Source organism: Corvus hawaiiensis, chromosome 19 (genome assembly GCF_020740725.1).
Source record: "Corvus hawaiiensis isolate bCorHaw1 chromosome 19, bCorHaw1.pri.cur, whole genome shotgun sequence".
In the NCBI taxonomy this organism is placed as follows: domain Eukaryota; kingdom Metazoa; phylum Chordata; class Aves; order Passeriformes; family Corvidae; genus Corvus; species Corvus hawaiiensis.
In genome coordinates this window covers 7,566,348-7,686,693 of record NC_063231.1, presented here as the reverse complement: position 1 = coordinate 7,686,693, position 120,346 = coordinate 7,566,348, and the positions used below count along the sequence as shown (strand labels likewise).

The following is a 120,346-nucleotide window of genomic DNA, read 5'->3' as shown; positions in this document are numbered from 1 at the left end:
GCAGGATATCGACCTGTTATTTCTACCTTAAGTCTCCATAAATGCAAAGTCTTGATCACGAGTGACCCAAGCTACATAAAAAACTGGGGGGAGGGAAAAAAAAAAAAAGCAATTCCAAACCATTGAATTCTCAGAAACTTACACTTTTGGTGATTTGGTAACCATCTGTCCTATCACTGCTTATACACGAGGACAAAGAGGCTCTGGGTAGAAATTTAACTTTAAAGAAATGCAGACACATCAGTGACATCAGGGGTTTTTTTTTTAAAGACTTTTCGATTTTTATACAACAAAATTTTCAACTGAAAATACTTTTTCACAACAGTGGAGCAAGCAGTAACTGCCATGTGTGCATTCACAGAATATCACGAGCTAAAACAAAGACGGACAACATCACAAATAGGATCAGACACTCTCCTCTGCTTATCTGCTGTCCAACCTCATTCCGTGGCAATAGAAGTGTTTTCTGCACAGGTCTTTGCAAGTGAGTTCACAAATCAAACCTCTACAGCTTGAGGGTTCTGCATAGAAATCTCCATCCCTGTGAGATGGCAACAGGATGTTCCAGCACAGTTTCCTCAAGAGTTCAACAGTTTCACACGTGGTCACTAAGATCTACACAGAGAGCACAGGGTACAGGTGTCAGTGCTAGAACAAAGAGTGAGCCTACACTCACTGATGTAGTTTGCTTCAAGTCTCTGCTACACATCTGGACGTGGACACTGAGTGGTTGTCTCTGCTTCAACTCCCTCAGAACTGAGCTGGCTCTGGAGGGAGGCACCTACACAGGCTGCAGGCAGCCCTGAAGCACCACCTGGAACACACAGGGGTAACACTGACAGTCCTTCACTGTTTGCCCTTTGAATTTATTTTCTTTTTTCCCCCTAAACCAAACTTGCAAGTAGGTAAGACCCCAATGCAGTAATTGATAAGCAAACTTTTACAAGCTGACTCCAGATACCACCTTCCTCCGAGCACAACACAGGCAGCCTGCTTCTTCCCCCAGCAAGCAAAGGCAGAGGCATGGTGGGCAGAGGTCCATTCCTGTGGGCACAAAGCTGGCATCCTGCTCCTGCCCCCAGCCTTCCAAAGGGGAACCGTGGGCTGCTTCAAAGAATCTTGTCATGGTTTACCAAAGGAGAAAGCCACCCTTCCCTTCCAAGGACAATGGCTTCAGTGACAAACAAGTCCAAAACACCAGGCCCAGCACAGCAGTCACTGCTTGGCCTTTTTCACAATGGTGCCCACAGCTGAGATCACCGTGGTTTTGGAGCCACTGGCACTGGTTGTCACTGTGACAACACCTGGCAGTGTTGCAGTGGTGGTGAGGATGGTGGGCTGAGCTATCGTCGTTACGGGGATGGCAGAGTCCCACTTGCTCTTCCTCTTCTGGGCATCTGTGAATTTGATTAAACCAAGCAAACAAGGATTAGCATTACGTTAGAGGTCACCAATCCCTTCTTAACACCCTGGCTTGTCAACCCTTAATATCCCACTGCTTGACTAGACAGCTTCCCCTCACATTTATTTCAGGATACACTGGCAGTAAATGGGGAGGAGAAAAGGCAACTTTTCTCTTGGGGTACCAGGAGTCAAAGTAGAACTCTAGACCTGAAACTCCAGCCAAAGGGGAGACAGGATCACTCCCTGCCCCAAAGCAGATTTAATTTCAACAGAGCACACACATCCCACTTGCTCAGCTACAGGCACAGGACACACTCATCAGCCTCCAGTGGTTTGTCTCCCTTTCCCTCAGTTTGCAAGGCAGGAGAATGATTTCCAGTGTCTCCAAATCTCGAGATGTATCAGTCCCAGGAATACTCTACAACCACAGAGAGCAGCAGCTTTCTTGACCCACTAATAAGTCTCTTCACCATCCCACCTGGCCCCAGTCTTTCATTCCAGAAGGAGAGCCATGGAATACAGGGACTAGAGGAAAGCCAGTTCAACACCCCTTAGAAGAAACACTCTCTTGCATGACATGATCATTAAGGATCCTTCAAGGCTTCAGGAAGCACTAATCCCAGCACTGCTGCAGCTTAAGGGGTACATGCACAACCATTCCTTACCTCCCACAGTGGTGCTGGATGTTGTGGTGGTTGTGGAAGCAGCACTTGTTGTTGTCCCCTTTTTAGTGCCAGTCACAAATTCAATCTGGGAAGGGAGAGACACATGGGAGAAAGGGGAGAAGATAAAAAAAATGAAGTGTCAAATAGCCTTTTTTTAACCCACACCACCTCTCTGTTTTTTAAAAACAGTTTTAATGTGATGTAAGGCATTGGATTGACCTCTGAGCTGCCCATCATGCAGGAAGGAAGACACAGACTTCAGGCCATGAGAATTAAGGATTCCTGCAACCCAGCTCCTAAGTCTGATACTATAAAAATGTGTTTGTCAACTGGTAGAGGCACAGGATTTGATACAGCTCAGACAGGATAGATCCCGGTTATTAAACACTATATTTATACAGTTAGAAATTCTTTTTCCTTTAAGGAACATGCAAGGCAAGTCCTTGCTTGCACGATTTATTGCGACTGCATCACAGCAGGAAACCTGGCAACAAGAGCTCCAACAGCACTGCAGCCTCAGAACTGCAGATCTGGGCAAGGGCATGATCAGATACCTGGGCTACTGTGCAAAAAACCAAAACAAGGAGCAAGACACAGCATGCACTGCACGAAAACCCCTCCACACACTGGAGATGGAAGGAGCCTTCTGCAGCTTAGACGGCAAATCTCTAACATTAGACATGTTCTAATGCCAGCCACTGGCTTAAAGGAAACACAGGAGAGGAATAAAATCTCTTCTAAAGCCTGTGTTCTTTTTGGGGCATATAGAAGAATAACTGGGCTTGTCACAAAATGCAAGTTAAAACTGGCCCAGCTTTTCTGGAAATTTGATGCAACAAGGCAATATCACAGTGAACAGAAAACGGGTACCGTCTCACACTGAGATACAGGGAGGAAATTAAGCTTTAACTAGGCTAGGCACCAAGCAAAAAGTCGTAAATTAAGGAAAAAGCTGTTCTTTATTCATTATCTTGCCTGTATCTGACTTACTGAATGCCATTTTTAGAGCTCTGGTTTAAAAATACTGACAAAACAGCAGGAAATCCACTGGAATAAACAACCTATAAATGGACCTATAAAGAAGGGCAAATAACTTGATCTGTGCAGTTTGGAGAAAGACATGCAAGAAGAAATGGGAGAACTGGGATAAAACAAGCAGTTTTAGCACAGAAACAGCAAAGCAGTAGAATGAAATTCAGCAGGGAAAGAAACAAAAGCCCTGCACCTGCATCTCTTTAGGTTTGGAGTACCTTGGTGCGTTCCTTCTTGGCCTTCTCCAGTTTGTCCATCTCGATCTTCTGGGCTTTAGCTGAGAAAGAGCAGAAGATGTGAAGCACTAAGAACAGTAGAATTCCATAGTTCTCACTCATTCACACACTTCCCATCATAAAAAATAAAAAAATAGATGCAAATTCTATATAGAAAAATTAAACTGCCATGAAAGCGACTGCTGCTTTTTAATCAAAGCATTGCAGCACTAATTTAATGATTTGAGAGATGAAAACATTGCAGAACCAATTTAAATGAAAAGCCTTTCCAAACTGATGAAGCATCAATAACATTCAGGCACATCCAACCAGAATGGAGTCATTAAAGAGCAGCATGTGATGACTTCTCATTTATACAGAAAGTGAAGACTCCAGTGCAGTTAATTAAGTACAAAACACAAAGACCTAAGCTAGCACAAAAAAAAAAAAAAAAAAGAGAGACTTCCTGGAATTACCTAGTGCCTCGTAATATGAATCCTCTGACCAGCCATGAGGATCAAACATGTCCTGAAAAAAAGAAATAAATCAGATTAGGGCTATTCCCACAGAAACACAAAACCCAGTGCAAAAATGTTTTAAGTATTTCTGTTGTCTGATGATAATCAGAGGTGACAATGATAATCATCACTGACTTCTTCCTCTATCCCAGTGACACAAAGATCCCATCAGACCTTCTTTTATGGGACCATGTTCTGTTGTGAATGAAGAAACAGCTTTGAAGCTGGGCTAAGTCATGCGTTTTTCTGCTACTCAGCTTCTCTCCCCCTCAAGGAGTTCCATTCATACCTCCACCCTTCAGCAGTTTCTGTGCAGAATCATTGTAGCAAAGGTTGAGGCACTGAGGCTCAGTGCCACACAAAAACGTTCACTTCAAGGCAGAGGCTCAGGCTGAAGTTGCCTTACAGGACCTCTAAGCAAGCAGGCTTAAGAAAGCCTGAGGTGAGACTTTACACCTCCATGTTATCTTTTACTCACTCCTTTTCCAGTCAAAAGCACTGCCACTCACCTTTGGATAATTTGTACCAAGTTCATCAATGGAACAAAACTGGATCAGCTTTTCATAGATGCTGCAAAGGAAAAGCAAGAGGTCAGAACAGAACCAGGGAGGTAGAAGGGAACAGAAGTGTTTCAGATGTGTCAACAGAGAGAGGTTCTCACCTCTTCACACAAAGTGAAATGAGAACCTGGGAAGCTACACCTGTTATGATGGATGTGGCACCTCATTATCCAGAATATTTCCTATTCCCCAAAACAGTCACATCTTCTGAAGTACTTCATCCCAAGCCTTCACATTTAAAATCTAACCAACACACCAACTCCAGCTGCTGCTTTACCAAACACAAAGAAAAGTTTCACTGTTTCAGTCACAAAAATGAGAAAGACAATTTGCAAGCAGTAGTCCTTCCTGTTTAGGATCCTCCTTTTGCTACAACTCCAATAAAGAGGAAAATTCCTCAAATTTGCTCCGTGGTACTTTAGTCACATATGAAAAGATGGTGGCTCACCTGGGGTTGCGAAATTCCTTTTTCCTCTGGATGATGTAGTTCATATCCATGCCCTCTTTCACTTTCCTCTCATACAGCTTTTGAATTTTATCCTAAAGGAGAAAGATTACAGGGTGAGCCAGGATGAAAAGGAGCAGCACACCAGCTGACGACTGTACACGTGGAAAGAAGCCAGCTGAACCAGTGACCTCCTTGAATGGAGCTAGGATTTCACCTTTACACCAGGGCCAGGCTGGTTAGGAGACACTTTCTGCTTGAAGGTCTGAAGTACCTTCATGAACTGTCTGATTGGTAAAGGAATTATCTTTGCACTTACTGAAGGCCTTGGTGATTAAAGATCTGCATGTAAGGCACAGACTCCTCCTTCCCAGTCTGTTGTTTCCCTTTACAGCCACGACACAGAGAAGCCAATTCTGAAATCCAGAGGTTCTCCCACAACTCACAGTGACCACCAACACCCACCTGCAGCCTCAGGTGTGCACCTGAGAAAGAGCTGCTGGGCTACACTGCCCACAGGGCAAAGCTCCTGCTCATCTGTTACCCAGGCAGAGCCAGAGCCAAGTTCTGCTGGAGAACTAAACCCAGTGTGATCATCAGGTATTGCTGGGGATGCCCACTGGCAGCCAAATGCTCTCAGGAACAATGTGCTCATAAATCCCTGCTTTGGTACCAGTCAGATGGAATCAGCTTCTCTTTGCACATCACCCACAAGGCACAAGCCCCTGCAAAAGGCAACTTAACTGACTCAGGTTGCAGATGTCAAGCAATCTACTCTCCAAAAAGGTTAAAAGATTTCAAATCAAACATGATTTTTTTTTTCCTCAGCAAGGTGATGAAAGTACTTAAAAGTATTCCTACTCTGGTGATGGTGAAGCAGAGGCAGAAGCTTTCAGACAGAACAGAGAGTTAAGTGGTACTGCTAAAATACCCTCAGTAACTTCTGTCATCTTTTCTTTTTGACAGGAATTTCTCATCTACAAGAGGCACATAAGAACAGAGGCTGGGCCTTCAGTCTTTCAGGATAGGAGAAGCTGAGTCAATTTTCCTTTGTTGCTTCTGGATAAGTCACTTCATGTCTCCCTCCCTGGACAGTCAAACACAGAGCTGACTATTGTCTAAGGGCTTGCTGCAGCCTGAATAAAGGAGGATTGTTATGAGCTGATATGAAACTCAACAACCTTTATAAGATAAATTTTCATCAGGATGTCACAAAATCAGCAAGAGGAAATTACACAATCTCCACGTCCAGCATACACATTGTGAGGTTTGAAGGAACAACTGCAAAAAAGGTGAATTTGGGGAGTAGAAATGATTGAATAGCTGTTCCCTTTTATCCCCTCCCCATGGAGTAGCAATAAAGTTCCTGAAGTCCACAGATGAGCAACTACTCAGTCAAGTTTATAAGAAGAAATCCTCTGTTTGGCAGAGTTCAAAACACAGTTTATCAGAGGAAAAATCTGACAAAAGAGCAAACCACCAGTGAAAAGCCCAGAACATTTTGCATCTCTAAAGAACAATCCCATCTCCTTGCTCAAAGTGCTCTAAGATGTGGTTTGACCTGCCAGCAGAGGACAAGCTCCCCTTTGATTTAACACACTAAACTGCTGTCAAAGGGGAAAAATTCTCCTTTATTCTGTCTGCCCTGTCAAGCTCTGTGCATTCCTCTGCAGTGTGTTAGACCTGTTCATCTATGTCAGTAAAATGCTCCTACAGCACAGGTTTGGGTGTGCCCAGGTACAGTGTGTGGAGAAGAAGAAAGCATCATCTGGTTGGTGAGTCACTCTGAATCACCACTGCACATTAGGGGCTACTTTATAGAGAAGTCCAGGAGTAATTCTTTACTTGTATTTCTGTTGGGCAGAAAACCAGAGTTAAAACTCAAACGTGTGTTAGGAGACAGCAGTCCCTGCTTTTTCATTTGCACTCAATGAGGAGAACACAGAAGGTTATTGCAAACTTGGTCACTGCCATTATTTGGGTGTGCACCAGAGAAAACATGCGTTTGTGTTCTTTTGTTGCCTCTAAGCTACCAGCCTTCCCTCTAAATGTTTACCATCCAGAGACATGTAGGTGGAAAAGGAATCCAGGCATTGCTGCCTCAACTATTCCAGTTTAGGGGATTTCAGGCCTGTATAGAAAAACAATTTGTTCTCTGCTAGGGAGCTGAATTTGCTGAGGTAAGAGGAAAGCAGCCCTGACAGTAAACATTGCTTCTGTGTCACTGCTGGGATCAAGAGCTGTTTTAAAGCATAACTAACCCACAGAGGCTGGAAAACAGCTTAAAGCTACTTTGAGATTCCTAAACTAGAACTGCTGTAAAGCCTAAAGCATTAACACAGTGCATTCATAAATGCAGTGTGGTGAAACCCAGCTTTAATGCTGGAGCTTTGCCTTGTGCAAAATTACTGAGCAGGGTTCCCAAATATCCCCTGAACTGCAAGTCTTAAAAAAAAAAAAAAAAAAAAAAAAAAAGAATGAAGTGGACTTATACCAACCTGTAACTGGTTAGAACATCTGCCAGGAGGCTCAGGAGGGATTTTGATCTCATCTGGAGACATGTTCCGCACTCTCTCTGAAAAAGAAGCTGGAGAGAGCAAACTGGGATGAGTTCTGGCACTAGTGACGGGAATTTCAGCCATAAAAGTAATTAAATTTGTTTTATGTCTTTGTCAGCACTACTCCCTCATTGGGAACCAAGGGACAAAGGTGATGAGAATGCTGACAACTGGTACTTGTCTACTTGTCGTGTTTTTAAGGTGCTGAGCAAGAAGCAACTAAAGAACCTAAAGGTTGGGTCATTAAAAGAGGGATATGATGCTTGTTTTATTGATACCTACACCCTTGGAGAGAGAATTGGACCATGCATGTGGAGGATGACAGGATCAATTTTATGCAGTCTGGCTCTTTTCCATTTTGGGGGAGATAATCACTTTGTGACTATTTAGCTCAGGACATACCTGGATGAACCAAAATGGTTCCAGAAGGGAACAATGCTCCCCAAGGCTGTCAGGAGTTAACCACAAGAAATTACATTTCATCCTTAAGTTAACACTTCTTTTACAGGCACTTTCATCTTTGCTTACAGAGACAGACTATTGCTAGAAAGAACAACTCGTTCTGCAGGACCGGGAACAGCCCAGTCCAGATTTGCCAGATTTCCACAGCTGTTTGTACTGGGATATACTACTGAAGTACCTGATTGCCTTGTAAAGATTAGTTTACAGAGTTATCAGCAAAAGAAACAGCCACGTTTCCCCCCATTGCTTGCTACTTTCCCACCATTATGGGAAACCCAGGCAGTTTTCTGGCCAAGCCTTGGAGCAGAGATTTGTGCCCCATTTAAGCGGCTGGGATTGTTTTCAAGCATAATTTGTCCAGGGAACACATCCCAGAGCTGGTCTGTAGTGGATAAGAGGCCTGAGAGCAGCACAGAAGTCACATCGACCAAGTTTCTCACATGTGCAGCTCCTCAGTTACACATTCCTCAGTAAAGCTGCCTGGGCTGCAGCTCCAGCACCCAGAGTTCAGCTCCTCTGAATAAAGGCCAGGAGGGCCCAAAGGCCAGACAAGGGTGTTGGGACTCTGGGGAGCTGAGGCTGCAGATAAACAACACCACACATGATCAGTGCTGCTACAGTTTCCATGTCTTTTGTAAAAATGCAAAGCACTAAGGACAACATCCTTTGGAGACGCAAAGCTGGCAGGCAACCACTCATTCTATTTCATCAAGATGTTGCTGAGGGTTAAATTCTTCAGAGCTTGCCAGCAACAAACAAAAAGTGTCCTTTGGCATTTACCAAGTGGGAGCCTTGATGGAAGGAGGAAAGCTTGCCAGAGCCCCGACAGAAAGGCAGGCAAAGGGAGCTCCCTGACAACAAGGCACACATTTGTTACAGGTTACAGCTGCTGGTGGGATGGGGAAGCCTCTGGGTTAATTAGAGCTTCAGAAAAGCCAGAAAGACAGTGGCAAAGACACAGAGGTGTGGATAATACACAACACACAAGGCTTGCTGGGAAAGGTAAAAGCTGATTAAAGGCTTAAGAGGTTCACAGCATCAGCAGAAACATTAAAAATAAAAAAGCCAAAAAGACTATTAAATCCAGACTTCATAAGGCAAAGAAAACACCTGAAAAAAATTTAAAAAAAAATAAAAAATCAAGCCTAGCTCCACGTTAGGCATCCCATAGGCTCCCTGTCCTTGCAGATGAGCCACAGAGAAACGAAATGTTTATGGGTAGGGGAACTGTGTGCTCATATAAACTCAGGAACTCTGGGTGGGACCTCCGTTTTACCAGCAAAAAAAGTCAAAGCCGTAAGAATATGTTCAGCAATCCATTCAAAGCCCCCTTGGAAAAGAAATCATTTTGGAGGCAGAACAACAGCTCCCAATGAGACAATGTATTTTGATGCGTGACTTTTCAGGTTCGGTGCTCATTTCCTCTTTAGTTTAAGCCTTGTGAAAACAATCCTTTATCAACATTATGGAGGAAAGCATCTTTTAATGGTTTACAAAGAACTGGAACTAAGGAATCTTTCCCTCCTGCAATCCCACCAGAGCTGGAGGCAGCTGAACGCTGCGAGCAGCAAGGCAGGACATGCACGTCACAAACTGAGCACAAACTTGCAGCATTACTCAGTTATTTGATCACTTTGCAACCAGACTGAGGTGACACATCATTAGGAAGAAAAGGGTGAGTTTAAGGGTGAGTTTAACCCCTTTGGGCCTATTTACTGTAAGGAAGTACAAATTATCCATGCCCTCCAGCAGTTCTCAAACTTGCTCCCCAAACAGACAGAATGGCTGATTCCACAGCATCTTCCCACCAGCTCTTTCCCTAGAGGAAAGGACAGCTGGGAATATCACTCAGAATAATCCTGGGACTTGCATGTATGGCCACAGGCTCCTGTATAAAACATTTTGTGTTTTCCAAGTCCCAAGGGCAGCTTTCCACCACCTCTACAGCAATAACTGCAGATGAACAGCTCACAACAAGGTGTGTCCTCACAGGATACATCCAAGTGCTCTGTGCATCCTGTTATTCCTGCCAAGATCAAAGTTTTACTTTGACATGAGTCACAGGTAGTGACACTGGCTTCAGCCCCTAATTTGCCCTGTGATTTGCAGGCTCAGCCTAGAGGATCTCCAAGTGGGGACCTCAGGAAATGGCTGTTGGCACAATTAATCACTCCAGGCACACCCAGATTCTGGCTCACAGTAAGTAAATATCTTCCCCAATCAGATTCTAAGTCCTGACAAAGAACTAAGGCTGTGAAGCAGATCCCATGAGTCAGATGGGGGTTCAAAAAAGCAGGGGCCACTACCCCTGAAAGGACACTGCTGCTGGTGTTAGTCCGTGCATTCTCCTTCCACAAGCTGACCTAAAAATGAAAACTTTCATCAGCACAAGCAATAGGTGTTTGTAGCTTTGTGTGCAGTCAGCACATGCACTGTGGTAAAGCAGAGACACTGCTCCCAGGCCATGCACAGCAGGCCAAAGCACAGGCAAATATTAGGGGTTACCTTGCAAAGACTCAGCACCTCAGCAGTCAGTGAAGGATATTCGCTCACCAGATCTTGGTGAGGCAGAAAACTAAATGGAAATGCTACATGTAGTGTGCTTCCGTTTGAGATAGATGGGTTATGTGACCTATACCCAACAGCAGCAGAGAATCTGCAAAGCAGGAGAGAAAGTGGCACAGTGCAAACTCTGAGCTCCATTTCCAGAAGGAAATGACTGCTCTCAGTCCAAAGGCCGTGCTGGAGACACTGTCAGAGAGCACACAGGAATTTTGTTTCCTACAGAGGGGTAGGAATGTTTTCCTAGTGCAGAGAAGACCAAAAGAACAGAAAGCACAGGAGCTGGCTGTACAGGACAGATATGGTAGGGATCATGGCTCTTGGGTTAACACTGCTCCCAGGTAGGATGAAGAATTCCTGTCCCTTTCAAGGGCCACTTACATGCTGTGCTTTAGGCAGCCACAGGGGATTAGAGGCAGTTCAGGTGGCAGTTTGTTTCTAAAGGTCACACTATGCAAAAAAACCACGAAAAGGGTGATCAGAGGGACAAGGGTTTCCCCTGGAGACGTGCAAACCGGTGGTGCCAGGTCTCTAAAACTGCATTCCCTGGCACTCCAGTCAAGTCTGCTTGGCATAAACCAGGGTGGGGGGGGGGGGGGGGGTTTCTGATTTCCTGGCACCAGAACAGCCAAATCAGAGGGAAGAACTGGAAGCAACAACATGCCAGTGAGTCACCCATCCATGGAAGGACACCAGTTCCCTTTCTGCTCCGTGGGCTGAGAAATGCAGAGGGAGACCTGCCATACTTTCTGCTCTTATGAACACTGACTTTGTGCTCAGGTATCCCAAGGGCTGGAGAGAACATTTCTTACAATCCAAAAGGGAAACAACCATGCTGCAAAGAACTTCAGGGCAAAAAACCCCCACATCCTAGAAGTATTATTTTGCAAGGCTGCAGGACACAGCAAATGCAATGTCCTGGCAGCACCATGAACTCTTCAGAGTGGTACAAAAAGCCCAAAAGGACAATGCTGATGTAGAAATCTGTGAAAATAAGTTTCACACGTATTTCCTTCTCAACCACGGGGATGAAACCTTCCCTCTCATTCTGTCAGCCATTGATTATGTGATCACTACTTTGGCATAATCAGGACAACCATGCCCTTTCCAGCTGCTCATCCCTACTGTTTCCTTTGTGCCAACTCCAGTGCTCACCTAGCATGCACTAAACACATCAGGGAATGGATCCAGCTGGAAGCCTCACAGGGAAAGAAAAAAAAAAGAAACAAAAAAAGAGCAGTGAAGATGGATCCCAGCTGGCTCCCACTCCCAGAGCTGCTCCAACATTATTGTGTATCCAGGGGAGGTCAAACACAAACAGTGCTTTTGGCAGGAGCCTACATTTATTTAATACTTAAGCAACTGCACACAGAAATCACAGACTTTAATAAAGGTGATGCTGAAAAATGCAGGGTTATCTTCTGAGAAGGGCAGGCCTGCAAGCTTCTAATGCAAAAAGCAGTTGTGGACTGTTTAAGGAGGACCTTGACTTCCACATACTGATAAGACAAAACTTGAGGTGTCCAGATTGGAGCAGTGTCAGAAAATCTTGCACCTTTTTCCATGGAAGAATTTTAACTGTGAAAGTCCAAATTTCCAGAAAGGGAGTGGTTCTTACATTACTCCAACCGTCAGTCTCTTGCAACAGTTCCTTTTCAACTAGATAAGATATGGCCGAATGGAACAGACCTACAGAATCCAGCATGGCAAGTATGCTGACCTCTAATAACCTGGTTCAGCACAAAGCCAGCCTGCAGGCTGCTGTTGGGAAAGGATATTAAAGATAAGATTGCAGAGACCTCAATCCAGGTCTCAGACTCTCCGACACTGTTCACCCATGAGTTGTGACACTACTAAGTGCTCCCTGTGCTGCTTTTAAACCCATGTGCAAGTCTGAGACAAAGAAATCAAGTCTGGGCAGTCACTGCGGGAAAAGGAAACTAACAAAATTGTAACCTGAGCCTTAAACCTTCACTGAGAAAGGACTTCCCACTACACTGCTTTACAACTGCTCAGGTTCTGCCATACGTGAAGTACAGATGAAAAGGGCAGTTGGCTTCCAGAGATTTTGCTGCACTTTTTATCCCAAATGCTGTTGTCTTATCCATTTTTCTAGGGTGCATTTTGAGGCAGATGAGTAGATTGGAGAAAGATTTCTGTTGCATTTGATGATGAGATTGGTTGAAGCAGTTTTGCCCTCTAAAGGCAGAAAATCCAATAGAGCAGTTGCAAAGTCTAGGCAGGCCAACTAAAAAAGGACTTATAAATCCCAAACTTCAGTGATGGCTGCTGTAGGAGTTACAGCTGAACACCTGAGTACTTACCATCTTAATTTACCATTATCACATTTTATGGCTGAAATATCAAACTGATTTGAGTGATGACGCAACTTCCAAACTCATTTGTTTTTAATGATATTATTACATGATACCACACAGCTGCAGGAGTAACCTCAGGAGCAGAGGGTCAGTTCAAGACAGTCAGAAATGCAATATAAAATACAGTTTCTGTGCAGCTCCAAAGAGACCAAGCAGAGGATTGTATTTCAAGCTGACAACCGTGGACTTTCCAAATCTAATAATGGTGCGACCAATAAATGAGGTGTCACAAAAATCAAGTAAGTTTTAGTAACCATTAGAAAACACACAGTACTATGTCAGCACAGCAGCTGGAAATCTCTAAGTGGCTCACATTTAAATGGGGATAGTTTTGGTGAGTTTTGGAAGCCACAGGACAAAGTCATCACTCCTGGTTCCACTGGCTCTATCTATACAAAGCTACACTATTGGTTTTAACCTTGTCTAGAAAAACACCAACACTGCCCTTTACATACATGCTTTAAACACATAATACATGAAATTATTTTCATATTTTTAGGCATGAAACCTTTCTCCCAGAAGAAAAGTTCACTGAAAATATTCAGGCAATCATTGAAACTACAGCATTGCCAGGACAGAGGGAAGATGCTCTTTACAAAGTGGGACGACTTACAAGGTCTAGCTTGAAAAAAACCTGTGAATAAGTACTTCTGAGTGAACTTACCAACTAGCTCCTGAGGATCTCTTTTCTCCACTTCTGAGAATTCCTGCAAGAAAGGAGGAAGAAACAGACTTTAGTCAAGTTATGCTTCCAACCTAAAAAGCTACGCTGTTTATTTGTTTAGAAATGTACAACTTTATTCTGAGACAAGAGAATAAAATTTAAGAATGAAACTCAGTTTATTAGATAAAAGGACAATGTCTGGACCATGAAAAGTCAAAGTCTAACAGGATGCTCCACTTCTTTGCAAAGCTAAATTTAATGAAAGAATTTAAGCTTTGTTTCACCAGGTCTTGGATACTGAAGAAACTGCTGTACTCGAAGCCCTTCCTCAAAACAGATCAAACCATGGATTCCTCATTTTTGGTGACTGGCCCTGGGCACCAACCAGGAGTCAGTGTTTTAGAGCACAGTTAGGTAAACACAGGCTGGATCCAGCCCACAGGAAACTCCTTTAGTCCTGGGAATGCCGACCGCAGGCCTGTGCAACTCCCAGTGCTCTGAGCAGGGTCAGCCTGGTGCATTCCCCAGAGGAATGTGGCAACAGCCCAGATGCTCCCAGAGCCAGAGCTCAGTGACTTCAGGGCAGCACCTGATCAGCCTCTCCAGCCTCCCAAGGCTCTGCAGGGTCCCAGGCTGCAGAGGTTTGCCAGATGTGTGTGTGTGGTGCTAAATTCATCTCTGCCACTGTGCCATGCAGGGCTTTGGCTGACAAAGCCTCTCCAAACCAAACTGCAGGGGAGCGTGGTGGTGATGCAGATCCTGTGTTCCTACTTCAGAAGGATGATCTCACTGTCAGTTCTCTTGCTGCTGCTTTCCAGGAGTGACACAGCCAACCTGCTCTACCAGAGACTCAAGGGCAACCTCCACTGGCTTGCAGTGCTCTGTTTGGAGATCTCCACACAGCTAATCCATCGCTGGTTACAGAAATTAGGGACACTTCACTTACAGATGTTTGCAGCAGAGTGTGCTGAGCATGAGGCATTATGTAGGACAAGGCACTCTTAAATATGGTTCCACCATACTGAGACCAACACCCAAATATTTTGGTGCTTCTGGGGGATCCCAGCAGAGTCACAAGCACTATCAAGCTCGGCACAAATAGAGTTTCTTAAACAGTCGCAGCTGTATCCCAACATTGCCCTCTCCCCCTGCCTCCCTCCCAAAGACCTTTTGTGACTCACTGGACTGTTTGTCCAAAATTCCTCAGTGCCTCCAAACACTGAAGCCATTCATTGAACCTGACACTGACAGAATGCTGCTTGGTAACCGCTCCCTGACCCCCTCCTTTTCTCCATTTCCAGTCAGGTGAGATGTGCATCAGGTGAGGAGAGAGCAATGAGGTCGCCAAGCCAGATGTGGCAACAGCCTGTGCCAAACTCACTCTGAAAATCCACCCATTTTCAGAGAAGCCAAAGCCCTCTGGAAGCAGAAAAACAAATTCTTTGTGTGGCACTAACTGCTACAGGGCACGTTTTATAGCCATTCACGGAAGACAAAAAAAAAAAAGAAAAGAAAAGCACTATTTCTGCATTAGTACACTTGGGTTCACAGAAACACAAGGCTAAAGCTATTTTAGAGAATGAAAGAAGTACACAGAGGAACACACATCTTCTCCCTGGCCAGCTGGCCCCAGTCCCCTCTGAGATGGGCTGAAGTGTAACAGCTCCAACCCCTCTGAGACAACGCCCTTGGTGTGTGCATCAACAGCTCTTCTCCCAGGGCCTCCAGCAGCACAGGCAGAGAAAAATTTGAACAGGAACATGACATTTCAAAGCAAAAAATTTATGCCAAAGCAGTACCTCTCTTTGGCGAGAGCACTGGACAGGAATCCAGGGAATCCAGACTGTTTGCCATAAACCTACATGGATGGGGAGTTCACACAGTGAGCTTCAGGTCACCACTGGAGAACTGGGGGCAATTCTGTGGTAACTGATGGGCTGTGAGGACAAATCCAGATGAACATGGAGGCTGGAGAAGCTCACAGAGCTGCAGGTGCAAGGTAACATCTGTCCAGGCACATACAATGACTCACCAGCAGTAAATACATGTGGTCAGGACACTGCTCATTCCCTTTCCGGGGAGAACTTGCTAGGATGGGTAATTAAAAGTGTTTTTCACTTTGGTTTGAGACAACAAGCAAATATTTGTTGAGGTGAAAGGAGGGACCTGCTTTCGCTCCAACCTTGACTAAATTGCATCCTGCACTCTTATCTCTTGAAAGTTTTAAGTGGAACTGAGAGTGAAGTGGAAGAGGCTATGTCCCTGAGCACCTCTCAATCTTTCCTCATACCCAGCACTTCATTTATGATTCCATTATGCTTCCCATCTCCTTCTGCCCACTTGTCCTCAAAGGCAAGAAAAATAATCCCCCAAAACAGCAATATTACCAAGCAGGCACTTAAGGAACGCAGCGGCACAGCCAAATTCAGGTGCATTAGACATGGGCTACGTGGCCCCAAGAAGGCTGCCCTCTTATTTGGGCCACTAACAGGCTTGCAAGGGGTTGTGCTGCATTTCTGACCTTTCCAGAAGCCCATTTTCAAGTCTCCTGTATGCCTGGAGTTAGTACCAAGCATAAGCACACAACTCTCAGGAAACATGAACTAATATGCTGAGAGAGAATCTGATGGCCAAACCCTCTCCTGTCATGCACCTTATATTAGACAAAGATCTCTGAAATGCCAGCTGTGTTAAATAGTATGAACTTCCAGAATCATCAGTAAGTTTGCTTTTACCAGAATTTTCTTCTTTAATTTGCATCCTTTGAGTCTGTCCCATTTATAACAGGTTAAATCAAGCCAGCCCTATCAGGCTCCACTGTTTTCCTCTGGCCCACACTTTCCCACCACAGCTGCTCCAGCAAGTCCAGTCCCCACATCCCCAGGCCTCAGCCAAGACATCAGAGAGCCCAGAGCTACACCAAGCAAAAGCAAACACGTTCAGCACCGTATTGCAGCCCCACCTCACTGCCCAGGGGATAGGAATTTTGCTTAGTGATGAGTTCCTTCGTACCTCCACCCACTGCTCCATCCCTAACGAGCTGGAGACATCAACACAGCTTTTCATTAACTCGCTGCTTTCAAACCTCTTAAATGCCTTCAGAAAACAAAGGGATGACCGACTTCTCCTACAGTGCTTGTTCATATTTGCTCCCTTTGCTGTTGAAAACTATGAGGCAAGCATCAACAACTTGATCAAAGTTTGGCAGATGCAAGGTTTAAGGAGTCTTGTTCAAACCGCTGAGTATCTACTGAAGATCCAGAACAGTCTAAAAACCTCCAATGGAGCAATCACACAACAAGAACTGTTCTAAAACCCCTTAGGCTAATTTAAGTTTGAGACACACCATGAGTACAATGAACTGATTAGGAAAGACAGCATAAAAACCACAAATCTGCAGATCTAATCTAATACATTAAGTGGAATGAAATGGAGAATCACCAAGTGGAAAAATAAGGTACAATAAATACTGAAAAGTTGCTACCTTTTGGTTATGAAAGAGAAGAAATATTTATGTGTGGATGAGAGATTTCTAAAGGAATTCCAAAGCATTTAAACAATGGAAAATTTGAAAGGTAACTGAATTTTAAATAGGGAAGTTACCTAAATCCACGTAGGCAAAGGTGATCTCTCTGTAGATTACATCACCAATATCCACTGTGATGTATCAGTATCAGTTCCACTGTTATGTATCAGTATCTCACATGAAGAGCACAAAATCAAGCAGCTGAGTGGTTCCAGCAGGAGAGATTTTATGTCAAATCTCCCTATCAGGGTAAATATATGAAATTATTAGAGACTTCAAGTATCCCAGAGCTAAAGGCATCACTTAAAGGGTTCATTTCCATCTGAATTCTGAGGTCATTCAAAAAAATAACAAAGTTAAGACTTTGCTAGTGGCATCTGTACCACAGAGTTTTCACAAACCAAACCCCTGGAAATCTGTACAGAAGCAGCTCTGAATTCACTTAAAGCTTGACTGAGTTAGGAAAAAAAAAAAAAAAAAAAAGCAGTACTGTACTTTATCATGCACTCAGCAAGTTAATTTTCTGGCTGCCATCTACTCTGCAGCCTTGATCTCACAAGATCAACGGTTTAAGGGCCCAAAGCCAGACGGCCTCACTCCAACAGAGCCACTGAAAGGAGTCAAGGGATGCCATGGTGCTCCAGAGCCAAGTTGGAAGAAGTCTGGAAACACAAAGACAAGCAGGAGGGAGACTCCTTTCCCCTGATCTGGAGACTAATAAAGAGCAGGCTCTGAAGAGCACAAGCTGCTGTGGACAAAGTATTAAAAAAACCCCAAATCGCATCTTTTTAACATAAGTCACGATTTCTGTGCTTCCAAGAACAATTGTGCACATCAGCTCACTGATAGCAGACAACACTTATGCTGTTACTAACCCTGTGTGAGTACAGGAAAAGGTTTTTCATCTTTTCCACTTTCCCAAGACATGTTTTTTTCAAGCCCTGGACAAGACGACTCTGCCTGCGAGAGCCTGGCTGGTGAGCACCCAGAGTGCTGGTTCAGTTTCCATGCATCACCAGCAGTTAAAGAGGAGCAAGATGAAGGGAGGGCATGTACACACACATAAGGAAAGTGCTGCATTTTGCCTGAAGCTTTCACCTCACTGAGGTGAAATATAGACCATCTTTTCAGTCCTACAGCGTCTCCATGCAGTTACATAAAAACCAGTGTCTTCTCAGGCTCCACAGAAAATAAAAACAACCAAACACAATCCTCACAGCATGGAACAGAGATTAAAGGAAGGAAGCAAAACAATATGAATCTGAGACTGATGAATTCCAGTTTGGACAGGCTTGCCCAGAACAGCTTTATTTAATGGAAAGAATGGACTGACTTAAAACAATGCTCACTAAATCCTTCCTGAAACAAGATCCACAAACCCAGCACAATGCTCACATCCAACATAACTGCTGGCATTAACTGTCACCACAAGGTACAAATTCAAGCAATTCTTGCAGAAGCAGGTGCACATGTCAGTGCAGGTGCACTTCAAACTACCAGGAGAAATGGTTCAAGAGAGAGGCAGAAAAGATACAAAACCAGACCCTGATTGCTTTAACTAAGATGCAAATTTTAAAAAGTGGTGAAGCTCATGCCAGATTTGCCAGTGCTTAGTTGCATTCCCAGACTTGCAGCCAGCTGAATCCTGCAGCTTCATTTTTTCACTGACTTCCAGGTAATATTAAAAACAACTAGCTCAGACAGTACCTCCCCCTCAACATTCTTTATTTTTTTTCAGAGAATGCTCTTGTGTTGCAGAATTTCTTCTCTCTCCCAACTACTTCACCTGATTGTTTGCATGTAAATTTAATGCCAATTTAACCTGCCAGCCACAAAATGTACAGACCAGTCACATCATTGTCAAGCAGGGTATTAGTTTGAAGATACTGCAGAGAATTTTTCAGTACAGTTCTTCCACCAGTAGCCAGCAGATCTGCTACTGCAACAGCTGCTACAAGGGATTTCTTCAATCTGAGCAAGTGCCAGCAGTAAGTTTTTGTAATTTTCCCTCCTCTCTACAATTCAGAATATCTCCTGTAGCCCCAACATATCAACAGCCTCACTTGGCTGGGTATGATGGAAAGAAACTATAACTTAGCAGAAAGTCTAAGCCAATAGTGATGATGGCCTTGCCAGAGCAAGCAGGTGAAATGTCTACATCATGCAGGCAGCAGGAGAAAGACAACTCCAAACCCTGCATCATGCTTTTCCCCCCCCCCTTTCTTTTCTTTTTTTAAAGGAACATGGTAGCAATTATGTTTTTGCTTTTCCTCTACAAAGATCAGAAGTGCTCATGGGAACAGAACGCCAGAAACATCTCATTTAATATTAAAAGTGCATGACAACAATGATTTCATTTCTTGCTCCCCAGATTTGCCTGATGTTGGTGTGCACCCAGGCTGAAGGCAGCCAACAGAGTGCGTGTCAAGTGCATTTAGAGTCTGGGGAAGAGAAAGCCAAGGAACAGGAGTACAATGCTTTTATTCCTCCTCCCCTCCCACCCCTTCTTTTTTTTCTTGTATTGTGAGAGGGGAGAATCCCAAGAGAAAGCTTAAAACAAGCACATTTCCTACAGCCGTATCCTGTTTGCCAGCTCTGATACATAGCTCCAGGCAAAGTGCCCGGTACAGCATAAGAAATTTAACTAAGAAAAACCTGTAGGGACCATGATCTAGATACCAAGAGAAGTGCAGCAGCTCAGAAATAAGCCACCATAGGAAAAAACCCTGATACATCCACCCTTCAGTGACACTGATGTACAGGCTTTACAAAGCTATCTATTTTGAGATACAGTCACAGACAAAAAGGGAAGGAAGAACAAATCAAAGAGTCAACTCCTGAGACATTCCCTATCAAAATAAAGAATGTGTCTAGCTGACACTGCCTTTTACTTTCCAAGCTAAATTACATCTGAAAATCCACATTCATTAATGACAAGGAAAAAAAAAAAAAAAACCCATTGAAAAAATCCCAACCAAAACCTGGCAAAACATTTTAGTGAGAAAGTGCTTCAGAAAGGAAGCATTCATAGCATAAAACCTTTAAATAGCTTCTTTGAAACTTGACTCCATTCACCTGACATATGCTATCTCAATATTTGACAAAGATTATTTGTTAGGAGTAATTTCCAGTCAAGGAACTGTGTGCCAGAACTTTTGCTTTCCATGTGGAGGTACAGTTAGTAACACCTGCCTTCCAGTGGAGCTTGATCCCAAAGCTACCTGCTTCCCTTCACAGCCCCAGGAGCACAGCAGCTCCCAGCAGCCTGCCCCTGATCTGCACAGCCCAAAAATTCTCCTTTCAAGTCACTTTTACTTGCTACAGTGAAAGAGAAATTCACTGGTGAAGTACCAGCAAGACATGACAAGGCTGGAGGTGTCAAGCTACTTTGATGATTTTATTTTTTACAGCTTGTTGCAGTGCAGAATCAAGAAGGTGAAGGTGGGCTGTGAAAAATCTGAAGCTGGGCTGTGAAAGTTCTGAAGCGTCACAGCAGCAAAGGAAAGGCTCAGGAGAACTGACAAAATTAACTTCTTGCACAAGCTTTCTTCCCTAGTACACAGTACTAAAAATTCTTCATGGTTTGGAGTAGAGGCAAGGCGTAAGAGCAAGCATCCTCAGTGAGAAATTCACTCCTCCATGAATGGATCCCACGGAGTTTATACAGATTTTGCTCCTTCTGTACCCAGAACAGGGTGGCTGGAAGGAGCTATTTTCAGCTATTTGCTGGTATTTGAGGCAATGCTCCATCTGTGCTGACTGCTCAGCCTCTCACTCTGACATGAACAGACCTGCACACTCAGAACAGCCTGTTTGAGAACAGCAGCCAGAAATAATTGCAGCTACAGAGCTGGACTTGAAGAACTCAGACCTTTATCAGGTGAAATATGCAAGGGGAAGCAGCTCCAGAAAGGACTTTTCTTCAAGTTTAAAGACAAACAGAACAAGCCTGGCTCTTCTTTGGAGGAAGGCAAGCCACACCTGTGTCAATAATCCCTGGTATTTAATACTGCAGGGAGTGAAGAGTCTGCTGCAACATGTATGCCCGGCGGGGAGGAAGGAACAAGCATGTCCACGGACATGTCTCATCTTCCAAACAGCTCCAGAGCTGGATGGAAGCCAGGAGCTCTCCAGGAGGTATTCCAGCTTCAGAGCCCGACAAGGTTGTGATCTGTCTCCCTCTCAGACAGAGCTGGAGACAGGAGTACGTGTGGCAAGGGGCAAAATAATCCCAGATGCCAAGTGTTGTTTTGCTTCCTGCACGCAGAACAACTTTTAACTGCCTGTGATACTCTCTGGCAATAACTGAAGTTCACCCAGATAAAATGGGAACCAGGTATCAGCTGGTTTCATGTCTGGGCACTCACTGTAGCAGTGCAGAGAACAGCATTTGCAGCTGAGTTACCTCTGCTCCCCTCTAAACTCTCTGCCAAACTCTCTGGTACTCTCTACACAGCTCTGAAAAACTGTGTGTCAAACCTAAAACAAGGGAAAACCACACAGAGTTGGAAACACAGACAGCATTCTACACAATTATATTAAAAGGAAGTTAAAAGACAGAAAAAGACAAATCTGAGACTGCAGTGGTTATCACTGGCACCTTCATATCACTGGCACCTTCAGGCTGTGCTCCCAGGCAATGGAATGAGTGAGGAAACAAACCACTGGAGTTCTAACCTTGACCCCGACCCAGGGAACTGCACAGTTCATGCTTTGAAAGTGTTTACAGAGGTATGCTCACAGCCATGCATAATGCAAGGCCATATTAAGGATAAAACTTTTCCCAAACATACTTTTCCCCTCCTTTGGAGCAAAATAATTATACTTAAGATTAAAGTTAATGAGTAGGTTCAAGCATTTTTTGAGAACCTGGCTGGATGAAATGTATGCTGAATTCAGAAAAATTAATATGCCTTATCAAAACAAGAGTTAATTTCAGGGGTTACGTTACTGTGCACACACCCATTTACTGGATCTCAGCACTTACCACTTTTACTTTAAATCAAGATAATTTTGGTATTTAAACAAACAGGTTAATGGGCAGGCAAGATAAAACCACTGCAGTCAAAAGCCTCTAAGTATTAGTACACACCTACACATCATAACACAGTAAAATTACTTTACAGTATGCTGGATCAATAAAAGCTAAACATAATAAAGAGCTGACGATTATCAAGAGGTGGTACTTAGACATGCTTAGAAGCACAGTATTCCTCTGAAAATTTGACAGCTTTCTCCTAGATCCCAGTTTGGCTGCCTCTCCATACAACACCTCAAGGATGCAGAAGGGACCCTTAAACAAAACCAGGAAAGGAAAACATCAAAGTAGCCACCTGCTCTGAAAAACTGCTACCATCTGTCAGGCATTCACCTGCCAAGGGAGTGGCAAATTTCTTAGCTTTCCTGCACTGGCTGGTCCTGATACAACAATCAAGGCTCAAGAGTTAATGATTTCCCTCTGGGAAAGCTCCAGGAGCCAAGCTGCAAGGCTGGGCTTTATCCCTGAACAACACTTGCAACCTGTTATTCATCCAGCCCTCCAATACGAAGCACAGAACTCCTCAGGTGAGGCTTGGAGCACAAGGTCAGTATTTTAAGGTTCATTTTTCATTTTCCTGCAGGGCTGGTCCATTTAGTGAGCTCTGAAAGCTTGTATCTTGTTACTGCATCAAGGCTGTAACCAGAGCCAGCCGCTGGCCAGAGCCCCAGCACCCTGCAGCCGTTAACCCTGTCCTGCCACAGATCACACCCAATCCCAAACCTCCTTCAGTTTGTACCCACGGCTCCATCAAGTGAAGAAAGAACTCATCCAGGCTGTGGATTTCACTGTTTTAACATCACTGTTAAACACCAGGTTTTGTTGCCTATTTCCTTTCACTTCAAAGCAGAAGGTTTTGTTTCTAAAGTGCTTTCAAGGCAGATGCTTGTTTACAGTTGGTGACTGCTCAGGTAAAACGGATCTTGGCCATTCACAAATCTGTCCTGTTCCGGAGCCTGAGCACATCCCTCCAGATTTGATTTTTGGAAATGCAATTAGTTCTACCCAGATTTGAATCTCCAGTTTCCCATGAGTGCCTGAAGCACTTCAAAATGCAGTTACAGGATGCAACTGAATATATCTGAGTATCTCTGAATCTGCTGCTTAAAGAGAAGGACTCTGCTTTTTGCTGCAAGCACAGTGTGTTTGGGAATAACTCACAGATGCTCAGGAACACGAATTCCATGGGCCAGAAGTCTGCTCTGAAAGAATGCTTCCAGGTGACTGATGAGGCTTAAGTATTTTCCTCCTCCTGGCACACCTCCTCCTCCAAACAGGTGTATAAAAACTTCTCTATCTCACCAAGAGTAGAGAGAAAACAGCAGTTTGACATCACAGTGTTAGAACTTGGAAAGCTTATTGTGACTTAGACCTTGGCAAAAAAATAACCCACAGGAGAGCTGCAGTCCCAACCAGCACTTTGTATTGGCTTCCCCTCCAGTGAAGAACTAGGGCTGAACAGCCAGACAGGTGCACCTTCATCAAAACCAACAAGGGCAGATTCCCTGGAATCAAGAGAAAAACCTGAGACAAATATAAAATAAATATCTTCCCAGTGGGGCTATTTGAGGCAGGCTCCAAATTCCACTCTCCCCATCATCACTTTACCAAAGAGTTTTTACATCATTCCCCACTTTCTACCTCCTCTGTTTATACCCACAACTGACCCTTCTGGAGGTTCTGTTGATGCCATGAAGATTTTTCCCTTTTCTTTTATACCCGTTATACCTTTTTTTACAACTTCTGTATTCCTAGTGCTTTTTGCCTCCATTCTTGGACTTGTCAAGCTGAGAGACTCAACATTTTAGAAACTTTGTAGTTAGGGATCAGTGTGCCCCAGACCCCAAGGTCCTCTCCAGAACACATTCTGTAAACTGAGATAGAACCATCAGAGGAAGGCTCCTTGGGGAGGGGGGCTCACTTGAGCCTCTCATTGGGGAACTTTTGACAGATCTGCTAATTAGTAACACCAATAATGTTAGACCAGATCTTTTGGGGGTGTGCATTTGACCTGGATGTGTGCACCTAAGGATCCTTAAAATAAATACCAAGGTAAAAATCCCTTTTCCCCTTCTAACCGTGTTTGATTCTTGATTTTAAGACCAGGAAAAGGCATCACTGTGCTGGCACCATCCAAGTGCACAACAAGGCCAAATCACAGGATGCACCAGCAACAAGGGAACTGCTCCACACAACCTGGCTCCAGGGGCCTGGTCAATTATTCAAGGTATAAACTCCAGGCAGTTCATTCATAATATGAACAAAGACACCAGCAAAAATAAAAAAAAGAATATATGTCTTCAGGGCTTGAATATAATTGACTGATGAATTGCAGGGGGTTTTTTTCTCATTCATGCATTTTAAAGGATTTGCTTTCTGCCTGTGGTCAGATTCAGACCTTGGAAAAGCCCTAGCCATATATAAAGAGCATGGGGTATCTATTTAAACACGTTCCCAGGTCTCTGATGTCTCCAAGAAACTGAGCAGACACAACTACAGCACTCTGCAGGTTCCAAACAAAATTAAGGTACACAGAAGCATTAGCAAGTTATAATCAAGGGCCTGCCTTTTTGCTGCACTTTGGATCTACAGTAACTGCAACACTTGTTAGCTGTCACAGACACTGCAAGCTCCAAGCAGTGAGGAGGATGGAGGAGAACACTGCCACTTGGTGGAAAAAGGGGATAGGAAACATTTGCAACTGCTCCAATTACAAATACTTCCACAGGGATGTTCCATCTCCCCCCATCCCAATTGAATTTCTTAACAGCATGGCTGGTGCAGCTCCACCAGTGCCCCCACAGCCACACCCCAGCACGGCACTGGGCTGCCTCCACAGCCCCACCTTTCCCACTGCCAGCTGGCTCTACAGCTACAATTTAGCATTCAAAAAAGCCCAAAAGGCCAAAGGAGACAATTTCCCTTTTCACCTGTGTTTAAAGGCATCTATTAAAGATGACATGGAAGTCTGAAACCAGCAGTTTCAGACTAAGTTCAGCTTTGCCTCCCTGCTACTCTTCTCAAATCCTTACCTTTCATGCTACACTGGGATAGCAGGAATTACATTTTACCTTTATTTATTTCCTTTAATTTACATTTTCATTTCTTGCAGAGCTACTAGTGCACAGTCTACCAAGATACCAAAAGCTTTTTATTTTTAATCCATTCATTGTTTCTTTGCTTCCTCACTGAAGCTGAAATGCTGCTCTGTGGCCATGTGTGGCTCTTCTCCAGAAGCACAAAATGCACCTGGACAGCAGCACATGAAAGCCACTGAAAGCACGAGGCTTTCTAAATAAGCCAACAAGAAATGTCAGTGACATATTAAAGCAGCAGCCACACAACTCAGTGGTACAATTTCTGTCGCATATCATTACTCAGACAAGAGCAACTACACTCTAATTCTGTTCTTTCTCTCTGCCAGACCTATTCTCCACTGCCCTGAAGTCCTACAGCTCTTTTAGAGAAGACAGAAATGCACTCACTTGCAACAGGGCCCTACTGCACAACTTCAAAAACTTGATTCACACCAAATTTATCTTTTAAAGAAAACCCATATTTTTCTTTCACAGTACACATTTGAATCCAGCAGTTTTTATAGAAACATCTTGCTAGCACGTTTACCAGGGCAAAAATACAGAAGTAGAAAAAGGATAAAAGTGAGAGATTCCCTTTCCCTCTGTTTCAAAAAAAAATATTATTTATTACAACAAGGAAAGGAGACAATACATTCCATTTCCAAGTGCCTGGGAGCCATTTCACACACTGAGACTTTACCAGCTGCAGTGCAGCTGCCAAGATTTTCAGCTGTGCATCACTGTAAATCCATAAGAACATTGTGGGACCTGGAAGAAGGTGCTGCTATAAAACTAATTCAAATAGAATAGCTAAACACATCCATTTGCCTTCACCTTAGCCTATCAAAGCCCTGTGGTAAATCAAATTCTCTACAGAATTTCGCTTTGCAGCACAGTCCTCTGGCTTTTGTAGCAGAGTTTAGGGACTGTCTGGATCCTTGAGGAAGCTGCTGGATAAAATAAATGCCCTTGCACTTGTTCATCACTCAGCATCCCTGATGAACAGGACTGCTTGTACAGAACTAACATAAGAAATTTAAACACAGCTGTCTTTAGTTTCAAATGGATTTGGTCTTTTGTGCTCCAGCTTTTACCCTGATCCATGTTCCCGTGTGCTGTTAAACGCCTGCTGTTCAGCAGAAACAAGGTGTAATCCCAAGATAAAGATGATTTCAACTCTTTATGATAATAGCTATTATGTGGGGATCTTAATTCACTTTTTAAATTTATTCTGTGACCTTTAAAAAACTGCTTCCTTCAGAAGGAGAGAGCTGGAGACAACTGAATTGATTTTGACACCTTCCATGGCCTCTAAGAGCACAGGATCATTTATTCATTAAGTTGTTCTAAATGAAGAAATTACTCCAACTAACGGTGGTCATACAGAATTCTGTACTGGATGCTGCACCTCCCACATCACTGCAAAATAGGTGAGATGCTGTCAGGAAACTTCAGATCTAATACACAACATGACTGAATTCATGACTAAATTCACCTTCATTGTGATTCAGCCTGTGATCTCTTAACTGCCTCTGGCAGAAGCCAGAACTAAAGTCAAAAACACAGGTTAAAGCTACAAAAGGGGTGGAACTAACTAGAGATCACAAATGAACACCAAGCCATGCTGTTAAGACTTATTCCTCTTGTACTGAGCTTCCCCCCCACCACCAGACCACACTTTCAAATACCTTTAGATCACCAGCCTCAGGTTTTTCAGTCTCTGAATCGTCATCTTCCTACAAGACAAGAATTTACAGGATTAAGCTTAAAGAGCAGGCCTGGCAAGTAACTGCACTTACAGCAAAGGGCATTCAGCAGCCCAGCAGCAGTCCAAGACCCTTTCCACGGAGGGTAGTTCTGCCCCACCCCCTCATAACCAGAAAATAAGTCCTACAGTCAGGGGAAGAAGTGTTTGTTTGGTTTTGGGGGTTTTTGTAGGCAAAAGCATCACTCAGTAGCAGCTGTCCCTGCAAAACTCATGCAGCTCTGGAATGCTTGGAACTAAACAACAAAAAGCAGCAGAGCTGGGGAAAAAAGCATTTGTCCTTTGATAATTCTGGTCCCCTCCAGCTGGCAGGTGGTGACTGAAGAGCCTCTGTTCAGCAGTACCCACAGAAAAAAGCAGCATTTGCAAGACCTGTGATAGTCCCAAGCATGAGCAACACACACAGGACACACAGCTGGCCTGCCACCAAACCAAACATGCAGGCTTGGAGAGGGTCTGGCCTAGCACCAAGTTCCAGGGATCCAGTGATCCAGCAGACACAACTTTCTTGCTGATGCAGAGCTCTCGTGCCTTGCTTGCAGATGCTGTGAACCTCCACAGAAAGGGAACACTGACAAATGCCAGGTAACAGTCTCCATTTTAAAAAATTTCTTTTATGAACCAGAAATAAACCAAAGAACTGGGGGAACTTCTGCCCTGTGAGAGCTTAAAATACTGAACACAGTATTGTGTGAAAACCCACACCATGTGAGCAGGAAGCTCCAGTTTGGTCCCCACTGGCAGTAAAGCTGCTGTCCCCTCACTGGGCACCCCCCAGGTACCCTTGTTTCTAGACCTAACACATACTCTGGGTTCAAAACAAGTTTGAGGAGCAGAAAGTGTTTTTCATGCTCACACAACTCAGCAAAATGGTTTTTCTTCCAAACTTTCCCACAAACTTCAACGTTGGCCCCAAAACAAGAACGTGGTGTTTCAGCTTCAAAAAGGGAAACAAAAGAAAAAGTGAAATGATAGGTGCAACTGAAAGGAAGAGTTTACAAGGAACTGCTCACCTCAGAGTATTGGCACATGAGCCAGTTCTGACAGGACAAGCTAGAGACTGACCACACAATAATGTCAGTAAGTTTTAATTGACTGAATTAAGATGCCTCTCCCACAGATGTGAGACATCAAACTCCTTCACTTTGGCTACTCTCCAGCTTCCCTTTCTGAAAGATGCACATATGACAGTAATTCAGCCCTGACTGTCAAGGGTTAATTACAGTGAGTTTGTAACTAGAAAAGAACCAAGTAGCTTGGGGTTTATCACAAACGAGATTGCTCTCCCCTCTACAGTCTCTATTATACAGATAAAAGTGATTTTCATCAAAGCAATAATGGGTTGAATTATCCATGCTGCAGAGAGTAGCTGAAAAAGCTCTCAAAAACTCCTTACCTAGCAGGGAATAACAACATTAACAAACAAAGCAGCATTACTGAGAGCTGCCTTTGAAAATCAACAGAGGCTTTTCAGTCACTGTTAAAGTAGTTAAAAGACCCACTGAGTTGTACAGAGCAAAGCCCAGGACAGCCTGAATCCACCTCATCCTGTTTTCTAAAAACAACTCATAACCAACATGAGCTACTAGCACAAGCAATGCCAAGGAAGTTTTCAAGTCTGCTCAGAGAATATTTAATGGAAAAAAAAAAGAAAAGCATCTTGTGCAACCTGTACTGTAACCACACACCTATGCAAGGTCCACCAGAGTGCTTGACTGATTGATTGCCCTTATCTGAACAGCAGCTGATGACAGACAGCTGCAACCTGCACCAAAACTGTGTATGCAATAAAGCCACTCCATTTACAACCCCTTCACAGTGCTAACTGAACACAGCTAAGCTTGGCAAGCACCTGGATCACACACAGGGCTTTCTCTGAACTAAAGAGACCTCACTGAAACAGAGTCCAGAAGTGCTGGATATAAAAAGAAGAGTCACTGAAGCAGTAAAGAAGCTTCACTGCTTTGCTAAGGGAGACACAGGGGCAACAGAACAGCACTTAAAGCAAGAAGAAGAGACTGAAATTTCTGGGCTGCTACTTGGGCAGAGAGATGGCAGAAAAGAGTGTCTCCTAAGAGACTGATCTAACACACACACAGTAGATTTCAGTGAGGAAAAGCTACAGGAGTAGCCCTGGGTTTTTGGCTATGTGGTAGAGGAAAGAACTAGAATAAAGAGAAAATAACACAGTGGTAGCAAAAGGTTGACGATAAAGAAAGCAGATGAGAACTTCCCTTTTCCCCCCTCCAAACTTATTGTTTCACTCTCCCAGACCCAGGGCAGAACTACACATCCTCATGTTTGATGCAGCTGCATCCACAGACTGTGAGCTCCGTGCCCTGTCCCACCACACTGTGGTCACCTCAGTCCTCAGGTGACATCAGACACTTGCCATGCACCTGTGACAGACAAAAGCCACCCACATGTAGACAGGACACTGTTACATCAAGGTGACCTGATGTAGGGAGTGGATTGAGCTGCACACAAAAGAATAATTTAAGACAGCACAGAAGTTTATTCTTTTTAATCCACCAGCTGACAGTGTGGTCCTCTTACAAGGTTCTTGTATATCAACTACATTTAAAGAAAAGCTTTCATTTAGAGTGGCTGTAACAGCCTTTTTCCCCTAAAAGAGTCCAACGACACCAACACAGTAACGAGCAACACGAGCTGTGCCAAGCTGCTGATGGGTTTCAAGGCAAATGCTTTCTATGTGAAAACAAAGTGAAAAGGAATAGTTGGGAAGTGCTGAAACCCACACCAGGAGTCAGATATTCTGGGTTCCATCACGGGTCGCTATTCGGGTTTCTTTTTTGAAAGAGAAAAGCCTCTACAACCCGTGTAAGGGGTCAAGACAAGCTCCCGGAGCAGAGAGGTACTTACTGACTGCCTGCTGTTCTCATCATCCTCCTCTTCGTACCCTTCCTCCTCCCCATCCAGGCGGGTAAAGTCGTCTTCTCCGTACCCAACTGACACCAGGCCTCCTTTCTCTCCTGAGGAGGAAGAGAAAAGGAAAACGGTGAGGAAAGGGAAGGCGGCAGCGTGCGGGGCCTTCCCCTCACAGACGGGAAAGCGCCAGGCCGGCGCGGGCCGCGCAGGGGGAACCCTGGCTCCCCACCCACCACCTGCCCCGGCCCCCTGCCCGCCCTCACCCGTGGGCGCTCCCCCATCGCTCCCCGCTGTGCCGGCCTCGCTGTCCGACTCCGGGTCCGAGTCCTCGGCGTAAACCGCCAGCGAGGAGAGAACGCTGCGCTTCGCCGCCGCCATCTTCCGCCTCAGCCGCGGCGCACTTCCGGTGCGCGGGGATGACGCTGCCGGCGCGGTCACCATGGCAACGCTGCCCTTCTTCCGCCCTCAGCGGGCCCACGGTACATCGGTGGAATCCCGCCCTCACAGCTAGAGGAGAAACCCCTCAGGGGGCTTACGGCCGGAGGAGAAAACCCCCAGCGAGGCGGAGCAGAGCGTCTGGGGATGGAGGGGTGAAGGGGAGAGGGGATAAAAAGGAGCAGGCTGGCCCTTTAATTGAAGTTGGTGACGTCACTTTGTGGCGCCACGACAGCACCTGCCGGGTGTGGAGCGAGTGTGGGGGCCGGGACGGGGCGGAGGTGGGACGGGGGATGTGATGGGGGGTGGAAGGACACAGGCCCCCTGGGAAGGAATGGGCGGTGGGTGAGAAGGAGCCGCCTGCCCCCATCCCCCTCCCTCCTCCATGTCGGGTGCGAGAGGGTCTGGTGGGCAGCGAGCCCCCCCCCCCCCCCCGCTATGAGCCCCCATGGAGAGGGGGCTGACCCAGAGTAAACATCCTGTGGCCCTCTGCAGTGAGGGGGCCTGGATAAGCATCCCTGAGAGACACGGCAAAAGGGGGAGGGTGGCAGGGCAGTTGTGGGGGAGCTCGTGCAGGTGGCGGTGGGTCGGGGCAGGCCTCGGGCAGAGGAGGCTGGCAGCGCCCGGGTCCAGCTCAGGTTCCTGTCACCGTTCGCAGCATCCTTAGGATGAGCGGGAAGGCTCCCCCGGGCCTGGAGGGCAGGGTCCGGAAAACGCTGCAGAAAGTCTTCGGGTTCGAGTCTTTCAAGACTTCCCTGCAGGAAAGTGCGACCATGGCTGTGGCGAGAGGTGAGGCTCGGCATGGGAGACGTGTGGAGGAGCACGGCCGGGTGTCCATCTCTCCGTGTGGGGATGACACTGCAGGAGTTGGTATCGAGCCTGCTGTGAGCACACGTCACCTGGACTAAGCAGGATCGCCCGGCCCTCCTCTGCTCTGAGATGGTTTCGGTGGCCCAGGAGCACGTGCTGCACACGAGCTCTGCATCTTCTTTCATTTGTTTTGTAACACCATGGTTGCATCAGCCATGGAAATGGGAAATGGTGAAGTGCAGCATTGTTGGTGTCTTCTCTGGTTGTCTCTTCACACCTGCCCAGTGTGTTTGTGATCAGATGGCCTCAAACCTGTTAACATTCAGACATTTTCAGAGTAAAACTGTCCTTGTGTTAGAGACAGTACCAGTGGAGGACTTGATTTCTTGGCATAGCTGAGATCCTCAGAGTCATGGGGCCATTATCAGAAACATTTTTGTGCTGGTGTTGACACACACCCCAACACCCAGCTGGGGGTGGACAGGCAGCTCACACAAACAAGCTGCCAGCTCCCTCAGCAGCTCTCTCAGTGTGAATCAGAACAGTGCCCAGTTCAGTTTCCATCTATCACCACTCAACAGACCTGCCAGAAGCGGGGTTCTATGTGCAAGGTGTCTCTGCCTATTAACCTGGTGTCATTGGCACCTTCCTGGCTTGAATTGGATCCTGGTTAGTGTGGGAACAGTCACTCCCTGCAGGATATTACCCATGGGGTTGAGATTTCCACCTCCTGTTTCCTATGAGGGACCTTTCTGGGATAAGCTTTGAGAGGACGTGGTGAAGTTCTGTCATGGGGCTGGTAATGTGGTAAGTGGAGGTCTGTAAAATGAGGGAGAGCAGCTTTTCTGGAGGAGATTTAGCATGAATACCTTCACTTCATCTTGGTTTCTGTGTATTTTCTGGTACTTTTGTACTGCTGCCTCTAAATGTTTACAAAGCAATCTGAGGTTCTTTGAAGGAAACCACTGCTGGCATGCAAAGTATTGCTGTGCTTTTTGAACCTAAAATGAAGTTGTTTTGTTGCTATACCACCTGGTACATGCACACATGTGCTGTTTCTGCCCATCCCTCCAGCCTGAGCCCCAGGAACTCACCACCACTCAGAAGCCTTGAGCTTTCTTCTGTTGTTTTTGCAGGAGAGAAGGATGTCTTTGTGTGCATGCCCACAGGGGCAGGGAAATCCTTGTGCTACCAGCTTCCTGCAGTTCTGGCAGTGGGCATCACCATTGTCATTTCACCTCTGATTGCACTGATTCAGGTAACTGTCTCCTGTTAGCTGGGGAACAGCAGTCAGGGAAGGGGTTGGGAGACTCTGGAGGCACAGCTGCCTCTTGCCTTTCTGCCCACAAGTCTCTGCTGCTGATGTCTCTGGATTCTCCTGATACCTCAATGTACTTTCCTTACCCTGGGATGGGTGAGGACAGCAGAGTATCTCTTGTATGGTACTTTGCATTTCTCTAGAAGGATGTTTTTTCCTTCAATAATAACCCGGTGGTTTTTATAACTGGGCCTTCCTCCATTTTCTCCAGACATAAGCAGCAAAGCAGAGTTAACTCAAATGCACCAAAAGATGGCTCTTTCCCCAGGAAAAAACCTGCCCTTTTACCTATAAAGTAATAACTCCAGGAGCGATGAAGTTGCCTTTGAAGGCACAATTCATTCTGCATCAAAATGTCTTTTCGTTGCAGTCAGTCTGTGATGGGAAGAAGGTGGTTTGGCAGAGCTGCTCCATGAGCACTTTAATCTGTGAGACTTTTTTTCCTCTATTTTGCCTTTTCTACTGTTTCATCACCTGTTGGGAGAAACAGTTCCCTGTAAGAGCAGCTGTAGCATTGCTTAGACTTGTGTAGACCATTAGCACTGCCTGACATCTGGTGCTGCAGGCTGCTGGTTTAGGGTTTGTTGTTTGTGGAATGATTTTAACTCCTTTACAGTCTCACTGTAATACACATTAAGAACTATAGCAGGCTTGGTGATACTTCTCAGAAAGATACTATAAAGAGTGAATTTTTTCCAAGTGTGAGGATTACTGATTAAACTCCAGCATGGCCAATATTACAAGTGGAAGTTAAGATATACCATTGATAAGAACAGGTTAAGATGGGCTCGATGAGTCTTAGGGAAAAGAGCTGGAGTGAACCTCCAGGGTCTTCTCATCAAGCCCTGAGAAGGGGTGGCTGTGCCTGAAGTGATCATGATGTATTTCAGTGTAGCCAAACTTCAGGAGTTCAGCCTGTGCAGTTCGTTACAGGGAAGGCTGGGGGGTGACTGTGTGAACAGAAAACAGAAGCAGATATTAAATCAATGACTGAAACCAGATATTGAGTAAAATAATGAGATACCTGTTTTTCAGGACTATTCATATCCTGAAATGTTGGGTGCTAGTCAAGTGCAAGTGAGCAGGGGACAGGGAAGTGAATTTGTTTGCTCAGTGTTCATCTGGACGCGATGCCGCGCTTTCTTCTTGGTTTTCATGACATGATTCTCATCCATGCTTCTGGTTCTGCTGCAGTGGTGATTTGCATGATCCTTATACTTTATCCTGTCTCAATTGTGTTAGAACATCCTTCAGTTATTTTGGAGTGAAATGCTCCCTGTTCTTGCAGGGTGGGAGTGTTCATTTTCCATCTGTGACAACTCCATGGTGTAAATACTGAGACGTGTTGGTGCCTTGTTCAGCTCACGGTGCCTGTGATGAGTTGTTTTGCACAGATCCCTGCTGATGTTCCCTAGCAGCAAAAAGACTGTCTTAAAGTGAATGGATGCACAAAAATGCAGTTGAATGTAAGAGCTGGATGGAACTCACAGGTGAAGAAAAAGGCATCTGGAATTGATGTAAATAACAGGACTGTAGGTGTGTGTTGTCCCGGGATTTGATCCTGGAGGTGGAACTGGGGCCTCACCTAGCTCTCCCTACTGATCTCTTGGTGCTGGTGACTTTCTTTATTCCCATTTGATTTTCATTTCAATTTTGTATTCGCTCTAGGATCAAGTAGATCACCTGCTGGCTCTGAAGATCAAAGCCTGCTCTCTGAACTCCAAGCTGTCTGCCCAGGAGAAGAAAACCATCCTGGCTGACTTGGCAAGTGAGAAGCCCCAAGTGAAGCTCCTGTACCTCACCCCAGAGATGGCAGCTGCCTCTTCCTTCCAGCCAACACTGACCTCCCTGGTGTCCAGGAACCTCCTGTCCTACCTGGTCATTGATGAAGCTCACTGTGTGTCCCAGTGGGGACACGACTTCCGCCCCGACTACTTGCGCCTGGGCGCTCTGCGCGCCCGCATCCCCCACACCCCCTGCGTTGCCCTGACTGCCACTGCCACCAGGGAGGTCCAGGAGGACGTGGTGGCAGCACTCAAGCTCAAGCAGCCACTTTCCACCTTTAAGACTCCTTGTTTCAGATCTAACTTGTTCTATGATGTGCAGTTCAAAGAGCTCCTGACTGATCCGTACGCCAACTTGAAGGATTTCTGTCTGAAGGCGCTTGAAGTGAAGGGCACCACCGGGGTACGTTTTACCTTTAGGGAAGAAAACTAAACTGGACAAAATCTACCTTAATGGTCCTTGACCTTCTAGGGGTTGGTGGGGCCCTGCCAGATCTGTGACAGGAAGGGAGGAGGTCCCAGCAAGGAAAGTGCTCATGTGTGTTTTCTAAATCCTCTAAAAGTGCACATGTATGTTTTTCAGTTCCTCTAAAACAGATAGAATGTGAAGACTGGGTTCCTTTCAGAGGTGTCCTCAGAAGGGGGTTAGTCTAAAAGAGAATTGATTAGGAATATGGGACAAGCATTTCCACCTTGGTTTGTCACATCCCGGGTGATCATTCTGTGTTTGTCTTCTGCTCTCATAGTGTGGCGAGGGTGAGCAGAAACATTTGAAGGGTTGAATTTCCTGCTCTAACACCAATTCCCAAAACAGCTCTCAGCAGCTCAGCTATAACCTCTGCACCTGAGTGTTTCTGAGATGCTTCTTGCCTTGTGTCTGCTGGGAGAGGATGAGGGGGCTGTATTTGCAGCTTTGTTGTTTGACTTCAGGCAGTGTCCTGGCCTTTGTCTCCTGGCTCCCAGGTGTACTCTGGCTGTGGCATCGTGTACTGCAGGATGAGGGATGTGTGTGACCAGCTGGCCATTGAGCTGAGCTACCGAGGGCTGAAAGCCAAGGCCTACCATGCAGGTACTGGAGTCTGCATCTCTCACTAGCTGGGAGAACTGAACTGTGCCACCTGGGTTGGGGCTACATAGAAAAGAGCTTTCTAGGCATGCTCTGCACTCTGTGTGAAGCTCACACATCAGGTCTGTGAGGTAAGTGCAGGGCCTTCACCACAATGACATTCCCTTGTCTCCAGAACTGTTGGTTTTGTTGGATCTCGCATGGCCTGAATATAACAACTGCTTTTATCCTGGGTGGGGAGCTAGATTTTTGTCTTTCGAATAAAAACAGCTGCTGCTGACTTCTGCTTCATCCCAGGCCAGTTTAAACACTGAGAGGAGTGTGTACATCAGTCAGTTTAGTGAGGGAGTTGGCCTGCACTGGGGGAATGGAGGAGAAAGAAAATCCTCGTTTCTTTCCTTGCTTTTTTTTTGGTTTTGTTTTGTTTGTGGGATTTTTGGGGGAGGGGGGAGGTTGGTTGTTTCTGTTTTATTTTTTTTTTTGTGGTGGTGTTTACTTTCTTCTCTTTTCCTTCCCAGGACTCAAGGCAGCTGACAGGACTTCAGTCCAGAATGAATGGATGGAGGAGAAGATCCCTGTCATTGTTGCAACCATCAGCTTTGGAATGGGAGTAGACAAAGCAAATGTCAGGTGTGTGAGGCTGAGTGTTGTGCACCATCAGAGACTGAAACCTGAGCAGGGGGAAGGAAAAGTCTCGGTCTCTCTGTTACCTAATATATCTGACTCAACTGCCTGATGAACACTTGCTTAAACCAACAAAACCAGTGCTGGAAGTTTCTTATCTTAGGAGTAACAAAACCAAACCTGTGAGGGCTTTGTAAAAATATTAAACACAAGGCAGCAGAGCTTCTCTTTGCCAGTCATCCTCAAAATCAAGAAAATTGGAGGGATGCTTTTCTGCCACACCCTCCAGGGTTTCAGAAAGAGCCATGTCAGTGCAGTCACAGCTGCCTCTTTCACTTCTCTTAGTGCAATAGCTGCTGTTAAAAAGCAGTGGAAAGAAAATCTGCACCTAAAATAATTCATCCACCCTCTACTAAAATAGTCAGAGCCAGCTTTTTTTGGAGATCTCTTGCAATGCTATGGGGAAAAAATAGCCCTTCACAAATGGCAGTAGCCATATAAAAATACATACATATAAAAAAAATAAAAATTTATATTTAAAAATATAAAAATTTCTGTCCAAGGACAGAAACTTTGCACATGGTTTCCACTGCTGTTCCTCTGAGATTGCTGTCCCCATAAGGGCTCTGTGTTAGAATTCCTGCCCTGCAATATGGCTGTGCTGAGTTATTATTGTAATCACTTACTAGAGGGATAATTCAGGTGCAGCTCCGACAACACCCACAACAGACCTGATCTCTAAAATCCACATGCAGAAGTTGCTCTGAACACTGTGAGAGAAGGGCAGGATATCACTGAGCCAATCCCATCAGTTCAACAACTGGGCCATCCCTCTGCCTGTGTCACTGTGCTGCCAGGAAACAGGACCCCATAACAGTGACAATTTTACTCCTTGATGCATCTTTCCAAAGAGAGAAATGAGGAGTCTCCTAGGACACAAATTAATGACCTGCTGAAGCCACTCTGCCCTGTCCAGTGGTCATTAAAAAAGTCAAAGAGTAACTGAAATGCATAGGGCTGACTGAAGGTGAAATGTAGCTGATACACGCTTGTAACCTGGTTAGTTTACAAGGAATGGAGTTAAAATTACTCTTTACAGGGTTTTTAAAAAATAACTTAAAGGACATTCTACTCAAGCCTACTTAACAAGGCACTGCTGCTTAGCCTTTGCTCTGTGTTGGCAGATTTCTGAGTATTCATGCATGTTATCACATAAGATCAGGTCTGACAACTTCTAGAGGTGACTCTTCTGGACAAAAGGGAAAACAGAGGTGGTGTCTCTTTTTTTTCCTGATGGAATCTGCTCCTTTCTCTTCACTGTAAATTCAGTTCTGCTTAAAATTATTTATCAATTTCTTCAGCAAACTTCCTGATGGTGTTTAAATGTGTAGGGCTCTGATGCTTCCTGCTTGGCCTGTTCCTGGGCTGTTTGTGTTTGAAGAAACACGTCTGCTTGCTTTTGTCATTTAATCTTTAGCTACACCCGTATGCATCATACGTGCCCTTGGGTCATGCTGGGTTTGAGGCAGGCTTGAAAACATTGGCAGCATTACTGTGCTGTCAAATCCTCTCAAAACAGGTATAAGCTGAAATTGCTGAATAGTCAGGTACAAGCAGGTTTAAAGTAGTCTTGCAGTGCTGTGTTGAAAACCTTCCTGCAGAGATTACATAAAATTTAGTAATGATTCTGTAGTCGTATTTGCTGTTTAGAAAGGTTGCCTTCATCTGAGAAGCACAGTGAGGTGGAGTTTCCCATGGAGATTTTGGCTAAGTGTCTTTTTAAAATCATGTATCTAAAAATGTATTTTATAACGGTGCAGTTGTGTCCCACAAAATAAATACAAATTTTTTATTAATGCTGTGTTTTATGGTAAAATCTCCCAAACTCCTTCATTTAGTGTCCTTACTCTCAGTCTTCAGAGCTGCACAGTTTTATGCATGTTTGGGATATTCATGTGCTCATTCCTTTCCATCCAGTTGTAGTGACATCCTGCTCATGTGCTGTCCAGGTGCATTTGTTTTCTTACAGCTCTGCTGCTTTCCATGTCTTGTGTGTTAAGAGGACTTCAGTGTGCAAAATCTCTTGCTGTGCTCCATCCTCTTTTATGTTTTGCTGCCGTGTTTTTTGCTGTTGTTGATGCCCACAGACACCACATGGGTGTGTGCAGTGCTCTGAGAAACCTGCAGCCTCATGTTCCCTGGTTTACCACATGCAGATTTGTTGCTCACTGGAATATTGCCAAGTCAATGGCTGGATATTACCAGGAGTCTGGCAGAGCTGGGAGAGATGGAAAACCATCCTGCTGCCGCCTCTATTACTCAAGGAATGACCGGGATCAAGTCAGCTTCCTGATCAAGAAGGAGCTCTCTAACATCCAGGTGAGAGCTGCAGAACACTGCCCACCTGCCTGGATACACTGCCTTGGCTGTGGTCTGATTTGCCTGCAGTAACCTCTGAATATGAAAAGATGAAATGAAATTCTCTTGAGTCTAGAGCTGTCTGGAGCCCGGTTGCAAGGGATAGCAGAAGGAAGGGAAGCAGGGAAGGAAAAGGCTGCCAGAGCCAGCTCTATTAGAGAGGAATGGGTGAGCAGAAGTTGGAGCAGAGACAGGGAGGTGTCTGTACCTGTTTGCCATATTGCTCACAGGGGTTGGATTTGGTCATTGCTAGTTACTCTATCTGTGTATATTTAAATTGAAGACTATAGTTCCTTGTCTCATCTACTTTCAGGAAAAAAAAGGCACCTTAAAAGAGTCTGACAAAGCTATGATGACAGCTTTTGATGCCATTGTGAACTTCTGTGAGGAGCTGGGGTGAGTGCACTTCTTTCAAACACTGCTGTTAATGTTGGGGAAAACATGCCCTGTTCTTCCAAGAAACTGTTATGGCTGGGATCCTGCATGTGTCCCTGAGAAATCTCTCATGACTCCCACCTCTGAGTTAACTGAGATGTTGGTCTTGGAGTCTGACCAAGTCAGGGGGATGTTTAACTTCTCTGGTGATGTATTTTACAATATTCTGTCTTTGATGATGGGCTGACTTAGTTGCATTTGCTTTTGTTTTGACTCTCTCCTTCAGTACATCACCCCTCTCTTAAGAGGACAAACAGAAAGCCATGGGATGGAAGGATTTAGATTTACAGAAACATTAAATCTCAGTGTCTCCACTCTACAAAGTGTCTGTGATTCTCATTGACCTTAGAAGGACCTGATGGTGTTTAGAATGTTTCAGAAGCAGGCTCAAATTATGGATGTGCCCAATCTAAATGCAGACTAGCAACCACAACATGCCTTGTTCAGGTTTAGTTCATGCCCTGTACACTGTAATTGTACTAATTGCTGTTCTATGCTGGATAAGACATCAAAGCTATGATTTTGCCAGGAAGAGAGAAGTGTGTGTTCACTAACTGAAAATGGTCTTTGTTTGGCTTGCTTACAAGTTCTTCATTTTGTTTCATTTTTCACACGTGGCTCTAGGACAGCTTTTTCAGCCTGAATGTACAACGTGCTGCTTTTCTGGTGCCGTGGTGAGCGTGTTCTCTCCTCGATGGCACGTTTGGCAAACAGATCCTGGGTTTATGGGGTAGTCTTGCTAGTACTGAACTGTGGCACAACACTGAGCCCTGGGGCACTTGAAGGGGCACTTCTTTACCCAAAGTCAAGGTGATGCTGTGAAGTAGCTGCTGGGAGGCTTCTTGCTCTAAGAATTTGATCCACTTGTCTAAGCAGCTCTGCTCTTTCTGGGGTGTGTTCCCAGCTCACAGATGGCTGTTGTGGCTGGGGTTTGTACAATCATAGAATGGTTTGGGTTGGAAGGGACCTTAAAGACAACCTAGTTCAACCCCCTGCCATGGACAGGGACACTTTCCCCCAGGCCAGATTGCTCCAAGCCCCATCCAACCTGGCCTTCCAAGGATAGGACATCCATAACTTCTCTGGGCAACCTGTGCCAGTATCTCACCGCCCTCAAAGTAATAATCTGAGTAAGGGACTATCACTGACCTAATCAGCAATCACACCTCCCAGACTTTTTCTTCCCTTCCTCAGCTTGATACGTTCTTCCTCCTGTGTATCATGGGATGTGCATCCCGGAGTCACATCTTGCAGCACCACTGCCTGACTTCCCTGCTCATAACTCTACAGGAGACTGAGGTGCTATGGAAAGAAAAGCCACGTTGCATTTCTTTTTTACATATTGAATTAATACAGGTCTGCTCACTATCCAAACAGTGAAAGCAAACCTGAAATTCTGACCTTGCAAGGTTATAAATAAGAACAAATAAAGACAGACTGTGTACTGGCAAGCAAGTTTTTACATAGTGTATTTAGGCCTGAGTATGACAGGAGAACAATGGTATAAGCTGCTTTTAAAGAGTGGGTTCAGACCAAGCTTTCAGTGGTCAGAGTTTCCTATTGTTCTTTTGCAAGGTGAAAAAAAACCCGCCAACCCATGTAGGTGCAGCAGCAGAAGACATCTTTATCAGTTTTAGGTGGTGGCTGACCATTTGCCACCTCTGGTTGGTGGTTTTGCTTGAAAGATAAAAATCAGAGATGAGTTTGCTTTGGTGTTTGATGAATGTCACAGTTCCTGAATCAGCCTCATGTATTGAGTTTGCTGTGACCTGCAGAGCAGCTTGCTGGCATTGGGATGTTGCTCTTGATTCATGGAAGTTGCATGGGGAGAAATAACCACCCAGGCAGTGAGATGAGAGTTTTCTGTGAACAACACAATGGGGTTGTACCCAGGCTGGTTCTTGCTCAGCTGTACCAAGTTTTGTGTCCCCACTTTGCTGTCTATGAGCCACCCCATCTGTGCCTTGGAGATGTGCAGCACCCAAAGACAGCAGCAAATAAAATGAGAGCAATAAAAACAAGACAGAAGATGCCAATCACCACCAGCCCTCCAAGAGCCCAGTCACTTCTTGTAATCAGCCTCTTTAGGTCTTCCAGAACTGAGGATGCCTCTTGCTCTGGTGACATGCTGGCTTCCACCCTGCTGGGGGCAGACAACAACAGGGTCAGGTGTTGGTGTATCCTCTCCATGCCCCAAAACCAGTGCAGGTACGCATGGTGCCTGTGCCTGCAGGTATCCCCCTCCAAAAGGAGAGTCACCCTTCACAGAAATGGGAGCATAACCCAGAGGAAATACAGCTGAGGCCAGTTTAACAATCAGATCTATAGAGATGTAAAGAGGAAAACATTGGCAGCATTACTGTGCTGTCAAATCCTTCTGTCTCTACAGGATTTTGGCAGTTGAGATTTATTTTAATCGTAGCTTATCAATATTTTACATAATACAATGTCTCTCCAGCATGTTCAATATGAACTCTTTGTCAGCTGTACAGCCTATACGTGAAAGACAAGTATTCAGTGGGAGAAATTCCTTGGTACCATTGGAAAGATCTCTAAAAGGGAGAGTTGGGGACTTAAACTCTGAGAACACAACAGAGATTAAATGAACACTTATTTAAAAAACCAACAAGCAGAAAACCCCACCAGCAGTAAGCAAAGATCATGTACAACTTGTTTCTTCCATAGGGCTTAGAATAGTCCAATTATGTTAAAAAGGGTATCCTGCTAATGGAGTTTGCTTTAGTAATGGTTTCTGTTACTCTGCAATAGAAGCATAAATTTTGCTCCCACAAGGAGGTCCAGTAATAATTTAAACTGGGATCTCACTTGCTCTTTCACTGATACTTTGAATAATGACTTGGCTGCCAGCTTTCTAAAGAACATGCAGCATCTCTTTGTGAGCATCTTGTGGTTTTACTAAAGCTTCCTTGCTTCTCAAGGGAAAGGATGGAATATTTCTCACACTTTCTTGCAAATATGACTATGCAGATGTAATACAGGAAGAGATACTGATTATTTTTGAAAATTTGTTTGACTTGCTGCCTCTTATGTATGTATTCTGAGTACTCTAAGGAAAAGGATTAGTCCTTTAAAGTGTTTCATCCTCAGCAGGTTGGATTTGACTCAAAGCACAAGCTCACACTTGCTGAAGTTTTTGTTTCTTTCTCAGCAGCCAGATATATTGAGGTCATGGTTTGTTTTCTGGGTAGATGGCAGATCACTGTGCTCAGTCTTTAACCAACAGGCACACGGGACATCAAAGCTGTTCTGGATTCCTTTGCCTTCAAAAAGGAGGCAGCCTAGATACGAGTTCCACAGACCCAAAGGCAGAAATCCTGTGGGACTGCACACCCCAGGAAGTTCCTGTCTCTTTTGCTGACTGCAGTTCACCTCCCAGAATAGGACAGCTGTATGATATTTTATAAATACCTGTAGCTGTTGTGATTTGTAGTAGATGTTTCCTCTGTTGCCTCCTCTTCACCCCCTCCAAGAGCTTTTGGCCTGTGGTAAGGGACCCCTTGCTGTACCTGGAGACTTGTAGAGGTAGCCTGGAAGTTGCCTCTTTGGGCTGCAGTAAATGATTAACAGCTGATTTTCCTGCAAAGGTGTGGCTAATCTAATCAAATTAAAGGCCTTGAACCCAACTAAAAAGTCCTAATTCAGCTGTTCCTCAGACATTTCTTCCTCTCCATGGCTTTATCCACTCCTACAGCTGTTGCAGTGCTTGTAAAGGTATACTGTGGCCTCTGTCTGGGGCAGGCTGCAGGATGTGGTGGAGGGAAGAGGGCTACGTCTCCTGGTTCCTGACTGATCTGTGTTGCAAGCTCCAGTAGGAGAGTGCCATACTTACAGTGAGACTGTGAACAGGACTGCCCTGCAGTCCAAAATTCATCATGACAGTTCAGGTGAATAAACCCATTCCAGAGCATTGCACTGCTGTGAGCTGCAATAAAACTCTCTATCACTTTCCTGACTGGAGAAGACCAGAGGGATGGTGCTGGAGAGAGGAGGGAGGGGAGAAGGAGGAGTGTGGTGTGTGAGACTGCATGTGTGTGTAAAAGGAAACTTACTTTTCACAAGCCAAGCAAATCACTTTGAAACCAGAGGGATAATGTTACAGAACAGAAGCTATTCCATTAAGTCATCAGTAGAACTTCAACCACTTCTGCTGGAGGGGCTGGCCTTGCTGGCTCTTTGAGGTTCCTCAGGGAAAGAAACTGTTTCAACACTTGCATCATCAAAACTGAAGTAACAGTATTCCCGTGCAGTTCCTCCTAGGCTTTCCCCAATATGTATGGCAGTTGCTGTGTTAGTTGCAGCCTTGCTTTATTCTGTGCTTTTCTGAATCTCCCTCTGCAGGTTGAAACAAGAGGATCCTCCTCACTAGTGCTCCCTATAGGTGTCTATATTTGAGTGCTGATTGAAGCCAAAACACAAAAGCTTGTGTGAGTGCTGAGCAGGGACCCAGGGACCAGCAGGTTTACAGTCAGCAGAAGGTGAAGAGCTGCAGGAAGCTGGACACTTGCTGGCCTCTGTCAGGGTACCCTGAATGCATGCAAGGAAGCAGCAGATCAGGCAAACTGGCATGTCTGAATCCCAGCTGGAGGAATAGTCCAGCTAAGTGCAATGGTACAAAATAGTCCAAAGCAGAACATTAGGCCTGTGAGGTCCAGACAAGTGTGTAGAAATTGGCCCCCTCTACATGGTGGCTGCTCCTCTGCTCCAGAAAGCCACCTGAATCCTTTAGAGGATTGCCTATTTTTCTCTCCTTCCCTTTCTTTAACAGTGCTGTGTTTATTCTGTTTCTAATTCAGGAACTCACAGTGGCCGAGATAAGACAGGAGCCACTTCTCTTGTCCCTCTGCCTGGTATCTGTCAGTGGTTTAACTTGTACCACCACTGGGAAGCATGCATTTGTGGCTTTTCCTGTTGAGATAAGGCCTGGCAGCTTGCTCCCAGTGATAGCAACCTGTCAGCCCTTGGTGTGTGTCCAGCCTGCAAAGCTTTCCCCTGTCTTAGCACAGGCTGGCTCCGTGCTGCTGGAACAGCTCTCAATGGGATGCTGTTAATGGCTGGAGCTGGCACTGTCTAGCACAAGCCTGGAAAGTGAGCTCTGTTCTTCCCCAGGTCTCGTGACTTAATCTGGATACAAAAACATGTGTTGAGTCTGTCTCCTGCAAAAGAGGTTCTGAGGCTTCTGAAGTCACTTTGATTGCCACTTGTTTGTGAATGAAATGAGCAAAGACTTATCTGACAGGAGGTTGGTGTGATGCACCAATGTTTAAATTGATGCTGTGCTTGAGATTGTTCCCCCCTAACATGCTGGTTGGCAATGAAAGCTTTGGGACAGCCTAATAAAAACCAGCACTTTGTTAGTCTCAGTGTAACTGTGCATGCATGTAGCTCGTGCTAGTGCAGTCTGCTCTTGGCAGTTGTCAAGTTGGGTCTCAAACATTTATTTTGTAAGGAACATCCTCATTTTCTACTGGAAAGTTTTTCTTTTTATTAATTTAAAAGCAACACTGGTAGTTTCAGGAATTTTATTTTTCTTACAATTCTTAGACTATTCACTGTGTCTCTGGCTGCAGATATATTCCAATGTGCAGCAGTACAAAAATGCCAAATACCTAGATCCAGTTTGTCGGCAAAAAATAAAGTGCATTAAATATATAAGAAGCTGATGTAATGTGCCTTTTACTAATATGGGTGCAGGCAACAGAGAAAATACATTTCTTTGCAGAGTTTTCTTTATTTTCTGTACCTTCTGAAGTGTAAAGAGTATTTTAAAGCCCACTGTTAAAGACTTGATGATTCTGCTCTCCCTAGCTAGATGTTGGCTTTGGTACACACACTTAGTTGGGGTACAGAGGCAGAAGATGACTTCTCTGTATGCATGTAATTTTTTACACCTTCTCACAAAGGGGGTTGGTCTCCCATTTGGGGCTGAAACACCCCAAGTGTAGAGTGGTTCAGAGATTAGTGCAGAATCGTGGCTTTCTTGTGCTGTCCCAGTTGTGGAAGTCGCAGCCTGTGCCACAGCCTTGTACATCCATAAATCCCTTTCGGAAGTTCACCAGAGTGTAAACCAAACATACACAGTGGCTGCAGCATGGAAAAGGGATTTATTTGCACTTGTTAACTCCAGCCTAACAGCCCATTCTTGGCTCTGCTCTGTCACTGTGCCCGCTGTCAGCTGCTGCCTGCACACGTACCCTGAAGTGATGGTTCCCATCATGTGGCACTCCTCTGAAATGCCTCTGTGCATGCTCATAAACACACCCCTGGCATCATGTTCATGTCCACTAAAATAAACTGCACACAGTGCAGGGAGTCAGGCACTCAAGTAAGGATAGGGATTTGTTAATCTCCTGGAGCTCCCATGCTCTGCAAGAACCGTGCATCTGCAATAAGCAGAAGAATAGAACCACAGGGGGTGGAGAGGGAGCATGGGGAGCAGAGAATGGTCAAAATGAGCCATAGGATTGGTGAGCCTTTTGCCTTCATCCTTCTGTTAACAAAGGGTATTCCACATGATCAGTTTCTTTCTTTGGCAATTTCCCATCATTGTATCACCAATGAAATGACCCCGGGGCAGTTGTTACCAGCTGTACTCAGAGCCTCAGCTGGCACACCTGGATCAGAAGGTCCACCATTTGTTGTTTTCAGCAGATAACTCAGCTAAACGTGTGTCCTGCAGCAGGTTTGGCCTTGATCCACAATGACCTGAGCAATTGGACGTCCCAGTGGTGTCAGTGGGTTTTGCTAATGCCCAGCACCATCCTTCTGGATTAGCCACTGGTGAGGAGAGCAGGCAGTGCCTCGTGTGTGGCTGTGTGTGTGTCCTCTGCTTTGCTCCATGGCTCTGTGTCCCAGAGGAGATCCTCAGCTGGCCCAGCTGCAGTGCTGTCTTTGGGAAAGCTGTCTCTTTTCTCAGCAATCTGTGTCCATGCCCTCCCACCCCACACCTGCCCAGAAGAGGGAGACAGCGATGGCAAAGGAGCTTTACCTTTCTGGTCACAGTAGTGGCTGTCACAGAGAGAAGGAATTCCACGCTGTGATTTCTGGTCCTCTGAGTCATGTTAATTAATATTGTTATTGCCATTTTCAGTGGGCTAGCGTGGAAAGTCATTCCCATAGCACTGAATCATGATGTCCATGCATGTCCTTGACAGCAGGCTGGGTCACTTCATGAACGGGCGGCTGGGCGGACTCGGCTCTTCTTGTGTCTGGGGTCAGGGCGTCCATCACAGCCACAGCAGCTGTAGCAGCAGCAACTGCAGGCAATGACCGTGAGCACCAGCACAGTAACTGGGAAGAGAAACAAAGGACATTGCTTCACAGCATAGGAGCAATCCCTGCAGAAAAACCCTATGTCTCCAAGTTGTTTGGTGGGCAGGAAAATGAGCAAAACCTGGTTTCTTGAGAATTTTTTTTGGCCTATATCCCCACCTTCCTCCTCCTAAGTTCCTGCTCCTTTGTATTGGTTTTCCATTTAATCTGGACAATCATTGCCAGGCATTTCAAGACCTTAAAAGCTACATACCAAACTGTTCAAGGGTTTCTTTACCCACTTAATGGGCTCTTGTTTGGGAGCTGACATGCAGTACCTAAGCACAGCTATGTGCCTGAAATGGATGAAAATCCAGCTCTCCCCAAAGCAACTTGAGGGATTTTGATTACTCAAACTGGCAGCTGTATTTCTGAAGAGTGAGTGCAGCAGACTCTTTAAGCATAGAGACTCGTGACTGGGTTGGCTTTACTCTTCTGTATTTAGCTTGAAAAAATAAGGTACTTCAAATGCAGGGGTTTGTTTCACAGAGCAGTGGGCTAACTTACTGTTCTCTACCCTAGCCAGGATGGTTGGTGTTGGCAGGGATGTGTTAGTTTATCTGGAGTTGAAAAGGATGACATGTTTAATCCTGCAAAACATGTAAGAGTGTGAGCATGGCTCTCTGTGTGCATGTGTTCCTTTAAAGCCTGGACCTGGGCTGCCAGGTAACCAGACCTGTGGGGAACCAGCTGTAGGGATGAACCAATTAAAGCAGCAGGTGTGACCTTGTGAATTCCAGCCCGGGGAGGAGTGTCCAGCTGGATACACACCCTTCCTTTTGGCCAGGAGCAAACACTGTCTTTGAGGAGCAGTGCCTGTCTTCCTTCCTGCTTATTTTGCCATTGTATAAACAAACTTCATCCCCCTTGATCCAGCAGTTCTCTGTTATTCCTTCCATGCCATCCCCACACAGAGCAGCAGGAGGGATCTTGCCATTCATTACCAGAGGAGAATAAATAGGCTCATCTGAAGCATATTGGCTTCCACTGAACCAATACAGGAATGACATTCAGAGTCTCTCTTAAGTTTCTTCTGTGGCAGGGAGATGCTCTAATACCATTTGTCATAAATGATCTCCTATGCATCAAAACATTACAGCAGCTCTGGGTTGGTTAAAATACTGCTGATTTAACTAATGTTTAAAATGGGAGCTTTGGGGAAAGCTGTACTGTTGCCTGTCATGCCCTGCATCCATGTAGAGGTACATGTTGAGTGTTAAAAAATTACCTAGGAATTAACCTGGCCCTCAGAGCACAGCCTAGAAAACAACAGCCAACACCACCAACCCACCTACAAAGACTGTGGAGCAAGGTGCCCCCGTAGCAGAGGAGAGAAATTCTGACACCCCTTGGCCTCCACCCACAAACTCACCAATAAACAGAAGAACCACAGAAAAGCTGGCAATCTCCACTGGATCAGCCTTGGGCAGTTTCTGGAGCTTAAGGAGAAACTTCTCACCAATGGCTTGAATTTCCTTCAGAAAGCTTTCAGAAGACATTCTGTCACAACCTCTCCAGGCTTTATGCTGCAGGAGAACCAAATAGAGAATAAACCTTTTCACTGACTAATGCTAGGGAGCTGCCAGCCTTCTTATACAGCTGGTGATCACAAGGAAAACAAGTTTATCTGGTCTCAGTCCTCGTTCCCAGTAGCTAAGGTGGAGGACTATTAATTGTCTACGTGTTCTGGCACTGTTTTAATTTTAAAATCCAGCTTCGAGGGTGTTTTTGTCAACTGCACTGTTAAGCAAAGTCCAAACGGTGTTTCTCCTACAAGGACACTTTCTTCAGCAGGCACAGAGTTGGGCTGGACAGTGCCTGCCCTTGGCTTTCACCCAATCAAAGTACTTTTTTTTCCAGTTGTGCTAACTTGTCCTTCCAGAAACAAATGCAGTTCTAACCCAACCTGAATTCCAAATGCTGAACTCCACTGTACATAGTTTTCAGTTGTTTCTTACTGAGTAACACAAGGTAGACTCCCTTGAAGGGTTCTTGCACTTTGAGCTACAGAACCCCCCTTCAAGAGCAAAGGCATTTACTTCAACACATCAGTACAATACCATTAATAATGTTTTATTAACCAGTTTTACTGTATTGATGCCTTTTCCTGGTCTTAAAATCAAGAGTCAAATACGGTTAGAAGGGGAAAAGGGATTTTACCTTGGTATTTATTTTAAGGGTCCTTAGGTGCACACATCCAGGTCGAATGCACCTCAATGCACGCTGCAATGCCCACTCTCCCAAAAGATCTGGTATCACATTATAGGTGTTACTAATTAGCATATCTATCAAAGATTCCCCAATGAGTGAGCTCCCCCTCGCTGGGGAGCCTTCCCCTGGATGGTTCTATCTCAGTTTACAGAATGTGTTCTGGAGAGGACCTTGGTGTCTGGGGCACACTAACCCCTACCTATGAAGCTTCTAAAATGTTTAGTCTCCTAGCTGAACAAACAAGTCCAAGAATGGAGGCAAAAAGCACTAAGAATACAGAAGTTGTAAAAAGGTATAATGGGTATAAAAGAAAAGACAAAAATCATCATGGCATCAGTATGTGATTCTAAAAGTTAAAGTCTGCATTCATTAGGGACAGCTGGATGCTTTTCAAGTCCTTACAGATGAATGCAAATTTATAAAGAAAGCTAAATGTAGAGTATTTTTCTTTTAAGCCACAGAGCAATATATGAATTGAACAGTGGATTCCAGCCATCACTGCTGATGATGAGCAAAGCAAAAGCCCCTGGATCTGCCAGGGAGATATCTCCCTTGTGGAGTTAATCCCTCCTGCCCTGCTCAGTAATCTTAGGCTGCCTTTATTCTCAGAATGATCATCTATTGTTACTGAAAATATTATTAGTCTTGCTAAAGTTAAGTGCCTCAGTTTTGTCACCAATATTTGCTGTTCTTTTACCCCATGAGCAAGATTTTGGGAGGTATTGCAACAAACTGGCTGGCATGAGACCTATGGATGTTCAAATTTGGCTTCAGTCAGGAACTGGAATTCGATATTTTTGAGAAATAGCCATAGTTGCACCTAAAACAAGTGTTTGGACAGGTCAACACTTGAATGGGTTATAACTCTTAGTTCACTATTGTATCAAAACGTACTGGTTTGTGTGTGTTGTAACAGTCAGCACTGGATTTTGGGACTTGAACATTGCAATTTAATATCCTGATCTTGGTGATAACACAAAGCCAAGTGACCAGGACAGCACTTCCAGAACAAACCAGCTTGTTCCTTATTGCACATCTGGCTTGGTTACTCAAACAAATGCATGCTTGGAGTTCAGTTTTTCTAAACACACTGAGGACAGAGAAACCTTGGCTGTTTCTTTGCATGCTGGGCTTAAATACTACAGTGCCAAGTTAAATTAGTTTTGTATGTTTATGCAATTCAAAAAGGGTTTTCTTTGTTCTTTTAAATCCAAGCTAAGGAATAAAAATCGGAACCAGCTGGTTTCTTAGAAATGGGGGTGGATGGAAAATCTACATCTACAGAAAGATCACTGTGCAACTCAGGAAGGAGGCAGAGCTGTGGTCTTTTGACCTGAAAAGGTCACTTTTGAAACTAGGGTTAAATACTTCTTTCCAGATGATTGCATACCCTGAGTGAGCTGCTCGAGAAACGGCTGCTTTATCCTTAGTGCTGCGGGATTCTGTGTCAGCAGGTTTTCAATTTTGTTTCCATTCCAAGAGACAGTGCAGAAGGCAGAGGTGAAGTGATTTGTGTTTTCTGTTCTTGGCTCTAGAAGAAAAAATTTTAAAAAATAAAATTTCTGGCTCTAACATTGTGAAAATGTTTGTTCCCTTTGGAGGTGTTTCTGCCTGTCCAGAAGCTCTCCTCGTAAGGAATTTGCTGTAAACTTCCATGCCATGCTCTGGGCTGCACCAGAAGCAACAGGTATAAGAGCCAGGCTTGTGAAGTTTTGGTTATACAGTGTAAAATTACTGATCAAGATTGTAGAACTCCGTGTGGATTAGCAAAGTGCTTAGTCTAAAATGATAAAGCCTGTCTCTGTATTGGACATTCCTCTCTGCCCATGGTACCTGATCTGGAGCTAAGTGAAAGAGTTTTTATTCTAAAACTTGCAAGGAATGTTGCTTGTTTACCTTGGTCTGAACTACATCAGGGACAAAGTTTGATGGTGGTGGTGCAGTCTCCAACCTACCCGTGAGGAAGCAAATGTTTTTCTGCTTGACTGCAGTTTCTGCTGCTTCCAAGAGCTCTCTGCTTTGGGATTTCTGCTTCTGCAGCGAGGCAAAAGGGTGAAGAATAAAATAATTCTTAAAGAAAAAAAGTAAATTTCCCCCAAGAAAGCCAGTTACATTCATGGACTTCTGTATGTTCCCTTCTACTTGTGATGTAAAATCTTTGTTCAGGACTAGTTTTGATGTGACCTTTTCCCAACTGATTTCAGGAACCAAGATTTTACACTTGAGATTAGCACAAGGGTAAGGATAGTGCTGTGTGATTTAAACCAGTTGTCTTATGCATCTGCCTCATGTACAACACAAAGGTGATGACATTAATTACATAACAGAGTGGAGCTGTGAGAATTAATTCCTTTTGGTTTATTATGTTGTGTTCAAATAAGCTTCCAGTCACCAACAGTAGTAAAGGCCAGGTGGTGCAGGATATTCAGCTGAAACAGTAACTGTGATGATTATTATTAACACAGGCAAGTCTTAAGAGTTTTGAAACTTAAGGTTGTGGGCCTTAACTGACAATTTACTTTCTAGGGCTGGAGTGCTGTTTTAGAGCCACTCAAGTTAGTACTTCAGAGATTCTCAATGGTTTGGAGCAAACGTAATTGTCTGTCAGCATTTTCCTCAATTGGGAATTTCTCCTTGCTCATCATTGTCCTTCCTCAAAACTTCACCCACTGAGGATGGGAGCCCTCCAGAGCAGAGGAGACTTGGCTGTAGGGCAGCAAAGCTGATGGAACTCATCCGTTATGGAGAAAATCCTGAATGACCACAGTGCAATGTGGTCTTCGTAACACATTGTCACACTGATGTCAGGAAATTCTGCTCCACAGCTGTAGTTAGAGCTCACGTGGAGTGAAAATCAGATGAAGAGAGGCAAGATAAGAATCTCACATAGAAAAGAAAGTAACACAATATCTTGTGACAGGCAATTTGTGACATCCTGCTGGGATGGGGTGGCAGCCTGAAATTCATGGTTTTGATTTAAGAAATAACTCATCTAATCAGTGATGCCAGTGGAACTAGATCATCAAACCTTTCTGCCCTCCTTTATGTTGCAAGGCCCAGCAGGGAAGGTAATAAAACAAGTAATTTAATTTGGGTTTATCTGGTTTTGGTGAAAAAAGGCCCATTCTGCCATGTGCCATGAGTTGTTAGCCTTGGTTGAAAGGACAGAGCACAGAAATGATGCAGGGGAATGGCAAACTGCTGCTGGTGTGCTGCTCAGCTGCAAGGATTACATGACCCTGTAAAACCAAAGTGCATGTCCTGTGTTTAGGACTTACGTAGATTTAGATTCCCAGAAAGCACTAATGCAGATTCATCTTGCTGTGCCCACTGAAGAAAGCTGTGAAAATTGCCGTAATAGCACTGAAATTATCTTCCTGAGTTGTTTTGATGGACTCGTGCCATACTGAAGCACTCAAAGAAGTTGGCTGCTCAGCCCTTTGGAGAATAAAGCCATTAAAAAGCCTCAATCTAGACATTCAAGAGAAAAGCCTCCATCAAGGTTCCTTTTTGCTGTGAACTGGCTGCATGTGGAGGCTTCTTTTTCCAAGAAAAAGAGCTGTGTACAGTGGGGTCTGATATCCCTCTGTCTGCCTTAAGCTGGTGAGGCTGCTGTGAGTCTTTTGGAATTGCTCTACGTTGCTCAGGGTTTTTTGGTCTGTCCTGATCTGTGTGTGGACACAGCTGCATCCAAAGGTGAACTGTAGGGAGTGGGTGAGCTGAAATTTACTGCTGAGAATGAGACACTTGTTTACTCATAACCGTAGGGGTATTTGAACAGCCTTTTTTAGTGCAAAAGGATGAATTTAAGTTTGTGGTTTAGCCCCAGGACTGGAAGTTAGTAAATACAGGCAGTCCCTCTGGCCTGCTGGTGATGCTCCCTGGTTGTGTGACTTCGGATAAGTCATCACATCCCACTGTTGGGTGACTTCATCTCTGCAAGACAGCGGAACACGGACCCACATCAGAGCTTTGTTTGTTAATTGTTGTGTGTCCAAGTTTCCAGCATGCTTGGCAATCTTTAGATAGAAAGGCAACAAGTCGCTGGTTTTGCTGCAGTTACAAACTGAACTGGCCATTGCTTTGCTCAGTGCTTCTTGCACTTTGTTCACTGAGCCCCTTTAGGATGGATGTAGATGGGAGTGTGGTTTCCGCTCTTGTTTGCTCCTGACCCAACCATGCTCCTCATGTTGTTCTTGTCATGATCCCGATCCATTGGTTTTACTGTGCTTGCATGGGTTTGTTGCTCTAGTAACGTAAAAGTGGGGATAAAGCTTTGGAGGGGGGAGTTTTGGGGAGAACAAGAAGCTGCCAATGCCTCTAGTCCTAATGCAGCAAGTCTCAGTGATGATGAGTTGGCTCTCCTCCACTGCCCACTGCCCATAGCAAGAGTGCTCCAGAGACCTTATAAAGTAGAACCTTCCTGATGTTCCCATCAGGTAGAATGCCAGGGCAACTTTCTCATTGCAACCTTGGCTTTTTCCTAAGACTGTGGCTCTGCAAAGCAATTGTTGTGCTGTTCTTACTCAGGCAAGTCCAGAAAGTGGGTTGAAATCAGACCTGTACAGGGATGGGAAGCCTGTATGGATTGTGGGGGCTTATCTGGTAGGAAATCTTAGAAGGCAAGCCCAGCCTCATGAAAGGAGGGTGCTGAGCAGCCAAAGGGGAGGGGACGCTTTTTATTCTGGTCTAAAACTCTAAAATAAGCTCTGACTGTACTTGGCCACTTTCTAAAGAACATGAAGGCTTGGCCACTTTCAAAATGTACCAGCTTTGTTCTTGAGCCCTGAAATGTCCTTCTGATTTTATATGGATAAGGTTTGCAGTGCTTCCTGTTCTCAAACAATGCTGAGTTGCTAGGTGTGCCTACAGTTTGGATGCATTTTGGCATAACGTGTCATAATTCCTGCATGATTGTTTATTGTTCCAAGCTTTTAGTGTACTGCTGAGATGAAAAGGGCCATAGAAATGCAGTTGTAGTATCAGTGCATGGTTTTTTCCCTCATCATTGTTAATGCAGTGTTTGCTGCCATGACTGTAGTTGACCAGCCATGTGAATCTTAACTATAGTTCAGACAAGCTCATTTTTCCTAAAACAGGAGTGCACAGAGCCAGACAGACCTATAATTCATTCCCAAGCAGATGAAAATAGTTTCCAGTATCAAGAGAATTCAGCCCTTTAACAGCACACACCCACACTGGGGTAAATTGTAGCTCAATGCCATGGGAGAAAAGCTTGGACTTTGTCAGTTGGTTTGGAACAGAAGGCCACACATTCCTAAGATTATAAAGCTGCCTGCCTGGGTCACCCTTTGGCTGGAATACCCTGTCATCTCCACCACACACTGTTTGGAGATGGGTTTTGAGGCAGCACTGTCAATGTGCCTTCTCTTCCCTACAACCTAATATTAGATTAATATAAAAAGGCACTGAATTCCCAGTTTCAGTAGCAGAGGTACCCACTGGGGCACTGAGCTGGGAGTCTTTACACCTCTACTGATCACCCTGGTTGTCTCCAGTCCATCCCACAAACACGTCCACAAAACCCCACAAGATAATTCCTCACTACTAGGAATTTTTCAAGTGGGGAAACCAAAACACTGAGCCATCCAATGAAAGGAAAAGGTCAATTTTAAAAATAAACCTATAGCTTTTCTACAAGAGACCTTTTTTTAGGGTTGGTGATGCTTGAATCTAGCCTGAAAGTCTATTCTAATATTAGCAAAATATCCATTTCCCAGGAAGCTGACTGAGAGGCAGCTGTGTGCCTGTGAAAGCCTTGTAGTGACTTCACAAACATAGTGGGATCTATCAGTAGTTGGTGTTTGAGGTCCAGTATCTGGAGGCCCTGAGAGTGCTGGAAACTCCTCCACCTTTTAACAGCCACCTCTGTGCCCTGATCTCACATCTACAGGTCTCATAAATTACATGCATTTTTGAGTTTCTTGAAATATCTTGGACTAATCCTAGTAAAGGTGCCACTGGAGTGTAGGAACTCAAAACCAAAAGCTGCAGCAGCTGCTGCCTCAGGAGGAATTGTTTGGAACCTCATCAGCTGTGGCTGCGTGGGGTAGTGGGGAGAGCCTGCATGGAGGTGTGGGGTGGCTGCTGCTCCCCCCACCCAGCTCTCTCCCAGCCCCTCCCAGTCCCTGCTGTCCAGTGGGTGACTCTGGCCCACTGCAGGCTCTGTGATCAGGGGTTGTCTTACAGAGAGGAGCCGCTCTATCAAACTTGGATTATTTTGTACCTCCACTCCCACAACCACTGTTGGTTGCAGTCAGGCTGAGGCCCGTGCACTGTGACAGCTGTAACACAAGCCATGTCCTGCTGCTTTTATCCAGACATGTGTTTCACATTGCTGTGCCTCTCCCCCACACATGAACAGCACGGCTGTGGCTGGACAAGCCCCCAGCCAAACCCATTAAGATTTTCTTTTGGCCAGGAAAACTTGGCATGTTTCTCTACCTCCTTCCCTCCCCTGCTCTTCTCCCCTCACTCCTCCCTCCTTACTTTTTTTTTGTTATTTCCCTAAACTTTGTTTTTTCACATGCTTTATTTAAGAAACTATCTTAACTGCAACAGCCAACCTACAGAGACTCTCCATTAGCAGGGTGGAAGCATCCCTCCATCCCCTTGAGCCTTAGGGTCAGGCTGGAGGCATGTGGGTCTAAACTACATCTCCTCACTCAGGCAGTTCCAATTCCATGTTTGTACAACACGTAGGTCAGAAAGACCTGCCCTCCATTCCTCGTTAATGGAAATGGAGAGAAGTGGAAATACCTGATCCTTAACATTCCTCCCTACAGGCATGTGTAGGATTGGGAAGACCTCTTTCTCTGAGAATTGGCTCTCTGGTCCTGTTTGTAAATGGCTTTGCCCATGCGCCTCCTGGAAGAGGCTGAGGGGTCCCAGCTCAGTGCTGGGAGCTGCAACAGCTTCCAAACAGAGAAATCAGCTTCACATGGCAGAAAATGGGGATTTATATGGCCAGTCTCCATTACCAGCACCTCTTCCCATACATCTCCCAAACAGAGATGGGAGCACGGGCTGTGGGACACTGTAAAACCAAAGCTTGGACTCAATGACCTGAAATGTCTTTTTCAACCTAAATGATTCTATGTTGTATAATTTCATGTATTTAGGGGATCCTTTCCTTCCCTTCTCACTGCATTCAAACTTGATGGTGTGGTTACTGTAAACCATAAGCTGTGTTTGTGCATGAACGTGCCTCTCAGAGCAGTGGGTTCTCACGCTGCTTGGAACACTAAACCAGCATCTGTGCCTGATACACTGGCTGAATTCTTTTTAAAATGTTCTCATTAGAAACTGTGTAAAATCATTGCGTTTCTTTCTATTGGACACAGATGCTTAACTTGCACAGTGTGCTAGTTCCCCGACCAGGGTTTATTTTCTAAGTTCTCTGCTTCAGGATTTGGGGGGATAAAACTTGGCTGCAGCTGGGAGGAGCTCCGGGGAAAAGCAGTGGCTGGCACCCGTCGGGTTTCACACGCGCCTGCCTGCGCTGCCAGTTCCTCTCTAGAGGCACGCACAACCTCGGACCCAGCTGCCTTGTCCGCACCGACTATTTCTGTATCAGGTCACCAGCTTATCAGGACATACATTCTGTAAGAGCACAGAAACCCGAGCAGCCGGCCTTTGTCGCCGGCAGAGGAGTTGCTGAGTCCCGCTCGGGCTCGGCGCACCGCAGGCTGCTCCTTTTGTTACAGGGCGGCTGCAGCGCAGCTCTCCGCAATCCCATTAAAAGCTTTTCTCCTGCCACCTTCGCTCCTCGGTGTCCCTGGCAAGCAAATTCCGCCTCCCAAGCTCTGCTCCATGGCTGACCGAGCAGTGGAGCTCCCCAGGCTCCAGCCCCTCGCTAAGCAGCGGAGGGTGCCGCGCTTGACCGAACAGCAGCGACCGCTCAGCCTTACCCCGACCGCGAGCTCTTCTTCTCCTCTTGTTTTTCTTTCCGTCTTCTTAAACTTTCACGTCATCTCTCCCCTCATCCTGGCTTGCGGCTCGCTGCTCGCTCGGCTCCTCTCTGCTCCGCTGCTGACAGCCAGCTGTTGTCTCTGCCTTTTTTTTTTTTTTTTTTTTTTTTTTTTTTTTTTTTTTTTTTTTTTTGTTGCTGGTTGTCCTGGAGATGCGAAGTTTCGTGTTACATGTGTGCCAAAGAGGGAGGGAGAGGAGCCGCCGCAAGCTGAGCCAGAGCCGGTGCCAGCTCCCCGGGGCGCCCAAGGGCCGGCACTTGTTGCTGGCTTCCTCTGTGCATCTCCTCCGAGAGACGAGTTTCTTCTTTACCTTTTAATGACGGCTTTTTCTGGAGTGAGACTTGAATCGATTCCCTCCCTGCGATAGTTTGGGGCAATGTTAAAGCAAGGAACTTTCCTTTATGCTGTACAATTTCCTTCCGACTCCCGGGGGAAGGAGCTTTTCTCTTGTGTTCATTGAAGGGGCAGAGCAAGAAACTCCCAAGGACAGTGCAGCACTGTAAGAGAGACCTGCCACGGACAGGGCAGCAGGGACAATGCTGGGATGGTGAATTTGATGCTGGGGTGGTGAATTTGCTCTATGCCCTTGGCCAAGTCATTTACTCTCTTGATGCTGAGCTTTTCGATTCTTGTGTTCTGGGGACAGCTGACTGTCACCATCTTGTCTCAGAGGGTGAAGCTCAGGTGATGCTGAAAGGAACAGTCCTTCAGAGAGGTGCAAAATTAGAAGTTCTCATCAACCTCATGACTTGCTCTTCTGTTTGATAAAGCTCATTAAGTGGCTTTTGCTCGATGACTGCGTAACTGATTTGCCCGCATATGATTTTTATCTTTTTTAACCCTTTCACTTCACATTATTCCAAGGCTTGCTGAGTTGTTTATTTCAGGGAGCATTTCTGATGAGACTATATATCCTTTGATTTCTACAAGGGAATGCTTTTTTCTGGTGTTTTTTGCGAGAGGCAGACCTTCTTTTGGGATATGTGACTTTGCTTCTTCTCTGGCTGTCCATCTGCTTCTCCTAATTGCAGGAATGGGGCTCCTGGTTTACATGGTGAATAAAAACAAGGACTACCAGAACGACACAGGTGCAGGCATCTGTGTGGTCAGTTTAGCACTTTCCTGAAATGTATTGCCATGGACAAAAATGTGTTAATAACCCTGGTTGTTATTTGCTCTTCATCCCATTCCATAATGTCAAATCAGGGGAGATACCTGAAATGGCATAATGATTTTGTTTAGACATTTTAAAGACCAATGGTCACCTCATACATACTCTTTTTGCAGGATGAGGGGAGACAAATAATACAGTTGCATATTTAAAAGATGAAATAATTTTAGGACATGTATAATAATACAAACTACCATTAATTTATGTAAATCATCTCCATCTCGTGGTCATTAGTCAAGTGTTGGTGTGACTGTGGAAGATCTCCCCTCACATGGTAATGCATAGCCAACTACATTTCAGGAACTCTTGTGTTAAGCATTAATCCAGTGATTAACCCCAGCATCCCTGTTGGTAACTTTTTGTTTTTTGCCGTTTGACCTTAATTATAGGATTGCAATTTTAGTTTTGCAACTGAATTTCCGTTATGGCTCAACTCCTGAACACCGTTGGCTAAAGCAGGGCTGTGGCCCCTATCTGGGTAATTCTTCAGGATGAAAAAGGCAGTTACAGGGGGCTGGGTGGAAAGGGCTTGGCTTTACGAGCCTGATGGGTTAGAAACTGGAGCTCTAAATTCCAGTGAGCTCACAGCTGATCTCTGCTTCCACCAAAGCCCTCCCCTGTGGCATCTAAAGGACAGAGGTGTGTGTGGATGTCCCTCCCCAGCATAAGCCTGGTGAGCGGTGGGAGTGGGGAGACGGCTTGTCCCTCACTGAATGCCTCAGTTAACTCTAATACAGATCAGTGCGTGCGAGGGGAAGAGACATGGACTAATGAGAATGCCTGCCTCTTTTCTTTTGGGGAAACAAAAAGCTGACTTGCAGCTCGCTGACATTTCTATAGTCACGTTGCATTGGCAGGCCAGGCAGCACCAGTAGTTCTTTTGGAAAGGCAGGACAAGGGGATCGAATGTGTTGCCCCCATCCCGGTCCCCCCCACCCTTCCCCTCCATGTGAAAGGAGCTCTTTGAGTGCAGGAGCAGAGTGAGTCTGTGTGGCTTTAAGGGGGATATAAAGGCAGCTTTGTCGGAGCCCTCTCCAAGCTTTGGTGCCCTGCACGGTGCAGACACCCTGCTGCAGGCCCTTACCTGAGCACTGCCAGCTCCCTGGCACTTCAGCACACTCAGGTCACTGCTGGGGGACAGGAACCTGTGACCTGCTGCTGTGCTGCCTTCCAGATCAACCTCCCAGGCCGTGGGAAGGAGTGAGCCAGCAGCCACTGCAGCCCCTTGCAGCGTTTGTTTGTGATGCTTTGGTAATGTGCAGTTGTGTTTCCCCCCGACACACACAGACAAAAGTGAAGAAGAAAAATGTGTTTGTTAGATCTCTGGTAAGTTCTGACATGCCCTAAAGGGTTTAGAATAAGAGTAAATCAGGTGCTCACTCTCTTACTTTTCCCCTCTGTGATCCACATTTTGCAGATAAAGTTGGTAACCTCACTAGGGCACACCTTGGTAGAGAAGAAAAATTTCCACCTTGTTCTTCCTTGTAGTAAAGTAATTTTATTCTAAAATAACTTTTGTTCCCACTTGGCTGCAGGATTTGATCTCTAAATGAAGTAAATGTTTCCATATATTTATTATCAGCATTTTGACTAACACACAACCAGCCATCTCTGCTGTGAAACTTTAGTTTTAAAAAGCTCCTCTAAATTCTGCTTTCTTAAAAAAAGGGGGGAAAGTAACTGCCTGATTATTCTTTGGCAAAATCAGTGTATTCCCTGGTTTAAGCTAGGGAGCGTTCTAGAAGAGAAATTACTTCCTGCCTGTATTGCTGATGAGCATATTTTCACCAAATTCTTTTTCATGTACCCCAAAACACTGATGTCTGCCAAAAATCTTTTGAAAATTTCTGGAAGAATCTAATCATCTTCACATGGCTGGTTTGCTAAGCCTGGTAAACTGGTTGTGCAATCCTGTGTGAGCAAATGGACTGGTTTTCATGCATGTGGGACTCTACCCAAACTTTGGCTGCTGATCTGGAGCATGTGTGAGCCCATCAAGATCCAGGCTGTGTTAGCTGAATGGTGCTCCCTTGTGACCTCAGTCTGGACTCTATTTCTGGGACTTAATTTACAATCCTGTGTCTTCAAATATGTATTTCTTCACTTTCAAATCACAAATAATAAACCTAGAAACTCTTCATTGAGAGATATATAGATACACTCTGTGGTATAGTGATCAACAGGGCCTCTTTACCTCCAGCCATCCTGATAGGACATGGAATATATTTAGCCAATGATACAGAATTAATAACTGTATATTTCATCAACTGCTCCTTTTGCAGATCTCAAAGATCTGAAAGGGTTTAGCAGAAGAGATTAACACTGATTTTTGTTACATATGGGGAAGTGGAGGCAGAGAAACTTTATGCAAGGTGCCAGGAACAGAGCCTGAATTCTGCTCCAGGGATTAAACCCTGTGATTCCTGCTGGAATAGACATTGCCTATGAAAAAAACAAGACTCAAATCTTTAGATAAAGTCACGCTGCATTTGGAGGGTGGAGTTTTTGTGGCTAGAAGTGATGACCAGATGATTTTGCCTTGTGTTCCCAAGCTGTCGCCACGCTGCCATAGCGAAGTACTTTGGCGATGTCACCCCACCTTGTAACAAGTGCTGTGACTTCTGCAAGAACCCAGGGGCAGTGAAAAGGCAACTGGAGGCACTGGAACTCTGCAGCAGCAGCTGGAGCAAAACCTGCATCGGGCCCACGGGATCCTCCCGGGATAGCTACGACCCAGAGCTGTATGAGGGCGGGAGGAGAGGCTGCAGAGGCTTCAGCAGGTCTGTACCAAAGAGATTACACTCAGCTCCTAGGAGCCACGAGAGAAAAGAGCATCTCCCAGCTGCAGGCCCAGCCACTCCTATTTTCAGCACATGTTTCTGTGTGGATGGTATTTTCCTGTAACTTTCTGGCAGCAGCAGCTGGAATTTCGTTTTCCACACACTTTGGCAGCCTCATTCACGTTCGTGTCCCAGAGAGCCAGAAGCTGTTTTGACAGAGCTAAGAATTGCCCTGCACAATGTAATTGGCTCAAGAAACTAGCCTGAAATTTTTGAAAGCAGCAAGTGGGCTCAGCCTGTTCATAGTCACAAGGATCAAAAATGTTTAAAATTGAGACCAAGATGACATGGTCCAGAGTTCATTCCTGATTTAGCACAACTGTCTGTGGGCCAGTAGACCAGGGGCCACTGACAGGACTTAGTCACCACAGAGGATGTAATGAAGTGCCAGTGTCAGATTCTTCTGTAGACTGCTACATTTTCCTGTCAGGCTGACAGCAAAAGGAAGATGTGCAGTGGGAAACATGATGAATTCTGTAAAATGCTTGGCAGCATGGAGGTGATAACTTCTCTTTCCCCTTGTTCCCTGGCAGAGCTGCAGTGATTGTGCAGCTGTGTCAGGATGAAGTTCCTCTGCTGGCACTGCCCATGAAGCTGTGCCAGGATACACAGTGCTGTAGGCTGGCCTGGCCCTCTGCTTTACCTTAAAAAGCTTGAGATTGGTCCCTTTGTTCTTTGGCCAAGTCCAGCTGAGTCAAAGGAAACCAGGACTTGTGACCTAAGCCTGTGTTTGGTCTCAGGACCTGAGAAGCTGCAGCCAATGCTGTTGTACAGAACAGTGTTTGCCACTTGGTTCATTGAACCTTTCCATGGTCTGATTGTAGTTTTGCCTTGGAAGTTGTGATGGTCAGCAGCCAGATTTGTGATACCTGTAAGTTTTGGCTGTGGCATCTGTGGGAGGCAGTGAATTCCTGGGTACGTCTGGTGAGGATCAGCTGCTGTATTTCAGTGGTTTGGAGATGGGGATTTCATTTATTTCAGCAGCCTGTGAACAAGTGAGACTGAGGAATGGATGCTGTGCCCTTTCTGCCATCTCTGCTCCCAGGGCGGGAGGGACTGACAGAAGGGGTACATGACATGATGCAGTGACTCCTGAACCCCCTGGGAGGATCTGGTAGAGCTTCTGAAATGGGGCCCTCCATTTTCAGGGCACTAGTTATATGCTATTAATTCATGCCACTGCCTACTAGTTTATGGGGTTAACAAATACTGTGAATTTTTGGAGGACACTCACTTGCTGTCCAGGTTGGGGAATGGCAGGGAAACTCAAAGGGAAGACTTGTTCAAAAAGAATGTGGGATGCATCACTGGGGTGGTTTCCCAAACTTGTCCCCCAGTTAATGCTGCAGCTACAGAAATGCTTGTTCCTCTTGCTTTCCTGCCTTATCCAGGTATGATGAGGAAGGCAGTGGGAACTGGGATGAAGATAATGAGGAACGTCGGAAACGGGAGTGGGACAACTTCTACAAGAAGCAGATGAGTCTGCGCAAAGTGAGTTGGGGTCGGTTTTTAAGGGGTGCACAGAGGGTTTGCTGTGAGCTTGTCTGACAGCCAGAAAGGCTTCCTGGCACTGGTGACAGTAAATTATTTCATCTTGCTGCTGCTTGTTGTCTTTTATTTCTTGTACCTCTGCTTTTGCTGTGTTCTCCGTATTCTGGGCCAGTCCCATAACAGGAAGAAGTGCAGCTTATTCGTGTGCTGGTTTCTCTGCAGTGCTGAGCAAGAGGAGCCTGTTGGTTTTAATACCCCTGGTAGTAGTGAAAACAGATTTCCCCATTCAGCTTCTCTTAAATATTCCTATAACAGAGGTGAACTTTTGGCTTTGGTTCTCATTCTTTGTCTTCTTGGCCCTGTTTTGGTGCTTATTCAATGCCTTTATAACTTCAGCTTTAATTTTCCCTGGAGCAGGGATATAAAAGATGTCTTTTGTGCTTCTAGATCTGCATGTGTGTAGTAGGAATGGAAGTGTTTGACTGATCTTTGTTTTCTTCCAGGGAAAAGAACCAGAAAAGGAAGATTTTGTTCCTCCAAGTAAATATCTTCTTTGATTTATAATGGGTTTTCTTTGGGAGAAGAAAGTCTTGTATTTTGCAGCTGCATGCAATTTGTACAGCATCACCACTGGAGGTATCAGTCCCTAGGCACAGAGGTCAAGCTTTTGGCTGTGAAAACTTGGCTGGAGGAGATGGATCACAGCTTAGCTTTGGTTGGGGTGAAGATATGGAATGCATCTTTCTGAACAACATTTCCAAATAAGCAAGAGAGAAGGAAAACTCTGTCTAACCTGACTTTGTAGTGTAGGCTATTTCTGCAGTGGTTATGCAGCAGTACTAATACTAATAATACTAATACTAATACTAATGCTACTAATAATACTTGGGTTATAAGGAGACTGCTGAAAACCTTTGCTGTTTGTAACTGTGCTGCTTGGGGTCCTGTCTGGCACTGTTGTGAAAGAACACTTGATAGGTCACGTTACTCTATCCAGCCTGGCTTTTTGGTTGATATTGTGGGGGAGCAGAAAAAATTTGAGTTTCCTAAGAGCCTTGAAGAAAGGTTTTCTGATGTGGGGAGATTTTGGAAAGCTGCCAGTCCTAAACTCTGAAGTAGATGTTTCCAATCACAGAAAACATTCTCACTTTGGTTTCTGCCTACTCTTTCGGAGTGTGTAGCTACTCCAGGTAAAAAGGGTGACCACAGTGTTCCTTGGGGTGACAATGCAGGGAGGGGAAAGCCAGGCAGTACTGGACTGGCACCTCCCCATGACAGCTGAGACATTCTCCATCAGCTCAGCCCTGCCATGGCTCCTTTCCCAAATTCCTCTCCTGTGGCAGGTGCAGACTGTCCCCTGAAGGATGCTGCCAGCAGGAGGATCTCCAAGCTCACAGTGAAGGTAAGGGATGTTGTAAAGAACGACAAAGCTTCTGCCTGCCCTGTCCTTACTCCTTCAGGGCTGGAAGTCCAAGGGGTGCTGAGACTTCTGTAGAGCATGTCTGAGTATCCCATGTTTCCTAGGGCCGGGAACACTGCTTGAGGATGCTGGAAGAAGCTTTGAGCAACAACCAAAAGACTCCAGCAGCAGAAGGAAAAGGGTACGAGATGAGGAAAAAGGGGTGCATACTGAGTCCCTTAACACAGGGCCTGCTCTTCCCTGAGCAGAATTACCATTCTCAGGGAATGCTTTTTTAAGTTATTTTGTCCAAGGATGTAGTTTCACTTAACAGCATCTTTCTGGCAGTGATGTTGGGGATCAGATCTGAGGGTTCCTGTGGCTGATCGTTGTTATCAGCTTGGTCCCAGGAGCGGCAGTTCTTCCCTGTCCCACAAGATGGGGATAGTGTACTTCTCAAACGGAGCAGTGGGCAAAAATCTTGATTTGAAACCGTTTTCATCACCCTTTCCGTTCTCCATCAACTCACCACTACATCCCTTAGGACTGAACTTGAAGTTATCACTTATTCTTGAACCGGAGGGAGTGGATTTAGTACTTTCTGGGAGATACTTAAGCATTAGTGTTCCCTTTGCAGATGCAGAAGTGTGTCTTGCCAGGAATCACCCCAGCCTGTGTTTCAGGTCAGACCCTGCTGCTTGTGCAGTGGAAATGGAATATGAAGCTTTCCGGACCAGCAAAATGGCAAACTCCTACAAGGCAGCTGTGCTAAAGAAGGTAGGGACAAACATCTCCACCTGCTGCTCCCTGGAAGCTCCAGGGCAAATGGGGCAGAGTTTGTGTGGGAAAGGTGAAGGACAAGCTCTGTTTTGCCTCGGGTGTCTTACAAATCTTTCTTCTTGATTTTGTTTCCAGGAGGGCCCAGAATCACCTTGGGTTCACATCTTTGTTGGCTTTACAGGCTCTGAAAACCTACCTAGCAGTGCAAGCTTATCCAGATATGTTCTAGCAATACAGGGATTTGGGAATTCCTCAGGCTGCTGCTGACACTGGAGAAGCCTTGGCTTAGGTTATCTGCTTGCCATCAGTCTCTCCGAAGATGTTTCTGTTCTTGAGGCAGGTGCCTCTCCAGGGCAGATACTTGTTTTGTTACTATGGCTTTTAGTATGTACAAAGGCAGGGATACATAAAGATTTCTGGCCTTTAGAGGATATTTCTGTTCTCTTTTCAGGTGGCAGAAATCAATAAAGCCTCCAAACAAGGGGAGTTGTTCTCAGTCTTTGGGTCTGGAACTGATGGTAGCAGCAATTTGGAAACAAAGTCTGTGTCTCCAGCAGAAGAGGACTTCTTCCCTGCATCCCAGGTTCCCTCGGTGAGTACTGGTGGGATAGACAGGAGGGCATGGTGTGTTTTGTCTGTCTGCCTTTTTATAAACTTGTTTTGTGTCCTTTCTGTGGCCACAACTGCATATTTCTGCTGTAATTGCTTTTTCCTGTCCATCATGTTGTTGTTAGTGAATCTAATCTGTGTGCAGGCCACAGCTTAAATAAGTTCTTTCTCACCTTGCTCTATCCGAGGATGCTGCCTTGTTTTCTTATTGCTGGCCTAGGATTTCCACCTAATCCATTTCCCTCATGTCTCAGTTGATGGGTGTGATGATAACTCAGTTTTAGAGCCTCCCCCAGCTTACAGCTGCCCACACTGGTGTATAGTATGCAGAAACTCAGCTCCTTTCAGGGTGCTGCACACAGGGATCTCACATCCAAAATTTCTTCTTCTTCTTCCTGTCTCCCCAGTTCAAACCCAAGCGTGTGGGAGCAGGATTTCCAAAGAGATCCAGCTTGTTCCAGACAGCTTCAGAACTGCTGAAGATCCAGGAGGAGAGTGATGCAAAGCCTGTCGAAACAGACTGTCCAAATGGGCAAGACAGCAGCAGCTGCAGGCTGGACCTGGACACCAGAAAGCCTGTTCTCCAGAGGAAAGAAACAGCAACCAAAGCAGTGGGTGAGAGTGCAGGGGTAGAACTACATCCAGAAAAGAAGGGGCAGCAACCCAGTCCAGACTCAAAAACTGCCCTTGCGGAGAGCCCTGCTAAGAAGTCCAAACGTAGCAAGAAGCAGCAAATGCTCGCAGAAGCAGCTAAAAAGGAATCACAGGATATTTCCAAATTCTTCTCTCTCCCCAAAAGTGGCTCTAAAGCCCAAAGTTGCAGCTCATCAAAGGGAGGTGGCTGTTCTGCAAGCACACTACCTCAGGTTTCTTCTCAAAGCATGTGTCAAGAGAAACCAACCCCTCAGGAAAAAGAAGCTGACTCTGGAGATCTGACTGGGCAGTTCCAGGCAGAGAATAAAGAACTGAGAGAAACAGAAGTAACACTGACTGAGAGAGGGGAGAATTTTCAACAGGCTGCTGAATCTGAATTGCTTGAGGAAGAAATGGATGTGAAGTCCAGGTAAAATCTCTACTTCTCTGCTCCCTGTGTTGCCCAGAGCCCCACCAGCCTTGTCCTAGAAACCTGTATGAGGTCTCTGGGTGGGTGAGGGAGACTCTTGCTTTACTATGCAGTCTCATGGCCACTGACAGTGAATGCAGAAATATTTTCACTGTGGAATGATTACAGTTGGCCTTCTCTCCACTCTTCCCACTAGTGCTGCTGAAAATGTTGCAGAAACTGAGCTACCTGTTGTTGGGGAAGGTGACAGTGGGAAGCGGCCAGAATCAGATGAGGTAAGACTTCAATGAATGCTGATTTCTTCTATTTCTTGTGTTCATCTTGTTCCAAATTTCTCTCTGGGAGTGACACTCCTGCTCTGAGAGTCTTATTTATCAGGGGAGGGCCCAGCTGCAGTTGTAGCAGAGAGAAGAATCCCAGTTGTGCTGCATTCCTGGTGTTTCCCTGCTGCTCTCTGGGCCCTGCCAGCACCTTGGGCTGCGGTGGAGAGCTCCTTGTCCACTGCTTTGTTTCCTCCTCTGTGCAACTCATGTGACTGTGCCCTTGCTGGTGACTTGCCTGGAATGAGTGTCTCCACCCCCTGAGATCTGTCACTGACTATAATTAGGGAGTTGCTTTCTCAAGGCAAGAGCACAACCACAGGCCAGAGACCATTGGGAAATGACCCCTGCTTGCAGCCTGCCTTGCCATTCAGCCTCTGCTTCTGCATTTGGCAGCTGAGGCAGCCTGGCAGCTGTCTCTGCAACACTGCAGTCTCCTTTCTCTTCCAAACTGAGCAGGAATGTGGCTCTCCTGATGTGGCTGATTCTTCCTGAGGGGTGTATTCTCAGCAGACATCCTGAGAAGTCTTTCCCAGTCAGTTTTTCCTCTGTAGGACAGGGGCTAGCAGTTAGCTGCCCCAATAGGAGCACAGGGTAGTTCTAAATGTGGTATTCTTTAAAGGGCTTTTCTCGAAGTCCCTTTGTGTGGGAAATAGTGTCTGCACAGCAAAAAGGGTTACAGAGATTCTTATTTGGTATTCACTGGAGGGAGAGGATGCAGAATGCTGCAAAATTCATGTTCTTGGAAGGTGGTGGTGGCTGCTTGGAAGTGTGATGCTGCCACAGGAATTGGTGGGTTTGTCTTTCTTCTGTCCCCTCTCCAGGATATGGAAAGTCCCGCAAAAAAGCGGCTACGGACAGCAGCAAAATCTTCAATTCTGACCCAGCCAGAGGGCAAAAGTGTTGGTCCAACAAAGAAGAAGGTGACTTTTGACTCAAATTTAGCACAGTGTGATAAAGAAGGAAGCAGCAAGACCATACAGCCAGTGACCAAAGGCATGTCCCTCAAAGGGACTGCAGACATCGTTGTCAAGTATTTGACCCCGTTCTACAAGGGGGGCAAATTTGCTTCCAAGGTAGGCATAGCTCATGGCCCTCTTTAACTGAAGGAGAGTTAATCTCTCTAGGGATCTGGAGCTCTAAGAAAGGGGAGATAATCTGGATCCCACCTTTCATTTCCAAGTTATGTTTTGGTATGTGCTGTTTTAGTGACTCCAGGTGCAGCAACTCCCCTCTCCCACAGAAGGGTTGGTTCCACACTTACTTGTGATTGTTCATACTTTCACGTTAAACCCTGGCACGTTTTTAACTCCCACCTGTGGGGTAGCAGCAGCTCAGGTTCAGTGCTGGTGTAGTTTCCCTGCTGTGCCCTGCAAGGCAGGATGTGTGCTGCAGGGCCAGCTGTGGCTGCAGCTGTGTGTTCAGTCTAGGAGTGCTTTGTGCTCCAGCCAGTCTGTGCTGAGGGCAAGACAAACGTGGAAACAGACTGGTGAGGTAACCAGTGTCTGCTTTCTGCTCTTTGTCTTCCCCATTTGTGCAGGACCTGTTCAAGGGCTTTGCCAGGCACCTGTCTCACTTACTGACCCAGGAGCAGAGCCCTGCCCGCAAGACAGGTGAGTCTGGGGTTATTTCAGTGCCAAATGGATTCCTGGCTTTAGAGGGGGCAGATGTATTAAGTATCAACTCAAAACTGCATCTCCTTCTTGCAGTGAAGGAGGAAGCACAGAGACTCATCAAGGAGTTTTTCAAAACAAGGCTCAGGTGTGAGAGTGAGGCAGACTGGGAGGAGCTGCAGAACTTGGAGAGCTGATCCCTGCTCCTTGTTGGCTCTTCCTTCCTCCAGCAGCACCACCAGGGGACCTGGAAGAGCTCAGCCATGGAGGGTTTTATGAGACTGCAGAAATGAGATTTATTTTTCTTTTCCCCACTGCATTTTTGCTCGCTTCTGTCCTTAGTGACACACACTCCCAGGGAGCCAGTTTCTGTGAACTCATGGCGAGTTTTCCCAATAACTGGGGTGCTGAAACCCTCAAGGACCAAAAGGTGTGAAGTTGTACCCGCTGTGTTTGTTAGGGGCTGCTGCCTTGGATGTTCTGCACTGTCTCCAACCTCTATTCCCTGCAGCAGTCTGGGCAGGGCTCAGACTTTCCAGTTGGGACACTGCTTTGGGATGGCACCTTCCTTCCTAAATGGCTTCTCCCCTCGCTCCCCATCTCTTATTTCAGTGTCACCAATAGAAGCCTTATGCTGCAAGTTCTCATGCTTTGCTCAGGGCTGCCTGACAACCTCAGTGTTTGAGTTCCTGGATGGAATATTTTCCTTTGAAGGGCAGGAGAGGAGTATTTTGTTATTACCATGGAGGCAGTGCTTGCTTTCTAAAGGAGGAGAAACTTGGATTTTTTTTCTTCTAATGTGAACTTCTTTAACTTTGTCTAGTTCTGTCTGCCCTTTAATTTAAGTGATGATACTCTCAGTATGAACCTCTGCAACAATTTCAGCATTTGCTCATAATCCCTAAAGCCATATTTGCTCCCTGTGCCTCACCAAAAGTCTGCAATACAGGAGGCAATGCTGCTGTTATAGCTGGGGAAGGTTCTGTTGTGGCCCTCAAACTGACACTGTGGTACTCTGCTGCTATGTTTATATGGAACCTGAACCCGAGTCCCTGGCACAAGTCCTTCCTGTTGGAGTTTTGTTGGGTTCTGCCTCTATTCCCTACCTACAGGGGCTGGTGGGCTCAGGCTTTAGTGCTGCCAGAGGGAATCTTCAGCCTCAGAGACTGCCCAGGGGTTTGGATCACTCCACAGATGTATTTTTTTAGATGTTCTGAAGGGTATATGCAGAACTGACAATAAAGCAATGTTATAACTGCTGTGGATCGTTCCTGGAAGCTTTTTCTTACCACTCACTCACACAGACTGGTCTGAGGTACATTAAGCAGCACTCAAAGGGAAGCACCTGGCAGGGAAGGTGCTGTAGTTCCCACTGGCATCAGCTCACCAGGAAGAGTCTAACTGCATCAGGGCTTGCATTGAGCACCCTCAGAGCAATGCACTGAGCACCCCTTCCCTGCCAACAGTGACAACATTTTCCTCAAGCTTTGCCCATTACCTGCAGTTGAGTTTTCCCAGGTTAGATGTGAGATCTACCATATCATACCTTCAAAACATCTCTGTGCTTATTTTATTGCACTTTCCTAAAGGACAGTTACTTCTCAGGTCAGTAGCAGAGCTGTGGCAATAAAAATAAATTAAACATTTTTGTACAACCTGAAACACTTCAGTATAATACAAGTTCTGTTTGAAGATGCTTCCTCCATGGGCATGGAGCCATCATTGAAGTCTGACAGCTGCATGGCCATGACTGACTTCTTTATAGTAGAGGGAAGCATGTGCATATAATTATGTCAGTGAGGAATTAATTAACAATAAACTTCCTTACCATTGCAACTCAATTTGTGCCCCAGCATATGTGTTAATTGTATTATTAACACTCATCTGCTTTTCAATTAAGATGCTTTCTATGAACTCCTGCTTCACAAGTCCTGCTACAGGACCTCTGCATATCAATTCAGAGACTAATCTGGCTCCTGGAAAACACCAGCAGCCAGTGCAGGCATTACACGGCCTCAGCTGGGCACTGGGATACACAAATCTCTGGCAGGCACCAGGCTTTGCTCATGATAATTAATTGAAAACAGAAAGGAGGAGTTGCACAGTGCAAAGCTTGAAGGCAAGTGCTTGCTTTGGGCCAGCTGCTCTTTGTTGGAACGGGCTGTGGTTTGGAGAGGCCCTTGGGGTTTGTTTAGCCACGGCCTGGATTGTTTCAAGGAAGTGCTTGGGGACTGAATGGCAGGACACAAGGGTTATGGTCACTCCATCAACAAACACTGCGGTGGCATTCTTAGAAAGCAGCTGGCCAAGGTCATGGGTGTCTTCTGGAAGAGTTCTTTCCCAAAGACAGGTCAAGGAGCACTGATCAAGTTCAGAGAAAGGGAAACAGTGCTGTTTCCTTGGCCATTCTCCTCCTTTCAGGCTCTAGGAGTGCAGCTCTGTTTTATCCAGGATGACAACAATCGTGTGGTACAGTTCTTTGGCCTGTCAAAACACAAACCAGCATCAATCACTCTTTGCCCCAGAAAGAGCTGCTTCCCCTAATTAAATATTCCCATAAATCACTTCCCATCATTAAATATCAGCCATGTGCTGGGACTGAGCTGCACTTTGGAGCCTGGGAAATGCAGTGTCCCCCTCCTCCTTTGGGGCAGGAGAGAGGAGCAGCAGCAGAGGCTCAGCTGGGCAGGGGAGGGTGATTGGTGAGGTGCCAGGAGGAAGCTGCAGGTGCAGGCTGATCTCACCTGTGACAGTTCCACCCACATGGCCCTGGGGCTGCCAGGGGAGCCATAGCTGAGCTCCAGGCCGGGAAGGCCCCCGCTGGAGAGGGGCCTCAGGGTGCGCATCTTCTGCAGCTCCTTCAGGGGAATGACCTGGGACACCACCTGTGAAGGGGAAAAGCCACCAGCCACTCTCAGGAGCAGTCCCTACCAGTGACACCATCTGATTCTCACCACAAGTCACCTCAAGAGCCTGTTGAAAGCTGAGGGAAGATCTGGGGCACAGGGTAGTGTGTGCAGGATACAGGGCAGGCTCCAGCTGCCCAGCACAGCCCTGGAACTCCCACAGGATTGGGACAAGCAGGAATGTGTTCTACATTTAGTTTTACTGTGGATTGTGCTTGTGAGCATGAACACTGGACTTACAAAAGAGCCCATGGCTGTAATGACTGTTCTACACTCTCTTGCTTTGGGCCAGTGCTGTTGTCAGAGTGGCTGTGATGCAGGGAATTCCAGCCTCTTCCCACACAAGTTCTTCTAAAAGTCAAAGCTGGTATCTTCATCAGGGGAAAATGTCTGGCATACCTGGGTGGAGCCATCCACCACAATGATCTCCTCCTTGTTCACACCAAAGAAACAAGGCACGGGGACCGTGTCATCGCTGATTCTCTCCACAACGAAGGTGGTGTAGCCGAAGAAAGGCAATTTCATCACGTGCTCTAGAACAGAGCAAAAAGCAGCCTTGAGGGCAGCAGCTTCCAGCCAGCAATTTACTGCACCAGATTGAGGGGGTCAAAGCTGCCAGTGTTCCCAAGATTTTCTACGTTAAAAAGTAAGATTGGCAACTTCTCCCTCCCTCCCTGGCTTCTGAGACTCAATTCTCAGTAGGCTCAGTGGATGTCCTGTCCTTTTCTGACCAGAAAACAGATGTGCAGCTAGAATATAAATTAAAACACAGCTTGTACAGAGCTCTGAAAATCCACTGCAGACTCCTACAAGAGATGGAACTTCTACTCTGACCACCATGCTTGGGAACAAGTTCTAATCCACAGTGAGAGGCTGTCAGGGAATTCTATTGCCATGGCCCCTTCCAGGCTCCAAGAATCATCAACAACCTCATGAATTGTCCCAAAAGGGCATTTGGAGCAGCTTCCAGAAACTGAACCAGCACAGAAACTGAAGCAGATTTGGATGTCTCCTCACCTATGAACTGGATTTTTGCATCCAGTGGCTGGAGGGGCTTCCTTGTTCTCAGCAGTGTGGCCACGTGGTTCTGCAGAGCCTTGGAGCTGATGGAGGGCTGCAGGGTCTTTGGAGTGTATTCCTTCAGCTCTTCCCTGTGCCAAAAACCAGATTCTAATTCACCCCCTGCCCAGCTAAAGTCCAACATCAGCCAGGCGATTAAGAGGAAGGAGGGGATGGGACAACAATTTTCCATTGTGTATCTGGGGACAAGGGTGGAGAGGAAGAGCACAACAGTGCCTGCACTGGGTCAGGTGGAAGGAAACATCAGAGACAGTGAGACCACCCTTCAGCTGGCACCACTGACCCGTGCATGGAGAGAAATCCCTCTTTTCTGGACACAGCAAGAGCTTTTCAGTGACCAGCAGGGTTATGCCATTTCCCTGCTGCTGGTGCTTTAAGGGGATCTGATGGAGGCATTACCTCAGCTCTGAGTCAAGTGCATGAGGGAAGGAAGGGGTGGGAAAATACAGCTTGGAGCTGCAGCACTGAAGGTTTCCAGTATCCAGGGACAATTTCATTCCCATTGGGCATCTCACTACAGGTTTCAGGTGTCCAGGATTGAAACCTCTGACACTTGTGAGAGAGAACAAAGGAGGATTCACCCAAGCCATGAGCTCATCCCTTTCCTTCTTGGTGTTACAAACCCATGGCAATCAAATGAAATGACCGTGGCACCCTCATGACACTCTCTGTTCTCCAGCACTGGACATCTCTTAATTAACCAGAGAGGATTTCCAGGTACCTGCTCCTAACCCCTGTGGTGCCTATGGCCAGCACAGAGAGAGATCCCCTCTGCCACAGACGTACCTGGAGGGAGTAGAGTTCTGCTGCTCCACTTTGGCCCAGTGCTGGAACACTGCCAAAAGGCCCACCTGCATCTCTGTTTCTTTACTCTGGCCCAGCAGGATCCTCCCATTCAGGTAATCCCACAGCACCTGAGGGGCAGCACAGCAAAGAGGCCTTTGTTAAACCTGCCAGATGGTACAGGCAGGTCTGGGCAGTGCCAGGCTGCACAGACCCACACCCTGCCTTGCTGATAATGCAAAACAAAGGCTCTCTGGGCTCAGGAAGAGCCTGAGGAGCTGCACAATGTGTGGAGCAGCACTGCTCCAGGCTAGGGCCACAGGCACAGAGCCTTCCTGGCATCCATAGCTTCAGTGTTCAGTCACTCCCAGAAGCAGCACACAAAGCCTATCAGCCGAAGCCCTCCTGCTTTTTCAGCCCCCTTGGCACTTTCCTGTTGGCCTGGACACTACATCTGTCCCTGCTAGGGAGGGTCCTGCTCTTGCTTACCTGTCCATAATGGACGTCTGTGTAAATTTGGTTGTCAAAGTGCAGAGGTGTCCTCCAGGTGAGCCTGCGTAAGGTCACAGTGACCAGCTTGTCCTCCAGCAGGTAATCATGGAGATACTCCTCCAGTTTAATTGGCCTCACCATTTTACCTACATGACACAGAGACAGGGTCATCCATCCCTCTTGGTGGAAGGGCTGGGACAGGAGCCTTCCTGCCCACCTCAGCTCCACCCTGCCCTTAGACTCCAACCATCAGCCGTTCCAAAGGGACACGGAGCCACACACCTCTTTCAGGAACAAGCAACACAGCCCAAGCAGCATCAATCCTTAACCCTAATACACAGGGAAACTGCTTAGGAGGACCCTCCCAGGAGCCAGCAAGGGTGGAGGAACTATTCCAAGCAGGAGCTGTGATGCTCCCGGTTACAGAGGCTGCTGGAAGAGAGAAGCTCCATGCTGGTCTTTACTTGCCAAGATTTTTGTCGTCACTCCTGACAGCAAAGAGAACAAAGTCCTGTATCTCTTGCTGTTCTCCTATTCCCATCTGCTCACAGATCTCCTGCAAGAGCTCCTTGGCCACCTGAAGCAAGGAAAGAAGGAAATGAATACAGTGACCAGGCAAGCCCAAGGGCAGGTAGACACATTATTCCATGTCAGATAAGGGATTTCCCTGGTGTGGCTCAGAGTCCAGACCAGTGAAGGAATTCACAGCTGGAAACTCACAGTGAATGTCCTGATCTTGGTGAGGTATTCCATGCCTCCAGGCATCAGCACCACCAGCCGGCGGGCACCGTGTCCCTTCTGCAAAGGACAGCGTTCAGGCAGCAAGACACGCAGGGTCCCATCAGCCCCACAGGTGTTTCTCCCTCTTCCTCCTCATCCCTGCCTTCCACTGCTTGTCCATAGCACCTGCCTCTTCCCTGGCCACTCTGTGGCATTGCACTTCCCAAGCTCCTTCCATCCACATGCTCCATTTCCTCTCCTGGAACACCATCTGCCTCTGTCACGCTGCACGTGGCACCTCCAAGCAACCCTCTGCCCTCTCCCTCTTCCCACCATCCCCACTTCCCTGTCCCTCCATACCAGCAGTGCCTCCATCTCCACAGGGAAAGGGAGGTGCCGACGGCCCCCATACAGGAAGTTTTTCCGCAGGTTGCTCTGGCAGATCTTGGCTACATCTGCAGGAAAAGGAAAAAGCTCCATGTGCTGAGCCAAACAGAGAACTAAACATCATGTCCTATGGTGTTGGGTCATCCTGGGTGGGTCAAATTTAACCCCTGGTCACTTCTAGGGGAGCAGAGAGACTTGACCTCACCTCCCACCCTCCCAGGACACATCCAAACCATGAGGAGCCAGCCACAGACAGTTTCCAGGACAGGGGAATGACAGGATGGGGGGATTAGATCTAGAATATTTGCTTTACAGGACACAAACAGTCTCACCGTGGTGGGTGCTGGATGGATCACTGCTGGCCAGCTGCAGGAACTTGGTGGCATAGGGCATGAGGATTTTGGAAGGCAGGAAGTACCCAGTGAGCAGGTTTAAGAGCAACCAGCCCCGCAGCTCGCTCTCCCTGGGGAACAGAAAGGACTGTGGGCACCTTGGGACCAGACAATTCCTGCTCTGAGCAGCTCAAAGTGAGCCCAGAACACCTCTGGCAGTTGGCAGAAAAGGAGGTGTCAGCCCTTGGGCAGAGGTTTCTTGTGCTGAGCAAGAGGTTGATACAGTTATTCCAATAGCAAGCAAAGAAAAGGAACAGTCAAGGCCACTCGGATGCCACTGCTGCCACCTCACAGGGCAGTGTGGGGCCAAGCCAGTCCTTGACTGATTTTTATCAATTCCCCAAGGCTGGGAGGAGAAATCAGAGCTCTGAACAGCACCACGACCAGGAGCCACCAGGAACGTTTACTGGTGCCCAGATAGATCAGCAGCCAGAAATACAAGGAGAAATATCCACTGAAGTGAAAATGCCACACCCAGTGATGGGCAAAATTTCCTGAGTGCTCAGCAGATGCTTCAGCACTGGAGCAGCTGGGGACAACACATCATGAGGAGACACCCTCTCCCCTGGCTCTGGTGTCCCTGCAGCAGATGGTTCCTCTCCAGCTGTGCACACACAGGAGCTGGCAGTGCTGGTACTCACTGGTGAGGGTTGTGGGTGACCTGTTTGATGACCTGGCAGTAGATCTCATCGTGCAAATTCTCCTTCTCCTTGCACAGCTGCATCCAGAGAGGAGAAAACAGCATCAGAGAGAGGATAAGAGCATCAGAGACATTCCCAGGTCATCTCTGTGCCCTTCCTCTCCCAGCTTCAGAGCTCTGCCAGTTTGGCTTAAAGTTTGGCCTTTGCAGCCTCTGGTCTCCAGTGCTATTTTGGCTCAAAGAAGGAGAGAGGAGAGGCAGGTTATGCTCTCATCCAGACAGTGATAACCAGGGAAACCATTTACATGCAACCCCTCCCCACAGTCTGTTTCAGCTCCCTTCCTCATGTAGGAGGTGGCATTATGGCTCTCCCTGCTCTTTTCCTTCCTGGCAAGGTCTTGGCCCTCCATTCCCATTGGTGCTGCTGCACTTTTCCCAGGGAAGCTCACAAACCTGAAGGATTTCATAGATGCACTGGACCTCAGCCTGGTGCTTGTGTTTTGGCTGATCTCCCATGAACCGCATCAGCACTGCAAGGCAAAGCCTGGCCTTTAGTCTGAGCAGGGGTGGTTCTGCCATGGGGCTGGCAGTGGGCAAGGAAGCGTCCTGAAAACTCCTCTGCTATTACAAGGCTTGCACTGGACACCTGGAGTCAGCCCAAAGCCCAGGCAGAGTGTTCTGGGACAGTTTGCACTCAAGGCAACGTCCCTTTTGCTGGAAGCTTTCAGCATGGACACAGGTGGTTATGAACTGCAGAAATGCCTTAGGAGGGGCCCTCCTCGCCCTGTTTCCACTCCCACTGGGCCCCACAGTGTCTGTGTGAGCCCACCCCGAGCACCCCACTCCCCCCTCTGCAGTGCTGTGCCCAGGGAGGTCCTTACTCTGGAAGTTCTTGGTAGCCAGCTCGTTCAGCTCACTGTCAGAGTACCAGAGCAAAGACGCCTGGATTGAGACCTACAGGGGTGACACAGGGATAAACCAGGGATGTGGATCACACAGAGCTGTGCTCTGCAGGCTTCACCACAGACTGAGCTCCCAGGATCTCACAGGCAGCACCGAAGAGTAGGGGACACCTACACTTGTCCAGAGACTGCAGCCAAGGATCTGTTCTTTGGCCATGTGGGGGCAAAGCCAGAGGCAGTGCTGGAGCTGGGGTTCTGGCTGTGGCCAGGGGGAGGGATGGGGCTCACCTTGGTGTGCCTCACCAGGTCAGCTACACTCTTCTTCTCAGCAGACATCCCCTTCAGGCCCTGCCTAGACAGAGGAGAGGGAACATGCAGTCCAAGAAATACCCCCAGAAACGGCCTGGTGTGGGTCAGGCTACCTTGGTCCTGTTTGGGAAGGAGCACAGCCTACTCACATGGACTGAGCCTCTCGGAAGTAGGTGGTGGCGAAGTCAGTCATGGTGTAACGGTCACCAGCAGGGACTAACATGGTGCTGTTGGCTTCTGGTGTCAGGCTGAGGACAGAACTCTGCAGGAACACCACCAAAGCTGCCCTAAACCATCAGCTGAGGAACTGCAGTGTGTATTCTCAGCTGCCAGACCTCATCTGCATGTGGTGCCTCCCCTCCAACACTATGATGGATTTGAGTGTCTCATCTGCAAAGACTAAGCACTCACCATCTTCCCTCTGCCCTCAGAGGTCAGACACTACCAGAGCCATGCACCCACCCTGGCAGCTCTCACAGAGCCCGGCCATGGCCCCTGGATGTTCCTCCCCAGCACTGCTCACCTCCCTGCTGGTGTTCCTGCTCTCCGGGGAAGCTTTCGTGCTCTTCCGCTGCTCCGCCCGTCTGTCCATGCTGGTGCTGAGGTAGTCAGGGGCTGGAGCCAGCTGCACCAGGCTGGTGGGGAAGAGACCACAGCGGCCACCAGTGGAGCCGAACTGCCACCCTGGAAAAGCAACAGAGAAAGAGTCAGGAACCAGGGCAGCTGCCAAGAGAAACAAGCACTGAAGCTCTCTGCTGGCAAAGGAGAGCATCAGACTCACCAGGTTTTCCTGCATCCTGAGGTAACATATATATAACTTATCTATTCCTATAGCTAAGGCAACTGGGACAAGGTGGCTTGTCCAGCAGAGCTGGAGGCTGATGATACCAGCCCACCCTGTATTCCTCTGGTTCTGGGTACCATGGATCCAGCAGGCCCTTGATCCTGGTCCTGCCAATCCCAACAAACCTGGCTCCACGCCCTGCATGGGCAGCAGCTCGATGAGGTCGCCCTTCTTGAAGCTGAGCAGGCTCTTGTCATCCACGACGTAGCTGCGCAGAGCCACGACATAGTTGGTGTCCTGGGGAAAGGGCCATGGCCCGGTCAGTTCTCATCCCAGGGATGCAAAGGGCTCGGGTGATGTCATCCCACTGACAGTCTCAGGTTCATCTGGGAAACCACCTTCATTCCCTACTGCATTCCAGCTGCTGCCTCACCTGCCTCAGCTCCTGGATGAAGAGTTCCACCATGGCCTTGATGCACGGAGCCTTCGGAGAGTGCAGGATGAGCTGCTCTGTCTTCAGGGAGAACTCCAGGGAATTGCTGCCCTTCATCTCCACTGACAGCACATCTGCAAAGCTGGGAACACAAGGCAGCGTGCTCAGGCTCCTGCTGCCAGAGCTTGGGGTGCAGAACGTGGGGATGGGAGCCCATTCCAAGGACTGGGAATGGAGACATGCCTCTACACGCTCCATGTTGGCCATTCACCAGCTGCTCATGGCTTTCACCCTGAGGAGCCCCCTGTGATGACACACACGGAGCTGACTCACCCCCAGCGCTCACTTGTTGTAAGCAAAGCTCAAGTAGGAAGGAAAAGGAAAAGCCAGAATCGTTAGCAGGAGGGTCAGTGACTCACAGCTGGCCTGTGAGTCATTCAGAGGTGAGCACAGCACTTGCACTGAGCCAAGAGAGCACAGCTCGACTTGGAATTTTCAGCTCCCCCATTCAGTTTGCCTCCAGCACCCTGTGTGACACTCTGTGTGACAAACTGTCCCCCTGCAGCAACCTGGGCCTTTTGCTCACCAGTAGCTGCATAGGATCTTGAGGTGCTCAGGACGGTATCCAGCTGCTTTCTCCACCTTCAGTAGCCTCATGCCCCGGTGAGAAACACCCAGGATCTGCACATCACTTCCCTTTTCACCCTGTAAGGGAAGTGCAGCACAGAGAATCGAAGGCTCCATCCCACCTGCACGGGTGGGAAAGGAGATGCCACACACGAGGTGTGAAACCCTGCAAAGTATGGAAGGTACGGAATCACTGCAGTGTGGCCAGGCAGGGGGACACAAAGAGTGAACTGAGCCACAGCTAAAGCAAGCCCAGGGTCTGGTGAGAGAATTAAGACACACCTGAACTGGGAAAAGGCGGGAGAAATAGTTGGCCCAGTTGTCCCGAGCAGCCACTACAATCCTCTTCTTTATGCCATCCTCCTGAATGGACTGGGCATTGTTGCCAACTCGGAACTCCGCTAGCAGGGTTACAAAACAGTTACTTGCTCAGAAAGACAAAGGTGGCCAAGTCTCCCTCTTCCCAGGGCTTCATTCCCAGCAGTCCCTCAGTGTTCACAGCACAGCAAACCACACTAAAGGGGAAAGGACACTTGCACACACCAGTCTGCTACTGGTTTCCATCCCTTTCTCCATGCAGATCGTGTCAAAGGTGACAGTTGGAATTTGAAACGAACCAAAATCCTATCCTTGGGCTTTAGTTTCCTCTCCCCACAATAAACATTTCAGAAATAAGTTTTTCTGGCTCACAGGAATTTCAGGGCCATTTGGAATAAACAAACATTCCTACACTGCACTCTACAAATGTGCTTTCCTGCTGCAGTGACAAACATTTCTCCTCTGCCCTAAGTCCTGTCTGAAAGCCTTGGAGGCCAGTTCCTCATTTCAGACCAGAAGCTGGGATGGCCATCGAGGAGAAGGGGTGATGGGGCTGTTAATTACCCAACAGATCTTTCATCTTGCGCTTCTCCTCCCTGGAGATCCGAAAGCTGGAATCAGAGAAGGTGTCACGGATGATCTGCAGAGGAAGGGAACAGAGAGGCTTCCAGTGCAAAGGCCACACCTGGCTGTGTTGGGGCTCCTGAGGCTGTAAAACTGAGTCTCAGAGAGGAGTGAACAGGGGCTGGACTGGGTGGATCTGGAGAGGAGACTTGCACTGCTTGGGATGGAGAAGGGAAGGTAACTTATGCAATGTAATTATGGAGTGCTTTGTCCCCAGAGAGACAACTGGCCTTGAGCCACACTCCTGTGCTTACCTGTTCACACAGCAAGTTCAGACAATAAGGGTGGCTGAAATTTTCCTTGGGGTAAAACACCTGCAAGAGGAGGGTAATAGTGGTGTTACAGATACTGCAGAAGTAGCTCCCCAGGGATGTTCTGCAATCCATATGCCCTGCTGCCAGGGAGGAGCGAGTTCATCTCCAGGGACAGGCAGGGAGGAGACGCTGTGAATGTAAACAGAAGGGCCAGGAGTGAAGGACCAAAACCTGAGTGGTGAGAGCAAGGGATGAACCCTGGTGAGTTTAGCACACTCTCCAATACTTGATTTTAAACACATTTGTACTATTTTATCAGGAAAGCATCAGGCAACAACAAATTCGGGTTTCAGATTTCTCAGTAGTCTAGAGAGGAAGGAAAGGACAGGCAGAGAAACTGAGACACAAGCGTCAGTAAGGGAGAGCAGGACCCAGATTCCCCATGACATGATCCCCTGCCTCCAGCTCCTATGTCTGTGATCCCAGAAATATCTTTGTGCCCTTGTCTTACACTGAGTGCCTATGACCAAAAACCCCATTTTAACCAAAGATGGGATGAGTCTCCCCCCACCATAGCCAATCCTCAGCCAAGGAACCGAACCTCTTTGCGCAGAAAAATTTTCCAGGCAGGGTCGATATAGGAAAAGCTGACACTGCTGGTGAGCTTGTACAGCTGAGTCTTGATGCCATCATCACCTGCCACTGTCACTGCAGAGTCTGTGTGGGGACAAAGAGCAGTGAAGATGGGCTGTGAGGGCTACAAGGTCCTTTCCACCCATCGAAGACCTACCAGGAGAAAGGGAACAGTTCCTGATTGAATATTCCTGTTGGGGACTCTCCTGAAGGCCAGTGACCAGCTCATGGGAGCATAAACCACTCATTCCCAACATTTCTGGTAGCGTTTACACTTCCTGTATTAGCCACAAAGTTCAGTACTAAGAATAGAAACACTCCAGGCACGGGGAGCACTCAGCCTCCCATGAAAATACTCCTCTGGTGCCTGAGGCTGAAGACACAGGTTTCACTTTTTGTCATTATAAACCGGCTGCTAAAGATTTCAAAGGGACATAAAAGTTCTCCCCTGAGCTTGGAGGCTCTGAGGTTGTGGTACAGGGCACCCAAAACTAGCACTGGATTGTCATTCTGCAGGTGTGTTAAAGACAGGCTCAATCTTTGAACAACTGTTCAAAGTTGTTACTTTATGAGGTAGGAATGTCTTCATTTAAGCACTTCAAACTTTCAAAACTTCAGAGTTCATAAACAAGTAAAGTAGTAATTCCCATACTTCAGCTGTTTCTATATCCCTGTTCCAAAGCATGAAGGAATTTTTCAGGCTAATCCAGTTACTTTGACTTTCACAGGACTTCCTAAAGAACCATTTTTTAAGAGAGGAGGAACTAACAGGGAATTTCTTTTATACCAGGGAAGCTTCAGTAATGTGTTTGGCTGACTGTTCCTTGCAGGTTGTGAAATGTGATGCTGATGAGAATTTTGAACAGCTTGAAATACATTGGTACAGGTATCCAATGTATAAAATGAATTCAGGCTCCCACTGAAATTCAGAGGCAAAACTAAGACTGAATAACACTTCCAAGCCACTGCTGATAAGCATTAGCTCTACTTTTTTAAAGTGGGCAGCATCCAAACACTGTTTGTGTGTCCAAGGTCTCCCAGGCCCAGCCTCCCTCTGAGAAACATTCCCTCATTCCTCTGCCTGTCTCTAAGATCCCTCCAGAGGTTTGTAAGGTGAAAGACCTGGCTTCCCATTCCTCCCTGGTCTAAAGTCCACCCACTGATTGCCACTTTGATAATTATGCCCCAGGTAAACAATAACAGTACTGTGGGCTGGACCTTGACAAAGCTGTAGCCCAAAGGACCTTTCTATTTTTAGCATTTATCAGAAGGGACAAGTTAGAGCTGGGAAGTGCCAGGCTGGTTGCTGGGCCAGACTGGAACTGTGACATCTCTCTGCCTACCCACAGATCTGATTGCACAATCCCCCTGGTCTCACACAGCTCACTCAGCCTCTGGCCCACTGATGACAGGACCTGTGCCATGACTCTCCTGGGCTGATTCGAGCCCCCTCCCCTCCCTGCCCTGCTACCAAATCCCACATGGGTGAGATCAATACTCACCCTTCCCTGTGGATTCCTGCCTCCCTTGGTCCTCAGGCATTGGGGGGGGAAGAGGGGGAGCATGAGGGGCCGGGGAAGCTGGTGGGGTACCCTCTGGTCTAAAGATAGACAGGAGAGGCAACTGCTTTTCCTTGATAGAGCTGGAAGCTGAGCCTGGCTTGGGCTTGACAGGTGGAGGTGCTTTCTTCTCTTGTGGCAGAGGAGATGGCTGGAAGACAGCAAAACCATTTGAGCCAGCTTTTCTCTGCATTCCTGGGCTCTGTCCTAAGTCATCCTAGGGCAGCAGCCCACCCATGGAGCAAGATCTGTGGCAATAGCCTGCCACTGCCTTTAGATCAACACAAAATCTACAAAGACATGATCAACCAAACCCAGAGGACCAAGTATTTGAGATCAAAGCTTCCAGTTCAGAAGGGAAAAAAGGATGTTAACAAGCCAAAGCCTTGGTGCCAAATGTGGAGAACATGAGTTGCTTGCTTCCAGATCAGCCTTAAGCATCTCACAAAAGGACTTGCTGCTCCAGAGCCTTTTCTTCAGGACCTCAGATGACTTTACAGATTGGAACCCAGTCTAGGGTGGGCAGCACCATGGTGTGAGCTCCCAGCTACCTCATAACCCAACCAGAAATCACCTGGCTGCTACTGCAGCACCAGGGAGATCCCAGCCTGCTGGAAATGGGATGGACAGGCTCTCTCTGCTGAGCTCTTAAAGTGACCAGAGAGCAAAGAACTCACCGAAGGGAGAGGGGAGATGTTCATCATTCCCAGCTTGGCCAGAGCCTCATTTTTGGGGTCGTTCTTCTTTATAAATGGCTTGGGTACTCTCCTGCAAGGGAACAGGGAACAGCATTCTGGGGTTTGGGCACGATGGAGCCACGTGGCAGAGCTGAGATGGAGAACCCCCATCTCCCTCCTGCCCACAGGGTGGACTCCACACTCTCACCTGATGGGCTCGATGGGCTGGGGCTCGGGGGCTGGTCTGCTCTGGTACATTTTGATGATGTTCCCAATCTCGTGGCTGGGTGCAGGACGTGCCTTGGGGTCTGAAGGCTTCACTACAGGCGGCTCTCTCTTCACTTTTGGCATCTCCTTTTTTGGCTTTGGCTCAGGAGGTGGCAAAGGGGAAGCAGGAGCTGTCGGGGTGACAACTGTAATCAACAGACCAGCAAAGGCACAGGAGAAATCCCTTTATCTCATTTGACATTCCCTTTCTTTCCCTCTGATGCTGGCTGGCCAAAGCCTTCCACAAAAAAGCAATTTGGGATCCCATTTCCCAAAGCTCAGACATTCTTCTTTTTCCTCTCCTGTCAAGATGCAGACTCCCAGAAGAGCCTGATCCTTTCCTCCTCTGCCTGAACCCTGGCCTGATGTTCCTGGAAAGTTCTTCCTTGTCAACCAGCCTGGGTCTGCACTGCACATCTTACCTGGCTCTGGTTTAGGGACAGGCTTCACTTCTTTCCTCTTCTCCTGCTCCTCTTTTTTCCTCTTCTCCTGCTCCTCTCTTTTCCTCTCCTCCTGCTCCTCTCTTTTCCTCTCCTCCTCCTCCTCCTCCTTTGGCTGGGGTTTTGCTGGAGGAGTCCAGGTTTTGCTAGGTCTGACTTTCTTCACTCGGATGTGCTGCTCTCCTGCATAGAAAGGGGGATTTGAACTGGTCAAACCCACACAGAAAATCTGGCACTGATGGCACAGTTCCCACTCTTGCCTCAGTCAGTAAAAACCTGTTTCCTAGAGTGAGGGAGAATGTGGCAGTCATAAGCCCACAGACTTCTAGAAAATTGGCCCCTCAGCAGCTCACAGTCTGAATTGTAGCTAGCTGAACAAGAACCCAAAACTCCTGCACACATATCACCAGCAGCTCCCTCAGGGATTAGCTGGGTTCCAGACGGGGAGACAAGAACACCTGGGCATGCCAGGAAGGCTGCAGAGCAAGGTGTTACGATGAGTGAAACTCCCCAAGTGGCAGACGCTCACCTATCTTCTGGAAGTACTCTCTCTTCTGCTGGAAGGTTTCCCGAGGATAGTCATCATCCCCACTGCTGGAGAACTCCTCTTCCATGTAGTCATAATCCTGCAGACAGTGCACAACTTGTTTAATTGGCACCAGCCAGCAGTACCCCTGCAGTGCCCTTCAGCTCAGGGGTGATTTTGTCTCAAAAAGTTTTGATCTAGAACCTCTCCCCATCCAGGAGTGTCCCAACAGATCCGTTTCTAACACAAGGAATCCTCAGCCAAGCACAAAGAAGGATTATATTAGAGGCCTGCTGGAAGATAAAGAACTCAGAGTAATTCATTTCCCTGTGGAAAAATTCAGTTTAACTGGAAATGAATTGGCCAACCCTGCAGCCAAACCCCCACAGAGCAAATGCCACCAAGGTTTGATCCTTAAAGACTCAGCAAGCAGAGTTTGAAAAGTCTCAGTATCATCAGTAAGCACAAATCTCTGCTCTCCTCTCTGCCAAACCACCACCACACAGGGATGGAGGCAGGGCTAACACCAAACATGAAATTCAGGCCAAATCCAGCACGGCTGTTTGTTGCTCATACCGGCTCTTTTGCCTTAGCTGGTGGCTCTGGAGACCTCGGTGGTGTTGCAGCAGCCTGGCTGCTGGAAGGCTGCTTGGGTTTTGGGAGAGTGGCTGGGGATGAGGCTTGTGCTGGGCTTGAGACTCTTGGCCTTGAGTTTTCAAGAGACTTTTGCCGTTTCTGCAGCTCCTGCTGCTGCTGCTGCTGGGAAATGCTCATGGCTTGAAGGGTCATCTGCTGGGCCTGGGGAAGGAATTGCAAGGTCCATGAACTCTAGGCTACACAAACCTCGCCACCAGTCACGGGCTGTCCTGCATTTTCACTGTTAATCACAAAACATCCACATGGTGCACTGCAAATTTCCCAGTATGTGGACAAGGCATGCCCAGGGACTCTTCTCCCAGCTGGCCAAGGATGCAGAGCTCCTAACACCCCCAAAAGGCTCAGCTGCCAGCCTGGGACTGCCATGCACTCACAGGGCTTTGCACAGAAAGCAGAATGCATCTGTAGCAAATCCCAGCTTAAAACCCCATGAGAACTGCAGCTGAATCTTCTCAGGGCCTGCTCCTGTCCCTGCTCCTCACTCACTGATGGTGCCTCAATGTCCCCACGGACACAAAGGGGCAAGAAAAGGGGTCCCAGTTTTGCAGGGAATAATCCCCACTTTATAGAGTTCACCCCAGCACAGAGTGACACGGAGCAGGCCCAAAGAGGAGGAGAGCTGGGCTCCCCTCCAAGGCACAAACACCAGTGCATGGTTCTTCCCCAGTTCCTGGGGCCCTTCCACTCACCATGAGCATGGCTTGCTGGTTGATAAAGGCTTGCTGCTGTGCTGCCAGCTGGCTGGGATCTACAGCTGGAACCACGGGCTGGGGCATCACCATGGCTGTGGAAGACAACACAATCATCTTCAAAATCCTACTGGTGAACATTCCCCACAGAGCCTGAGCATCAGCCTGGAGTGTTCACTGAGCCCCTCACCTGACACTGAAATGCACAGGCTCCACTGACACCCCCGTCCCATCCCCTTCCCTCTAGAGTTACAGAAACACTGCTCTTACCTGGCATAGATGCAACCCCACCAGCCCCCATCATGGGCATGGCTGCTGGCATCCCCACCATGGAGGGCATGGGCTGGTAAACTGGTGCTTGAGTCATTCCAGGGAAGCCTAGAGGCAAAAGACCAAGTGCACAGTGCTTTTGGAGAACTCCAAATGAGAATATCCTGAGATATTCTCACTTCTGGTGCTCTCCACATGCACCAGCCACAGCAGGACACAGCAAAACTCAGGTGGAAAAAGGAAACCAAAGAAAGATGTGTGGCCTGCCAGAATTTAAATAGCAGTATCCAGACTCTGTTTCTGCAACATGGCTTAGGACACCACCATTCTTCATGATTAAGATTATAAATAATTTGTGCCTGTGTCTGATTACAGAGGAGGGTTTCTCTTGAGGGCTGGGCAAAGATCTCTGGGGCTGGGACTGCCACATCTGTATTGGTCTCTTTGCAGTGGGTGGCAAGGCTGGACAGCATTGTGTGTCACGTGGAGGAGCTGTGGGGAGAAAGGAATTCCTCTGCTCTCAGTAGTCAAGTCTCACATGGGGTCACAAACAAACCCCACTGAGTGCAAAGCCAGCAGAGCAAGGGGTGTGGGGGTCAGACTCAGCTGGGAGGAGTCAGCACACAGCACAAATCTACTGAACCATGATGTCACCACCAGTGAGAATGGCCCTGGGATGCCATAGGAAGATCATCATATCCCTCACTCATCTAAGAAGCCACATAAGTGACAAACTGGCATCAGACAGTGATCTGTGATAGGGCTTGTCATGTTCCAGAGCCTCTCCAACAGCCAGAAGTAGTTCCAGTCTCAGGAATGACTGAACTGGACATTCCCCACCTTTCTGAGACTGCTGGGTGTGTTCCTATCCATGCAGATTTGTCAGTGCCATTAATAAGTTGGTGTTTGACTCCACCCTGCTGCAAATGCCAGAGTCTTAGCTTCACAGAAGTGAGGAAAAGTAAAGAAACCAAACACACAAACCAGAACCTCTTCAGGGTTCAGACTTACTAACCCAAGGAATAGCTACAGATGATGGGAAGTTCTGTGAGGAAGTAATAAGAAAGATTAAAACCACTCCTGATAAAGGCACCAACTGCTCTGTGAAAGCCTGGGGTGAAGAGAAGGTGAATACAAGACTTACAAGTGTTTGTCTAGGAAAGAGGTGGCCTGGGTCAGAAACAAGCTACCTGCTGCCTTGACCCCAAGACCAGCTCAAGAGAAATTAAAAGCACAACAAAGTCATTCCCTTATCTAACACCTTTCCCAAAGCATCTGTCTCACCAGGGAGTGAAGAATGCAGCCTGTGCTAAAGCCCAGTGCTCTTCATGAACCAGCTGAGCCCACACAATAATTAGCATTAAGGGGCTCCCTGACTTGTGCTCATTGAAGCTCATGTGGTCCCAGATGTTCCCAGCTGTCCCCATGCCCTTACAGACCTGTAGAAGGAAGGATTCCTCTCTGTGTGGGTCCAATCTTCCCACCTCCTTTCATGCGGCTGGTGAGACTCTCCCTGTTCTCCATATCCTGCATCAAAATAAATCCAAAACAGTTATCTGAGCTCAGAGGGACAGAATTCCTGGAGGGGACGACATCCAAAGGCACATCTGAGCTGAGCAGGGGCAGAGAACAGGCAGGAAAAAAGCTGAAGGACTCACAGAGACAGGAGAGCTGCAGAGAGAAGGCAGGAGGGAACATGAGGGGACTTACAGGTACTCTGGAGCCCTGATGCAGCACAGGGCTGAAGAGATCATCCACGTAGTGATCCAAGCCTACAGGGGTCCTCAGGTCATCTCTGAACCTTGGATCTGGGAGCAGAGACAAGTCTGGTGACAAGGCAGGGAAGAAACATTCCCCTGCCTCCAGTCCCTGTTAGTCATGTGTCAGAGTGGAGCTCTACAACAAGAATCACCACCTGACTCCCCCTCTGCCCTGATTCCCTGGCTGGGGCCCATCTGGCTCTTCCCAGTGTCTCCCACAGTCCTGGGCTAAAGCTCACCTGGATGGAGACCAATGAGTTCTGGAGGCAGGCTGGGTGGGGGGAAGGCAGGGGCCTGGATACCTGGAGCAGGAGGGATCCTGATGAAGAGGAAAATGAGATGAGGGCCAGAGTGCTGAAAGATGAACCACTGGATGACAGGGCCACAAAGTGGTGGGGCAGGAGGAACAGGTGGCTCACGTGTCCAGGTTAGAGGACTGGAGGATGCTCCTGTCCCTTTCTGAACTGATGGGGTACTCAGTGGGGGCCTGGGAGGAGCTGCTGAAGTTGCTGGTCTCCTCCATCTCTCCAATGAGGTCCAGCACAAAGTCACAGCCCAGCAGGTCCTGCCATGTGTTGCCAGTGAACATGGAGATAGACCACCCTCGAGTCTTCTTGTCGCAGCCCCTGAGAGAAGAAAGGTGTCCAGGTAAGCAGGGGAAAGGAGAGGAAGGAAAACATTACACTCAGCTTCTTCTCACATTGTCTATCCTGGCATAAGTCCTTTAGATTTAGGGTGTGAATCAACTATTAAGTGCCCAGGATTAGGAAAAAAACCCAGAATCACTCAAGATTTGTCATTTTTAATTTTTTTTCCTCTGAAGCTGCTCTCACAGATCACACCAGTGGTTCCTCTGTTCCTAAAGAGGCCCACTGTTTATGGTTGAGGGTTATGTTAAGGGTGAAGAAGGGAGCACAGGCTGCAGTGGGCAAGAAGTGAGCATTCTACATGTGACCCTATAAATTGCAGCCTGCAGGCCCAACCAGTCTGAACCTCAGAGCTGTGACAGCCTCTCTCACACCCCAAGACCTTCTTCCATCCTCTGGCAGTACCTTGCACTCAGGATCGAGGCTGCATACTGCTCCCCAGTCATCCAGGACTCCACCTCAGCTGAGAACATCTCCTCTAGCACAGAGAACAAAGTCAGTACCCACAGCCTCCCCAGCAGGACCCAAAGGACCCACATTCCATGGGACACAGGCAGAGCCCAGCTGGAAAGTCTCACACACTCCTGAGCAGGGCCACAGGAGGACTGAAAGGTCATGGAAGGCTCCACATGCACACATTCACACCCAAAATATCTGTTTGTTGGCACAGGTTGGCATTTCCAGCCTGACAGGTGAAAACCTTTGCAGTGTCCTGGTTTGCTTGGGGACCATGCCACTCACGAGGAGCCAGAGCAGGGATGTTCTGTGCTCAATTCACAGAGCTGTGGTTGCTCAAGAGGTAGATTTGGGTAATATTTGAGAAAGGAGAAGGGCAGAAAGTCCCTGTAACAAATTACTGCTGCACAGGTTGAGCTGTAATGGAGAGCAGGAAAACCAGCCCTGTAGAGATGCACAGGCAGATCAACCCTCTGTTGAGAAGGGCCCAAACCCAGGACAATCTCATCCCTCAGCCTGAGAAGCAGGTCCCACCAGGCCCAGACTTTGCAAGTTTTGGGTCTAGATTCAGATGCTTGTTTCCCCCATGGTTGTACCAGCAAACAGCATTCTGATCCTCTTCACTTAGTTGAGGGAATTATTACCCAAATGCTGATTTCTATCCTGAAAAAGTCCTTAGAGACTAAAAGACAGCAGGAGGGCAGAAGATCGGGTTACCATTAAAGGTATGAACATCCAGCACCATCTTCCCTCTCCTCTGGTTTGCTGTCCACTCCAGCTGGGTGGGAGGGTAAGCCCGAGAGGGTGCAGGCTCTGCCTCTGTGCACTGAGCTGCTGTCAGGATCTTGCGCTGGCAAACGGCGTTGTAGCCCTCCATGCCATAGTCTGACACAAACCTAGGAAAAGGCAGCTCCATTTAGCACCGCTCATCCTTCTTAACCCCTGTGTAAACCTGCCTTGGTCTTTTCTCCTCTTACTTCAGCAGTGGCTTCTCCAGTGCTGGTGAGGGGCCAAAGCAGCTCAGCAAAGTCGCCATCAGGACCCAGCCTCGCTGGCTCTGCTCCATGTCTGGGTTCCTCCAGGTCTGGGCAACCACCTGGCTGAAGATTTCATTGCGCAGAGCAGCGTCACTCAGACCTCTCCCAGCAATGTAGTTGCCCAGCAGCACCTCCTGCCAGCCACGGAGACTCTTGTCACCAATGAACCGCGAAATCTGGGAGCATCCAGGGGGGAAAAAAGAGAGAACTGGAGCTGTAACCCTCTGTCCCAAACTGTGGTGTAAGAAGTTGTAGACACCAGGATGTTTGTGAGCCTGAGTAGCCAACACTCAGACTGGGGTCTGTCCTCAAGTTTTTGTGCACCACCAAAGTGCTGGGGAATTTGGGAGGTAACGTTTATAGCGATTGGATCCTGACTGAAAGTCACGGTGATTTCAGTGTCTTCTGAGGTATGACTCAGAATTTGGTCTAGAGTAAAATATTTCCCCTTGGGCAGGGCTCAGACACACAAGTAAATTACCACGGGATAGTTGCTGCTGAGCCCACTGAGTGTTTAAAACCAGTTAATATTATACCAAGGACTATGGGATGTGGTGTCTCAACACACTCACTGAAGAAATGGTTCCGTTTCTTTGCTTTGCATATCGACATCTTCAATGCTTTTTTAGTTTGTATTTCTCACCCTTAGGTACAGAATGATTTCTTTCATCCTCTACACTTCAGTATGTCACGAGTTAAAATTTTTCTAAAATGGACAGCTTTGGAAAGAACATTTAAGAATAACAACACTTCTAAAAACAGTTAATGGTACCAAGCATGTCAGAGATTCACTGAGAAAAACAGGGGATGGTGATTGTTTAGTTCTCATGGAATTTTTTGTAGTAAATCCCTACTTCGTTAGCAACAGAGAAAAACTGCCTTTGATCTTTAGAAAAATAATAGTATTCTGCTTAAACACAATCCTATTCACAAGATTTTATTGAAGCTTATGCTATTCTATAATTGGGATCATAAGGACAAAACAAGAGACTGTTTTTAGGTATTAACTTTCTTAATGGGCTTATTTTAATTCTATGTAATTCCCAAAAAAGATTACCACGTTTACTTAGAAAGTATCTGGAATTTCATTCTATTTTCAAACATTTCTGTATTACCATTTAAAAGAAGAAATATAAAGAAATGTCTCTTTCACATCCACAGAGACGAAGCAGCACCATCCCCTTCAGGCAAACACTAGAGTGAGGGTGTGGTTCCAGGTGTAGTTTTCCTGATGACAAAGTCCCTCCCCTTTCCCAGCCTTTACACAACAGCTCCCTGTCCCCTGTTGGGTAGTGACACATCTGTGAGCCCGAGGTGCAATCGAGATGTTTGCTATAAACCACATCACGGAAAAGATCTGGGTTAAATGAAACTTTTTAATGACTGATGGGTGTTTGAGAAGACAGAGTTCCCTTATCATTGCTTCTGAGTCTGGAATATTGGGATATTAAAGTTTAGCAGTCCTATTCCTCTACATCCTGCCAAATTCTGAGGCTCCACCACCAGATAATTCACTTTGACCCCAGGGGTCTGTGGCTGCTCTGTGCCTCCCCAAGAACACAGCAACTCTAAGGGGCTGTGTGTGATCTCTGCCAGGCTGCTCCAGCAGAGCAATTTATTCTGCTTTTCCAGCCCTCCATGTATTGTAAGAACAGTATCCACCAGCAGCAACTTGTTGTATAAAGGCATCAAAACATTGTCTGTGCCCACCTGTCCTTCAGCAAGGTCAAGAATGACATCTCTTACCAGTTTGTTGATCTCAAGTGCACTCTCCTGGTGTTCAGCATCCAGGTGGGTTAAGGGGTGCTGCAGAGGCTGACCAGGGGCAGGGAAATCTGGGTTCTGCAAAGAAATGAAAGGACAGAGAGATTGGCTCCTGGTGTTACTAGAACTTGTGTGTCTGCCCACGGGGGAAGCCATGAAGAGAAATAAGAAGTGTTCCCACCTGGAAGTGTGATTTGACGAAGGAGGAGAAGGGATAGTTGTTGATGGTGAGTGGGAGGGAAAGGTCATCCTTGACCTTGATTTCTGGGGGCTGGGTCTCAGTTATCTGGTTGGCCTGTGCTCGGTATCGACCTGCAAGGGAAGGAGGTCTGGTGGTGGCAGGACACAAACAACTCACACAGCAACTCCTGGCTGACCTGCACCTCACCCTGCTGGAGCCCTGGCACTCCAGGGACACCCAGCCCAGCCCTGCTGCCTCAGACCCCCCAGCAGGCACAGCTTCACCTCCCTGAGACCACAAGGACTCTCTCCAGAGAGATTTTACAGCTCTGATCTTTCAGACTTTTCTCCCCAGAGAACACCTGGAGATTCAAGTCTGCTCTGCAGCATTTACATGGCAGGAAACGCTAAGCCCATGCAGAGATACTGCTGACAACTGCTCAGTCAACAAGGAAATGAGAGGGCTTTGTAATGAGGGATTTATCATGGGTGAGAGAGGAGCAAACATCACTGAGAAGGGATTTCTCAATGCAGCACAGCTCCTGTGCATTCCTCTATCTCCAAACGTGTCCCCTGATGCTCTCCCATCCTCCCTGTTTACATCCCATCAGCTTTCATTGCCAGCAGTTTCACTGTTCCCTGAGCTCCTCTGGCTTACATTGCTCACTAGACCGGCTGATAGTCCCTGGAGGGCTCTGCCATGAAATGTGAGGTATTTGGGAATCCAGCACAGTCTGCTCCAATTCACAAGACTCTTCTGCCTGATTGTGTCCCTTACTGTCCCCCACAGAAGGCCACAGGCACAGCTGGCTTTGGGTTTGACACTGTACAGACAGAGAGAGGCAAATCCTGCCTCAACCTATTTGCAGCTTAAATATTCACACTGTACAGGGAGCTACAGAGGAAACACAACTGCAAATAACTTAATGCTCAAGGTCAGATTAACAGCTCATGGAATTATTGCAGTTAGTTGTATTTTGGTAATTTGAAAACCAATTGGTGCATCCCTAAATTGATAAAATTAACACATACTTGACTTGTTATATTGTTACATCCTTAAGTTATTATGTTGTTATATCCTTGGACTGATAAACTGTTATGTCTCAAGTTATTACATTGTTCCACAGCCAAGTTGTTACCCTGTTTCTCCTTCCTTCTATTTTAAAATTCTTTTTGAGAAAGTAATTTTTAACAAAACCTAAAAATATTTCTTTGAAATTGCCCAAACCGTCATTTTCTTCCCCTTCAATTTCCTTAAATATTTTAGAGTAGGTAAAAGATGGGTTTAAGTTCTTCCACCCCAGATACTCCTCTCTGCCAGAGACCTGGGTTCATTAAGCAGTTTGCTATAACATTACTTTGACCAAAGAGTTTCGCACCATCCCTGCCATCAGTTCTACCAGCCCAGTTCAAAAGAAGAGCTGAAGAATTAACAAAGATACTGATTTTCAAGCTGGTGGTTTGCTCCCTGGCCCAAGTTTCTTTTCCTCCCTGCCATGTCAGGAAACAACACTCATGGTACCATTTGCCTTTATCATATTTACACTGCAAGGATAATGAAACAAATCCAACCCAGTGTCAGGCAGCAGGGAGACCAAACACATACATTGATATGAACAAGGAGATACACAGTGAAACAGTGCAGGAAAGGGAGGGAAGGAGGAGGATTCCTCACCTTCAAGAGAGCGCAGGAGGGCTGCGAGCTCTGCAGGGATCTCCAGCAGCCCCACATCCTGGAGAGAGAAACAAGTAAGCAAGTCACTGGCTGCCAGCAGAGGAACCACATAAAAACCCTGACCTGACACGGAGTGAAACTGCCTTGGAAAAGCTGCCAGGACAGGGATGGAGCATCTGAGCCAACCCAGTAACTTCTGCCTCCACGACATTCAGAACTGCTGCGAACAGGGAGGTATCACATGAACACAGCTGTGTGACATGGGTCAGCAAAGAGGGAAAAGGGAGCAATTCCTAAATAAAGAATCAACTGCCACAAGGAGAATGACAGGAAAGTTGACTCATCTCTCATTCCTAACAAGTCTGGCATATTGCACTGTAGAGATTGCACCTGAAGGGTAAGGGCTGTTTCCTCCTGCACTTTCCTGACATTTTTCTTTTGATTTTCAGTATCCAAAAGTGCTACAGGATAAAAAGAGACCTGATTCTGATCTTTGATGTGTGTTGGAGGTTCCTAAGAAGGTTCAGATCTCTACCTGGGTAATCCAGATGAGAATCTGGCTAATGAGACTTGATTTTCACTGGTTTGCACCTTGCACTGCTGCAGAGTAGGGAGCAAATGGGCCAATGCAACAGTGTGTCAGCACCACTGCATGTAGTGTCAGCTCAGGGCGTTTCAGACAGAACTACTCAGATTAAGGCACTATAAAACCAAGCCAAAGTCACAAAGCCTGAGCTTTTAGGGGGTTTTTTTGGTTTCTTTGGTTTGTTTTTTTAAGATCTGCATAGTAAATCCTCTTGTCACAGCGCATTTTTCTGACATCTCTCTCCACATAAAACTTAAAGATAGATTCGCAGCATTTTTGATCAGTTTGATTTTGCTCACGAGAATATACTTGACTTCAAGTCTGGCTTTTCAACGATGTATTCAGGAAGTGGACTGTGAAATCCCACAGTTCTGGATCCACACCTGAGGAAGCAGGTGATACAGGAGCACCCAGGGCTAATTATTCTTCTTGTTACTGACACATCTATACAGAATTGTGGATAATATCAATTCAGATTCCCTTCGATTCAGATTTATGGACACACTGCAGCAAATGTGTGTCCATAAATAATGGCATTAGTTAGAAGTGTTGATACAGGTTAAATGTGCTATGAAGCCTTTGATACATCCCTTCCTCTACATCAGCTTCTGTTAATATATTTATGCAGAACTATCTCATTCCCACCCTTCACAATGGAACATGGTCATCAAAAATACTCTCCCCTCCACCTCTGAAGACCAGGTCTGGTGCTGTGAACAAACACAGTGCTCTGCCTCAGGACTGATTTACGATACCTGGCTGTGCCCAGAGCTTGGCAAACACTGAACTAATGAGATATTTCTGTATTAGAAGGCCCTTCATACCAAGCTAACCTGCATTCTGTACTAGGTTCCACACATGTGTGCACCCCCTCCAGGTGTTCTGCTGTTCCCCAGCAAACCTGTGCTGAGGAGGCACAAGGGAGGGAGAACACCTGGAGAACCTGATTTTTTTGATCTCAGACCCCCCCAGACTGTTTGACAACTCACCATTCCTTGTCTGGGACTGTTCTCTGTGTCACCACAGGCCAGAGAGCTCCTTCTTTGTTTCCTTTCCCTTAACTCCTGCTGTTAGGAGATGAAAAGAGGATGGAGGGTGGGAAAAGATGTGTATGAAGTAATGTCCAGCTATTATGAGGACAGATGCTGGGGGTGGCCAGGAGCTGGTGTCCTGCTCCAGAAGATAAAATGACAGAACAGCTACAGAGCCTTCTTGGGACCCCAACACAGTGTATTGAGAAGGGGCTGCCCAGGCAAAGACATGAGCTTTGCTGAAACACCTCCTGCCCTGCACGACACAATTCAACAGCAAGAGCCTCCAGCACCTGCCCAGCATCGTGCCACACCTTCCCCTGCTGAGCATTTGATGTGGCTCAGGACAAAAGAAGCACCCAGCAGCTGCCAGAAATGTTCCCTCACCTCTCCAGCATCAAAACACAAGATAACAGCCTGAACACAGACAGATGAGCTTGTCCATGGAGAGGAAACCCTTTAGAAGGGTGGGAGGGATACCAAAAGCTAAACTCCCTCACAGCTCTGCCCTTTCCCATCCATTCTATGGTTCCCCAGCCTCATCACTCACCTTACTCCTGCTCCAAGATGGGGAAGGAGGGTCTCTGTCTCTGCCTCTCTCTCCTGCCTGTCAGTGGTGCAGAGCAGTGTGATTACATGGCAGGTTATGAGGGCTGGGCTGAGAAAGACAATGACAAGCTAAAGTCCAAAGGGCAGGGCCGTGGGGTGGGGGGAAAGGAGGAACTTTGCAGCAGGTGAACTTTGAGACCTTTGCTGCTGCTACTGCATGTACAGAGACCTCAGCAAACAAACACTGAAGGAACAGAAATAGATTCAAAAGAGCTGCACTGTTGTGGTTACCTGGGAGAAAGAAAAGCTGGATCCTGTCCAAATGGGAGGGGCAAGAAACAACAGAAACTCACACTGTGCTGGGCGTGGCAGGAGAGGAGGCACCTCTGCAGGTTTGTATCAACACCACTGTCCTTAACCCTCTGCCCCACCATGCCCTCAGCCATGCCATGAGCTGTGCTGGGTCCTTCCCTCATGAAGCTGACAGCTATGAGATGTTTGCTGCTGCTCTAGGGATGAGTGGTCTGATTTCCTCTTTCCAATTCTATTTTAATAGCTTGTGCAGAATACATTATACCCATTTGGCAGAACCATCCTGTACACCATTTTCCATCTTCTCAAAAACCTGCCATCCTGTTCTCACCCCAGCTGATTTCCAAGAGGCCAAAGGCTTGAGCAGCCTGAGGCAGCTGTAAGGGATCAGGGGAGGATCATTGTGGACTGAAAAATCTTGCATTCCAGTCACCAGAAACTGAACTGGGCAACAAAAAGAGCAAGAGGAACAACTCCTTACAGCTTGAGCAGAACAGCAGCTCTGAAGATCACAGATGGAACCAGCTCTTGTCTCATGTAGGGCAGCCTGGAGAAGCTCACAGAGCCAGACCCATGAATCAGCTGTGTTTGCAATACCTGTGCCAATTCTGAATGTAATTTAGAGAGAGAAGGCTCCAGCCTCTGTGCTTCCTTCATTTGACTACATTTATGTCAGACAGAGGGTGAAGGACACCTCTCTGGATCATTCCCAACAAACCTTCCAGAGCCATCCCTGCCCTGGCCTCAGCCAGTCCCCAGCTCGCTGTGCTTAGGGCAGAAATAGCCCCTCCTGTACACCTTGTTCTGAGAGGGCTTTTATTACCTGGCAGCGCTTCCTCCTTTGAATCAAAGGTCTGGAGATTAAAATCATGGTTTTAAATTGCACCAAAGTCTTCTTCAGCCTCCTGTAACGCTTCCTAGAGGATGAGAAAAGAAAAGAATTGGCTAGTGAGGGAAGCATCAGCCACAAACACACACGGAGCAGGCTAGGAGCCAACATGAGGAGGGGCCTGGACATCCCCACCTGGCTGTCCCTTGGCAAGGCCAAAGGGCTATCCCTTGGCTGGCCTTTGGCTCCTGACCTTGCCTGGTAGCCTCGGAAGTGAGCCTGGATGACCGTGACCTTCTCCTGGAGGACACGGAGGCGCCGGCGGTGAAGGAGATGTCGGAATTTCCTCTGCAGAGTGACAACGGCCCAGCTCTGCCTCTGGGTCCATCGTCTCTCCAGCAGCTGCCTGGCCTTCTCCTTCAGAAACACCTGGGCAAAGGCAGCAGCTGCTGACCCACGAGGGAAGCAGCAGCTTCTCCCAGAGCTGATCAATAATAAAAACTGCTGCTTTGTCCCTTCATAGCCCTTAAGGGTTCTTGCTAAGGAAACTGGGGAGGGCGGGAGGCACAGGTGCAGGTGACAGAGACAGAGGTATTTGGGGAGGACAGGGAATCAGGGAGTGATGAAGGTTAGCAGGCAGCAAAAGTAGAAGCCCAGGAATGCTGGGTATATGGAGGACTTGGCTGTGGGATATGCCCACTTGGCCATGCTACAAAAGCCTGGAGCTGGAGTCTCCTGTTAATCTGAAGTGCTAAAAATGCCTCTTTTGTACTGGAGACAAGAGGCAAAGGTGAGAGGGGAAGGTGTGCAAGGCCCTCCCTCTTTGGGCAGAGACTGAGCTCCTCTCCATGCTTTGCCAGCCTGGGGGGGTGGGGCTGTGCAGTCCAGATGGGATTCTCTGTAGGCATCACCTTTGTCACTCCAATCTGATAGAGATCCGAGGGGTTCCCCAGCACGTGAGCCAGCACTTCTGCACAGCCTTCCCTCTGCCCCAAGCTGCTGGGCCTGCTCCCAGCCAGGAGCCCGTACCTGGGACAGGAGGATGGGGTGTGACAAAAACCAGGGCTGTACGTGGAGCCCTCAGAGAACAAAACATCCAGGCTGGGGGATCCCAAGCCAGGACACCCCTGTACCTGGCCAGGAAGCTCTGGAATGGCAGGCGGACTGGATATCCCTCCTTCTGAATGTGAATGGCCTCCAGTATCCCAGCATGTCGCAGCTGGCAGTTGACATATTCCACATCAAAGATATTCGACAGCTGCAAAGATACAGCAGAGGAAAAAATGAAAAACAAGAAACAAAGAAAAATTAAAGAAAGGAGACAGAAGGCAGGGAGTTTAGAAAGGGTCTCCTTCTCTTGTCCTGTCCTTGGACTGGACCTTGCCATGGGCTGTGGGCCATGGAACACAAAGCCCAAGGATACTTTGGTGCCAAACTGACCCTGGCTTCTGCTCCTGCAGCACAGGATTGACTCACACGGCCACAGGGAAGGGTGGGACACAGAACGGGGAAGAAAAGTCTCAAGATGTCAAATGAAACACGGAAGTTAAAATCTCAGGTGTGAAAGGAGAGCTGTTGGAGAAGAATGAAGGAACTGAGAGACTCCATGAGGACCTCAGGGTGCTGCCCTACCTTCCTGGGATTAGGGGTGATGCACCGGATGAAGAAAGCATGGCTTCTGGAAAACAGAGGCAAGAACCTGGATCACCCTCCTCTCTGTGCTGACCCTGGAAGACTTCACACTTCTGGGTGCCAACAGCATCTCTCACCCTCTCAGCTTGGCTGTGAGGTCCTGCAAAGACTGCTGGAATTTGGACACCAGTGTGGAGGCCTGAGGCCTGAGCCCTTTGCCCCTGGCCCCCAGCTCCCTTTGCTGACCATAGGCAGCTTTAGCCCTCTGGAAAATATGAGACACCACCTGCAAAAACAAAGAAATTACCAAAACTCTCTGAACTACTTGGAAAGAAGAATCTCTTCTACTTGAAACTTAAGAGGGCCATTTTCCCTTGCCCCTGGCAGTGTCAGGAATGCAGCTGCATCCTTGAGCAGTCTGTGTGGTTTATATATAAAATGCATCAATTGTGGGCAGAGGTAATTTGCTCAATTCCCAAGTAAATTCAGTAAAATAAATCTCGTGACTTCTCCAGGTTCTCCTGACACCTGATCAGGATCTTTCTCCTTCTCACATAAAGATAATGAGTGGATCATTGGGTGTCTGCAATAGAGCTGTTCCTCCTGACCCACTGCAGTACCTTGAGGCGGCTCTGGGAGAAGATATCCAGCACCTCTGGCCGCAGCTGGTCACGGTTTTTATTGAGAAACTTGTGGACCTGCAGAGGCAAAGTCTGATTTGATGCACCATTCAGACCACTCAGGCAAACACCCCTGTTACACACACTCGGACTGGGGGCAGGCAGCTGGAGAGGTGGAACAAGAGAAAAGCCCTGGAGAATGAAGCTGGTTCTTCCTGCTGCCACCAGGCTGGAGGGGACAATGACTGCTGCTTTTAGAAGGGATTGCTCCTTTTCCCCTCCACATTGCCCAGCAGGCTTTGACCTCTCACTTTTTTTTCTGGCAGCAAGAGCTCTCCTGGATTTCCAGGGCTCTGAGGCTGTTGTGTCACTGAGGGCAATTCCTATTTTGCTTCTGCCCAGAGGCAGCTTAGTTGCCTCTCTTAATAACAAACTCCTCTCTTCTGCTAAACTGATGCTCTAGAGGGATGTGCAGTCACAAGAGGAGAGCTTTGATCACAGAGCTGGTCCATCAGGACACCCAAAGCTTGTCCCCAGCTGCTCCAAGCCCCTGCCAGCTCACCTGGTAGGTGACAGGGCCAGCGTAGTGCTGCACAGTGAACTCTGGCAAAGGCAGCTTGGGCTTGGTGTACCAAGGGCTGTTTCCATGGTGGTAATGACACTTCTGGAGGAAAGTGTGATCTGTGGCCTGTAAAGGAGATGACAAACACATTTCCTGATGCTGCAACACACTCCGTAGGCTGAAAGGCCGCTGTTAAACCAAAGGTAAAAACATGGAATACTTGTGCAATCATTCTGGAGCACAGCCTCGCCTTAACCATCCTATGAAAGGGATCCCAGGAGAGGCTGAGAGCTCCTCACCTGAGTCAGGGATGTCTGGTCATCCAGGATGCACAGGATGCCGTGGGGCTTTGCAGTAAGGAAATCCAGGCACGACTCGCTGTACATCTTGGAAATAGGAATCCAAGCTAGCTGCTCCTGGCTGTATTCCTCCTGCATGTTAAAGGCCAAATCCAGCCATGCAAACAAGGAAAAATGGAGGGAGTTAATAGAGGGTTTGAGTTGTTTATCAGGAAGTTAATGTTTCATTGCTGTTAGGAACTTGCCTAGAATTGTCTGGTTTTGTCTCATGAAACTTCTCCTAAAGCCACTAATGATTTTCCTGATTTGAGAGAGGAAGGCTGCTAAGCTGAGTGATAAAGTGAACTGTAAAAGGCTACAAGTCTGATAAATACACTTTCATCTCCAGGACATGAGTGGTACAGAAAATGCTACAAAGAAGCCAAACAGGCTTTTAAAGTACCCACTGAGATCTGGGCTCTTTGACTATGACCAACTCACTTATCTGGAAAAGGGAGCAAGGTACTGACAAAATCTCCTTCCCTTCATTTACTGCAGAATTAGTAAAAGATACTAAACAGGCAGCTCTTTGGACTAGGATTCCATGGATATTGCTCAAGAGGACCATCCAGCCTCCTGTTCCCTGCTGAAGGATACTCTGAGGATGCCTCAGCTCATTCCACGTGTGCTGCCTTCAGGTGGTGTGAATTCCACTGAGTTCCACTCACCTCTTCCTGGGCAATGACAGTCTGGCTGAAGAACCACTGCAGGTGCTCATTGGCTGTAGGTTACGGGGTTCTGGGGTCCAGTCGGGACGGCCGGACATAGACGGTGACGGATGGAGACGAGAGATCTCTATAGGCAGGTCTTGGGACACAGCCGGTTTATTGTAAAGGGCGTGGGTATTGGGGCACTGCTCAGAGCTGGTAGACTCAGCTCTGAGCAGGCCCAAGAGAGCAAGAGAGTGAACGGGTGAGAGAGAGAGAGAGAGAGAGTAAGAGTAAGAGCAAGAATAGAAGTGGAAGTGAGGAATGTCTGAAGTCCTGGTTACAATACAATAAATCATCTTCTGTACTGAATATTCTAATTGTCACTAACCAATCTAATACAAGATACAAATCCTATAGCATTTACATACAGCCTATAAGAGTTCTTATATTACCATAGAGTGTTACATCTTAACTTCTAAAAACTACTCTTTGGACCCCTTCTGCTGAGCTAGTAGGGTCTGCTCTGACCCTTGGACCTGTTTGCAAGCAGAGGGTATTGTTCCATCAAGAGGGGATTACTTCAGTCGGCCATACCATTGTTTTCTAGTTGTTCAGTAACTAAGACCTGGTATTTCAAAAGTGGCTTTCATTTCGATGTTGCCTGTAGTTTTCATATTCCCAAAATCTTTTGTCAGGCAATCATATTTCCAAGGCTTTCCTGTTTCATCTTCCCCAACATCTTCCCCAACAATTGGCAAAGTTGATGCAGAGCTGCTCCAAGCTGTTCACCCCCAGATCCTGAGAAGACAAAAAGGAATCATCCCTTCCAAGGCCCAGGGAGCTGTGGCTCCCTGTAAATGCTGCACAGGCTGAGCTGAGCTGCTGGTTCTGGTCAGTGTGAATGAACCCCAACAGTTCAAATCATCTTCTGGCTGGTTTGCAAGCTCTCAGCCTGGCTTACTGACTAGGCTGAACAGCAAGAGATGAGACAAGCTGTGAAGGAGCATGAAGAAGAGAAGATCTACTCTTGGATGCACAGCCCCGTGTTGTATTGCATTGGTGTCAGCATTCATTGGGACACACAGGTTTTAACAGGAGTCCCAAGTAAAAAACTCCAAGGCCATGATGACCACATGCCCTCACTGCCCAGGCCATAGCAGAAGAACATGAACAATGACCTCAAACCCATGGATGTCCACAATGCCCACAGCACAGTCGGATTCCCAGGGAGCCAACCACTCATTGATCCTCAGCAGCAGCCACTCAAAGAGCAGGTAGTACAGAGCCTTGGCAATGGAGTCCCTGAGTGGGAGAGGGGAGAAGAACCAGTTACTGCAAAGACAGCACCCCCGGGTGTATCTCACCCACCCAGACATCAGCAGAAGTCACCTGGCATCAATGGCTCCTTCTACAGACAGAGGGGTGAAGATCCGATCGTAAGATGTAACCTGGATACATAAAGAGACAGAATTTACTGTTATCATCTCACAAAAACACCTTTTTTTCTTTTTTTTTATCAACGAGGCAGTCAACCCAGTTAATAAATGGATATTTGTTCCTATTTGGCTGAGAATTTACCCAGGTATCAAAAGAAAAACTAAACCCAGAATTTTGCTGCCAGAGATGGGAGTCAACTGGCCAAAGTGATAAACCTGAAGCCACTCATGTCAGAAAAGAGCCCTCCTAGATGTGAGTCCTGCCCTCTTTACAGAGCTGCCTTGAGGGGTTCAGCCCATTCCAACCATTTTATTCCTGCTGTTACCTCCCAGATTTTGAGCCTTCTAAGGTTAGGACATTGGGGCAGGACATCCCATACTTCAGGAGGAATGAGAAATCATCTGAAGGGTACTCACAGTGACACGGTGGGTGACAGCTCTCTGCAGGAGTTCTGCTGAGACACACAACAAATTGGCCACAATCTGAATCTCGGTGTCACTGGCAATGGCTGCATGCTCAAAGGATTCTTTCTAAATAATAAAGTGTTCTTTATTATATATTACTATCTATCTATGTATATTACTATATATTATAGATAGGAACAATGGAAGGGATACAAGGTCCCTCTTGTATCAATATTGTCAACAGCACCTCAGCTGCACAAAGCTGGTCACAGCCTGGGTAGAACTTCAGGTTCATTTTGGCTCCTTAAAAAGCCAACCAAGCTCTAATGGCCTTTGGTTGCCTCCATCTTCTGTCCCTGCCTAGACCAGTCCAGAGCCCAACACTAAAAGGACAGAAAGGTCTTCAAAGGATGCCATGTTCAGTCAGGAATCATGTCCTCGGTCCCACCACATGGGAGAACAGCAATATTCAGCACAAATATCCCGTTCCCAAGCTGTCTGGGTTACTGTACCTCATAGGAGGTAAAGCAGATGTTCCCCAGCTGCAGAATGGCAGCCAAGACAGCCCAGGTGGAGCTCAGCTGATCATCAGAGAGGTTGATTCCCTCCAGAGCTTGCACCAAGACCAGAAAATCCTGACTGTCCTTCTTCCCCATCACTTCACATGCTCTGCCCTGAGAGAAAAGGGACAGATAATCGTGATCAGCCCCAGGCAGGGGTTAAGCCACCAGCAGGAATCTTCCGAGAAGTAGTTCAATGTTTTAAGGACTGGAGGAATCTGAAGTAAAGAGACCAAAGACACCACTAGTGGAAACTCAACACCTGTGAGGGGCCAGTCTCTTTTCTCTCCGGAGTTTTGAGATTAAGGTCTCTCTTACCCACACATGCCAAGCTCCTGTTGTAATTCCAGTACGAGCTCCCCAGGATCCCCCTGCCCACTGCTGGGGTGCAGCTTGAGAGGAGAAGTGGTGCCAGAGTCCTCTCTGAAGTAAATCATGGCAGAGTTGCTCCCCCAAATGGTACTGGAACCCAATGTGTCAAGGCAGATGGGGTTCCATGCACCCAGAGAGCCACCCGGGGTTACAGCCTGTCTCATCTCGGCCACGGAGCTTCACTACAACATGGGCTTATCACTCCTCTGCTTCTTTTTTTCTCTACAGGAGGACACTCCCAGCAACTGCCTGTGACCCTAAGAGTCACAGAAATCCTGGATCGGGGGGTTCTGCACAACCTGTTTGTGTTCAAGGGCATTCTTTGACCACAGTTCCCAGCCTCCCAGCAGATTCTGGTGAGACAAGGATGAGGTCCAGGCAGCCCTTGGGCTTCTCCTTGCCGAGATCCAAGAGAGATTTTGTCAGTCTTTGCTAACTCTCGTACACAATCTGATCTTGTCCCCTGTCCTTCTCTGCAGCAGGCTGGGATATTCCTGTTAATTATCACCCTGAAGACTTTGCTACACAGTGCTTTGCCAGCCAGGAACCACTAATCACACATTAAGGGCTGGGCTCTTAATTGCCCTCCATCCTTGAGTCATTAATGGGACTTGTCCATGCCTCGCCTGAAGGCGAGGTGATAGCAATCACTGCCGAGGATTCCTCCTGACCGCAGCTGCTGTGAAGAATTTGAATTTGCCACCTGGGAAAGCTGGCTCGCGCTGAAATAGGAAAAATCTCTTGCTATTGTTGTGACCTCCTTGATTATGGAAAACAATCTTAAGAAAACCCAAACAAAACCCACACACCAAAAAAAAAAAAAAAGAAAGAAAAAAGAAAAATAAAAAAAAAGATGTTCCAAGATTGTGACTTGATGTAAGTCTGACAAACAAATTTCTCATTTAAATAATTGCTATCAGCAATATATTTCAGCGGTTTAAAATCTGCCCCCATTGACTCAGTCAATAAAGCAGGTGTTTTGCAGAAGGTAGAAAGAAATCCTCCCTGCAATCCCACAGGAAATTGCAGACTTTCGAAAGGAAAGGCAGTGAGAAAAGGGGTCTTCCACCACACGATGGAGCCGTGAGTCTACACAACTTGTTAAAGTCTGTCCTTTCAGAGTAGAGGGGCCTGAAAGGTGAGAAAATGATCACAAAAGAGACAAAGACGCTGATTCTTAGACCAGGTATGAGAAGGAGCAGAGTATGAGAAGGAGCAGAGCTGACTTTAGCATAGTCCTGAGAGTCTTTTGCAGGGGAGCAAAGTGATTTGGTGCCTCTCTAACCAAAAAGAAGGATGCCTTGGCTGTTTCTCTCTGCCATCTGCTGCAGAGCACCCTCAGCTCACTCACCTGGTTCAGGTAAAAGTAGGACTCTGCCTCCTGCAAGTACATCTCCTCTTTCTGTTCCAGGGGCAGCCCTGCCAGCAGCTCGTAAAACACGTGGTAGTTCCTCTCACCATGGGCCTGATGAGACACATTCATGGAGTTGATCCATATCCAGCTCCAAACCCCTGCAGAACACACTCACAGAGCAGGACACAGATGCTGGGGTCAGCAGGATGAGGCCAGAACCACAGAATTTGAAAAGTTTCCAGGGTTTCCCACTGACACCTTAAGAACATTCCATCTGAGAGCAGTCCTTGTCACACAGCTCTAATATTTGACCATTTCCACACTCCAGACATTAAGAAAAACTAATTGAGGGAATATTTAACTTTCAGTAATCCCTAATAAGTGGCTTAATTCAACCTGTCTGAGGCAGAGAAACCTCCTATTTTATTCAAATAAAAGAAGTGATCATGCTGTGCTACACAGAGGGGACACAGTTCTTGCTAGTAGAAGAAATGGAAAGCAATTCTCATACTAATTCCCAGCCCTGTTGTTCAACAGCAAATTTAAGATTAAATGTTAAGGGACAGAGGGGGCCACTGGTCCTCACCTGAAACACCACACGAGACTTCTCCAGCAGGTACTGGGAGATGGATGTTCCCACCACGATGCCACTGAGCACAAGAAAACAACAGATCCTGTCAGAAGCTTGGGACAGGTTTTCTGCAGACAAGAATAATCTAAGGGACATAATCTACATGAATTTCCAAAATATTTTGTCCAAATGGTGGGACTTTCAGGGAAACCAAGCAACCATGGAATAAGAAGGAAAGTTCTAGCATGGGTAGGAATAAAGGTGAATCCTCTTAACAGTCTGAAACAACAATTAGAGTTCCACAGAGTGTCTGTGCCTGACCTGTGAGTGCAACTGAGGGTTTGATAAGTGATCTAGAAGAGGAGCTGAACAGCAGTGGGACAAAGCTTCCTGCTTGTATGAAATTATTCAAGGCAATGAGGATGAAGGCCAACTGTGAATAAATGCAGACAGACCTTACAGTGCAGAGTGAGTGAGCAAGGAAATGGCACATGAAACCCACTGTAGATAAATGTGATGTGATGGGTACAGACCCAGCTTCACATACAAACAGACAGGCTCCAATTTAACCACTGCTCCTTAGGACTGAGACCTGAGGGTTTTGACAGACAGTTCCATGAAAGAATCAGCTCAGTGCTTGACAACAGTCAGAAGAGAAACCCAAACAAACCAACCAAACCCAGAAGTTCGAAAGGAGGCAGGCTCAAAACAGAAAGGTGCTTTTCACAGAACTGGTTAGACCTGTGGAACACTTGCTGAGGGCTGCTGCAGAGGCATGAAGTGACGTTTGTATGAGTCCAAGAGGAAACTGGAAAAATTCTGGAGATTCAGGAAAACTCCTGAGCTGCGGCAAATGTTGAAGAGCTCATGAGGCGTTAGGGAAAAGCATTGTGTGTATTTGGGCTGCTCTTGCCTCAGGCAGTGCTCTACGCCAGTGCTGGAGACACAGCAGGGTATCAGATGGGTTCTTGGTAGAAACCAGTCCAGCCTTTCTTATGTTCTTAATCTAACACTCATCTTGAGAAGTAAGATCTGTTCTTTTGTGGAGGAAACACAAAAAAAGCAAAATAGGGGTGTGAACTCGCCCTCTTCCTACCCTGACAATAACAAGAGCGAAGGGGAGGGAGGGTTATTATGTGAGCTCTCAGCACTGCCCCACCTGGTCTCACCCAAGCACCCCTTGGCAGCTGGAGGGACCCCAAGGGGATTCTTCAACTCACTGTCGCAGGTGGACATTCAGCAGCTTTCCAAAACGGCTGGAGTTGTCATTGAGGATGGTTCTTGCATTTCCAAAACTCTCCAGGATGGGTAGGACATTGCAAGGCTGTAAAGAAAAGAGGGAGGGAACACTTCACTAGCAATCACAGGGTTCTAAACTCAAAAGGGGCTTACGTACCTATTGGTTTGAAAATATATTAAGAAATGGGACTTCATTGATATAATTCTTGCATGGGTAAAAGATGTCTTTTTAAATATATCCTGGTGTCATTAACTCTAGCCAGTGGTGAGTTGCTCTGGGAGCTCTTTACCCTCACTGCTGTAATCTTTCACTTTACTTTTGCTCTGTGTTTGTTCAGATTCACCTCCCAGACTCTGCTAAAGGCTCTCAGTTCAAACAGATACAGAGCTTTTCGCAGTATCAGATCTCCCAGGTATTAAAATACAGAACTACAGATACACCAGCTGTCCTTGTGTCTTTATGGGAGCTTCACCTTGGACCACAAACCATCCCAAGCCCAGCCAAAGAAATAACATCAGCAGCATGGCCTCTCTCCCCTGTCTTTGGCTTCTTTTCCCTGCCCAACCCTCACAGCCTCCAGCCAAGCTCAGTTGCCTCGTACCTGTCTGATCCTGTGGCTGTCAGATCCCTGGTACAGCATGGTCAGGTATTGCACAATGGCTTTGGCAGCTTCTGTTTTACCAGATCCACTGTGCCCACTGCAGGAGCAAGAGGTGAAGAAGTTGGTATCAAAACAGAGGTACCTGATCTAGGCACATCAGAGGCCCTGCAGCAGCAGATCAGAGGGCTTGGGCTGATTTACAGCTGGAGATCTACCACCCATTATTGAAACACCGAGACAACCTGACAAAATGGGCCCAAATAGGATTCCACTGGGGAATGCCAGACTCCTTCTCTCCCACTGCTCTGAAGTGAAACTAAATTCAAACTGTATCTGTGCAGAGTGAAACAAAAATCCACCTTGTTCAGGTTCTCCACTGGCAGCCCTCACAGAAGAGCCAGAAGGATCAACTTACAAACAGTGAAATACAAAAGTGGAAGCTTTACACGAAGAAATTAAAGGACTTTCAACAAAGCCCTTCACTTCCTACCTGATGAGGACACACTGCTCCTGCCCTGATGATTGGGACAGCGTGTAGGCCCTCTCTGCTATGGCAAAGATGTGTCTGGATGGACAGAAAGAAACCCCCGTTAACTGACCCCACATTTCCACCCCACAAGTGCAGCACCGAGAGGTTCCTCATCGGGGATCTACATTAGAGATGGGCCAGTGTCTTGATCAAAGAAACTTGACCTGAAAGTTACAGAATGGTTTGGGTTGGAGGGACCTTAAAGACCATCTCATTCCTCTGCCATGGACAGGGACAACTTCCACTAGACCTGATTTTTCCAAGCCCTGTCCAGCTTGGCCTTGGACACTTCCAGGGATGAACTTTAGCTCTGTAGAATTACAGGCCCGAGCAACTACAGCTTTGCCAAATGGGCTGTTCACTTCCTGTGACATTCCTCCAGAGAATGAATCCATTCTACCAGAGAACTGGAGGAAAGCAAAATACTTTCTGGAGCACAAACAGAACAGGGTTTAGAGAGTTATTTGAGAAAGAGAAACATACGGGGCGTTTCTTGAGAGAGTCCCTTGCTGGTACTCGGCAGCCACATCTTCGGAGTAGATACTGAGGTCTTTGAAAGGATTCACAGAAATCAAAATCTGCCCAATGTAAGTCTAGGACAAAAATAAGAAAGGGGAAAAGAACTGGTGGCTTCTTAGAATTTTCTGAATGAGGAATGCAGCTGAATGCATATATTAATACAAATATAGAAATTCCCTTTAAAGGAATATTGTTTATTCTGACTATCCTGCCAACTTATCCAGGGCACAGCTTTTCAGTGGTGATTTTCAAATCTCTGTTATTAATTATTTGGGATAAGTGAGCACTCACTGGTCTGTGGTCGTCTTCTCTGGCCACTGTCTATTCTCCAAGCTCTACAGGAAATTACAGGCACAGGTTTGAACACCTGAGCCAGTAAATGGAAAAGAGAACAATTAAGCGTCCAGAACCAGATCTGGACTGCAACACTGTGAAATGGTTGCAGAAACTCTAGGGTTTCTTCTCGAGATTCACAATTTTTAACTCAGAACTTCTTTGCTAGAATAGGTGAGTCCTACTAGGAGCAGCTGAAGCTAAAAAGGAGCCCAAGTAGCTTGCAGGTTGGCAACAAATACCAAAACTACAGAGAAACTCTGCAACACTCAGATTTTACCCCAAATATTTCATGCAACCTAATTTCTGAGCAAAAGCTGTGCGAGTATCCTTTTTATCATCGTTCCCAGTAATGAGTGAGATACTTGGTGAATTATTAAAGCTTGATGGCATCATATAAATTATTTTCTCTTAAAGCTCATTGTTCAGAATGAATAAGCACTGAAGAAAACCAAACCAAACATCACTATCCATACGTAAATGAGATTGCGATGGAACCTCTTCTTCAGGCACAGCAGGACTGAGCTCTCACAGACTTCCCTACAAGCAGAGGAAAGGACTCATCAGCCACAAGCTTCACTTGCATGTGTTAATATTAAATATTAACCTTTCTTCCCTCCCAAGGATCACAGAATATTCTGAGCTGGAAGGGACCTACAAGAACCATTGAATCCAACTCTTAAGTGAATGGCCCGTATGGGGATGGAGGATTTTGTGGGGAGCTAGGACTGAAACTCTTCACTGCCTTCATGTGGTTCCAACATCTCCAGGATTAAATACATCAAAGAATGGAGCATTTAAAGCTCAGAACTTCCTCTGTGTGATCACAGCTCCTTGCACAGCCTTTATAGGTGTTTATCTCAACAGGATGACAGGAGGGAAAGATGTGTGAGAAACAGTGTCAGGGGCTTCTCTTTCAACAAAAGCAGTGAACCAATGGTTTAACAGCTCTTAAAGATGTAGGACCTGAATTTTTCACAGCTGAAGGCAACAGGAGCCACTAAAGCCACAGATGCCAATATCAGTAGGCAAAGGACATAGAAAAGTGCCTCTCATCCTGCAGGTTGTCCTTTCTTACCACTCACTTCATACAGTAAGAATGGCGCGTTAAATTCCCAATTCTGTCCTTCTGCTACACCACAGAAGTCACATCAGCCTCTAAACCTCATTTCCCCTACCCATTAAGTATTTTGGGGTTTTATTTTGGATCCCATTTCAGGACTGGGAACCACTTAACAGGAGAGACAGAGTTCTAGGGATGCACTGTACCAGAAGTCTGTTAACCAGGCTGAGCTGCTGTCCCTGGGGTGTGACTGCAGAGGTTCAATGTGCACTCTCTGTGCAGCAGAGCTTGGGGACACGCTCTACATAACAGCCAGGAGTTCCCTCTGCACCTCTGCTTCTCCCCAGCAGTTCAGTGTAGTTCCATAACTTAAATACTAAAATTCAATCTTTTACTTAGCTTTTCAGCAGAGCATCAGTTACACAGCTATGATATGCATCCGATTAATTCTATTTTCTCCCACAGAGAAAAAAGATATTTTTTCCTATCTAGGTAGGGATCTATTATGTGTTTGCTGTTGTTGAGCCACCTTTGCAGGATAACAAGCAAGCCCCTGTGACCTGAATGAGCTGCAGACACTGAGGACACCTACTCCAGTCTGGTAAGATCCTCAATCTCCTCAACTTCTGCACACTGCTCTTCACACACGTACACCTGAAATGCACAGATACATGACAGAAAATCAGGGGAAGTTCAGTTCCATTCCAGTGCTGGGGACAACACCTGTACCTGTTTCTGCGTGAACTCCATCTCCAGCACGTTGTCAGTGACATCTTCTGCCTCCCACTGGTCCTTGCAGACCCTCACACAGCTGCTGGCCAGCTGGGGGTCCTTGGACAGGGCCCATTTGCTCAGGTTCTCGATGGTTGGCCATGGCAGCAGCAGCTCGGAGTTCAGCCACACTGCAGGGTCACATCCTTGCCCCTGCTGCTGGGACCAGTGCACACAAGGAGTGACCACAGATCCTGCAGTCTGCAGGACTGAGCCCTCCTTGACATCTACCTCACTGCAATAATCTGATGTATGAATTGGCTCCTCTTCTCGATGTGGGAGGAAGCCCTGCTCACCGTTTCTCTGGCTGGGAAGGTCACATTTGGATCTGCAACCCTGTTGCACAGGAGTGACAGATTTTCTCTCTGATGAAGATGTCAGTTTCTGTAGGGAATAACCATTGCCAGAGTCCCTGGACAAGGAGTTCTTAGCCTTAACCAAGCTGTGGACTCTGGGGAACACTATAGCACACTTGGCATCAGTAGCACTGTTCTTCTCATCCGAGCATGGAAAGGAACTTTTTCCATGAAGAGGGGAATCACCAGGAGGCAAATCAATATGTCCCACTTCCTCTACCGTTTTAGGACCACCTTTGCCCTCCTCTAAGGAAGCAGAAGATCCTTTGTCCTTTGGCTCAGCCCTCCCCAGCTGTCCAGCTGCACCAGGGAAGGCTTTGCCAGACTGACCAACCCACCCCACAGTGCTCAGAATCTGGATTGCCATTCTGCTTCTGAATCCAAAAGGCTTGCTGCTCCTCTTTTTCCCAAATTTCTTCAAGAGCCATCTGGAGATACCAATTGCACGTGCCACACTCAGCAGTCGAGCTTTCAGCCTTACTTTCTTGGCAGGTTTTTGGCCAAGCCAGCTGGTGACTTTTCTAAAAGCAGAACGGGTGTGCAAGTGCTTGGATCCTTCCCCACCGTGCACGGGTTCTGTTTCAGAAGGTGCCTCTGCAACCACTTCTTCTGCTTTCTCTTTTTTTGCCTTTGTAGACTGGCCTGAACTCTGTTTAAATTTTCCAACAACTTTTCCAACTTTCTTCTTCTTTCCAAGGAGGTGCTTATCAGATGTTTTTTTTGTAATGGTGGAGCAGCTTGAAGTATTTAATCTCTTCTCTTCAAAACTCTGAGCTATGTTGGGTTCTTTTTGTTTACTGAGAGTTTCTAGAGTCATGGATTTTGAACAGATGCTTTCAACATTGTTCAGGTCTGAGCTGGTTCCCAAAGCCATCTGGGCAGGATTTGGTTTCTGGCTTGGTGATAGTTTGGTCTCGGTGGTTTTATGCTGGTTTTTCAGACTCAGGGGGATTTGGGATCGAGAAGAACATTTCTTTGTAAGCACCAGTGCTGGTAGGCCCTGCCTGCTGCAGTCTGAGCTGTCCCTCTGTCTATGTCCAGCCTCTTCACCTTGTTCTGGGATCTCACACTTTCCAGATTTCTCCTTCAATGTCCTCTGCTGCTTGGAGAGGAAAGAGCCATTTTGCAGCTCTCTGCCTTCATCATTCACCTTCTCTTCCTGTTCATATTTGCTAAGGTGAATGTGGAGTTTTGCTTTCACAGCATTTGGGAGTGGTTCTGGTTCATTTTCTTTTACTTCATCAGTGTTCTCTGCAGTGCTGCTCTCCTCACTGCTGCCAGAATTCACGTGTCCATCTTTCGACATATCTTCAACTCTGTCATTTTCTAGTATATTTTCCTTGTCTACTTCAGTATTTCCTCTGTTCTTAACACTCTTAACTTGGAGTCCTGAAGTGATTAACTGATCATCTGCCTCACTGCTCTCAGCTGGAGCACATTTTGGTTGTCTCAGCACATTGTCTGGCTTCCTCATCTTCTCCTCTGCTTCCAATCCTGCAAATTCAATGCCTTCAGCCTCAGATTCGATTTTTCCATCTGTATTCACCTGCTCCCTTTCAGGTTTAATGGATGCTTCCTTGCTTTCATGAGCCAGTTCCTTGTAGCCTTTTCCTTCACTCACAGGAGGATCTTTGAGCACAACTTCTTTCTCACTGTGGCCATCTTCCTCTGAAGAGCTGCTCTTCTCTTCCACAGAGCTGCTCTTCTCTTCACTGCTGGAAGCGCTGCCCACCACAGCCTCCTCTGTATCTGTTTTGTGGGTCCCATGGCCTTCACTGCTGGAGTCAGAGAAGGAGTTACCTGAGGTTTCCAGAATATTTTCATCCTCGCTTTCAGCAATGACAATCCTGGCAAGTTTTTCAACTTGCTTTTTCCCACTCCTCTCACCTTTTTCCTGTGCTGTACTGCCTTGGGATTGAGAACCTGATTTCTGCTCAGAAGTCTCCTTGGAGTCCTGATTCCCTCTGTGCCTTCCTCTGGGGTTCTGTGCCTTCTCTGCCAAGTTCTCTTTCTGAAAAGAACCTTCAGCACCTTGCTCTATGATGGCCTTTGCAGCCCCCAGCTCAGTGCCTGTTTCACCAACACCAGGTCTCGTTCCACACCTCTTTTTAAAACTCTGCTTCTTTCTGTTTGTGATGGCTTTTCCCTCCTTGTCACTGCTGTCCTCACTCTCCTGCCCTGATGCCATTTCCTGTTGCTTGCAGGCCTTCCCTTTTTTCCCCTCCAAACTGGACACTCCATGTTTTCTCCCCAAAGCAGATTCACTTTTATCATTTCTCCTGCAGGCTCTTTTTCTCCGGAATAACTTCTTGTGGTCATTTTCTCTGCTTTCCTGAGGCCTCCCCAGCCTCTGGATTTTTAAGGGCTCTTCTCCAAGGCTGTCACCTTGTCCAGGCAGTGACTCTTTTCCCTTCACTTGGCTTCTGCTCTTACCTTCCCTCCACTTCCCACAGTGGATCTTTGAGTCTCCTGAGGAGTTTCTCTCACAATTGAACACCTTCTCTTTTCCAGCCTTTTTCTGCTGAGTCTTGGCTCGGGAAGGAGGCATTTCCTCAGTGTCCAGGAGTAGGTGAGGGCTTATCTCGACTCACCTGTGAAAGGAAATGTGCATTTTGCTGTGAAATAAGCTACAAAGGGAGGCCAGATGCTCCTGGGCACTAATTTGCCTCACTTCTGTGGAGCCAAATAAGTGTTTGCAGAGCCTTGCCTGTGCAGTGCCAAACTGATTGCCCTGCTCCACATTAATCTCTGGGTTATTTTGTCACAAACCACCCTGATTTTCTTCTTTTATTAGAACCATACCATCATGGAATATGATGAGCTGGAAGGGACCCAGCAGGATCATCCAAGTCCAACTCCTTGCCCTGCACGGGACACCCCAAGAATCTCATCATTAAGCCATGTGTCCAAGATCTTCTACAGCTGACAAAGGTTTGGACACACTGTAGTTCAAGATAGAATGATTGTTTTATTTTAGTTTTTGCTTCTCCAATAACCTTCTCTGTGCTGAAGAAGAGAGGAACACATCTAATGATCTCTGTGAAATAAATGTCAGAAACAAACACTACTGCAGTGTGTCATAACCTCCACACAACTGCCCTGAGTGCACTGTCCTTGCCTGGCAGTGTGGGCAGTGTTCAGTATCCCAAGTGTCAACCTGTTTGTGTCTTTCCTCTAATCATATGCATGGAATAAAGGATGTAAAAGTGCCCAAAGGACTGGTCCTGATCTTTCAGACTGATACAAAACATCACTTCTATCCTTTCCAATTATACAGACCTTTTATGAGTCAACCTCTTGCTGCTTCAGATATCCCTCTGGGGCTCCAGGCTGCACTACTGCCCCTGTGAGTGAATGAAGTGCAGAGCCTGGGTTCAGGTTCCCAACACCAAGCACTGCAAGGAAAGGCTCCAAACCACAGAACAGTCAGAGCACAACTGGAAGGAAATGATGGATCAGAGAAAGGAAAACTTGGAGGTGAGTCGATGAGGAGAATGGGACTAAGGTAAAAATCCTACAGCAAGAAAACCCATCAGTCTGCAACATCTTCCCAAAGGAAAAAAGATTAGAAGGCTTTAGTTGGGAGTATTTGGAACTGTCTTGGAGATAACATTACCCAGTGATGGGCAGGGAACAAACCAGCACACAGGACAGGGAAATTCCTTAACGTATTTTGTCCTCTCATCTCTTTCTCCGTTAAAGCCTTCTCTCCGTTTTATCATTTTTCTTTCTCTTTGTTTTTCAGCCAATTCTGTGGATTCTCCCCAGGAAGAAGAGAAATTTCCACCCATCACAGATTTACAAATTCTGTCAGTGGGTAACAGAGGATGGAGCAGTCAAGATTTTGTTACTGATTCGTACTAACTCCACCAAGCATTGACTTATTTAAAGGCTGAAATCCAGTGTCTGGAAGCCTCCAGTCAGATCTTAGACTATTATGGGATGCTGGCAATATATTTACCTGTCTGACACTCTGACCCTGCACCCCAGTGGCCAGGGGTGCAGTGTCTGTACACAAGCTACAAGCCCAAAAGGGTTCTGGCCAAGGTTTTTTTGGAACTTCTATCCACAGGCATCTCCCTGCCCCAAGGAAGGGGATGGGGGAAAAGAACACAGTCAAGACTGCAATTCAGCAAGCTTTAAAAACTTTAAACCTTTACAGCTGCTATAAAGTCTGACAAGGAATGAGAATTTTTAGAATTTAGTACCTCAGGAAAGATGGAAATCCAGCCACTCTCCATAATACCTTATGACCTGATTGCAGACTGAAACTTGTCCAAGCATCTTTACAAGTTATTAAAATAAATTTTGAAAAAAGGCCATTAAAAAGTACATTCCAGTACTCCGGGAGCAACTCTGTAAGAAACAACTCAGTGAATCAAAAAGTTTGTTTCACCTCAGTCACTCCAAGGAGGGCAGCAAAACCACATTTGAGATTTCCACAGCCCAGGAAGGCTGATGCCCTAAGGAAAGCACGCTTGGTGTGTGTAAGGCACAGGGTCTTACTGCAAATGTTGGTTCCTTTCCTGTACCACCTATTTTGTGCTGTTCTGCACCACAGAACAATCTGCAAAGGGGAAAAACAGCATCTCCCATTCCCCCCAGCTGCAACTCTGATACTGAAGCAAAAAGCTGCTGCCCTGACAGCAGTTACATACAATTAAGGGTTCCTCAACAATCAGTGTCCCAGCATTCCCTCTAAACTTGCTTTTTTTTTCTGGTCTAGGGTTGATTCTATTCAGACCCTCTTGGGCACTCTGCACAGTGCAGAGTTCATCTCTTAACACCAAATCCTCTGGCCTCCCTCTCTTTGAACAGGACTCTATCATATGTAGGTGTCTGGTCACCTCATTTCAGCCCCCCTTCTGCACTTAATACCCCAATACTCCTGGCCTAGATCTCTAAATCCTGCAACAAGACTTTTGTTACCGAGATTAATGGCAACTGAATTAGACCCTAAATCCTCAGTACGGAATAGTTGTTAATATTCTGTCCTCCTGGGGGCTTAAAGTTGATTCAGCTTCTCTACAGTGCCAAATGCAGGAGAAAATAATAAATAAAAGTCTGCTTTTATGTCCTGTTGCTAGATAGTCATGTGTCTGCAGAGCTAAAGCCTTCCACAAAACAAAAATGCTGAAATTCTTGGATGAGGAGGAAGGTCAGGAACACTGCCCAAATTTGTAGAGAGCTTAGACACAGACAGGACCCCAGACTGAATCTGAGTTAGAAAGTGAAAAACTGGAGTTCACAATTCTTCAGAGACAGGGTTTTAGAGCAGATTGGTTTGTAACACCACTGTTATTACAGGGAATGGGAAGATGAATCACTGCTTATATAAACAACTCCTTTGACATCAGACCTGCTCTGATTAACTGCCCTGGACCATCTGTGTGCTGGACACACTGCAGCAGGTGAAAGATGCTGCTCATCAGTTTTCCAGCTCCCCTCACCACACCAACTTCACCTAAATCACTACAGGAAAAAGAACAATTTGATGGCATTCTCCCTTTTTTAGAAGAAATGAGAACAATTCACATCAGAGAAAGGAGATCCTCAATGCTGTCAAGAATCACAGCATGAACCTACAGATAAAAAGAAAGCAGAAAGCTCACGCTGCTATTTTAAGACCAATAGGGAATTGTCTGTCTTCCCTGAGCAGATTCTCCCAACTCATACAGAGGAAAGCACAATCATTAATATTAAAGGAATTGAATCCTTAAGTTTCTATTTTCATTCACTGCACAAATTGCTCGAACCCCTTCTTTTCTCACTCTGCACAGTCACTCTTGTAACGTACCTGCAGTGATTCCAGCGAGCTGCCTGGTACCTGGATCACAGGTCACATCCATGCAAAGGGAACATGTTCCCTCTCCCAATCCTTGTTTCCATGCAGCCCAGGGTCTGTTCCAGAGTTCTTGCAAGCCTGCCCAGCTGTGCAGTCTAACAGGGATTCTGGCTGGGCTGTGCCCCAAGAGCAGATAATTACACGTGTATGGAAGGAAAGTGGCATCAATAATTCAAGCTTTCTCATGGTACCTTTTGAACTTTTCAACCAGCAACACCAGCAGCTGGCTTGCAGAGTTTGGGATAAAAGAAGAGGTGGGATTTCACTAGGTAAGGGTCAGATGTGGTATGATGAGGTGCAGCCCCAAAGAAAGACTGAAAATATCAATTCCAAAACCAGAACAGATCTGTTATAATGCAAGAGGCTACCAGACCAGGCACAGTGAATGCTACTAGAAAAAAAGCTTAGGCCAGTGAAAAGAATTAAATCATAGTCCCCTTTCTTCTGCATCCCTGGAGTTTTATTCCAGGGAGCCAAGCACGGATAGCTCAGCCTCTGCTCTCTCCTTGCCAATATCAAGCTCTCTGCTGAAACAGGAAAGCTCGGCACTGAAAAGACAGCAAAACTGGCACCATTTTTGCCCTCATTATGCCTAAATCTCAGTCCAAATCAAGCAGAATGACTAAATCTCCTTTCAACTCAAATTTCCAAATAAAGTCCTTCTCCTCTTACTTGCAGGCAGGCCGAGGTTACTCACAGCCAGTGCTTATGTCCATGAAACTCTGTTTAATTCAGGGATGGCTTTGCCATGCCTGGGTTATTCTCAAGAAATCAGGTAACAGAGCAGACACAAATGCTCAGTGTGAGCTGTACGTGCAGCCTCCCTCTGCTCTCCCCAGGCTGCAAAGGGACAGCACAGGGAGAGCAGGATTTCACTGCTCTGAGGATGTCCCTGGCTCTTCAAAGTTTCCTGGCCCCTCCCAAAAAGCCTTTCCAGCGGAGCTGGAGATTAAACAAAAGGAACTCAGGTGTGGCCAGCCACCAGAACAAGTGACCCAAACATGAAATGTGATAAGATTTTAGATGCTTTGCAGCATTAGTTTGGGTGGGACCTGTTTGTCCATCTCTCTCCAAGAGTCCCTGGCTGTCACGTTCTGTACCTTGAGGGCTCCTCCACTAAGAAGCAAAGATAAAAACTGGAGATTGAGCTGGAGAACTCAAGAAACATTTTACCTCAGCTTTCTGTTGCTGGATGCTCCACTTCTCTAAGTTCACAAGAATGAGGCTGTAGAGCAACAGTGTAGTGAATTATTTCATCACGTTCTTTTATTAACTGTCCACAAATAACACTCTATCCCTCTCTGCAGAAAAGAGAAATCTCTCCTGTAAAGCCCAGAATGACTGATGGCATCTGGATCATGAATTCCTTAACGAATCTTGGAAAAAAGCCCCGGGGCTCTTAGCTCTAAGCTTCTAATGTGTGTGGCAGGGAGGAGAAGCTGCTCTGAAAAATTCAACTCCTGAGGAGGAAATGGCTCTAACAAACTCCATCAGTATCAGCTGGAGCCTCTTCAAGGCTCTGCATAGCCCGGGCAGCATCGGAGCTGCTTCTTTGATTTCTGTGATTTGTCAGAAGCCTGAGGTGCTTGGGTTTCACCCTGGGGTGGCCGAGATGAAGGCACTGATCACATTCACTTCAGACTCCTGTCTGCTCTGAGCTATCTGAGATGAGAAAGGCTAAACTGGTGCTGTGCAGATACTCCCTCCCCACCCCAGTCTCCAGCCTGGCTGTCCCAGCACCTCTAACCTGAATTCTCTGCACAGACTGAACATACTTGTTTGCCTTTTAAAGTGCTGCTGGCAAGATGCTGGCAGTTGGTTCATATCTTGTTAAGGGAGAGGGAGATAAGCACCAGGAAAGATGAAACCCTTCCAGATTTCAGCTCCAGATCCCTGAGTAGACTGGATAGTGGCGTTTCCTAAAGATTCCTTCATTTATACAAAATACCAGGTCCTTTCAGGCAGCACTCAGCCACCATGATTTTAAAAAGTTATTAGAGAGCGATAACACATCAGAATCACCTTTTCACTGCAAATTCTTCTTATGTCAGTTACATAAAATAAAAGGATTGATGCTATTGCATAAAATAGAGATGAAAAGGTAACTCCATTTTTAAAAATTACTAAATCACACAAATAAAAGAGTAGAAACTGGCTATGACTGATCAGAGGAATGACACTTTGCATCAATTCCCAACCACCTTGTTTGCTTGGTAATAGCTCAGGTAAAGAGATTGGTCAAAGCTATTCTTAGGGACATCTGTTTTTAAGATTCAACTTGTTAAATGTATGAATAGGGTCTCCTCTTGGTTTCACTCCACAGCAAGTAGAATTGACAATCCAGTCAGAACCCTGAAGCCTGTAAAACTTGTTTAAAATCAGTTTTCCCTTTTTTATGTATTTCCCTCCCCCCACCCCCCATTACATTAATATAAAGTATCTCCACTCTTGCTTCCATATCATATGCTGCCTCATACTGACAGAAAATATTCTCCTTTGAGCCTGTACCCCAGGCTACTGAGAGAGAATTCCTGACCTCTCATTCCTGACCTCTCGCTGTTTCAAACTGGTAAGGGCTCTGCTGCCTTCTTCCAGCTATTTTAGGATGGGCCAAAAGGTCTCCAAGGGCCTCTTCCCCAGCCATAACCCGAAGAACACAAATAAAGTATTCATGATTGCAAGGAGAAACCGAAACAATTAAGTTACATAGGTTTGAAAACAGCCCCCTTAAATATTTCAGGAGCACTTTGCTGCACAGTTGTCTGCGTTCAGCAGGGCTGGATGATCCTGTTACATCAAGGCAGTGTCCCCTGGCCCCATCCCCGGGGTCAGAGACAGCCCCAGGCTCTGTGCAGGGATGGACCTGACCTGGCTGAGCTGAAGGACTCTGCCCCGTGCTAAGACACGGCTCAGACTTGTCCCTTCTAATCCCCTGAGTGACCTCTGTGGTTCACGTCTAAAAGGAGCAAACCGAGGAGGCAAGGCTGGGTGAGCCTGTACTAAACTCAGGCCTGGTTTGGTAACACCAGTTTGGCAGCACCAGGGAGCTCCTGGTAGAGCAGTGCCAGCAGCAGCAGCTCTGGCATGGGCAGCAGCCAGAAACAGGCCCGGGGGTCATCCTGCTGCTCCTTCTCTGCTGCCGAGTCCTGCGCTGCTCTGGGACTCCAGATGTGATGTTTGTACGTCACACTTCCTTTTCACTGGGCACACGGGTGGCCTCAAATGAGCTGTCCTTGCTCTCCTTCCCTGTTTGGTAGAGAATTCCTTTGAGTCAGTGAAATGCCCTGGATTTGAACTGGGTTTTAACCCAATTATACATGAAAGCAAGAGGCTGTTTAATGGTGGGGGGTGGGCTACAGCCCCCAGGGCTGTTCTCCCGTGGGAATGAGTCCTTTGCAAAAAGCAGCTGAGCCCCTAAAGTACAAATCAAAGGCTCAAAGTGGAATGTCAGATTGTGCAGACTGAAATGATTACACCCAGGTAGTTGAAAATCCCCAGCAGATTCTAATAAGCTTGCAGAGATAAAGGTAGAAGGAATCACGCAGCTAAGGGTGAGGTCTCATGTTACAGCCAGAGTGACTTTGTGGGGCCACTCCTTCCTTCCAGGGTCTTCTACATTGCCCAGCTGTTTCCTTTGCACCAGTTCTGGTGGTCACCTCAGTGCAATTTGGTCTTACGGGTGAGCTGACCTAATGCTGAGCTTCCTCTTAAATGAGTGGTCTGCTTGCCTGGAATTGCTCTTGCTGGTTATTCCCTTACTCCAGATCATAAGGCATTAGTTAGCTAAAAATCAAATTTAAAAGCACAAATGTGCACCAACAGAAGAAAGGGAGCAGGAAGAAGCAGCATGGGAGGGCAGCACACAGACCTCAGCCACAAAGGTGAAACTCTTTTGGAGCTCCTGAACTCTGGGAGGGAATGAGGAGGAGGGTACAGGAAGGCCACAGTACCTGGAAGAAAGTTTGGTTTGCAAACTTGGACAGAGGCTCTGTGAAAAGCAGATTATCCTACAGTAGACTAACAGACTTTCATGAGACACCAGGCCACTCACATTTTTTATGCCCTGTGATATTGTCTTTACACTTTTGAGGCACAGGCACTGTTATTATGCTTTGCTGCTGAAGATCTGAAACAAACTGGGAGTTGTTTGCTGAGCCAGGCAGTTGAAGACACTCAAAGACTCTTTTCAAGGGGATTGCTTCCAAACTTGACATTTATTTTACAGGATGACAAACATTTTCTCTCATTTAATATTAACTGCCCTGTATCTTATGCTCTGTTCCACTGCAGATATTTAACTCCCTTAATCTTCTGTACATAGATCTCTCCTCATTTTATGAGAGGTCTCACCTCCCTGTGCACAGAAGAGATCCTCACATAAATCTCTCTCACCAGACATCACTGTGACAAGGAAATGGTTTATAGAATTTGAGCCACTTCCATGCAGGAAACCAATGAAGAGTTCTTTCTGTGCATAAGCAGATGCAGAACAAGAAATTATCACAGCTACTTTCTGTTCCTTCTCCTCAAAGAAAGTCCACCACGTTAATGGTACCTGCCTCCCATGTTATTAATTAATGAGGCACATGGAGCTCTGATACATTAATTCATGCCTGTGAACTGAGTTACTGAGAAATGAGCATTTTTCTTGTGCACTAAAAATTAGTAGTTGAAGATCTTACCCTCAAACAGGATTTTTTAATGGTTTGAAGAAACAAACCTCTAAGGAACAGCTGAACGGGCACAGAGAACTGTCAGGAGGAATCTGCCTGTGCAACATCAGTTATTAACAGAGATTAATTGGAGCAGGAGTGGTTTCCATCCAATCCAAGATCCGAGGGTTTAAAAGGGCAAAGCACTCCAGAGAGATGACGTGGTATTATTTTACTTTGAAATCCTCATGTACCACTTACCACAGTCCCAAAACAA

General features: G+C 46.7%; 5 protein-coding genes across 18 annotated transcripts; 1 reads left to right on the top strand and 4 right to left on the bottom strand.

The window, feature by feature from the left end:
• Window positions 1-244: 244 nt before the first annotated feature.
• On the bottom strand, window positions 245-30,213 carry LOC125336007 (SAP30 binding protein). Of its 2 annotated transcripts, XM_048324085.1 has the most exons (11): window positions 30,022-30,213; window positions 29,753-29,862; window positions 26,793-26,840; window positions 13,464-13,506; window positions 7,338-7,426; window positions 4,843-4,934; window positions 4,344-4,404; window positions 3,793-3,844; window positions 3,320-3,378; window positions 2,070-2,154; window positions 245-1,397 (listed from the first exon to the last, which is right to left on the bottom strand). In XM_048324085.1, the coding sequence occupies exons 1-11, from the start codon at window positions 30,197-30,199 to the stop codon at window positions 1,216-1,218; spliced, it is 999 nt and encodes a 332-aa protein (XP_048180042.1). In that variant the 5' UTR covers window positions 30,200-30,213; the 3' UTR covers window positions 245-1,215. The 2 variants fall into 2 exon arrangements, with proteins under 2 accessions (XP_048180042.1, XP_048180043.1); XM_048324086.1 differs by lacking the exon at window positions 26,793-26,840.
• Window positions 30,214-30,217: 4 nt separating this feature from the next.
• RECQL5 (RecQ like helicase 5) lies at window positions 30,218-68,725 on the top strand. Of its 6 annotated transcripts, none has more exons than XM_048324082.1 (20): window positions 30,218-30,237; window positions 30,852-30,982; window positions 32,140-32,261; window positions 33,990-34,508; window positions 35,069-35,174; window positions 35,690-35,801; window positions 38,012-38,174; window positions 38,527-38,609; window positions 59,903-60,130; window positions 61,582-61,681; window positions 62,185-62,221; window positions 63,025-63,083; window positions 63,206-63,282; window positions 63,764-63,857; window positions 64,312-64,452; window positions 64,877-65,532; window positions 65,729-65,807; window positions 66,677-66,928; window positions 67,393-67,465; window positions 67,562-68,725. In XM_048324082.1, the coding sequence occupies exons 2-20, from the start codon at window positions 30,862-30,864 to the stop codon at window positions 67,660-67,662; spliced, it is 3,123 nt and encodes a 1,040-aa protein (XP_048180039.1). In that variant the 5' UTR covers window positions 30,218-30,237; window positions 30,852-30,861; the 3' UTR covers window positions 67,663-68,725. The 6 variants fall into 6 exon arrangements, with proteins under 6 accessions (XP_048180039.1, XP_048180036.1, XP_048180037.1 ...); XM_048324079.1 differs by lacking the exon at window positions 30,218-30,237 and adding an exon at window positions 30,244-30,348; XM_048324080.1 differs by lacking the exon at window positions 30,218-30,237 and adding an exon at window positions 30,392-30,457 and having other exon boundaries at window positions 30,851-30,982.
• SMIM5 (small integral membrane protein 5) lies at window positions 40,091-56,273 on the bottom strand. Of its 5 annotated transcripts, none has more exons than XR_007207624.1 (5): window positions 56,120-56,273; window positions 49,579-49,719; window positions 47,350-47,503; window positions 45,655-45,956; window positions 40,091-40,791 (listed from the first exon to the last, which is right to left on the bottom strand). XR_007207624.1 is itself a non-coding variant. In XM_048324089.1 (5 exons), the coding sequence occupies exons 4-5, from the start codon at window positions 47,474-47,476 to the stop codon at window positions 45,835-45,837; spliced, it is 249 nt and encodes an 82-aa protein (XP_048180046.1). In that variant the 5' UTR covers window positions 47,477-47,503; window positions 48,138-48,226; window positions 49,579-49,719; window positions 50,144-50,220; the 3' UTR covers window positions 44,175-45,834. The 5 variants fall into 5 exon arrangements, 3 of the variants coding, with proteins under 3 accessions (XP_048180046.1, XP_048180044.1, XP_048180045.1); XR_007207625.1 differs by having other exon boundaries at window positions 40,091-40,788; XM_048324089.1 differs by lacking the exons at window positions 40,091-40,791; window positions 56,120-56,273 and adding exons at window positions 48,138-48,226; window positions 50,144-50,220 and having other exon boundaries at window positions 44,175-45,956.
• Window positions 68,726-69,012: 287 nt separating the features above from the next.
• Window positions 69,013-95,994, bottom strand: LOC125336004 (unconventional myosin-XVB-like). Of its 4 annotated transcripts, none has more exons than XM_048324078.1 (43): window positions 95,914-95,994; window positions 95,655-95,748; window positions 92,354-92,411; window positions 90,680-90,810; window positions 90,481-90,576; window positions 88,675-88,910; window positions 88,415-88,593; window positions 87,647-87,719; window positions 87,014-87,220; window positions 86,834-86,913; window positions 86,545-86,642; window positions 86,274-86,361; window positions 84,835-84,942; window positions 84,565-84,659; window positions 83,795-84,016; window positions 83,222-83,318; window positions 82,675-82,875; window positions 82,194-82,383; window positions 81,986-82,076; window positions 81,252-81,459; window positions 79,718-79,833; window positions 79,117-79,176; window positions 78,803-78,878; window positions 78,203-78,321; window positions 77,880-77,998; window positions 77,294-77,435; window positions 77,046-77,157; window positions 76,600-76,760; window positions 76,226-76,338; window positions 76,056-76,119; window positions 75,747-75,819; window positions 75,319-75,395; window positions 74,867-74,943; window positions 74,166-74,296; window positions 73,807-73,901; window positions 73,447-73,524; window positions 73,195-73,303; window positions 72,724-72,872; window positions 72,238-72,365; window positions 71,389-71,522; window positions 70,771-70,904; window positions 70,210-70,350; window positions 69,013-69,949 (listed from the first exon to the last, which is right to left on the bottom strand). In XM_048324078.1, the coding sequence occupies exons 2-43, from the start codon at window positions 95,700-95,702 to the stop codon at window positions 69,890-69,892; spliced, it is 4,974 nt and encodes a 1,657-aa protein (XP_048180035.1). In that variant the 5' UTR covers window positions 95,703-95,748; window positions 95,914-95,994; the 3' UTR covers window positions 69,013-69,889. The 4 variants fall into 4 exon arrangements, with proteins under 4 accessions (XP_048180035.1, XP_048180033.1, XP_048180034.1 ...); XM_048324076.1 differs by lacking the exons at window positions 95,655-95,748; window positions 95,914-95,994 and adding exons at window positions 93,929-94,006; window positions 94,521-94,535; XM_048324077.1 differs by lacking the exons at window positions 95,655-95,748; window positions 95,914-95,994 and adding exons at window positions 93,929-94,003; window positions 94,521-94,529.
• Window positions 95,707-115,553, bottom strand: LOC125336046. The gene is made up of 25 exons (XM_048324154.1): window positions 115,370-115,553; window positions 109,175-112,163; window positions 109,038-109,099; window positions 107,859-107,922; window positions 107,014-107,123; window positions 106,492-106,566; window positions 106,002-106,098; window positions 105,381-105,484; window positions 104,176-104,239; window positions 103,587-103,700; window positions 101,816-101,977; window positions 101,316-101,429; window positions 100,852-100,910; window positions 100,641-100,764; window positions 100,212-100,260; window positions 99,481-99,533; window positions 98,774-98,905; window positions 98,475-98,600; window positions 97,913-97,990; window positions 97,430-97,578; window positions 97,293-97,338; window positions 96,794-96,918; window positions 96,572-96,689; window positions 95,856-96,089; window positions 95,707-95,748 (listed from the first exon to the last, which is right to left on the bottom strand). Exons 2-25 carry the CDS (start codon window positions 112,118-112,120, stop codon window positions 95,707-95,709), a joined length of 5,247 nt encoding a protein of 1,748 aa, XP_048180111.1. The 5' UTR covers window positions 112,121-112,163; window positions 115,370-115,553.
• Between the last annotated feature and the right edge of the window lie 4,793 nt (window positions 115,554-120,346).

Excerpts from the sequence above, each read along its gene's own strand:
- LOC125336007 (XM_048324085.1), bottom strand. The coding sequence starts at position 30,199 with ATGGTGACCGCGCCGGCAGCGTCATCCCCGCGCACCGGAAGTGCGCCG. Across the intron at positions 7,427-13,463 it reads AGATCCTCAGGAGCTAGTTG|CTTCTTTTTCAGAGAGAGTG; the intron begins GTAAGTTCACTC and ends TGCTCTCTCCAG. Across the intron at positions 2,155-3,319 it reads CCAAGAAGGAACGCACCAAG|ATTGAATTTGTGACTGGCAC; the intron begins GTACTCCAAACC and ends CTCCCTTCCCAG.
- RECQL5 (XM_048324079.1), top strand. Across the intron at positions 63,283-63,763 it reads CCAGCAGCAGAAGGAAAAGG|GTCAGACCCTGCTGCTTGTG; the intron begins GTACGAGATGAG and ends CCTGTGTTTCAG. Across the intron at positions 65,533-65,728 it reads GAAATGGATGTGAAGTCCAG|TGCTGCTGAAAATGTTGCAG; the intron begins GTAAAATCTCTA and ends TCTTCCCACTAG.
- SMIM5 (XM_048324087.1), bottom strand. The coding sequence starts at position 47,476 with ATGTCTTCTGAAAGCTTTCTGAAGGAAATTCAAGCCATTGGTGAGAAG. Across the intron at positions 45,957-47,349 it reads TGTGGTTCTTCTGTTTATTG|TTACTGTGCTGGTGCTCACG; the intron begins GTGAGTTTGTGG and ends TTCTCTTCCCAG.
- LOC125336004 (XM_048324075.1), bottom strand. The coding sequence starts at position 92,564 with ATGTCGTGGAGGCAGAAGTTACTGGGTTGGCTCAGATGCTCCATCCCT. Across the intron at positions 84,660-84,834 it reads TGGGGTTGCATCTATGCCAG|CCATGGTGATGCCCCAGCCC; the intron begins GTAAGAGCAGTG and ends TGTCTTCCACAG. Across the intron at positions 81,460-81,985 it reads ACATCTCCCCTCTCCCTTCG|CCATCTCCTCTGCCACAAGA; the intron begins GTGAGTTCTTTG and ends GCTGTCTTCCAG.
- LOC125336046 (XM_048324154.1), bottom strand. The coding sequence starts at position 112,120 with ATGCCTCCTTCCCGAGCCAAGACTCAGCAGAAAAAGGCTGGAAAAGAG. Across the intron at positions 105,485-106,001 it reads ACAGCCACAGGATCAGACAG|CCTTGCAATGTCCTACCCAT; the intron begins GTACGAGGCAAC and ends TTTTCTTTACAG. Across the intron at positions 96,090-96,571 it reads ATCAGATTGGAGTGACAAAG|GTGTTTCTGAAGGAGAAGGC; the intron begins GTGATGCCTACA and ends GCCTTTGCCCAG.